The sequence below is a fragment of the Nylanderia fulva genome, unplaced genomic scaffold (genome assembly GCF_048542155.1).
Source record: "Nylanderia fulva isolate GAGA-0341 unplaced genomic scaffold, ASM4854215v1 Scaffold88, whole genome shotgun sequence".
NCBI classification, from domain to species: domain Eukaryota; kingdom Metazoa; phylum Arthropoda; class Insecta; order Hymenoptera; family Formicidae; genus Nylanderia; species Nylanderia fulva.
In genome coordinates, this window is record NW_028191004.1 from 268159 (window position 1) to 393300 (window position 125142).

Genomic DNA, 125142 nt, shown 5'->3' on the forward strand with positions numbered 1-125142 from the left:
AGTAATGAATTAATAATCACATCGACTCACATAAACTAATAATAAATATTTTTAACAGTGCCAGATTTAATAGCAGCTATTAAAAAGATTGTCATGCAATAACATTAAAAATGACATATTAGAAAAAACTTTTACGAATTTTTGTAAAAGAACAGAATTTTGTACAAATTCAAATGATGGGCACTTCGAAAATATTTATCATTAGTTTACATATGTGATTATTAGCACTTTTTTCATTACTTTTTTTTCAATAAAATAGAAACTAGTATACAAACATTTTATTTATATCCATTAAAAACTGCAGACTTTCCTCTTTACAATACAATTTTTGTTTTCTCAATAACTGCACGCATTAAAAAATAATAGCTGATTAGTTTCAGCAATTTCCTATGCGGGACACCCTGTACAATAAAAACACGCACACCCCGTTATAATCCTCAGCTTTCCCCTATTTTCATCCAGAAATTCGAGAGATATAATAGATATATCCAGAATAAATTCACGTTACATCATTTTGAAGATGAATTTATTAGAAGAGGGATAAATCCTTTCGGCGTTGACAGCTGTTAGTTCCGCGCTTGATTAATTTCTCGATTCCCTATTAAAGCTTCCATTATCTGAAAAGCTATGCACTTATAATATATGACTTATACAATAGGTTCGAGTCTGCTAAACAAATCTCAATTTAGACGAGTTCTTACAGAAAGTTTATCGTAGTCTTATATCTCTTGCTTCTCATCCTCGATTTTCCTTATCTGATTGATATATTCTCATCAGAGTTGAGTAATAACTACTTCATTAGTTAAAAATTAAAAAAAAGTTAAAAGTTAATAACTTTTATTTTAGCTTAGTTAATTTAAAATATAATCATTTTTAACTTCAACTATAATTATTTTTGACTTATTATTAACCTTATTAACTTTTTTCCTAAGTTAGATTTTTTTAATCTCTGAATACTATTATTGTTTTCTATAAATTATAAATGTATTATTTTTAAATTAAAGTATTATTAATTTTTATGTTTATTTGTCATCAATTGTAATTACAGAAAAATTTATTTCTATATAAAAATCAAAATTTCTTTGTTATTTGTAATAAATTTTAAAAGAATTAACAAACAAAATTCTAATTTAATATAAATAATGTTTTTAAAAATTAAATTTTGATTTAACTTCAGTTAATTTAATCTCAACTTAACTTCAACCAAGTTAATTTTTGTTCGTAAAAAATTAAAAATTTTTTGTTATTTATTATAAATTTTTAAAAAATTAACAAAAAAAATCTAATTTAATATAAATGCTTTTAAAAATTAACTTTTAATTTAAATTTAATTTTAACTTAACTTTAACTGAGTTATTTTTTTGTTCATGCAACTTTTAACTTAACTAAATTAATTTTATAAGCAATTAACTTTAACTTAACTTAAAAAATCATCAACTTACCCAACCCTGATCCTCATTAATAATATGTTCGATTGGTATATTCCCATTGATTGCGGTTATTTATTTATCTCCGTTGCTCTGCTAAAATCACAGAACTCTCATGATCCCTTCAAGTAACTTGCAATAATTTATTTAAAATTTCAATTATTAGATTACAATTTATAAATGCCAATCGGAATACTATTCATATGTCTTAACGTTACACTCTTTCTTTCACCATTCGCGAATCCGACACACAACATAAGTATATACACACATATGCTTATATATTTGGTTAAGAAAAGAAACAGATTATATTCTTATGTAAATATGCGTTTTCTCACATTTTAAAAGAAAATTTCTAAGGTAGAAAATAAATTAAATTTTTATTAATGAATTTATTATTTATTTGTAATACTTAACTGATTTCGCTTCCATTTCCTTCCATTCCGAGATTGCTTTAGGGTCCGTTCCTGCATAATAAAGATTAAATTCTTTTAAGGGGCCAACGAACGAACTATACCTGTCGACTGAATTAAAGCAGCCCTTCTGGTCGTTGACCTGTTCGGCGATCTTTACAAATTCGTTCGACTCGAGAGCACTCACTATTGAGACAAATATATGTTACGCCCTCCTGTTGACATTCCTTTCCACAAGTCAGAACGTAACAATACGATTGTGATATATATCCAGACAGCACAGAATATTTATAAAATATTTATAGAATATTTATAATAATTATTTTAATATTTTATAAATATTTATCATAAATATTTTATAAATGTTTTTGAAGTCTTAGATTCAATAGATTATAAATATTTACCATAAATATAAAAAAATATTTACGATAAATATTATGATAAATATTATAAATATATTTATTAAATCATTAATAATACAGATTTTTTAAATTTATATTTTCTTTAATAAACACTCATTGTCAGTAAGAAATCATGAGTTGAAAAGATATAATCAATGATTTTTTAATCAAAACGATCGGTTGATATAGTCTAATCTAAAATTTGGTCGATTAGATGTTTTTGTGTTTTTCAAACTCTATTAGCCATTATAAAAAGTTAAAAATGTGTAAAAAATGTTTATAAGTAATTTATTAAACATTTATTTTAAAATAGAATACAAAATTATAATATACACTGAATATATACTTAGGCAACAGAATAGTTTAACAAATAAATTGACGTACACATCGATATATACGTAAATTTATTTGTTAAAAGACATTCTGTTGCAGAATGTAGCTCAAAAATAGAAATAATGTTATAACATTTTTAACTTTATTAATTTCCGTTTTTGTCAGCCTTATATAATTTTCACGACGAAAATCAAATACGAGAAAGATACGTCACATATATAGCGGTAAATGAAAGAACTAATAAATTTAGTTAAAAAATATTTACAAAATAATTACTATAAATATTTATCTTTACATACCATAAATATTATATGAAATATTTAATCTATGTTTTAATAATATGTTAAACAAAGATTTTTATATAAAACATTTTCAAAATATTTATATAATATTAAAAAAAATATATATTCATAAATATTTATGAATCTTTATCATAAATATTGTGTGCTGTTTGGATGATATATATATATATATATATATATATATATATATATACATATATATATATATATGTATATATACATATAATGTAATTATAGTTATGTAAGAGAAAGTATAATTATGAAATTATTAAAGATAAATTAAATAGTAAATTATATATTAATATATTTTTATGTATATGCATAATAATTATACACATTATGTATAATATTTATGCAAGTTTTAAATTTGATTTTGAAAATTACATATTTGATCCTAAAACCGTTTTGTTTTACTGATACGATAATTTTTCTGCCCTCTTTTCTTTTTATTAGTTGAATAGAATAATAAATGCTTTTTTCACGACTAAAGTACATATAGAAACAAAATTGGAACAATATCGATTTTATATTAAAAAAGATAAATAAAAAAATAAAATTTTTTTGTTTTTAATATAATCAGATAAGTATACGTTTTACACATTATTATGTAAATTATAGCGATCTTATTCTATGCTTTCTCTCTGTGGTCTGCGGTACAGAGCCGCGCGAGCAATGCAATGGTGTTTGTTTATACGTATACGGAGATTTTACACCTCTGTTTTCAGGTTGGTAAGCCTGAAACCGGTTTCGCATTGTCACCGCATAGGGTCTCTATTATCAGTTTGGAGTTAGAGTCTCTATAAAGAATCTAGACAGTGCCGAAGTGATTGGTTCCGCCATTTTCAGCGAGCTTCCATTTGTTTTGTACATATACATGTATAGTTATTACCCTGACAATAAAACGATGTTAAATATAAGAGCGGATTATGAATAAAGAAATTGAGCATAAAGAAACTGAACAGTTGTTTAAAATAATCACGAATAAGCAATTCCGGTATTTGATTGAATATGGCGGCCAAGCGTGCATATTAGTATCCATATACTTTTTCTATAGGGACTTTATTTGGAATCTGCTTATCACTCTTGTCGAGTCTTAATATATTTGATTTGATTTCAGTAAAAAAGTTATACTAATGTTACGTAAGTGCAATAAAATTCCAGGAAAAAATAGTCCACGTAATCGCACAATAACGGATATATAATTCTATTTAATATTATACAGAGGGGTGTCCCATTTTAACTTTCACAGCCAAATATTTTGATATTATGTAATTTTAGTAAAATGTTTGAAACAAAAGTTGTATGACTTCGAGGGAGACACAAAATATAAAATAGTAGTAAAGATTTAATCTTGGATAGTCCTTTAAAGATCACATAAAGATCACTTAATTTCTTAAATGGAATCTGCTATTTTTCTTTGTATATTCTTGCAGCTTATCTCGAGAGCTTTCAAAGACACTATAATAAAGTATTTTTCTCTTATAAGTACTTTTGAGTTATAAGGTTTGATAAGTTAACAATTTTTTTTACATAAAATATAAAAATATCTCGTAAAATATTCAGTTTTTGATAATCTTATCTTAAGTCATTAATACCGTAATATAATAAGTCATTAATAATAACTTAATTAAGTTGAATCAATCATTTGCTATGTATATAGAATATATATGATTACGATGTAACATAATGCATATAATAATATATATTATATATTTATAAGAAAAAAGTCACAATTAATCAGTTACTCATTGCAATAACACGCACTTATCCTTATACTTTTAAATCGGGAAAAGTTTAAATATAAATTGTAAGTTTGTATATAAGTTAATAACTTAACTTAATTATAAACTCAATTTAATTTTAATAATAAAATAAATTATAAAAGTAATTAAATTTAATTTATGAAATTCGAGATAATTTATATAAAACTAAATTTCTCTTTTGTACTTCAAGTAGGTGGTAAACAGATAATGTTTTTCCATTTATTCTATTGATTCAAATTAATTTAATATAGCCCGAATTTCAGTTTGGGCTTGTTTCAAATATCAAACAGAAATTAAATTGAAAAAAAACAATTAATTACATTTTTGATCTTTTATTAATAGTAGCTTTTTATATCTAATTTTATATCTATTTTATCTCTAATCAAAATTTTAATGTAAAAAAAATACATAACAATAAACGAAAGAATTAATTAATCATATTAAACATACATATCAATAATATGTATACATCACCATTTAAATGCCTGAGAAATGCAGATCCTGTTTGGTTTGTGTCGCCAATTTGCCGACTTAATCGATAATTACAATTCCTGTATTTTTATAGTTCTCCCCCTTCTTTTTTGCTGATACAATAATAATTTACACTTTTGAAAAGATCTGTTCGAACAGATGATGACTTGACTAATTGACAATAAGTAACTAAAAATTCGTGAACAAATAAGTTTATATACTTAGGTATATATAATTCAATTTAACTAATCTAAATAATATATAATTATATATAAAATATAATATATTTCTATATATTTTTCTTTTCTCTTGTATAACTGCTGTTTGTATGTATAGGAAAAATAATAAGAAAAATAATTAATTGAAAAATTATTTAAAAAAATTTTCGAATTGATTTTTTTAGAGATAGTGTAATTTGAAGAAGTGATACAAAATTTCATATATACCTATATATATACATTATACAATATATAATCATATTTTATATGGGTATTTTTTTCTCATTTCTTCATTTGTTCTAAAAAAATAATGTACAAATTATTTTTCTAATTATTCTTTTATTTTTCCTTCAATACGGACAAAGATTAAATATACAAACAAAAAAACATACATGAGAGATTATATTTTGTATATTAATTATATATGTATTTATTGAATTATATGTATTTGGATTTTTAGAATTTTTGAAATGTTTCAATCGAATTTTCAACGTTTTTTTTAGATATTTTCATAATTTTACATCAATATCTTCTTACAAAAAAATATAATAATTAAAATATTTAAATAAAATTGGGCAATCTTATATTTTTTATATCTTCTAATCATTAACAAATTTCCAAAGTTTTGTAATAAATTTCGCATGAACATTTCTGAAATATTAATTTTTCCGGTCGATAAATATTTGATTAAATATTTTGATGAATCATGCCAATGGAAAATTTCTTGCTTGTTTTCTAAAAGAACAAAAGCTGAAAATTCCTTTTGAAAGGTTCTTTCATAGATTTACGGACATCTCTTGATAAACGATAATGCGATGCTGCAGCATATATGTATGTATAAGATGCTCCAGAATCATCAGCTGTTCGCTTTTAATCATAATTTCTTTTAGAACTTTTCGTAATAAAAACGCAGAAAGAAAATATCGTTTACTGCGTCTTTATCATTTTTAATTTAATTTTTTAATTTATAATTCTTAATTTCATATCTAATAATTCTAAACTTCTCAAATTAAAATTCTGCTAACATAAAATTTTTTAGGAATTTAAAGATGAGAGAAAGGAATAAATTAATTTTTTATTCCGAAAAATGAAAAATTATGAAGACGTGAAAAATTACGGAGATGTTTCAAGAGTTCAAGAATAAATTACAGCAAAAAATAGACATTAATATTTCCGGAGCACCCAGTATAGTTGGGAGAGACTCACCTGTTTCACAAGCTGCGTGACGTACGTACGTGCTCGGGTGCATCACGTGACTCATTCTATAGCTCGATTCGTAGTAGGTGTAGCGTCAGCGCGCTACCAGCGACAGTGAGTGTACCACGGCGATCGCGGTTTAGTGATCGTAGTACTTTAGTACGGGACGGCAACGAATTGCGCAAGGGAACGATCGTGACAGGGAACTCGTGTACGTTACGTACGCACAGAGTGCGTACAAAACCGCGCCCACAATTCGGATCTAGAGCCGTGTCTGCAGGCGAGTGCCGGTTTTTTTTCGCCGATCGCGTCGCGTCGCTGCTTCTTACGACAAGGAGATTTAATAAGATCCTTGATACGATCCATCGATCGGCGTCGTTTGCCGTTTGGTGATCTAAGAGAGGGGCAGGAGGGGGGGATCTCTGAGTGACGCGGGATTATACTTCGGGCGATTCGGTTTTCGAATCAATCTTGACGCGTACCTGCAGTAACGGCTGCTCCGAAAAGAAAAAAAAATGACCGCGGTATATTCGTTTGTGATGAAAAACGAGAGGGATTCGGAGCGCGAATAACGGCGGCGTTACGCTTCCAGTTCGTTGTTCGTTTGTTTCCTCGCGCATAAAAAAGTTACCGCTAGAATTCGAATTCCGCGTCTTAGGGTGATCGCGAATAGTGCAAGTGTTGCGGAAGGTGATTTTCATTTCTTATTCCTTCTTTTGCTGCATAGCGTCATGTCGCGATTCACACGACGCGTTCACACACATGCGAAGAGCACGAAGTGATATTAACGGATATACACTATATATATATAATCTATAAAGAGAGAAAGGGAAAGAGACGGGTTATAATTGGAAGGTTTTTTAGACCAAGTTAAAAAAAAAAAAGAAGAATATGCTCCTTTTAATAGCGCCTTATTGTAACTATTAGGGCTGAAGAAATAAAAAAAACCCAATATATCAGGGTATTCGACCCAAAGTGTCGTACCGAAAATATACAAGTAGATCTTGTTATTTGGAGATAATTTTTCCTCAGCAAAAATATTGAGGCATCAATAATTTTCGAGTTATAAGCTATTGAAAATAAAGGGTTTTTCGCAAACTAAACCTTGTGGAAATAAAATATTAACAAAACCACATTCTTCTATTAATTTTAAGTAGAGTTTACTTTAATAATATTTTAATTTAAGGTTTAGTTATAAAGATACATGATGACAAAAATTGAGAACATCCAAAAAATGATAGCCTTGCTCGACATTTTTGCTGAGGAAAAATCGTCTCCAGATAATGACATCTACTTGTATACTTTTGATGTAACATGCACTTTATATCAGACACCCCGTATATAGATATATAACAATATATGATAAAAAAACTCGTGAGAATTTAAAGACAACTAACGTTACCAGGAAGAATGTTCCTTTCGCATTTAAAATTCAAAGAAGATTCATTATATTCTGCGACTCTTTGTGCGAAGTATGAAAAATAACAAACCGAGTAAGCTTTTGTGCACGATAGATAAATGTTGGCTGAATAAAAATTAAGTGTTAGATTTATTGCACAAAACAAAAGTACAAGCAATAGGAACAGGGAATAGAAAATATTCATCACAATAAGAACAAGTAATAATATAGATTACTATGTGCTAATATATATATTTATCTGCTTCTATTGGCGAATATTTTCTATTCTCTATTATACAATTTCCTGTACTTTTGTATTGTGCAATAGGCTTAATGCTTAATATTTATTCCTGTTTTTAATATTTTCTTTATTGTGTGAAGAGTGCAGAATAATAAATTGTTAAAATAGTTCTGAACAGAAATCATATATTTGTAACAATTATTTATTTTTTTTGTTTTTTCTGCAACTTTTCTTGAATACAAAGATGAGAAATCTAGATAATATCTAAGCTATAAGCAATTAAAGGAAAAATTTGGAAAATTTCTAAAGATAAAAATGGATAATAAAATCTAGTTTTAATTAAATTTCTAATCGATTTTTATAAAATGTGAAATTTAGATTTATTAATAAAATATCCAATATCAAAGTGAGAAATTATTTAAAAAATAAGATTGAATTGAAGTAGCAACTATATAAAAAGAAATTGATTTTAAATCTATTAAAAGTTATATATATATATATATATATATATATATATTAGGATTAATTTAGAATTATTACTTGAAAGTTTTCTTCAATTTTCATAAATTATCATAATAATAAAAGATAGCGTAGATGATATAAAATAGATTTAATTATCTATTTTTCGTAAGTTTGCTCTCTCTTCTTTTTCACAAGTTTTTTCTTTTTTTCTTCTTTTGCACAAGGCATTTTTTAATTTTTATTTCATTGTTATGTTAATCCAATACTGGTTTAAGAAATCAACATTCTGACAATTTACTAATTGTTTTTTTAGAGAGACAGTTTTATTTATCACGAAGATACGAACGAGCATCAAATGTTCCTTTATACAGATAATATATGCCTTCGAAGCTCGTGTCTAAGTTTATACTCAGTGTGAAAATATAACATAATTACGCGATAGTGAGCAAACAGAAAGATGTCTAACGCATACGGATCGTCGAATGACACATCAAGGATTAGTCGGCGATAAGACTGGATGATTCCTTGCGTGAAGCAAAAACTTGATCTCGACATGAGTGCCTGTCACGGATCGTTCTACTGTGTATACCTGGTCGTATAATGCTCAATTGGAATATGTGTTCATTTATACGTGTAATATCGAGAAATCGCACGATGAAATATTGTAATGACGCCAATTTTATCCCAATGTTAATTGTTTGAGACTTTTCCCGCTCGCCGATAGCGAATAAAGGACAACAAAGAGGCAGGCTACGTCTCTTTGATAAATTCTATACAGTGACATATAATAAACCGATGATTCGAACCACTTGACGACAGAAGTATGCGCCGAAAAATGCATTGGTTAGGCATTTCGCTGCCGATTCTGGCCGTCATAACCGGAGTCCGGTTAGACGACAGATATGAACAAACGTCCATTTATTATACGGAACCGACTGTGCTGCTGAACAATAGCGTGATGAGCAATAATGGCGGTCTACATGAATTGCACGGTGGTCGCGTTGTTCGGGGTGAAAGGATACTGCCGATATCGAAGAGTCCTTATTTGCTGCGCGAGGATTTGTTCATCGAAAGAGACGGCAAGCTCGTCATAGAACCTGGTGTGGAGATTCGCTTCGCTCCGATGATCGGCATCACCGTTCGCGGTATCATAAGTTCAAAGGTTAGTATATATTTTTTTTCCCGTTTAAATTACACCTCCACATCACCCCATACAGCACCGATAGATTGCAAAAATATTACAACAATTTTTCACCGCAATATTGCAATATTGCAAATTCACTGCAAAATGTTGCTACATTGCTGTTGAATTGTAGCAATGTTAAAATGTCCGCTTTTTGGAAGATTGCAACAAAATATTACAACAATATTGCAATGTTATGAATTTGCAATAATGCATTGTTATTGCAACCATAAACTAATGTTGCATATACAGGTATATAAATGTAAATAAATCATTAATGAAAATACGTTGTAGTTAATTTATATATATTACAATATATAAATTATAGAATTTGGATTACATGCAATATTTCCGAAATATTAATGTCATGTTGCTACAAGTGTGCTGGAATTTTGTGCACCTATATCTCTGCAATGTCTTTATAATGTTGCATTGCAACTTGCAACATTGCAACGTTGCTGCAATATAATTGCAATAATCTGTGCTGTATGGGACGAAATATTGCTAAAATATTGGAATAAAATAAATATTCCAATATTGAGCTGCATTACACGAGAATTATATAAAGCGTGCAAAAAGTAGTTATTAAAATCAATTATTTTTGTCAGTTTAACTTTTTTGATACTCTTCTCTAACAGGGAATTCAAATATTAAACTGATTATTCAAAAATGGGACAAATAAATGCTCAAATAAATGAAGAAAATAAAGAAGAAAAATTCTGTAATATTTTATAAATGTTATATTAACATTGCGGAAAATATATGAGTGTTGCAAAAATTATTACACAATATGATTTAGGAGCTGACATATTATTATTGCAAACTTTTTAAAGAATAAAGTATAAAACGGTAAAAAAAATGATATCTGACCGTTTCTTAAACTCGAAAATGAACGTTTCTCTTAACATATTTTTCGAGTGGACATTTTAACTAATAAAAAACGTGTTTTCGAGAGTCGGTCATGAAACATTTTGAAGAAACATTTGTGAAACGTTTCTGAAACACATAGTCGTGTATCTATGCAATAATAAAAAATTGACCTTTTTTCTAAAAATAAAAGGTAAGAGAACATGCTTTCTTGGAGAAAGTAGGATGATGGCATTCTCGAGATGAGAATAAAAGTGAAAGATTTTTTCTTGTATATCATTAATGTCAAACATATCTCTATTTTGATATAAGTAATACAATATTTATATGGAAATTAATATTCGACATTAATTGTAAGATGACATTTTTTTCAAAAGTCGTTCTTATCTATTTAAGCAAAATTTGAAGATAAATAAAAATATATATATATATATATATATATATATATATATTTAAATTTATCCTATTATAATTAATAAAATAATCCTAAATATCCTAAAATAAATAAATAAAACGAACTTTATTATATTTTAGTAGGCAGTTAATGTAAAATATATATTTAAACAACAGATTGAAATTACAATACATGGGATACCCGGGAATACCTTACTAGAGAAAGAAAGAGACAGATAGTGATGAGTCATTTTCAAAGAAAAATTAATTTTCATTGAAACTAATTAATTGTGTGCACAGGACATAAATTTTTCTCGTACAATTCCAAATAATTAAATAAATCTTACAGTTCAAGATTTTATATTTTTAATAAATTTGTCTATTTTCCGTACTTAAAAAAAACGTAGATATAACGAAAGTCCCGATTTAGCAACTTGTCTCAATATTTTTTTTTTCGATTGTATCTGCCTACAAGTTTTTTTATTAAACATAAATTATAATAAAATATCACAAAACCAGTTCAACATATAAACATTCACTCTCTATTAAAAAACTATTAAACTCGATAAGACTTTATAAATGTATTGTACATATTAAATATATATATATATATATATATATATATATATATATATATAAAAGACCGATATAATATGTTATAGAAATTGGATAACTTTTATTGCATACATATAGGATACATCAATAATTATATAATTTTTCGGCTTGGGCTCTATTGGCCGATTTAAAATATCATATATATTCTTAATATTGAGAGCTGATAAACATATTTCTCATTTGAAATTATATAATTATTCACGTAAAATGATAATTATTCATGCTTATTAATTAGACAGCATTCTTATAAAATTACAAAGAATGTCGAAGTGTGAAGAGTAAGTGTCTATTTAACGTTGAATGAACATGACTCATCGTAGCGTAACTGTACACGTGTTATTATATAGGAAAGAGAGATCGACTTAAAGATAAACTGTTCTCAGAAAACTTTATGAATTGCAATTACAGAAAAATTTTGACACTGTGATTTGACATTAAGAAAATTCTTATAAAACATGTTGTTATTAATAATAATCCATTACACTTAAAATTGCTAAAAGCTTCATTACATATGGTCATTTCGTTGAGAATCGATAACATTGTTGACACCCTTATAACTGATAACGAGATAACGAAATTGAAGTCATGTCATGTTGCGTTATCAGCAAAGTTTTAAAAATACATGTAGTTTTATATAGATTCATGTAGAGAGGTGGATAGATCGCAGAGTATATAAAAAGAAATGTGAGTCATAATTATAGGTATATTTTTCTTTTGAAATTTTCATATAATTATTTAAATATAAGATTTAAAGTTTAAAAACGTTTGTTTTTAGTTTCCGCTTGTTTGTATATATATACAAATTGTATAATAATAAATTATCCTATTAATAAATAATTAATCATTATTAATTAATCTGTACATAACATAAATATATCAAACAAGAAAGTTTTATTAATATATGAAAAAATTTTTATTAATATAACAAAAATTATATAAATGTTAGAAGAATGCTTTTCTCTTCTTTATTCTACTTTTATCTTCTTTTATACCTTCTTTTATCTTTTGAAAATAATAGATTAACCTCATGCGCATTTTAAATACGCATACTTTTATTTGTATAAATAAATCCTTTCCCATATATATGTAGTAATTTTATGTTTATCGTTTCCTTTTGTTTTCAATTCATTCTTCCAGTATATGATCATCATAATTATCGAATGGTTGGATGCACGTTGTGGATTATTGTTGACTTATATCGTCAACGAGCGAGCCATCTAACAATAAGTAGTTTCTAGTAACTTTTACGAGCTTTTATGATTTAATGTGAAAATAAAAAGTAATTGTCATCGAAACACTGACAGTAATTGAATACCACCGAACACTAAAATAATGTTTGATAATTGATGACATAATCGTAAATAATTTTTTTCTTGGGATATTTTCATTTCCATAAGTTAATTAAAATATTTTATTTCATATTTAAATTATTTCTCGAAATATACATATATATTGAAAATGTTTTATAAACATCAAGTCACATTTGTAGAAGAAAATAAACAAGCTACATATAGCTATATATAGCATATATTATAGTATATAGCATATACATATACAGGGTGGGACATCTAACTTCGAAAAACTTATAATTATAAGTCGTACGAAAAAAATAGTTATATATAAAAATACTTTTGTAGCATTACTTTTAGGGGATCGTTACATAGTGCATAAATTTTTCTTATTTCAAAGTCAACTTCGATTATTTAAATGGAACTTTTCTATTTTGTGTTTTGTGTAAATAGATTCTTGGTAATATTCTGCATAACAAAATTATAAAGATAAGATAGCCAAAAGTTGAATTATTGGCGAGATATTTTATAGCTTCTAATCTGGCATATTTTGATATAAAATATACATAATATCTCATAAAATATTTAATTTTTGGATAATTTTATCTTAATATTTTTATCCCTAAACTAATTAAACGAATTAATTGGTGTAAAGAAAATGTATAGTTGTTTGTTTTTTTATTTTTTGTTATTTTTCTTTGGTTATTTTAACCTTATAATTGTAGGAATTAAGAAGTTTTACCGTTAATATAAAATAAGTATATCCTACCGACATGTTTATGTCTCGTCATGCGTGTTGTCGAAACAGGTTATTTGTCTAAATTTTATTATATCCCCTGTTATTTGAGCGTGTTGTGTTGTTCGTTGTCGAGACAATAGCCTTGTTATTGCGAGCGAAAATCAGCAGGTAACTGCTACGGCGACCTTCTCGAATAATCCGCGTATGTTAACCGAAAATAAAAGACTGTTGACAATTTCGGAGAGAAGGAAGTCAGAAGACCGTTTCCCGCGAAAGAGAAAAGACGTGTTCTTGCGTAGACAAGCTGCTCGAAAATCTCCTGGCGAATCACGCGAAATAAAGGAAACTGTATACGCGCATCTATACTTATATAATTAAACTTCATTTGATTAAAGTTGAATATTCATATCCTTTATTTTATTCATTTAAAATAAAATCCAAATCCGCGTTTAAACCTACATAATTTTTTATACAAAATGTTACAATTAACGAATCTTTACATTAACACTTTGATAGTTTCAAAACTGAAAAATATTTAGAAAATCGAAGTTGACTTTCAAATTTTAAATGTCTTCACTTATAAAAACAAATTTACACACTATGTATATTTATACGTGAATGATATGTAATAAATCCTCGAAATAATGCAACTTTTGTACATAATTATTTTTCATATAACTTATAATTTTAAATTATTTAATACCATGAAATCAATTATTTAATAACGTGTGTCACGATTACGTTTGATTTTTTATCCATCAAATTTTCAGACATTTTGTCCCATTTGATTAAAAAAAATTCAAATTAATATCTGTAGCAGTGGTGAAGAGTGTAACAGCTTGTAACATTTTATATAGGTCATTCTGTATATATATATACATATATATATATATATATATATATATATAAGATAACTTTTTCAGTTTATAATTATATTTACCAAGAAAATGGTAAGCAGCACAATTAATATCAATTATTGCAAAATATTTTTTTTGTTTATTTTAATAATCAAAGAATCAAACTAAAAGAAGAGTTTCGAAAAGACATTGTGTTTTAGTTTTCAATAAAAGTAACCATGAATGAATATGCGAAGCTATGGGTGTGTAACACAGGAAAGGGATCCCTTCGTACAAAGAGCGGAGAATGCCGGATTAAGCGGAAACGCTACGAACACGCGAGTATCGTTTATTGTTGCGTTATTGGTGTATTATACAAAATGGTATTCATAGCGCGTTTGTCTACGTATTAATGCGTGCTGCAGGTATTATTACGTATTATTTTGTTGCTATTTTAATTGTAAGTTGCACTATGTAACAATTTACAAAGAAGAGGGCACACGCAATCAATTATTTTACTTTACAGATAGAGATAAGCACACAGCGCTATGTAATAAAAAGTTTAAAATTTAAAAAGGTAAATTAAATTAAAATATCTTAAATATATGCAATGTTTGAAATTAAAGAAAATAAAAGAACGTGGATATAAATTATCATAGTAAATGATCACTATAGCTTCAAAGTAAATAATATTTGTCAACTAAAAATAAAAATTTATAAAAAATATTTTAATAAAAAAAATATCTAAATTGCAATGTAATATATATTATAAAAAAATCTTTGGAAATGTGAACAAACAACATCCATTTCACTACATATATCCATATATCCTGAAAAGTTTAATAAAAAAAATATAAAACACACTAAATTAAAAATTAATACAAATAAAAAAAATAAATTTAAGCGCCAAATATTTTAATTAAAAAATATTTGGCGCTGCTAAACATTATGCTAAATTGATATATTTTTAAATATATTTTCATTAATGTAACTAAATCATAAATATCAATATTACTAAATTAATATATATATGTATATATATATATATATATATATATATTTATAGAAAATAAATTAAAATATTTTTAGCACATTTAGTTGAATGTTGTTCATAGCAATTACGAGTCGCACTCGTGTTTTTCGGTTTTGATATGTAATCTATAGAATGAATAATCTCACTCATTACTCTCGCAAGGCAAAGAGAGTTAAAGGAAGGAACAAGCAGTTGTTCTAATCCCTGTGAATGGATACTTCTTAGCTGCAACCGCACATTTCCGGCGGTGTCGGGAAGGTTAGTTTGCAGAAAGTAACTAATCGAATGATTAAGAACAGCCTGCAGACCGCACCACTCACTATCTTGGTCGATTCAGTACTGTTTCTTCATGCTTTTAAATGCTTCAAAAGTACGTTCCACTTGCCGGTTGCGTCCTCGTTTGTCTTTGTTTAACTTTCGGCGAATGGCGAGACTAAGATGATTCCATCAGCACTGCGCAAAGTGTCAAGTGGAACTTGCCTCATATGATGCGTCTCAGGTCAGCGGTTCTTGCCCCCGCACGATTAAACTTATGACCTCACATAATCCTCTTAAAAGCTCAACAGTGCCAAGACCTTCGACATCGCTCTTGGCACGAATCAAACAGCGTAGTTGGAATCTTTCGCACGTAAAAATTGTGTAGAGGCGTAAAATGTGCGACTTAAGTTTTACAAAAGAGGAAACTAAAAAGTTAAATTAAACAAAAGAAAGAATTTCTCATCTGGGAGAGAAAGAATGCTCTTCAAATATTATTAAATTTCCTTTCCTTTCTATTTTTCTATAATGTATTGCATACGTAACATAAGATTACAACTAAATACACCAAAAGTGAAATAAACAAAATTGAATTTTTGTGTTACAGTTGCTCTGATTCTATCTTTCTTCGAGAAATATTTGTTTTTGCGTGTATATCAATTGTAATAATGATGTACTGTAAATTATAACCGTAATTATAACAGTAAATTATAATAATGATATAATGGAAGAGGAGAGATTTCATTTATTTTTTTGTAATTATTATAAATGGCGTTTGTTTTATGTTAAAAGGGTGAAACACACGCGCCGATTCTCTTGACTGCGGCTGAAGTGGAAACGCAAGTTCCAGCTCTTCAAACATCACCTTTGATACGTCTTGTCGACGGTCCGAATCCGTTAGCAGGTAGACTGCAGCTTTTTCATCGAGATAGCTGGCGTTCCGTTTGCACAAACTCGCGAAAGTACGTAACAAACAAAAAAATTGTCAACCGACAACAATGAAGATGATCCCAATGTAGATATTTTACGTAGAAATTTTATTGCAGTTGGACTCGTGCAGATTTGGAGACAGCTTGTCGGCAACTCGGTTATCAGGGCGGACAGTGGTGGTCCTGGATCGATAGACAATGGCCCTCCAAGCCGCGCCTTCTTTACGAGGAACCAAGTTGTCGTGGTACCGAACCTTCGCTGATGAACTGCGAACGTTGGTCAGAAAGACAATTGGGTGCTGGTGTTTGCGGTAAGTTGCAAATTATTTTAATGTCAAATCAAATGTGTGGTGAAGATTACATGTGTTTTTTTTTCAGTTGTTAAATAGAGATGATAGAATTTACGTTATGCCATATGAACCCATTAATAAAGATTGATATTCAATTTTAGATTATCATCCAGACTTGGGTATCTCTTGCCTGCCTCATCACGATGGTACAACCAAGGCGATTAAGCATTGGCGAGGAATACGATTCGAGAATGCATTGTATGACAAAGCACTAATTCAAGGGAATACACTTTATGTGCGTCACTCGAAATCTATTTTGCGAAACACAGTAATCGAGTGAGTATTTTCAAGCTAAATATCGCGACGGACATTTAAGCAATATACAAAATATATGAATACAAATGATCTAATATATTTGATCCAATAAATAGATATGCTGGGACTGGAAGAGAATATAATCTAACGTCGGCAGTTCACGTGAAAGGGGTACCACCGATAATGGAGTCGATTTCTGTTCTTCATTCTGCCTACACAGGTATCAATGTTACCTCACCAGATGCACCAGTCATGATAAACAACTGTACCATGCAATATAATAGAGGTAAAAAACATTATCTTGTTTTATTATTTATCTTGTATTTAATAATAAATTGAAAAAGCTGTAATCCAAATTTAGATATAAAAAGGCTAATAAGAACTAGGAGCAAATATTAGGCAAATATATGGCTTTAATTATTTTGAAAGTTTCGGTTTTTTCTTCGAATCATCTTCAGTAGATTGATCAAGAAACTAAGTCACTGATATTATATATAACTCATCTGAATTTTTTTAGTCAATCTGCTGAAGATTCAAAAAAAGGATCCAAAGAAAGGATTAAAACATTTTAAAATAATTAAAGAGGAATTTAAAAACAATTTTGTTGCGTCTTATTAGCCCTTTAATATCTTTTGTATCTTCTATTTCTTTGGAAATTATATTGATTAAAATATTGTTTTGTACACTTATAGTTTGTACACTTATGTTATAGGTTACGGGATTTATGTAAATAGTTCGTCCGGTATGACGAATATCAATGATTGTACGATACTTGAAAATGGAGCGGATGGAATAAAGTATGTGCACTCGGATGAACGACCGGACGATAAGTTGGATCGTACCGACGTATTTGATCTGTGCACCTTTCCTATGACGACTAGTCAAACCTTTCCTGTCATTATATCCATGGAACAGAATAAATATGCCCATATAAAACAATGTCCACAAGTGAGCATTATTATACTTAATCTCTATCAGTAGGATCAATAGATTGTGCTTTCGCATCTCGAAATCTCAATAATGAAGCGATAATGTTAAACGTTATTAATAATATAAATTTAACATATATAAGATAGGCAATAAGAGCCAAATCGCGGATGACAGTGCGTTATTCTAAACGAAACTAAATTTTTTCGTTAGAATTAAATACCTGTGCCCAAGGCACCAAATTTTACTTGGACACGGCCAAGATATAAAATTGGAATAATCTCTACAAGAGATTTTTAATTCCATGTACCCCCTATTCCCCCTAAAGAAATAAATGCGAGAGAAAAATATAGATCCGAAAGTCGCAGAATCGGGAATCGAACCCGAGACCTTTCGCTTGCCGGGCGACTGCTCTTCCAACTGAGCTATTCAGATCCTTTCGATTCTATACTTTTCTCTGTTATATATATTAATGTTGGTAAATAAACGCCTTTAAGCCAGCGTGTATAAATTAAGAGTTGAACTAGGCTCTGTAATATAAATATAAATTTAACATATATAAGATAGGCAATAAGAGCCAAATCGCGGATGACAGTGCGTTATTCTAAACGAAACTAAATTTTTTCGTTAGAATTACCTGTGCACAAGGCACCAAATTTTACTTGGACACGGCCAAGATATAAAATTGGAATAATCTCTACAAGAGATTTTTAATTCCATGTACCCCCTATTCCCCCTAAAGAAATAAATGCGAGAGAAAAATATAGATCCGAAAGTGCACAGGTATTTAATTCTAACGAAAAAATTTAGTTTCGTTTAGAATAACGCACTGTCATCCGCGATTTGGCTCTTATTGCCTATCTTATATATGTTAAATTTATATTTATATTACAGAGCCTAGTTAAACTCTTAAGTTATTAATAATATTCACAGCTTATCTTTACAACGCCGGGGCATGTTCTGACGCTGCATTTTTTGCAAATGCGAACCGACAGAAACGACAGCGCCGTTGTGGAAGTGTACGATGATATGCGTGGGATGGAAAAACCCTTGGCTAAAGTTAAGGTCAGAAATGGAACATTACCGCAAAGTGTAACTTCGACGAGTCAGTATCTCTTCATAAAATTTGTAGCTGAAGCTCGAACAGACACTATTGTGTTTGTGCGATTGTCGTCAGGTTATAGTAAGTCAAAGAACTTTACGCACTATCTTATAATAAGAAAACCTCGCAAACCGGAAATTGTGACTTTGACTTCTTTCTAAAATAATATTTTAATTTTATCAAAATCTTTAGATTTGCGAGAGTTCCTTGTTAGATAACAAGTTCTTCTCAAATTACATCGATACTTAATGTTGTCGTTTCTTTTTTTCGCAGAAAAAACGTATGATCTCAATGTAACTGGCAGTACGATAGCAGGCAATAATGGCCGCGGTATTGTCGCAGAGAAGCTTAGATCCGCCTTATACATTCATGAGACTTCAGTATCGAATAATGAACACGTGGCCGGTGTTCACGTATTAGGTGGCGCAATGGATGTCAACATCACCGACAGTCGTATTTCGTTTAATCAAGGGGACGGTGTTAATATCACCGTTACAGGTGGCAATCGTAACGTATCACATAGCAGTATATCGTCTAATAGTGGTTTCGGTTTTGCGGTATGGTTGAACGACAGCTCCGCTACTGAATATGTGCATTTCAATCAGTCGACTGTGATCGAATATTCACAGATTTTTCGTAACAAGGATATTGGTGTTCTGGTAAGTACATGTGTAAAGAAAGGTGGACTGTCCAATTGGACATATTATTTATTAATTATTGGTCAATCGTGTTAGGCAGTCGAATGGTTGTATTCAATCGCATTATGTCTATTTAAGTCCCTTTCTTGTAGAATATCTATGAATGTTTTGTATTATATGTACGAGGGTTTAAATAGTAAAGAAACAAACGGCTGTTGTTTTAATACAAAAATAATTGTTCAATGAATCTAACAATTTACTTATTTTTCGATATAATCTCTTGTTTAATTATATATTTGCCCTATCACGCTACTAAGTTTAACTTTTTATGATTTTGTATGAAGTATCTTGATACTTGCGATAAGTTAACATTGACACTTTCTTGGTCAATAGATCGGCAATTCAACCGGCAATTCATACGTAAATATAACAGGCAACTGGTTTAACACCAGTCTTGAGACAGCGCTACAAGTGGAATCCAGTTGGAGGAAAGACAATGGTTTAATGAGAGTTCAGATCGGACACAACTCGTTCATAAGAAATGCGAAATTGGGGATTCAGCTAAGTCCAGCGCTCAATCTCGACGCTATTATAGAATACAATCACTTTAGAGAACAAGTGAGCGGTGGAATTCTGATAAAAAATCCTATCTACGAGGAATTTAATGTTTTGCCTGCAAAGATTGTGATTAGACATAACGAGTTCTACAACAATTGGGGCACTTTTGTAGTTAATGTCGGTTTATCGCCTTACAGCGATGTGCAAAACGTTCTCTTTACGAGGAACTTCTTGCGCGATAATCAAGTCAGAGAACTATTTGACAATGGCAACATATTGAATGTCAAATTGATTCCACGCTCAAGAGTAGCCGCTGTTATTGTTATTTCTTCAAGCAATGTCGAAGTTTTCCGTAACATTTTGCACAATCCTGAATCGCGTTACGAGATCGGTTCCCACTTGGAAGACCAAAGTAAAGTTATCAACTGCACTTATAATTGGTTGGGATCTGGAGAGGAGAAGAAAATATTTGATCGATTATTCCACAGGTACGTTATCTTCTAAAACTTATTTTATGCCCAATTAATCTTAATCTTGACAAGATAACCTTAATATTGTCAAGATTATAGTTAATGGGTCCTCTGCATATTTATCTGAAATATAATTGTAATTTTTCATTATATCAGGAAAGACAGATATAATCTCGCTAAGCTCGAGTATCTGCCTTACTTGCTGCATAGCAGTAACCCCGGCGCGAACACTATAATTCCAAATCCGACGTTTGTCGCGCAATTTATTACACCTGGCACAAATCTAGTCGGTGGCGAGGTTGACGGTCACGAGGAATTAAGGGCCGGGGAATACATTGTCGAGCGTGACATCAATGTAAGGCCAGGCGGCAAATTAATATTGCAACCAGGTGTCACCCTACGCTTTCCACCGTCCATCGGAATAATGGTGGCCGGCAAATTCGACGCGCGTGGTAAGAAACCTAGCGACATCTTATTTACTTTGAAGGAAGAGCTCCCTATAACCGAACCGGATAACGAAACTCTCACCGTGGAAGAAGATATCAATCAAATTGACAAGATGGAGTCCGTAATACCAGTAAGACTTCTCGGTGGCAGAACGAATCTCGAAGGAAGATTACAGGTAATACTTGAATCTCTACTTAAAATATATTTTTAACATCTACATATATAGGGTGTCTCTTTAAAAAATATAAGCTTACAAAGTAAGAAACATCGCGTTTTAGGAAAACAATATTTTGAACAAAAGTTGTTTGATTTTGAGAAGGAAAGAAATTGATAATTTAAAATTTTTTACTAAGGTCATATTTCAAGGTCATTTGAAGGTTAACCTAATTTATTATTGAGAAAACATGTTTCTTAATTGTTTAAATTTATTCATCAAGTATTAAGAAACATTTATTAAATCTTTATAAATATTAAAAAAATAAAAATAAATTTGGAAAAGAAAAACAGCAGTTATGTAATTATCTTTTTCTTTATTTTTGTAAAAGGTAAAAATCGGAAATAAATGGGGAACTGTTTGCAACTATGGCTGGACCATTTTGGATGCGGCGCTTGTTTGTCATCAATTAGGTTTTATTTTGGATTTTGAGAATTGGTTTATGGAACGATCAGAGATACCGAATGCGGGAATCAATGAGGATATACTTCTTAGCAATGTTCGGTGCACCGAGGATGATAATGATATAACGAAATGTCGGGCGGAGAAAGAACAAGATTTCGAAAACTCATGTACTCATTCGAACGATGTCGGTGTTAGGTGCTTGGATGTGGCATGGGCGGGTCTGAGATTGGGTCCGTTGGCTCAAAGATGTGATTTGCAATACGTGACAATCGAAAAGGCAGGCCTGCTGGATTATAAAACAAATTCATTTAAGCCAGGTAAATTTATATAAAATAATCTTTAATTTTCGTTAATGATAATTTTAATAATAATTAAAAAATAAAATATCAAATATATATGTATAACTTATATTTTTTTCTAACAGCTTTGCAAATTGATTTTGCTCGGCATTCGTTGGACGGTGTCAAGGTCATTAACAATCTGCAAGATGGATTGGGAGTTTTGTATTCCGACATATATTCAGCGGACGCCGTAAATATTGCGATGAACAGCGATTTTTCCCAAAATGGGGGGAGCGGTATCAGTTTCAAGCAACTGGGGATGCGAATAATCAGCTCGCGAATTGAGAGCAACAAGGTCGCCGGAATAAGACACAATCCCGCACTCTCGGCGATTCAGCAGAGAGAATTTGCGGGATGGTTCTTGCGCGTTCCGGACAGCACGATCGATTCGCCTTACGATCCTGTAATCTTACCGGAAACGAATGAGAATGTTCAACTAGCTAACGGAGAAACCAAATACGTTATAACGACTAAAGTAACCGCTCGCAAACCCGTTCGTCGTACCATAAATATTAAAGTAAGTTCCTTTTTTCTTATATACACAAAAGTATTAGACGTTTTGCGTACAAATATATATGTATGATTTTTTTAAATTTATAGTGCACTCCTGGCTACGTAATCGGTATCCAATTGCTAAATCCAATCGAGAATCAAAGCACAGAACAAATCATACTGTATGACTCGCAGCATCTTAATAATAATCAGATGAGCTGGCACGTAAAACGGGATCTAAGCGTTTTTCCTGTCTCATCCAGCTCGTATGTAGTAATTTTAGAGTACCAAAGTGGCGAGAATGCTCTCGGTGGAGCTGTCATGGCTATCACATCGATCTTATCTCCAGCGCAGGTATATGTTTTAGCTTTAAATATGTGAATCTTATATTTATAGAAATATATACATTAATATGTTTATACAGTTATAACAATAACAATAACAATAATAATTATAATATGATAATATATTACATTTACAGAACATACGCAATAAAATAGTGAGCGGTCCTATTCCTTCGTTGATAATCGCAAGAACAAAAATCAAGAGCAATCAGAAAGGCTTACTCGCGTTCTACTACAATCGTTATTTGAACGAAATTGGAGATTACTTTCTCCGAAAAGCAAACGAGACTATACAATTGATCGGATGCGAGATATCGCACAATCACGAAGAGGCCATATACGTGTATTCACCTCACTGGAACATCTTCCAGTCAAATCTGTCCGAAATCTCGATCTATATAAATGACAGTTTGATCACGGACAACGGTAAAGCGATTCATCAGTTCAGCCGTGACGCAAGACACTCGAACAATCTCTTTCACTGGATAATGCAGGACACCACCGTCGAAAGGAATCGTGGAGGTGGATTCGAGGTGTTGCTACCGGACGTCTGGCAGTATAACGAGAATTTTACTCATTCCTTGTACTTCGGTAATAACACCTGGCGCAACAACGAGCAGTTCGGCTTCGTGGTGGACGGTCATTTCGCCCACCTAAACATATCGTACAATCATTTCGACAGCAATCGCTGCAAGACTGGTCTGATATCCGTGCGCGGGATGGAAAAGAAGATCAGGATCAACAATAATCGTATCGAGGGCAATAGTGGCGCTTACATGGTCGAATTCCGCGCGAACAGTCAGTCCGAGATCCTCGGCAACGTCGATGCGCGTTTCTATTACAACGAGATTAAACGAAACACGTACGACTATATCGGGATGGGACCGCGACAGACATTCGACGATCCTAGCTACGTTGTCGGTTTTCACGGTATACAGAAGGTACTGGTTAATAAAAATTTATTCGGTGAGAATTCGTTGGATTATGAATTATTGGCGGGTATCAGAACTGCGATAATTAATAACGAAGTAGACGTCATGGAAAATTGGTGGGGCACTGCTGATGATGCTATTATCAGGTAATTTCATTTAGATACACTATAAATGAACTCTATGCATACGTGCGAGTTTTATTTCAATTCAGTATTAAGATTAGGTTGACCTTTGAATGACCTTGAAAAATAACCTTAGTTGAAATTTAATTATCAACTGTTTCTTCCCTTGAAATTTTTTCACTTTTGTATGAAATATCTTCTTCTCGTTGCAACACATAGTTTCAGCAATTTTCGACCATACTAATTAAAATATTTTTTTACACAGACAGAGAATTTTTGATTTTGACGATTGGAATGATCATGCCGTAGCCAATTATCGGCCATACTTGATGCGCGACTCATTCGATTCACATATTTCTGCTTCGTGGCATACAAGTCAAACCATCGACTTGGATAATTTGGGTGGTCGTATAATAGAGAATCTTTCATTGCACGCGAGACCCGAGCCTTACGTAATACGTTCCGACATCACGGTTATGCCGGAAGCTACATTGCACATCTATCCTGACGTCGTGATGGAGTTCGCTCCTAACGTTGGAATTCTCGTCCTTGGAACGTTGAAAGCTATAGGTGCGCCCGGCCACGAAATCATTATGAGACCGATGAAACGAGTAGATGCAAGTGTAAATTCCACATTCGTCAAGTTAGCGCCGATAAAGAATTCTCCTAATCTCGTTTCAATGTCCGATGAAACGATTCGTTTATGCAAAGATGGACGCTGCTCTGCAACCAATAATGAAGGTGAGTCAAAAATATTAATATTTCCATTCAAAAGACACTCATCATTTCGTTCGGTGACACTCTGACAGTCCTTTCATATTTTATCTGTTTTCGTCTTATATCAATCTTTTCTAGATTTTTAATTTTTCACTATTTTTTATCGTATTTAGTAGGATAGGATATTTATTAGGGAATCCCCTCGGGGTTACAAGAAGCGTAATCTGAATTTTTTACATTAATCTCCTTACTTTATCCTTTTTTTTACAGCCTGATCTTGAAGATCTCTTATTTTCCCTTTTTTCTCTTCTTCTTTTCTTTGTTCATTTTTATCTTCTTTGTTCTCCCATCAAATTCTTTCTCTATCTTTTTCTTTCTTCTTTTCTTATTATTAACCCTGTTTCCTTTCTTCTCTTTCCAAATCCATTCCTCCTTCCACAATTCTTTTTTCGAAGCAAGTATACGGAGTGTTTAGGCTCGAACCGGATTTGAACCTGGGGGATCCTTTCACATATTAATCTGTTTCTATACGAGACCACATATTATATCCTTCGTATTATCTAGTATTTGGTTGTATTATAAATATTTTTTTTTTATTATAGGATTTTTGGAGTATTTTAATAGAACGACTCTTCAATGGATCCCTATATGCGATGAGCGATTTACCGAGCGAAATGCTCAAGTGGCATGTCGGCAACTTGGTTATGATACTCTCAATGTCTACGTATCGCACGATCGTAGATATGAACTTCATACTGGATCATTGACGCGCGTCTGGTTTTGGCCTGAACCGCTGCAGGTATTCGATTCGTTTCTTCATTTTAGGATCTTTGCTTTAGAAAATAAATTTTTTTAAACGATCTTCTTTGGGTCGCAGTGTTCTGGGAAAGAGCAGAGTCTAGAAGATTGCCAGATCAGATTGAACGGTCAGTTGTTCGGTCACCGTCACGAATGTTCGTGGGACGGACCGTTTGTCTTTTTGCATTGCGGCGAGCGAAACTTGAACGACGCATACGATTATTGGGGCGGAATACGTATTGCGAACAGCGAATTCGAGCATCATCTGTACGAGCACCGCATACACAACATTGTGACCCATGAGACAATTAGACGTATCGAGTCGGTTCTCAAGTTCATCAATATAACCGGCGCTGGAATTTTACACTACGAAAAATCGTCCGCCGTACAGTCCATCATGAAATCTCCAGCGATAGTACACGTTAATATAGATCGCAGCGCTTATCACGGCATCAATGTCGTATCACCCACACACACGGTATGTACATACAAAATAATTCATTCAGAAAATTATGTCATTTGTTTTATGCAAAATATACAATTATTGAGTGCTTTCTAACAATCACATAATCTTATCTGGGTGCTTTTCATTTAGTGATATAAGTTGACATAAATTAAAGTTTATCTTTTTCCTTTCAAAGTGGAATAAAAAAGATATTGAGTAGGATTCTCTAGCGTCGTGAGTCAAAAAATTAAAGGAATAAGGAATATTTCTCGACCAATACTGATAATTATTTATTTAATAAATCTCCAACTTAACGAGCTTATATGATATTAATTAAAAATTTTTTTTATTAATTTACGTCATAATATACAAAAGATAAGATAAACGTTTCGACTGTACGACAGTCTTTTTCAATATCATGCTAATATGTCAAAAAATTAATTTAGTCATATCGACCTTATAAATACAACATTTATGAGATTATCATATGACGAACGCAGTACAAAATTCATGTTTGTTGGCTTGAGTTAGAGCGTCAGATTTATGTATGTCATGCTGTTATATTATGTAACGACATTTTTTGTCACGAACATAACACTTTTTTTAAAAAATTATTTCTTTTTACATAACATAATCACAATGTGTACTTTTATAAAAAACAAATCGACAGATATCGATATCTGTCGATTTGTTTTTTATAAAAGTACACATTGTGATTATGTTATGTAAAAAGAAATAATTTTTTAAAAAAAGTGTTATGTTCGTGACAAAAAATGTCGTTACATAATATAACAGCATGACATACATAAATCTGACGCTCTAACTCAAGCCAACAAACATGAATTTTGTACTGCGTTCGTCATATGATAATCTCATAAATGTTGTATTTATAATAAGGTCGATATGACTAAATTAATTTTTTGACATATTAGCATGATATTGAAAAAGACGGTCGTACAGTCGAAACGTTTATCTTATCTTTTGTATATTATGACGTAAATTAATAAAAAAATTTTTTAATTAATATCATATAAGCTCGTTAAGTTGGCCTTTTATTATATCACATATTTTAATTGTATACGAGCCGAAGTTTAATTTATAAAATATATATATTTAATAAATCTCACAACGTTTCGACCATAATTTTGATCCTTTTCAAGTGTACTGAAATAACGTATTTTATATAATATAATTATAATAGTAATATTATATACGCCAAAAATACGGAAATTAATAAACAAAAATTATTATCTGTTAAAAAAGACCAAAATTTTGGTCGAAACGTTGTGAGATTTATTAAATAAATAAATGCCAGTATTGATCGAGAAAGATTTATTCCTTTAAAAAAGATAAACTCTAAATTAATGCAGCTAAAAAGAACAAATCTTATAGATTTGTGTCACTAAATGAAAATCATTATATATATAACATAGTGTTACGTAGTGTTGACTTGTAATGGCACATTGCTTAAGAGTCTTATTTCATCCTTAAAGGAGTCATTTTATACAGATTTTTTCATTTTTAAGTTTTAAAAAAATTTTTGAAGTTTTTTTAAAAATTATGTCTACGGGAACACCATTCCATATAGAAAAAGAATGGAATAAAATGTAAAAATGTTGACTTGTATCTTAGTTAGGAATAAAGGACTGAATCGTATACTGTGTTGCACAGTATCGCCTGTGTACCTTGCTGGAAAGCACTGTATATGTTTTGCATTTCCAATTACATATATATATATATATATATTTTATATATTTTTTAGACGGAATTATTATTTAATACAATTACTAATGTCCTCGGAAATGGCGTGAATGTACTATCCTTGACGGGAGAAGGCCGCGAAGCGGATGAGAGCTCGTTCACGCCCGTAAAGGATCTCAATATTCCTTATTATTTGTTCAGTATGGTCGACATATGCGACACCGCTAAAGAAATCACGATCGAAGAACGCGTGATTGTCTACTACAAATATGATAATCATCCTGTGAATTGTGTGAAAATCTTCCGCAGCGCTTATAGAGCTAAACCATTTGGATTTAGGTGGGTAAGCTCTTCCGTGTTTGCAGAAAACATGGCAAATATTGTACAATATAATAAAAAAAAATAAACAAATATTTTTCTGCTTTGCAGACTTTTACAGTTCAATCTTTTCAACTCCACTGGAAAACCGGGCCGTGCCGATGCTATAACTTTATATGATGGAGACATTTACAATGTCACTACCAAGAGAATTGGCCACTTGGAGGTTAACACTTCTGATGAAAAGAAATTCTTCAGAACGCACAATCCCAGTCTTAGTATAAGGTTCTTTGCTAATGGCGCCAGTAATGTACATGGATTTATCGCGGAAATCGTGACTCTTCCGATATCTGCTATTGGTTTTAGTGAGTGTACAATATATTGTAATCTTAATTATTTTCAATATTTTACATTATACGTTATACATGCTTAATACAGCTGTCCTATTTTAACTTAGACACTCAAAGATCTCGAAAAATATGAAAGATAACGTTTCAAACAAAAAATGTTTGGTTCAAAGAGGAACATACGATGGTGCCATTGGTTTGATCTTGAATAGTCATTTGAAGGTCACGTAAAGGTCACTTTCAATTTCTTTATTATAAATCTTCATTTTTATTGTATATTCTTGTAGCTTATATCAAGAGCTTTCCAAAACACTATATGAAAGTATAGTAGTAGTAGGAAGAGCGGGTGGGGCTATATATAAAGTCCCTAAAGGTCACCTAGATCTAAAAGTTCCTTTGCGACACCCCGCTGTGCTTGAGGATTATCCCTGTAAACCCAATCCGGCGTTTATCGCCAGATTGCATAGGTTGTTTATCCTTTGATTATGCAGTTCATCCGGTTCCATGAATGTGGACCCTAGATGTCTATATCTTTTCCAGACAAGGGCTGGACAGCGGCACAGGATGTGTATGCTGTCCTCTTTATCTTCGCCACATAGTCGGCATGTGTTTTGCGCAACTAGTTTTAAGTTGAACATGTGAGCCCGGAGAGTCACATGTCCTGTGAGAAGACCGAGTGCAAGTCTCAGTCTCCCCCGATTGAGAGCCAATAGCTCTTTTGATCTACTAGATGAGGGTTGATTAATCAGGATCTTAGCTTGTCTGCATCCTCGTGCGCTCCCCCAGGAGGCCCGATGTCTGCTTCGGAGCTGTTCCCTAATAACATTTTTGCCCAAGGTAAAGGGGACTCCAACGATCTGTTCGGTCGGTTCCTCAAGGGTACCCGCCTTCAGCCAATCCGTCCACCACTTCATTGCCTTGTATGCCACTGTGACCTGGTACCCACATCAAGGTAACCTTGTTGTTTTCCCCAAGTCTGTTAAGTGCTTGCATGCAGTTCCAAACCAGAGAAGATTCCGTGGAGGGCTTTGCAAGAGCACCCAGGGCTGCTTGACTATCAGAACATATTGTTATGTTCTTGTTGTCTGCCCTGGCAGTAATTTGTATGTTTGTACATTCTAGGAGCTAAGACCTCAGCTAAGACCTCAGCTTGAAAGACCGTGGCCAGCTTACCCATAGAGATGCTGATTTTGTGGTCGTTCTTCGGTGCATATATACCTGCCCCAAAGCCACCATTGTTGCCTGAGCCATCCGTGAACTAGACATCTGGACCCAGGCGGTCTAGAAAAAATCGATTGTTCCAGCTTGCCCTATCCGGTGTAAAAACTTTGAAGTTTTTGCTCTGATGGTGCTTCCTGGATGTTCTGTCTTGTTTCATCGAAAAAGGGCTATTCTGAAGAAAGCTTAGCCTTGTATGACCTGGCCCAGCATATTTCCACTCTTTCTGACAGAATAGTCTGTAAGCCGTCACATTTTGGCTGTACAGATTATATTTTGGTCCAATGGAGAAACACGGAGGGCTACTTCCAGCGCCTCTGTGGGAGTGGTTCTCATGACCCCTACTGCCGCCCTCAGGTAGCCATCCTGTAGGCTTTTCAGTAGGTTTCTTGCGCCCACTTTCTCCACTCTTGGCCACCAGACTATCGACGCATACATTAATCTCGGCAATAGAATGGTTGTGTAGATCCATAGAGCAACTCTGGGTTTTATGCCCCAGGTGTTGCTCATAGCTCTTCTACATGCCCAGAAAGAAATGTAGAGTTTGTTTCTCTTGATATGAAAGTATATATTTTTCATTAAGTATTTTTTGAGTTATAAAGTTTGAAGATAACAATTTTTTGACATAAAATGTAAAATATCTTGTAAAATATTCCGTTTTCGGTAATCATATCTTAATACTTTTATGTACGAAATAATGAGGCCAATCAGCTGGTGTAAAGAAAACACATAGTTACTTTTTAAAAAAAGTAGCTGTATTGTTGTAAATTACATACTTTTTGTAAATAATTATTTGATTTTATTATTTCGCGCATAATAGTATTAAGATAAGATGATCGAAAATTGAATATTTTATAAGTTATTTTACATTTTATGTAAAAAAATTGGCTTAGAACCTAGAAAAGAACCTTAATAACTCAAAAAAGATTTAAGAGAAAAATATTTTATTAAAGTGTTTTTGGAAGCTCTCGAGATAAGCTACAAGAATATGCAATGAAAAATAGTAGGTTCCATTTAAGAAGGTGAAAGTGACCTTTAAATGATTATACAAGGTCAAACCAATAACATCATCTTATGTCCTAAATAAAAAAAACTTTGGTTTGAAACTTTTTTGTATCTTTCTAGTTTTTGAAATATTTGTCTCGAATGATTAAATGAGTCATTTTATATATATCTCAGACTCTTTCGTTACGTTTCTTCAATTTGCTCAACTACTTTTGCAATTAACAGATCGTGACGTGCAGCACAACATTTCCTATTCTGTGGTATCAAATTGTCGCGAGGGCGCCGTAAAATACGCAAGTGCCGGCGAAGTGAATGCCATAATGACGCTCGAGCGTAATCAGTTTATAAACAATTGTCAAAAGTTATACGGTAACTTCTCCACCTGTAAATCCGCCTTATGGCTCGATGTTCAAAACACGCAATCGCTCTATTTCAGGGTAAGTTCGAACAGGACAGACAACACCTATATTTATTTCTTCTTTTTCTCTTTTTCTTTTTAAATTTGTTCAAAAAGCCCACAAAATATTTGAATTTTTTAAATTTACATTTTAGAACAATTTGGTGCAGAGGAATCAAGGCGGTCTTTCCATTCGCGCCGATTCAAGAGGCTCGGCCACATCCCTTAAGGGATGGATTCATAATAACCTTTTCACGGAAAATTTCAATAAACCAGCATTGTAAGTATGTGATAATTAAATAGGGATGAGAGTTCAACTTTATTATGAACTTTATTTTTTATTTTGACGTGGGAAATAAGTCTTAGAAAGTGTCTAAGTATTTCTTAAGGCTTATAGGTCTTCGCGGTCATGTTAGATTGTGACGTCAGAGGCAAGAAAGCACTCATTGAAAATTCTTAGATGTCATTTTTAAATTAAAAGATATTTCGATGAAACACTATTTCAAATGACTTTAGCACACTTTTAAAATACCTTGAATAGTTGTTCATTGATAAAGAAAAAAGAATAATTTTTAGTCTATAAATTTAGTCTATAATTTTTTAGTCTATAAAGAGAAAAGAAGAGATATTTTAAGAGTATGCTTAAAGCTAACTGATCGAAGTGTTTGTTCATCGAAATATCTTTTTATTTCGAAATAGCATCTACGAATTTTTAGCGTGTTTCCTCGCCCCATCAAATTATAATTTTTTTGTATTAAGACGAAAGATAACATTCTGCTTTCAGATATGTCGAAGGTCGTCAAAGTAGTCCTTACCAAGAAGTCACTATATTCAGAAATTACTTTACCAAAAATGATGCTCCCTATGACAATAACATTGTTTTGAAGCAAGTGGTCAGTAATATGACGCTCAATTATTTACATGGAAACCTCGGTATGCATTTATTAGAGATCTCGGGATTCGAAAGAGTTCGTTTACCTATTTATCAAAGCACGTCTCACAATGGCTTTTACAAGTGAGTAATAGATTTTCTCTGCTATACTCTTTTTGCTTCGTATTTCTTTATTCATTGGGAAAAGCTATTTACTTTGTTCTAAAGCCTGTTCAACATGCGGAAGCTATTTATAGAAAACCATCATAAACTGTCGAGATAATAAATTATTTATAACCTTTTAGAAATTATGCGGTGGATCGCGAAGGCCGTAGCACTATTGTTGCTGGTACTCCCGGACAGCAATATGTTGATAATGTGTTCTTTAATCCTGACAATGATTATGAAATGCTCACGACAAACAGATCTCAGTAAGTCAAAACAAAGCTGGTTGAAATAGATTATGCTATATATAGCAAAGTTAAAGCAAAGATTCTCATTATAAACACGTAAATCGTTAAATCTGTTTAGCCTATTAGAAATGTGGAGCTCTCACATAGACGCGCGTTACAATTGGTGGGGATACAACGAGACTTTGGCGGTGGCTGGGCGTATCAGAGATCGTAGAGATTTGCCCGAGCTATTGAAGGTCGATTATCAACCTTATCATATGAATAATAAGTCTGTATTAAGCGGTAAATGTCCGCCCGCTTGGGACCTCGTCGGTGATACGTGTTATATATTAATCGGCGCCCTTATGGACTTCTACAGCGCACGAGATTTTTGCAGAGTGAGTAAATAATGATTTTATCGGTGTGTATACGTAATACATTTGATTTAAAAAAAAAATATATATATAATTTCAAAAGTCGGTGAACGCATCGATGCCCTATATTATGGGGGATTATCTGGACCTCTGGAGATTTGCGCGCAAACAACAAGAACGGTTTGATTATTCGGAGCGTGTTTGGGTGCAGCAACTAGAACGAGTTGACCAATGTACAGTGTTTGCGTATCAAACCATTGAGATTGATCATTGCGCACAACCCAATCCGTTCATTTGCGAGATCGGTACGTTTATAGGATATCAAATTAACAGATAAAATATACAAATGGGCCATTTTATTGTCCCACTCTAATCTTTTTTCCTAGATTTAAAAAAAAAATGTCAAAAATTATTTCACTTTAAGGGTGACACAAGACAGCGATATCAATTTGTTGGTGCCATTTTTGAGAAATTCATCAATCATTATTTTTTTTTAAATAAAAATCAATTTTTAAAAATAAAAGTTATACATCTCATCGAGACAAATCCAATCATATGTATTGTTAAGGTATTTTCTTGATTTTTCTATACAAAACATTTTTGTTGATAGGAAAAAAGATATTTAGGATATTAAAAAGTACCCTCGTATCTGTATAATAATATTAAAATAAATTATAATTTAAAAATATGCGTGATTATTATAAAAAATCTTTGTTTGAATTTTGGTAGATCCGAGAGTCAACATCGACCCTCTATCATGGAGAAAAGATATTGTTGCGGTAGGTGTTTTAGGAGCTCTTGGCGTTGCGTTTGCATTGCTAACTGCGGCCATCGCGTTATGGGTATCCAAATCAAAGAAGCGTAAACTTGAGAGATTAGAGCGACGTAATTCCATCAGACAATCTTTACACTCTCTACGATCAATCGGTTCCACATCTGGCTTTACGGAGCTCGCTTATCGGCGGAAACCTATCCCGGTAAAAATAGTTCACGATTTTCATAAAAATTAAGTATAATTTTTCAGGCTTTAATACGTTTAATGTCAACACATTAGTCTAAAATCCGCATGCTTTTAACACAGTTTAGGAAATTAACTTTTTATTTTATTTTTATTTTATTTTAATTTTTTAAGAAAATCAACATTTTTATAATTTTTTAAAATGTGCTTTATAGAGCAAACATTCCACGGACACGTTGAACTCGAAATCGTTGGATTACAAGCGCATGCTGAACGGTAGCAGTCTGGACTCGATGGACAAGTCTCAATTAAATTCCTCGATAGAGGACAATCAGAGTTACGACGTATACGAAGCCCATAATCTGCGATATTCGCCGAGTACAAGTGACTTCAAGAACACAGCGCATAAGCACGGCGCAGCACAAACCGTCGACAACCCAGTCTTCGATTTGGCGTATCGCAACGAAGGTTTCCGCAATCATTCCACCTTCACGGCGAGGGACACCGCAGCCGGGGTCGCGTCTAACTGGCCGTCGCAACCGAACGTACAGTCGACCTCGATTGACCAGGAGAGTCCCAGAACAGTGGACCTCAACCACGAGAGTTCATATCTCAACAACGCGTCCACGCTACCATTACACTCCAGTCTCGGTTTCACCGACTCGATGAGCGAGTTGAAGCATAATATCGAGGCGTCGACTGCGTACGATCCTGTGGAATATGACTCGAGACGCGCTTACACGGCCACGTTGACGCCGAGTCAAGCGTCCGAGCCTGTTCCGGAGTACTCGTCAGAGTTTCAGCCGCCTATACCGCCGCATCCGTACAGCTACGAGGTCGAGAGCAGGCCTAGGAGCGAGGCGCTGCTGGAGACCAACTTTGACATAGGCGAGGAGAAGCCGCTGCGCTCCAAGAGCGAGGCCCTGCTCGAAACCAACCTGGATGCATTTTTGATCAGCGAACCCACGGAACTCACGCAACTGTCGGCAACTGCGCGAAGTAAGAGTCAACCGCTGGAAACAGCGATGTAATTGCTCTTATATGTCCCGTTCCCGCGGGTATAGGGTATCTCCTTGGAGGTTTCCCCTGCGTTACCAAAAGAAAAAAAGGGTTAATATAGGGTTATAGATCAGCGTTGTCTGTAATTTGGGTGCACGACCAAAGGGTGTGCCAAATGTCTTCTTTTAACGACGAACACTGCCAGTTATTGCACAATCAAATATTTTAAACCATTCGTGTAGGAAACATGCTTGCGTGATGAGCAACGAATTAAAATTGTTAAAATCTACACGCAACTACTGCTCGAAAGTAGTCGGAGACATGGGATGCTTCATCTTTAGGGTGATGCGTTGGCCCAAAATAGGAAGGAATGCATATATGCGTTCAATGTTCGGATTGAGGACTATGATGATGATGACATGTAACAGGGTGGACGCATAGATAGAATTGATATTCGATTGAATGTGTTTAACACATTGGACACATTGCCTTTGTTGAGCAGTTGAATATAGGACTCTCTTATTGATCAATTATGCTGGTTATCCAAGGCACTGGTTGATATGAATTGTCCAATAGTATTGTGTCTAAATGAAGCTCTTGTCGCACAATATACAATAAATTTTAATTATTGTTACATGAAATGAATGAGAATGAACCGACAAATAACAATATATACACAGAAAGAATATACACACAGAACACTGATTAGATATAATAACTTAGACAAGCACAAAAAGGCCAAAAGACATCTTAAAGACATTTAGAGATGTTTAAGGGACTGTGAGACGTTTACGTTGTTTTTTAGAAACAAATGCAGTCTAAGAACTGAAAAAAAAACTTTACATTTCACGTAAAAGTTCATGAAATTGTAATCTAATACGTATATACACACATTAAGCTATTTCAGTAATTATAAAATATTTAACGTAGTAAGTGATTTTTGAACAAATCGACAGAATTTGCGCTTGAAATGATTACATATGCGAATGTAATATTTTACAGTTTGACATAAATTTTCAAGCGATTTTTGAGATTTTTTTGTAATTGAAAATATAGAAAATGTTCCACGTACATGATTTCGCTGAATTAGATCTATTTTTTTAAATTTTGAAACTTCAGATTCAAAGTGGTTTCTGGCGATTTTATTGCTTTAAAAATAAAAAATAACTCTCTGATTTTTATGTCATCGATATCTTGTTAAAGGAATTTAAGAGTAGAATGTAGAAAAAGTACATTTGTACTGGCGATTTTATTGCTTTAAAAATAAAAAATAACTCTCTGATTTTTATGTCATCGATATCTTGTTAAAGGAATTTAAGAGTAGAATGTAGAAAAAGTACAAATGTACTTTTTCACCACCAAGGGGCACTTTAAAATGCAAAAATTGAAGATGAAATTAGGATGAGGGTAAATTGCAATTTGTCGTATTGTTTTTAATGAAAATTACGATTCCTGTATTCTGAATTCATATTTATTAGCACATTTATATTGCTAACTTTAAAAGAGCAGATATATAATATTTCAATAACAAAATCTATCATATTCTTATCGTACAATTACGATCTTTAATTCAGGAGTACTGTACAATCATTGATTATCATATGGCTTTATATTTACACTTAACACTTTAATCTACTTATTTTAATGCGATTTGCATTTTTTATACTTTTTACACTTCTGTACTATAAAATCGAGGAAAATTAAGAATTTATCTAATATCATTGTATATATGTATTTTGTTAGTATGAAAAATGTCTATTAATCACAAATAGTCAGTCCTATTCATACACATATTTATGCGTGTGTTTTGATCCTTTTATGTCTAATATCAGCTCTTTCATAGGCAGCTAAAAATGCTACATCTATATATATATTTTTTTGTCTACGGAAAATTCTTTAATAATGATAGAAAATTTTAATTTACTTAGAGGTTAAACTTTAAAACTTTTAATATTTAACTTACAAAGCATCAAGTAGGATCGCGCCATTACATCTAAAAATGCCTAAGTAGCAAGCGTACGTCATGTTGACGTCGAATAACGTCATCAGACGTCCAAATAATGTCATCAGACGTCGAATAATGTCATTAGACGTCACAGTGACGTCCTTAAATGTCGAATGTCATTTTGACGTCTAATGACGTCAGCTTGTTATACTTGGGTGCTCTTCATATTTATTAGCACTTCTATAAAAAAATAGCATTAATGTTATAAATATGATTCAGAATAGGATTTTTATAAAATCGCGTTTTATTTAGATGAGAAATAGTGACTCTATAAATGCTGCTAAATGTGCGCTCAGAATATTGCTATAGTGTCGTCTAAGACATGTTTATCGATATATATAGCGATAAATATAAGCTCAAATTACTTATGTCTTGTTAAAATTTGAACTCGGCGAAAAAATATTTATTATGTACAGTGTCAAAAAGTTAAATTATTGTGTTAATAAATTTTTTCATATTTTTATATTGAGATGTTGTACATACATGTTCAAAAAAACGCTTTTTTTATAATGTAAAGATCTCAATATTCAATTCAATCAATCTTTTATTAATGATTTTTGGAAGTGACACGCTTTTTAATTGTACTATACATTTTTTTACATGTTCCAAAGAGGACGGTTTTTTTATTATAATATATTGCTTTATCCCAATTATATTCACAGGCAGTATTTAATAGTTAATTTTTAATAGACTGTTAATAACTATATTGTCTTTGATTAAATGCGTATTCATTTTTATGTCAGATAAAGGTCGTTGATATCCTGTAATCGTTTATTAAAACTTTTTATAATGAATGTTTAATGATTTATCTAAATGTTAAAAATTTAATATACAAGTTAATTATTGAACACACAAGAAAATATGACGATCAATATTTACTAAGGCAAAACAAGACAGAAGATAGAGATTTAATAATATTAATTTTATATTTAACATAAGGAAGCAAAATAAGAGCTAGAAATAATAAATTAATTTCTTACTACTATTAATTTTATTATGACGAAGCTGTGAGAATAAAAACAGACCTCATATTCGTAAAATAGTATTATATCATCTCATTGCTCTTTGTTAAACTATTTGACAGTTTCTCTCTCTCTCTCTCTCTCTCTCTCTCTCTCTTTCTCTCTCTCTCTTTCTCTCTCTCTCTCTCTCTTCCTCCCCCTTCTTCCTTTTCCCCTTCATTCTCTTTTTAATGCGCACGCACATGTATTTTGGTCTGTTTCGGCAAATAATTTAATGTTTAGGATATCAGTAACAGTATATAAGAATATTAATTATATCATGTTTTTAATGAATTAGTAGTTGATAACAAATAATAATATATATATGTATAAAGAGAAAGAGAATTAAGTATTATTTGATCGTGTGACTTCCGAAATATATGTTGAAAATATTGTAAAATTGTCAATATATGTAACTTGGAAAATTCTAAATAAGAAAAGGTTTTACTATAGTTTGAAAATTATATATTTTGACGTTAGTTTCAAGAATGTATAATAAAAAGTAAAAAATCCAATATTTAAAAAATTAAATTTGTCTTTATATACATATATATGATCTACCTAAAGTTTTCTTTTTTAAGTGTAAGAGTTGTACAAAGAAAAACGAACAAATTTTTTAATTATTTTTAGATATGTCGTATTCTAGTAACATCAGAAAAATTGGCAGTTACCAAAAGCAGCGAATTCAAAAGATTATGTTGCAAATAATATTACACTGCCAAAAATACGTCCAATATGTTATATATGATTTTCTTAAAAGTATTTAAGCGTATTAAAAGTATAAAGATTAATAATACTTTATAAGATTGTGTATATTTTATGAAAGCCTCACCGAATTATAAATTGAGTATGTTATAATTATAAAATACTCGTAAGTGCGTTAATAGCAAATATATTTAACGTATGGATTTTATACACAATAGATCCGATTGTGTTCTGGCGTTTAAAAGATTATATTTTCATCATGTAAAAGCTTTTCTAGATTTTGCCAAGATACGCGCCGTCTTATCTCTTTCTTTTTAGTCCATATCTCTTGACAGAGAGTGATGATCCCTCTATGTGTGTCTGCGCATTTTTATAGTCTTTTTGCGGCATGCATGGGATATTTACAGTTTATACTGGTTCCGAACAGCCAGATTAGTAAGATTCCTCTTTTAGCAAGATACTCTTCATAGTTTTACATTACCTGCCTAGAGATGGCGCTCCAATCGCTTAGAGAACGTACGTTATGATTGCTTCTTCTTAAGTAAGGTGATCTCACCAAATTTGTTCTTACAATTAGTGAAAAGTTTTTTTTATATTTTTAATACAATTATCCGTCCATACACGTAGATTTAGAAATAATTGCAAGCGATAATCGTTTTTTTACAAGCTGCACAATAATAAATAAGATTCTAGCTAAATTTTTGCTACATAAAGATTCTTTGGCGAGAGAATTTTTGTGAGATTCTCAAAAAAAAAAAAAAGATATATGTATACATGTGATATTATACATATCTGTCAACGAAATGTGAGAAAATTTATAATGTTCAATATATATTTCGTATATATGCTGAAGAAATAAATAAATCAAAGCAATCACATGAAAAATTATAAATATCTAATCTTTTCACATTTTAAATTATCCTTCCATTATTATTCCCATTTTCTGTGAAATACGTCTTATAAGCGATTTCACATACAAATATATAATATGTGAAATGATCAAAATACATTTTTTGGATAGGATGTTAAAAAGAATAGTGAGCAAACTTCAAAACAATATATATCGAATATATTAATATTAATATCATCAATAACATAATTAAATATCAGGTTTCCATTCGTCGCACCTGTTTTTTTTAAACCGTCGAAACAAACACTGATGTGGGAGATTCTTCCTATGTTAAATAATTGACGAAGAAAATTCTGTCGTGTTCGATGTGGTTTCAATCTAATTTACGTATCAGTGGAAACGGCTCCATTCGATTTTGCACTTTGAAGCGCAACAAATCAATAGATATAATCTTACAATATTGCAAAATGTTTTTATAGGTGTGTTTGTCTGTACGTGTACATATATGTTTTGAGTGTTGTGTGTAAACACATACATACAATTTTTTATTATATGTATATATAAGAGGTTTTCACATATATACACACACACAGATCGGCTAGTACCTTCATTGTTTACGAATGCACACACATTACACCTAAAAGGACGTAAATATCGTAGTGTCATTGCAATCAATAAAAATAATTGAATCGTATTTCATTAGTGTCAATATAAAGTGCGAGTTCAAGTAAACATGTTGTATATATCTAGTTTCACCAACACTAAGTGAATTTTTCATGGAAAAACGAGACTGCAAACAATTAAACATTCTTATTACTTTCTTATAAAAATGCTTGATTGTGATTATCGACAGTCCGCTTACATTCTCTACTATCTATCAGCCTTACTTCTTCTTTCTCTTTCTCTTATTCTTTTTGCTTATATACAGGATATTCCATTTTTTTAAAATAAGCTTTAAATAATTAAGAAACATTCTTGTAATTAAAACAAAAATTGCAATTTGCAAACGTACAACTGCATACTTTTTCTAAAAATAACTGTTCATAAATAAAAATTTTTTTATATCAACAATGATAAATTATTAAATTAAGGCCATGTGTAACGAGCAATACGATATTATTTTATTATTGAGAAGAAAATTCTTAATTTGAAATAATAATTATACAAACGTTTCGAGCTCTACTTGCTCCTCTTCAGTGCGCAAAAAAATAGTAATAATAAATAACGATAATAAATAAATACATAAAACTCTAATAAAATCCGCAATACATAGTCAATATAAGTTATATAGTTGAGTCATAGTTAAAACGCAAAATATATTTACAATGAATTGAGACCATTAAAATAGTTCAACAAAGTAAGAACCCAATTAGAAGCAGAATGATTCGTCCGGTTATTCGTAAAATATATTAGAATTATTAATAAAAACTTGGAGTGACACTTATACATTACTCCAAATGAACCACTTATCGTTATTTGACGAAAGTCCCTCGATCTGGTAATGATTATGTTCATCTTCTCCAAATTATTTGATATTTGTTAAAAATTGTTCCGAATAACTTGAGATGACGATGCTTCTAATTGTTGTTGGCCTTATTGTTAGTACTTGACAGTCAAGTTTTTTTTTTTTTAAATAAATTGATTTCTCGTAACTTTCGACTTAAAAAAAGTATCGAGATTAGATAATCGGAAAATAAATAATATTGTTCGACATATTTCATAGTTTATGTAAAATTATGTCAAATTTAACTATAAAATATCTCATAAGCTTCATTTTTTGACCATTTTATCCTAATAACTTTTTATGCCGAAAATTGCGAGATTTTTATTTAAAAAATTATAATATACTTGACTTGACAGTCAAGTACTAACAATAAGGCCAACAACAATTAGAAGCATCGTCATCTCAAGTTATTCGGAACAATTTTTAACAAATATCAAATAATTTGGAGAGGATGAACATAATCATTACCAGATCGAGGGACTTTCGTCAAATAACGATAAGTGGTTCATTTGGAGTAATGTATAAGTGTCACTCCAAGTTTTTATTAATAATTCTAATATATTTTACGAATAACCGGACGAATCATTCTGCTTCTAATTGGGTTCTTACTTTGTTGAACTATTTTAATGGTCTCAATTCATTGTAAATATATTTTGCGTTTTAACTATGACTCAACTATATAACTTATATTGACTATGTATTGCGGATTTTATTAGAATTTTATGTATTTATTTATTATCGTTATTTATTATTACTATTTTTTTGCGCACTGAAGAGGAGCAAGTAGAGCTCGAAACGTTTGTATAATTATTATTTCAAATTAAGAATTTTCTTCTCAATAATAAAATAATATCGTATTGCTCGTTACACATGGCCTTAATTTAATAATTTATCATTGTTTTTATTGTCATACGAGCTTGAGCATTAGTATGTGATGTTTTGATTAGGTATTAATTTTGCATTGTTTTTTATATCAATTACACTGTTATTCATAACAAGTGCATAAACAAGTGCATATAAAGCAAGATTATCGAAAAATTAGTAAATTACGATATTTTATATTTTTTGTTAAAATATGTTAGAATAAAACATAAAATATCTTGTAAATCATTTATTTTTCGACTATTTTATTCTACCAATTACGTAAAATATTATGAAATCAATTTATATAAAAAAATTGTGGTTTTGTTAAAAAACGTAATGATAATTTCTAAATTTCGAAAATATTTTTACCTGGAATAAGAATGTGCATACAAGGCTGATTTGATTACAGAGATAAGTACAACTTTCGTATAAAATGTTTTTCGATGGAAGTCTTGGTTTTCGAAAAGTAGCAATGTTTTATTTAAAATGGGATATTCTGTATATCATGTATATGCACGGTATCCTATTTTAATCGTTCACCCAAAAACTATTTGACTTTTAATTACAAAATATTTCAAATAAATTATGTTTGATTTAAAAATATGGGATATAAATAGGAGAGAAGATGGCACTACAGACTTTTTCCCAAAGAGCACTTTTTAAGGTCATTTAAAGATAATTAAAAAAAATAGAATTATAATTTTTTTAAATAAAAATCTCGCAATTTTCGGCATAAAAAGTTATTAGGATAAAATGGTCAAAAAATGAAGCTTATGAGATATTTTATAGTTAAATTTGACATAATTTTACATAAACTATGAAATATGTCGAACAATATTATTTATTTTCCGATTATCTAATCTCGATACTTTTTTTAAGTCGAAAGTTACGAGAAATCAATTTATTTAAAAAAAAAAATTTGATGGCTTAATTTTGAAAAAATACATAAATGACCTTAAAAAAAAAGTGCGCGCCTTTTAGAAAAAAGTCAATAATAACTAATAACATCATCTTCTATCCTCCTTCAAATTAAATAACTTCTGTTCAAAACACTTTGTTGGACAATTAAAAATAAAAGTTTTTAGGCGTAATCGATTAAAATGGGAACCTAGTGTGTGTATATGTATATATATAATTTAGCAATAATACATTTATGTATCGTCAAAGAGAAAAAAAGTAAAAGTGTATATTTATTTGGCAAACTCAGCATTGGTCGAACCGGTCATCAATTTAAGTCATCGTTTTACCATTTAATATTTTTCATTAATAGGTGGCAGCACCTTGATTGATCTCTCTATTGCACAAGTTGCTACGAAGAGATATATTATAAAATTATTGCACCATACAACCGTGCACATGATCACACGTATGGTAACGACAACACAACGAAACCGAGCTCCGCGAATATTGTTTATTTTATATATTTTTTGTATCTAATAACGCGCAAAGCCCCGCGAACATTGTGCCTGAATCATGCTCATCAAGATTAGAATTGATCAGAAATGCGTACAACACAAAATTATCATAAAAGATTAAAGAAAAAGGGAGCAGAAATTTATGCACTAAACTAAATCGAATTATTCGCATAATTTTTAGTGATTTCGTTGTATTTAAACGAAACACAATGGACTATCGTACAAATAAAAATGCCGAGATAAACACGTCGAATAAATGAAAAGAAAAATATCGAAACGTCGTTTATCTACGCTTGAAGCTAAAGCTTGTGTAAAAAAAGTTAAAAAAAAAATGAGAGGATATAAAAGATAAAAATAGATTATACATTATAATTTATGTTTTTGATAGCGTTGATATTTTCAATTCTTTAAGTACTTCAACGTACAAAGTAAATATTTCATATTAAAAAAATATACATAAATATGTACAGATTTTTAACTTTTATTTCAATAAATAATATTATGGACTTAAAAGAACCAAATGCGATTGATGATGCAAATATAATTCTAGAAAACTCAGTCAAATAGTTGTTCATTAATCAAAAGAATACTTGATCTCTCTAGTTAATTTTTATTTCAAGGTAGTTTTTTTGCTGTTAACTTTTTTTCTAAGACGTTTACTTCGCTTTCATTTGTACGACCTAGTAAATATGACGATTTAGACCTGCAAATAACTTCGATATTAAGTTGATATTTATAACATTGAAATATTGCACATATACACTTGAAACATTGATATCGTGATACTATAATAATAAACGGCATCACTTTCTTTTGCGCAAAAGTTAAGGAAGAAAGTTAACCAAATATTGCACTTCAACGAATCAAGTTGTCTAAATTCATATTCATGAATTAAAACTAAACGTGTAGTTGAGCTATACAATGGCTAATTTCTTGTAGCCATATTTTTTCACTTGACGTTATAAGTTTTCAACAATATTTATTATACTAAACACGATACTTCTTATATTTTTACGCGCACACATGCACATACACTTGAAGAGAAGATGCCTCAAAATTCGAGAATAATGAGATTGCAGCATAAAAGTTCGTTAAAAATTAAATAATAAAAGCGCATGTTATTTTTTATTTCAAGAAATAGTTTTTGAGATAAAAAACGAGATAAGGTGATGCTGGAACTGACTCTGTCTAAAAATTTTACCGACAAAATATTTGTAACTTTATTTTTACTTTTTATTGCTTAAATATTAAATATATATATATATATATCTATATATGTATATATATACATATATTAAAAATTTTATATACAATATCCGAGAACTTATTTATTGCTCTTTTTTGTTATTACTTCAATATTGTATATATTTTACATAAATTTTGTGCAACCGGCGCGCGAAAAGTCGCCCTTACGCACATGATGGGATTTTAGAAAGGGCTCCCTTTCCACGGACCGGTCACACACAATATCGTAGCCAACATGTGCGGGTCATAAATCAGCCGATCGTGCGGATTGTCACACTCGGCTTCGCCTCGTGCGCCAAACTTCCGCACTCTCGACCGATTTACGATCCCCTGCACTTGTTAGCTAATATACTATTCTTTCACACGCCCTTCTTACTCTCCTAGGCTTATTTTGTACTTGTAAACTGTATAACTTTAATATACAATAACATAAATATTTATCTCAACTGACAACTTGTCGGCAAATTTTCGAAATTTTTTCTTTTTTTTAAATCAAAGATAATCACATCCATGCCTTTATAAACATATGTACTTTAATCCCTGAAAAGGATTTTTAATTTTATAAAAGCAATAGAAAGTAAACAAAATTACAAATTAACATTTTATCGGTAAAATAGAATAGGTTCCAGCATCATCTTAAGGCTCTTGGATCCTTGCTGTGGCCATGTTAGATTGTGACATCAGAGACAAGAAAGCACACTTTAAAAATTCTTAGATCCCATTTTTAAATTAAAAGACATTTCGATGAACTATTATGATACTATTTCAGATGGCTTTAGGACACTTAAAATACCTCGAAAATTATTCTCTTCCCTTGAGCCAATCAACAATTGTAAAATAATTGAAATATCGGACTTTGTGAATTTGCAGAATGACTGTATGTGCAAAGCTATATGCGAATCAGGCATCATATTATCATATTATCATACAGTATTATTTTATAGCTGTTGATTTATTATAGAGGGAAAAAGGGATAGTTTTAGAAATATTTTAAAAGCCATCCCAAGTGCTGTTTCATCGAAATATCTTTTTATTTTAAAATGGCATTTAAGAATTTTTAGCGTGTGTTTTCTCGTCTGACATCACAATTCCAAGATGGTCGATCAGGAGTCTTAAAAACACTGACAAATCGTAGGTTAGAAATTCTTATGTCTTAAAAACTACTAAATATAAAAAATCGTAAATATTTTTTATTATTTAATTTTTTTAATAAACTTTTAAGCCTTTTATTATCCTAAAATTTTAGGACATTTTCTACGAACGCGCATGCGTGTGTATCTAGGGTTTATCATAATTTTCATACACACACGCACACACTCACACACATACGTATATGTATATATATATATATATTGCAGAAGTCACTGTATGCTATATATGCTATGATCATTGATTAAAAATATGTATTAATGGTGTACATATATCTGAATCTCGATAATAAACGCGGATTATTAAATATATTATATTAAATCGCGCGATTTGTTCGAGAAAAATCGACAAACTATATAACGGAAGACTTTTGTAATATTTGCTATTATTTAGCATGAGAAAACGCGTAGACGTTGGTATGCATATTGAAATATCGGATGTTTAAGAAGAAAAAAATATATGTATACACAATTCGAATTCGCACGCAAAAAATGATAAAATTAACGATAGATAAAATATACGCATACGCACATTCAAATTCTCATCTCTTAAAATTCTTGAAATTAAATTATACATATAGTGTGTCATTTTAATGTCCTACCTTAACCCTCAGTTACCACTCACTTTTGGCCACCCTATTTTACCACTTATGGGTTAGAGTAACCCAGAGTCTTTTTTTGTTTATATTTCTGGATCTAATAAAGCTATTTTGAAGTATTTTTTTTCAATCGATACGCCAGATAGTAAGAAAAAAGCATATATCGGTACAAATGTCACCAGATTTCTACGACTCGAGATATTTAAGAAAAAATGAAAAGTGATTTTCTAAAATTTCGAAAAAATCATGTTTGATATGGGTTAACGTAACCCAGAGAGGTAACTGAGGATTAAAGTTGTTTGCAAGAAGATTAGAGAACAGGAGACCAAACTCCTTAGAATTTCAGTGGTGGTAAGTCAAAATATAGTTTTATTTCATGGACGCTGTTTGCGGTATGATCGCTGGCCAATTCATGAACTACGGCGTGCTGGACTTCGAAGTTTCGTGCAATATAAGGGTATAAGCACAATGCAACGTAACAATGACATAAGTCGCGTTGTAAATCGCAGATGTAAACGTAGGTTAACGCACAAGTCGTGGCGTATGCCGTATATCGTGAAAACGTGCCAAAGTCTTAAACAGCTATATATGAATACGGCCTAAATCATTGTGCATTTATTTACATCTCCGATGTACGTTTATTACGACTCTGGAAACGACTACGACAATCTTTGTGCTCAGGCCCTAATCAAGAACATAAACTTGGCATCTTAGCAGAATGTAAATTTTGGTGTCGTAAGTATTAATAAATAATATACGATATTTAGGAACGACAAAGTTCACATAGGAAACCTTTTTTTATAAAACAAGCGAAGTCCAGCACGCCATAGTTCATGAATTAAGCGGGGAGCACACACTTTTGCATAGGCGCATAAGCGTAAGCATAAGAATCTTGATTGGTCTATAAACGTATGCATAAGAAATTCAACTAATCGAATTTCTTATGCATATGCTTATGCGCTTATGCAAAAGTGTGTGCTTTCCGCTTTAGCCTGACGACCATACCGCGAACTGCGCCCATAAAATGAGACCATATTTTGACTCACTCCCACCACTGGAATTCGGATCTCCTGTTCTCTAGACTTCTTGACAAACATTTGTTTGACTTAAGGGAGATATATACCAAAAATATCAATTTCTTTACAGACAGCGTAACTTTTAAGAAAAATTCACAATACTTTTTTTTTTAAATAGAGAGACTGAATTTTCTTTTTCTAACAAAAGTTGTAGCTCTTGTCAAAAAATTCAACTATCTCATACAGCACACAAGTTTGCAGCAATATTGCAGCAACATTGCAATATTGTATATTGCATAACAATATTGTAGAAATATTATATAAGCATGAATTTGCAATATAGTTTAAATAACGTTGCAGCAACATTTCAGAAATATTATGAAAATAAAATTCACGCAAAAAATATTAGGTACAGAACATTCAGTCCGATCATGTATTTGGCACATTTCCAATAATCCAATAGTAATATTACATATATATATTTTATTGCTGCAATGTCATAGAACAATATTTCTGAAAGCGGACATTTTACCGTTGCTGCAACCTTGCAGCAAGATTGCTGCAACATTTTACAATGTTTATGCAATGTTGTAATATTGCAATGAAATGTTGCCACAATGCTGCTGCAATCTTGTTGTGCTATATGGGTCTATGTATTAGTTAAGAGTTTCCTTGATTTTTTTTATAAATTATATAATTTTGTAATATAATATATATCTATATTACATATTATAATAAATTAATACAATTGTCGCTCGTATATTGAAAACAAAGTGATAAATATAAGGCCAACTTATCGAGCTGAATATTCGAGATGTTCAGTCAACTACCATTTATTACATGTATAAATTATAAAACTACAGTCATTATATTAAAACTAACGCAAATTACAATCATTCTATAAACGTTTCGACCGCACGCGGTCTTCTTCAGTATAATTATTGAAATATAAATTCTTACAATTCACATAATATCGAAATTTAATTATAGTTATTCAGAATCAAGAGTTTTTGAGCAATTAACGCGTGTTTCAATCCGTCCTGTCCAACAATGTTCGCCTCGATATGATCCCTGATTTTGTTCAGATCTCGGATAGTTTCATCGTTAATTGGGACAATGTTAAGATCATGGACAACGAAAATAATTATTATAAAAGACTCATTTCTGAGATGCTACATATCAAGGAACAAAAAAATGGACTAAATTTAAACAAAGATACTGAGTTACTTAGCGAGTCGTATTTTGATATTTTGGATATATTAGCGAACAAGAAATAATAATAGGACAACAGAACGATGATAGGTAAGCATACTACCAATTGTAGGGGATACATATTATAATTTGGACATACGTTGATCGGTAAATTTTTTATTAATCGCAGCGCCTACGGAACGGGTTAATTTCTCGCATATTAACGATGAAACTATCCGAGATCTGAACAAAATCAGGGATCATATCGAGGCGAACATTGTTGGACAGGACGGATTGAAACACGCGTTAATTGCTCAAAAACTCTTGATTCTGAATAACTATAATTAAATTTCGATATTATGTGAATTGTAAGAATTTATATTTCAATAATTATACTGAAGAAGACCGCGTGCGGTCGAAACGTTTATAGAATGATTGTAATTTGCGTTAGTTTTAATATAATGACTGTAGTTTTATAATTTATACATGTAATAAATGGTAGTTGACTGAACATCTCGAATATTCAGCTCGATAAGTTGGCCTTATATTTATCACATATTATAATATTGTTAATTATATTAATTATATTATATTATTAATACATATATTTATTTTAATATATATATATATATATATTATATATATATTTTGTAATATATATTTTATAATTTAATTTTATAATTGTACAAAATTGTGTAATTCATGAAAAAAATTAAGAAAAAACCGTTAATTAATACGTATAAATAAAGTCTCGACGAGACTTACAACTTTTGTTTAAAAAAATCAGTTTCCATAAAAAAGTGAATTTTTGGAAAGTAGTACCTTCTGTAAGTAAATTGATACACTGTCTTGTGTCCCCTTAAAATGAAACATTTTTTTTGTAAAAACGTAAGAAAAAAAGATATATATCTTTTTTTCTTACGTTTTTGTATGAGTATGTTATAGTAAAACATTAAAATATCTACCTGTAAACAAGTAGCGCACAATATTCGAAAGGAAAAAACTAATTGACCGTACTCTGTATAAGTATGTATTTATGAAAATCGATTCCTAAAAATATCGTTGTTTATATAAATCAAACGCATTTATATTGACGTTACGTCTTTTGCAAGTGTGTTATTGCATTGTTATTGTACGTCTTTAAATGTTGCAGATGCGATCGCTTATACGGCGAGATCGTCAAATATAAAATTATTATTTACAATCTATTTAAGTTTATAATTTATGTGTATATTTGTATATGTATATATATTTTTCACGCGAAATACACTTGAATATTTCATTTCATGAGTTCTTTGAACTCGATGCATTAATTGATGACGAAGGGTCGGAAAATAATCATCAATCACTGTCATCACAACGAGAAAGATAAGAGCAACGAAAAAAAAGGACAATCGAATGGGAAGGAAATGCAATATACGGTTCGTCTCATCCCCGGAGAAATCGGAACAAACGACGAGAAAAGAACGACGCCGCTGTGTTGCAACGCGCTACAACGGCTCCTATCCATCTCTAGACTAGAAAAGAAATGCGCAATTCTAACGAACAGTGCGCCAAAGATTTACAAGGGAAGCTTTTTCCTTCGGAAAAACGCGAAGAACGAAATTGCATCTATCTTTTTTTGCACTTTTGCCGCACATATACACGTAGACGACGTATATATGTATATAATATATATATATATATATATATATATATATATATATATATATACATATATATATATATATATATATATATATATATATTAATCTAGGTCAGCAAGGTGTATGACATTAAAAATCGTGAGCCTTCGTCGACGATGCTGACAGTAAATAATAATTCTGAGAGAATTCGTGTAAAATATTTTGACGAAATAAAATGATCTCTTTTTTAAAACGAGTCGAGTAAAATGTTGCAACGATTAGTTCGATTTCTCGCTGACACATTGCTGACACGGGAATGCGCACCTAACGAGGAAGCAGGATGAGAATGTGCCGTTGGCAAGAAAAGATGTGTTGGCGAGAAAATCAAACCATAAAAACTTCGATGAAGGGATTGCACTCGGTCTGCGGTGGAGGCAGTGCAGCCACTCGTTTCTCTAGCTCTACCCGCGGTAGATACGTTTCGAGACACGTCTCAAGTCCTGTCGATGTAGACGTAGTTGTCGGCAGCGTCGTCGCCCCGGATGCTAATTGTAGACATTCGGCTGGTGCCAACTAAAATCATACGATTTATTTAGGAATACTATTGTTGTGAAAGTGATCACCCGTAAAAAAAATAATTAAAGACTTCATAAACTAAAAACTAAAATAAAACAAAAGGAATCAGCCCCAATATCCTTGATATATAGGATGTTTCATTTTAACTTAGACACTCAAATATCTCTCGAAAAAAACATAAAAAAACAGATTTAAAAAGTTTAAAAAAATTAATTTGCAACATGCAACTGCATGTTTTCTTAAAAGCAACTATGTGTTTTCTTTACACCAATTGATTGGTCTCATTCCATGCATAAAAGTATTAAGAAATAATGACCGAAAACTGAATATATTACAAGATATTTTACATTTTATCTCAAAAAATTGTTAACTTCAAACTTTATAACTTGAAGAGTACTTGATGAAAATATATTTTAATATTAGTAGTGTTTTGGAAAGTTCTCTTTCTTGAGATAAGCTACAAGAATATGCAATAAAAAATAGGGATTTATAATAAAGAAATTGACCTTTACGTGACCTTCAAATGACCTGTCAAGATTAAATCAATGGTACAATCTTATGTCCCCCTTCAAACAACTTTTGTTGAAAACGTTCCGTATTCTTAATATTATTTGAGATATTAGTGTCTAAATTAAAATGGGACACCCTGTATATTGTCAAGGTCATTATTATTCGGGCTGATTTCGTTTTTCTGAAATTTTATCATATAGATAAAAAACAGTAACAACAAGGATCTTGATAACATCATAAAACTTTAGAAAAGTAAAGCCAGTCTCAATGACCTTGATATATGTCAAGGTCATTGTCCTCCCAAAGAATCTTTGAAAGTATCTTAAAAAAAAATTTGTTATAGTTTGATATATGTTGTCGAGATTACTATATCTTTTTCATGATAAAACTTTAAAAAACTGGACTCAACCCCAATGACAATGATCTTGACGACATATGTTAAGGTCATTAAGGACTGCCTTTGCTTTTCTGAAATTTTACCATCATTATATAAAATAAAGAAAAGATAAAATTGCAATTACCAAAGCTGCCTGTTGAGGAATCGGTGCGATACCGCCGACATTTGCGGGAGTGTAATAATTGGTTGGACTAACTGGTGGTGAAGGATAAGGCCAGTAGAAGATAGGTGGCGGATATGGTGTTGCGAATTGCGGCGGAGCGCGGGGCAGCATCGCGGTCGCAGGTGGAAATATTGCTACAGGTGGTGGTGGCAACATCGTGCCTCCTACAGAACAAAGAAAATATGTAAGTATTCAATTCGATGCCAGGTTGATCTGATTAGCCAGTTTGAGGTTAGATTCAACGTGCGAGTAAACGATAAAAAAACAAGCTTATATTTTTAATTTACTATTTCTCGCGGATATTTTTCTCTAATCGCGATTTGCGGACTTATAGGGTACTTTCCAGCAACGCAACACAATTACATATATTATTGTATGACCCAGTGTTACACAAGGTCTGTTCTTTTCAGCTGTACTGGCTGCACTAGTTCAGAATTTATGACCCACATTATGAGCTCACATTTATCTCTAGATGTACTTCTAAAGTTAGAGGGGGCCGTATTATGAGCTCGCATTACTTCTAGATGTATCTTTAAAGTTAGATGAGATGCCTCTAAAATTAGAGGGGTCTATATTATGAGTGTACATCTATCTCTGAATGTGCCATGATAAATATGAGGGTATTATTAGTGCACATTGTAGCGATAATCATCTAAAAACACCTATTTTGAACCACATTTATGACACTTTTGATAAATGTGCTCTTGGGTACATTTATCTGTGCCTCTAACTTTAGAGGTACATCTAACAATAAGATATAGATGTCAGCTCTAAATGTGCGATAAAAATATGATTCATTTTAGATGTACATTTAATCTGTGTCTCTAACTTTAGAAATACATTTAGAGATAGATACGAGTTCATAATATGAGCCTATGTTTTTTTACTTTACATTGGAAGGAAAGAGATAAACTCTGAGCTAGTGCAACCAGTTTAGCTGAAAAGAACAGACTTATTGTGTCAATTTGTAGCTGAAACACTGCTTAGTTTCTTTACTTCACCGCCAGAGTGCAAGGTAGTTATTTTACATAGTTTTTTCAAAAGTTTTGAATTTTTTTTTAAAGTTTATCTCTACCGCGAAACATCACTCCATAGAAAGAAAAATGGTAAAAATAAAAAGCTTTATTGTCCATGGAAGGGCACAAAACGACATAGTCGTACACGTTAGCTGTGTACGATTGTGTCGTAGTTGGAAAATACTGAGTTAGGTGTTACACAGTGTCATCCGTATACATTGCTGAAAAGCATCCATAACCATCTTATTGTGAATCATCAACTATCAATCTTAGTATATTGTTAAAAAAAAGAAAAAAGAGATTTTCTCTTAGTACCCATGATTGTCCGTTATGTATGTACAAACGTAAAGAAGAAAATGCCCACACTATATATTATGTAACCACTCCACAATTACGACGAGTGACATCGTGCAGATCCGCAGAGGTTTTCTAGAAGCACACAAAGCGTTTTTATTATTTAGTACTAGTAATGCGCCTATTGTCGACTATACACAACAACGTTCCCGTACTATAAAAATATAATTAGTGAATAGGTTTTTTAGTGAAAAATAATAACCACTAGAGATTTTTCCTAACTTCGTACGCTGCACGATTTCACTTTTAATTAAGACTGGTCTTGTACGGTTCAAGCAAATATTTTACGGAGAGATAGAGAAAGTACTACAATTAGCTTTAGGTTACTTAGGTAATAGGAAGAGTACAAAACGGTATTTTAAAATATAAAAATAAATTCACTATTAAATATATTGTACGCGATACATATTCAAAGTTAAAATATTTGAATCTCCCTTTGCTTATTCTGCCCAGAACGTACAAAAACGCAGTTATATACAAGGAATAATGACTTGGACTTGGCCTACCTGGAAGCACAGAAGTTAGTATTTGTAGATCCCGCTACCATAACAGAAATTGACACTGCACCATTATAACACGATGTGTGTATGTGTGTGTATGTGTGTGTGCGTATGTACGTATGTATCTATGTATGGATATATGTAATGCAGCACCAACTTGTGATTTCGCCCCACTGCCAAATAATCAGATACACGCAGATTCTCACATTTTCTCTTCTTTTCTCCCTTATTTCTCTCTCTCTCTCCCTCTCTTTCTCTCACTCATTTTTCTCTTTCTCCCTTCCACGTTTGTCTCTTTCTCTCTCTTCTTCCTCTCTTTCGTCAAGCGAAATTAGCTCTTTTACACGCGACATTTTAATAAAAAATACGGCTCATGTATATAGTTTGTTCTCTTTTAACTAGCAGAATATAGCAAAAAAATATTCTTTAAAATTTTTTCGTGTCTTTATCAAATATTTATATATTTAAACATATATTTAGAATTTTTGGAACAAGAAAAAAATAGTGAATTATGAAAAAGATTATGTCAATAAAATTACTTTATAAAAATACCGTGGAATTACAACATACAAAATACAAACGTGGAATTCGTACCGCATCAGGCAATTTTCAGGAATATAGGGAGAAAAACACGATGTGAAGAACAGATATGTTTCGTAGATTAATTATTATTAGTCTTTGCATAAATAGATCTTCGGAATCGATCAGCATAGCAAAAAAAGCAGGCTCGTAGACATTTAAATTTTAATAAATTGAGAACTTAGCATCTCAGAAAGAGCGGTCGTGAACAAATGAGAGGAGAGAGACATTTAGAAAATCTTCCAATTAGAGACAAAAAAAGAAAGCTTCACGTACAAAATGTTAGAGAAATAGAGAGAGAAAGATTGAAAAAAAGGAAGAGAAAAACAAACTATTTTGATACGGTAGAAAGAAAGATTCAACAAAAAAAATAAAGAAAACGATACAAAGAAAAAGAGAAAAAGGGAAAGAGGAAAAAAAAGAAAGGGAGGGGGGAGGAGAGAAACAGTTATAGAAATCTCCATTTTTTTGTGTGTGATCTGTAGATACCAAGATACCTGTGAGCCCAATGGAAAAAAAATGTATAGAACATAGTAAAACATGGTGGTTGCAATCTTCGCCGGATTCTCTCTTGTCTACCGAGAACAAGAGCTGTAAATGTAAAAACCATTCAATAATCTCAATTACCATGAAAAACTTCTTCCCAACTCAAATTATTCAAAATACTATGCGTTCCCTAATATTCGCCAGAAAGCACCAAATAATGCGCGTTTTGTAGGGGAACAAAAACAGAATACGCAAAAAGTGCAACCATCTTGGACAAGGTAATATAATCTCAGGGTAAGAGTCCACCAGCCCGGCAAGCAAAAAGATATATATCTCCACAAGGCACATTTATTAAACATGATCGTTTTCATCTGTTTGATATAAAATCATCGATATTACAGAGTGCGTATACAGGAATAAAAAAAGAAAGATTATACCGAGAATATGTCATATGTGTAAGTGTATATAAATGCGTATGCATAGATAAATATGTATATGTATTACGTGCGTGTGTTAAGTGTGCTATACTTTTAACGAAAAAAAAAAAAAAAAGAATTTGGCAAGGAAGACATATTCTGGTTAAAATAATAAATTTATATATGTACATATATAGAGAGTGATTCCGGTATAAGGTGCGATAAACTTGAAAGAATAAGAAATTTCATTAAATTGGATTTAACTTTCGTTAAAGTAATCTATGTTAAGAGCCGCCATTTTGAATATTTATTGTATAATATAAAAAAAAAATAAAAAAAATTTATGAAACATTTTTTATTCTAACTTAATCTAACCTAACAAAAATCAAATAGTATTTTACAAGGCTAAAAGCTGATGTCTCTTTAAGATGTCAATCTATGCGATACCTGTTAAGAGCCGCCATTTTGAATATTTATTATATAATATAAAAAGACATGATTTTTATTCTAAAAAAATTAGATTAATCTAATCTAACAAAAATCAACAAGATTAAAAGTTGATATTTAGACCATAAGGAAGTATTATTGTCGGACAAAAATTTCTTAATAAGAGATGTTTAATTTAAGATCTCCAAACCCCTTTAAATTTGTCACAACTTTTCGGAATTATTCTGTATATATGAGACATCTTATATATATAATATAAAAAATATATGTCCCCAGTCAGCAGTCTGTTCGAACAGATTTAAGCAGAACCTACAATCAATTTATGCTGTCAGACAGTGAATAAAATTTCATACAGAAGTTGCTCTATCAAATATGTTGACAAATTAGGTCTTTTTGCTCGACATTGGAAGAAAAAAGACAACCGCTGAACTAGTGCAAGAGTGCAGTCAACACGAACAGACCTATTGTCGCCAGAAATGCAACAAAGCCTGCTGACAGGCACAGACTCTGCGCGATTTCTGCTGCCAATTTGCTCACATTGCCTGTTAACAGATTTTGTCGACAAAACACGAACTTAATGCGGACATAGATGATTATGGTTTGGTATGGAATCTGATCAATTTTGCTGTCAATCTGCAGGCATTCTGCTAACATTTTGCTTACTGGGTCTATATATAAGGTATTTCAAAATCATTAATAATCAATTTTTTGACTTATCTAAATCAATTTTTCCTTAGCGAAAATGTCAATACAAAATATTTCAAGTTATTAGCAAATGTGAAAAAAGCTTTGGAACAGCCAAATAAATAAATAAACTTACATTCTTTAATTAAGTTCAAGTGGAATTTATTTTTATAAAATTTTAATTTGAGATTTATTTACAGATATAAAATGATGGAAAATATTGAAAATTTGCAATAAATGATAATTTTCCGCAATATTTCCTTTAAGAAAAGATCTACTTAAATTTGCAGATATAAAATGATGGAAAATATTGGAAATTTGCAATAAATGATAGTTTTTCGCAACATTTCTTTTAAGAAAAAATCTACTTGAAATTGATCGAGAATGTTATTAAATCAGTGTGTGTGTGTGTGTGTGTGTGTGTGTGTGTGTGTGTGTGTGTGTGTGTGCGCGCGCGCGCGTGTGTGTGTGCGTGTGTGTGTATGTACATTCGTATGTTGTATTAATTTTCGTTATGCTTAGAATATTTGCACGCGCTCTATATACTTATATTAAGTACTCCGAGATTCATCCTTATGGAATGATGCGGAAATTAATGCATATCGAAATCCCTCATCTTCTGATTTGTTACATCCACTAAATATTCAATATTTGCGTCTACACAAATAATTCGGTTGCACACCACAGTCCGTTTCGCATCGTCTCGCTATGTATGCGTATATTCTGTGTGTGTGTGTGTGTGTGTGTGTGTGTGTGTGTTTATGATAACAATTAGGTAATGCTATGTAAAATTGAATTGAGTGAATGGCCCCGATATTTTTAAGGATGCACAATCCAATTACATAGTATCCCAGGATGCTAATCAAAATGATAGACAATATATGCATCTTCACTATTATAATGAAGATTTCTTTTTTCTTTGTCCGATTACTGATAATTAATAGCGTACTGTATTATTTTTATATTTATTTTTTGGTCCCTTGGAAAATCATAGGTAATAAATGTATTAAATGGTATAGTCATTTTTGAGCAGATTACGTTATCAATAAACAAAAATCGGATTTAGAATGTTTAATATAATATATTATTTAATATAATGGCAGGTACTTTTATGCAACTGCCATGACAAATTTTATATTTACTTCTTATATATTATGTATATATTATCCAATTGTACTCGATCCAATTCTATATATGATATATAGATCGCTCTTAAGTTGATGCATTTATTTATTTATATATTCTATTATATTTTAGGAATATTAATAAAAAAACATGGCAAGAGAAAAAAGTGAAATTGCTAAAACAGTACTTTGCGATCCGTGCGATAAGAATCAAAATTGATTATATAGAAAGGACTTATTATCCATCTTTTTTCTTTCAAAGCGCATTAATTACTTTATACCAATGATGTAAATACGTAAGTTCTCACTTATTGACATGGCAGTGTAAATACATATACAAGGTGTTCATAAAGTCTGTTCACTCAACCTATATTTCGAAAACGGCCATTTCCAAAATAAAAGGAATGGACGGGTGGTCTGAAACATCCTGTATATACAAGGTGTCCCATTTTAAATGCCATAGCCAAATATTTCGAAAAATAGAGAAGACACAGAAAAACGTTTCAGACAAAAGTTGTTTGAAGGAGATAGTATCATTGATATGACCTTGAATAATCATTTCAAAGTCACATAAAGGTCACTTTTAATTTCTTAATGGAAACCCTTATTTTTCAATTCATATTTTTGTAGTTTACCTTGAGCTTTCTAAAACAGTATATAATTAAGTTATTTTTCATTAAGTAATTTTCAAGGTTTAAAGTTTACAGTATTTTAATATAAAATACAAAATATATTTTGTGAAAAATATTCAATTTTCGGTAATTTTATCTTAATAATATTTTGCACGGGATAATAAGACTAATCAATTGATGTAAAAAAAAACACCGAGTTGTTTTAAAAAAAATGTGATTTGAAACATGCAACTGCGTACTTTTTATGTCAAAAATTGTTAACTACAAGTCTTATAACTCAAAAACTTAAGAGAAAAATATTTTATTAAAGTGTTTTTGAAAGCTCTCGAGATAATTACAAGAATATGCAATAACAAATACTAGGTTCTATTTAAGAAATTGAAGACTCACATGATTATCAAAGGTCAAACCAACATATATATATATATATATATCTTATGTCCTCCTCGAAGTCGTAAAACTTTTGTATGTATTTTTTCATATCTTTCATAATACTTGCTGGTATTTAAAATGAGACACCCTGTATATATATACATATAAGATGTTTTATTTTAAATAATATAGTCAAATAATATATTTTGCTGAAATTAGATATAACGAGAAAATATTTTATAAAAAAAAGTTAAAAAGAATAGGAAATTTAGAAAAAAAGTTGATAATTTTGAATTTTAATTAAGGAGATGCTGGAGTGAGTTTGTTGTTTTTTCCTGTTTTATCGATAAAATGTGAGGTTAGATAAAGTATAAACAGGTTATTCTTTTTATTGGCAGTTTGTTCATACAAAATAAGACCAGGCTGGATTTGGCATTATATAAAGGAATATAAGTAAACGTTTAGATATCAATTTGAAAGCCTAGTAAACGAGAATAACTCATTCTACATTTTCATGTGTACACAAAAATAGTAAACGAGAATAACCTAGTAAACGAGAATTCATTCTACATTTTTGTGTACACATGAAAATGTAGAATGAGTTATTCTCGTTTACTAGGCTTCCAAATTGATATCTTAACATTTACTCATATTCCTTTATTCAATGTGAAATTCGGTCTGGTCTAATTTCAGGTAAAAAAATAATCCGCATAGCCAATAAATTGATTTATCTAACCTCACATTTTGTCGATAAAACAGGAAAAAACAACAGATTTCTCAAAGGCGTGCAGAATCCCCTTAAGATACTTTTTTTAGGGCCATTTAAAGGTCAATTTAGGTTTTTTTAAATGGAACCACGCTATTTTTTATATCATAATTTCAGAGCAATATTCGACTACATTAATTATATAAAATAAAACATCCTGTATATACATGTATATAGATATCAGCCTTCCACAGGAATAAAAACGGACGATACATTTCCGATAAAATCGATTATATAGTACATCATTCTATCTGTGTGTCTCAGTAATCTCACCAACTACATCATCACAAAAGTATTAAAGGCCGTAAGCCATAGCTATGAAAGAGTAAATACACCGCCGACACCACAATTAAATCACAAGCCGTGTGAGCGTATACAAGAATGGTGTTTAATTCCACTGTCTTCGTATGTTCTCCATTATTATCCGTCATATGTTTTCCAAAACCAATCCGATTATTAATATACATACTAGAAATATACTAAAATATTCGTTATACACGATTGGAATTAGTGGCGTGTAGATAACTTTTGCAAATAATCAGTCAATGTTCCGTTAAATTGACGACGAATTAATAATTAATACATATCACATGATATATAATGACATGTATTAATTAAGTGCAATGAACGCTACATATACGTGCGTGTACATTTTTTCGCCCAAATAGAAAATAAAGCAAAACAAGTTCTGTGTGTGAATAGAAATTATGATTCATATGTGTGTGTGTGTGTGTATATATATATATATATATATATATATATATATAAAATAAAATTTAGAAATTAATTCACATATATATAATAATATATATAACTTTAAGATGAAATTTCTGTTTCACAAAATCATAGAAAGAAAAAAGAAAGATAGAAATTATAAAATACTGACTTTCGATATTTGTTCGTAGTGATTTAATGAAATTTTATTTACACACACATACACACACAGATTGTATATATAACATACATGCGCGTAATAAATTCTACGTGTATAAAAGAATATATCATACTATTTTAGAATTTTTAAATATGTAATATCGTATGGAATGTTTACTATTAATACACTTAATATTAAAATAAAGGTATTTTTACCAAAATATATATTAATTATTACATACACACAAGCACTCACACAGATACGAAGAATATTTACTGATCCAAGAAAAACCTATGAATTAATATCGTCAGAGAAAAATTTATATTATATAGGTGAATATATATAACACACACATAATATAAATTGAATCTTTGATTGCGATTTATAGGCTTTTTTGAGTTCCTAAATATCTTCCCTCATTCTGTACTTTTTCACTGCAAATGTGCATAAAGATTGATATCAGACATTAAAGTCATAAACATTCGCAATTGTATTATTGAATAACAATTTTTATACATAATAATTATAACGTGTATGATACATTACAATAAAATCTTATATTTTCATTAACAAAACGTTTAAACAACAATCCACAGAATCACGGACTTTAACATCTGATATGACATCAATAGAAGAATATATTTTTACGGTAAAAAAAGTATCTATAATAACAAATTTAAATGTTTCAAAAATCTATTAAATTTTGTTAAAAAATCCAGAAAAATAATTTTGGTATATGATTTTAAAACGCTCTGTATACATATATGTAATATAAAAAAAACATATACGCATGGAGCTCATAAAAGTGGGAGAATTAAGCAATATATTTTTTTATGCTTACGTTACTTTAAATAAGGCACTTTGCGCTCACGTAAACAAACGTGAATTTTCTACGACATGATGTCTCTTAGGCACTTTGTGAACACGAATTCTTCGTGAATTTTAATGGAGCATTCCAAGTAATCACTATTATTGCAAAAAAAACCGATCTTTTTCAGCTTTAACTAAATTTTATTCTTAACATCCCTATACACTAAAACCAAAAAGTTATGGGATGTTATCTTTTACAGTTTAAAAACGGCATCTTGTTCTATTTCAATATGTTAAATATGTATATTTAACATTAAGGCTCCTGAGTCCTCGCCGCGACCATGTTGAATTGTGACGTCGGAGGCAAGAAAGCATACGCTGAAGATTTTTAGATGTTATTTTTAAATGAAAAAATATTTCGATGAAACACTACTTCAGATGGATTTAGCACATTTTTAAAATACCTCGAAAACTATTTTTTTCCTCTACTCCATCAAAATATTTTATTTCAAAATGATATCTAAGAATTTTTAGTATGTTTTCTCTGACGTCACAATTACAATATAGTCGGTGAAGCGCCTCAACAGGAAAGAAAAGTTTGAGACTTTGTATTTATAAATTCCATATAATCCAAAAAGAGTTTTCAGTCGAAATTCGAGCTCAGATTTTCAAAATTTATCATGGCAAATTTATTTTATGCTATATTGTTAAACACATATTTGACATATGTATAAAGATAGAATGAGAGGTGCCATTTTTAAACGGTAAAAGATAATATTTTGTAATTCTTAGATTTTAGTGTAGGGATGCTAAGGATAAAATTTAGCTATTAAAAATAAAAATTCGATTTTTTGTAACAATAAAAGTAGTTCACTTGACATGGAATGCTCCATATATATGTATATGTATACACACACACACACACACACACAAAATGTTTACGAAATACTTGGACAAATTTCTAGGACTTATAACCATAAGTAAACATTTAACTCGTAAGAAGTACCAAAAATGGCCGCCATTTGATTGAAAGTAACCATTAGTATAGCAGAGTAAGAATTGTCGAAACATTTCAAAGGTTCTCAAACAGTTTTATATAATGTCGCAAGTATTATTGATAATGTATTGACGTAATATTTCTTTGTTATCAATAGGTTGCAAATACAATAAATGTTTCAAATATAGGTAAAAATTTATCTTTAATCAAATGGCGGCCATTTTGGGCATTTCTTATGAGTAATTATAATTATTTAATAACGTTGTTAATATAAAAACTTTTTTACTATAGCTTCGCAACTACTCATTTTTAGCTATATATAACTTTTTTCTTTATTTTAACATGAGAAATACGTCTTAGAAGATTGTCCAAGTATTTCATAAACACTCTATTATATGTGCATATACATATATATATATATATATATATATATATATATATATATATATATATATATATATTATACACACACACATATATATACATATATATATTTATACATGCATATATATATAATTAACATATTTACTGAAATTAAGTTTGCTGTCTATAAATGTATTAAAATATCAAAAGAAGTAAGTCGGAATATTTCGCGGAATCATTTTAAGTACTGTTGTTGTGTATGTAAGTAAATGATCAAATTAGAAAAAAGATTCAAAATTATTAGTATTCTCTATTACCTAGACAAACGTTGTAAATGACGTTTCTGTTTAATTCAAAAATGTATAGCTCAAAATATTATGAAACGGAATGTGTCACGAAGATATAATCGCGAATAATGATAATATTATTTCACTCTCTAAGAGAATATATATATATATATATATAAATCCTTTAAAAAATTACATCATAATAATTGACGATTTCAGCGATGGTAGGTAACGATGAACGTATATAAATATATATACCTTTTCGCGCAAATGGGAAATTCTCGTTCGCACAAAGAGAGAATCAACTACTAACTAACAATAAGAACGTCATCAAACACCGACCAATCGATGAAAAAAGATGATCATTTTGTATCGTTCTCCCTTGCGTGAAATCCTATGGAAGAAATTTAAAAAAAGTAATCCTAACAGCATACATATCCCGAAGACGTTCAGAGAACATCCTGAGGATGTGCGAATATCCTCTGGATATTCTCTGAATATCCTCTGAATATTTTTCGGATGTTGTGCTGATTAGAGGGTAAGCTAGAGATCGAACATACAGCGATGCAGATCGCGGACGCAGAATGCATCAAATCTGAGGATAAAATTGAGCTGGGTAAGGCAAGCCGTGGGGCGTCGCCGGCGTCGGTGCCTGGAGCGTGAAACGCTGCCGTCGGGGCGTGCCAGGCCGTGCGTTTCGCTGGCGACGCCGCTCGCGGCGGCCGCGTTCGCGGGAAAAGTGGCATCCCACGTACGTTTCAAGCTTATTATCGTGGCCGGATTCAGCGCCGGCGTAGTGGCCATAGCGATAGGCGCCAATAACCCATGCGACGTTGGCGCGCGCAAGATCGGGATACGGGGATGATGATGATGATGATGATGATGATGATGAGGATGATGAGGATGATGATGATGAGGGGGATGATGAACGTTGAAAAGCAAAAATGGCGCCGCTGCCGCTACCGCCGGGGTAGCCGTCGGCGCGTGGAGCGCCGCCGCAACCGCAGCGGCGGTCGGTGACGTCATTGCGTAGGAAATTTGGGGAACCGCCGGATTCGGGCTCGGCAGAGCTAGGGATTTGCTAGCGGCGGCAGCGGCGGCGGCGGCGGCTGCAGCGGCCGTCGGAGTAGGAGGCGAAGCGGGAGTGTTCGTGGTGGAAGACTGATTCGACGCTAAAGCCATCAACCACAGATCCTGATTCCTAATAGCCTGCGCTTGTGCCTGGACGGCCTGCGCTTGAGCCGCCTGCGCGGCTTGAGCTTGTACCAGAGCGTGAATGGGATCCCATAGGGGTGGTGGCGGCGGTGGCTGCGCGGTCGGTACCGGTACCGGCATCGCCGTCGGCGCAGCTGACGGATGTGTCAAGGTCGCGGAGGATTGTGTGGTCAACGTACCGGGTGATAGTAGGGCCTTGGTCGACGGCGGTGTTACCGCACCTGTCAATACCAAATTCATATCGTCGCCGCTGCACTGGAACACTTCGATGTACCGTTGCTTCTTGCCGTAGATCATATACCGATGATGCCGCTGTGACGCGCACGCGTACGCCGACGCCTCGCTGTCCATCTGGATGAATGCTTCGCCAGATGGTTGACCCTGTAATGTAAAACAATTTGTAAGAAAACATAAATATACAGAATGAGGAAAAGTCTCGAAAGGAGATATATGTAAAAAAAATGTTAAATACAAAAGTAGCAGGATATTCAAAATGGGGCATTTAATGGTGACCTTGATCTTGACATCAAATTTAGGGGTCATTTCAAGATCAACTTAATTTCTTTAAATAATCGAATTTTTGATGTTTTCAGTCGATAATTAAAAGAATAAATAATTTTAAAACGACCAATACTGGCTAATATATATTTAAAAATCGCCACAACGTTTCGATCATGGGTTTTGGTCCTTATCAAGTGTACTACAAAGAATAAAAAAACTAACACTATCAACCTACAAAAAGACACAGATAATTTGAATAATATTTATAACAATATACTAAAGATTGTGTAGTCTTCGACTATTATATTATCACAGTATGACAAGAAGTTTCGTTTGCATAATATGCTCACGGTTTTTAATTTTAAGGTAAAGTTTAACGTTTTGTTTACATATATTTTTACGCATTACTATAAATTTATTGTAATTACTCTATTGTAGTACACTTGATAAGGACCAAAACCCATGGTCAAAACGTGGTAATTATTAAATATTTATTAGCCACCATTGGTTGTAAAAATTATTTATCCTTTCAATTATTGACTGGTAACATCAAAAATATGATTGTTTAAGAAAAAAGATATAGCTACTAGTTGCAATTTATATACTTTTCATAATTTTTCATAATTCATAATCCAATCTTATATTTAAGATCGTCTTAAGTGTGATCTTAAGATGTGCAACCATTTAATTGATTGAATGGGATCTTAAAATGATCCAAGGCCACACATAAAGCGATTTTAAATATAAGAATGGACTATAATAAATACCATCCTTTGTATTTTCTTTATACCAACTGGTTTCTTTGATTATTTTGTGCACAAAAATTATTGTAAGATTATCGCAAAATGAATATTGTACAAGATATACCATATTTTATATTATATGATTATATCAAATTAAAGCATAAAATATTGTATATACTGTTCACATGTTGGCCGTTCTTTCCTCATAATGAATATTGACTTTTAGATTAAATATTACAAAAAATTAATTTATATAAAAAATGTAGAGTAGTTCCATATAAAAAAAACTAGTTTGACCTTTAAATGAGTTTAAAAAACCGTCATCTAAGGATACTTCTAAGTAATGATATTTGTCTTTGAAACCCTTTACTTTATATGAAATATATTTCCCAAAAATATTTTACTTTCAAGATAATCGACTGTATCGCTTAAAATAAAACACCTTGTATATATCAGAGAGTTTATGAAATATTCAGACTAACTTTTAGGGCATAATATTTCTCATGTCAAAATAAAGAAGTTTATACAGGGCCTTATTTTTTAAAATAAGCTTAAATAATTAAGAAATGTTATGTTTTAGAAAAACATATTTCGATTAAAATTATTTAATCTTGAGAGGAGAAAAAGTTGATAATCTTAAATTTTAACTATTGAATAATATTAAATATTAATTTATTTTAACTATACAAATATAAATTTGAAGCTCAAGCTATTTTTAAAGTAGAACCACTATATTTTTTTTTATACAAGGTGAGTCATTTTAATCAACGTAAATATCTCGTATAATAAGCAAGATGGAAAAAAATGTCTCAAACAAAAGTTTTTTAACTATGAGGAGGACATAAGATGATGTCATTGATTTAACTAAACATTTTACAAGATATTTTACATTTTATGCCAAAAAATTGTAAAAACTTTAAACTTTTACAATTTGAAAAGTACTTCATCAAACAACACTTTATTATAGGTTTTTGGAAAGCTCTTTAGATAAGGTATAAGAACATGTAATGAAAAATAGCAGGTTCTATTTAAGAAATTGAAGGTGACCTTTAAATGATTATACAAGGTCAAATCAATAACACCATTTTATGTTCTCCTCATAGTCAAAAAACTTTTGTTCGAAACATTTTTTTCCATCTTGCTTACTATACAAGATATTTACGTGCGTCGATTAAAATGGCTCACCCTGTATATAAATCAATTACATTATTTGACAAAAAATTATAGGATAGAATGTTCAAAAAATGAATAGTTTACGAGATATGTTATACTTTAATTTAACATAAATTCTGAAATATCTTATAAAATATTCATTTTTCGATCTTGGAGAGACTTTAAAATTTTATGCATAAAATATTGAGAGAAATCAATTAGTATGTAAAGAAAATACATAATTATTTTAATTTCTTATATCACAAGCATTAATAATGCATAATTGATATAGCATTTCTTCGTTATCAATAGGTTGAAAATAGACTAGATCTTTTAAATGTCCCCATAGAAAAAAATCTGACTGTTTTCAATCAAATGAAGCTATTTTAGGCATTTCTTATGAGTTAAGATTTTTACTTATAATTATTTAATAACATTAACACATTTTGTTTTACTATAACTTTACAATCACCTATTTTTTACGAGTATATATAAACTTTTTTTTTATTTTGATGTGAGGAGTACGCTCTAGAAGTTTGTCCAAGTATTTTGTAAATTCTATATATAAGAATAATTCTCTCAAAAAGTAATATCTGTTCAAAATGTAAACATTATATAATGTAATGTATGTACCTGTGCATTGTAAACCATATGAACACCTTGATAGACTATATTTTTAGAATGTTCACCCATAAACTCCAAAATATGCTCTACAAGCGCTTCATAAGGCAAACCACGTAGTCTAACACAATCCTTACGTGTGCCAGATGTAATGATATGTTGCGGAAGCAAAGGTGGAAGTTGTGTGATAGGGGGTGGTGGTAATATCACTTGCTTTGGATCAGTTGCTCTGTTTAGGACCTATGTAATAAATAATTAAAACGTAAATAAAAGATTTTACATGTTTCTTGAATCGGTAAGTACTTTTTATTGCACCTACCTGTTGCACTTCTGCAGTTGTACTTCGAAAGAGTTCTATGTACCGACTACCAATGCAGTCTCTATGTTTGCTCAAAGCCTTTACAGCATCCTCTTCTTTTGCAAATAATACGAAAGCATCACCGGTTGCTCTACCATCAGGTTTCTTCACAAACAGCACTCCGTCCTCACCATCTAACACTTGACATGGTTTTTGTCCAGATTGAAAAAATTCCAGCTATAGAAAAATTACTGATATTATGTGCATATAATAGAAAAATGTACATCTAAAAAAATTCTCATCCCATATTGAACATTATAAACCATACAAAATTCATAATGCAAATATTAAAAATTTGAATTTATGAAGTAAGTATATACCACTTGTTTAGCAACGCAATCATATGGCAAGCCCCTCATTCTAACGATAACTTGAGCCCCACGTGACAGAAAAGCATGCGCCTCTCCACTTGTACCACCAGCAACGCCAACAAAATCCTCTCCAGAGGCCTTGTAAACCTCTATGTATCGTGCACCCATGTGATGTTTGTGTCGTTTCAGCGCCATATCTCTGTGTTCTTTATTAATAAATCGTACCAATGCCTCGCCGTTACGTCTTCCCATAGGACTTAAACAAAGAGCTACACCACCTCTAAAAAAAAAAATAGGTTTACACCATTGTTAGTGTATCGCAGTGATATCATAGTTTCTTTATTATGGATACTTGTTAAAAAATTTGTAAGGTGAATAAAGTACAATAAGTATTACAGACATTTTCTGATTTATTTTAATTTTTAATCTTTAATAAGAAAATGAAGAAAATTTTTTTCAAATTCAACTTGTTATACAGAAGAAATTAGAATAAACTGAATTTGTACATTTTAAGTACAGTACAGAAATACAGTAGTAATTAGTCTCAATTACCTGTTTTACACACATCCATGTAGCTTGTGCATAAAGACCGATAAATACATTATATAGAATAAAATCGATTTGTTTAATCATGAACATTTTGTTAGTTGCATTTGATTCAGTTTCATAAATTGTAAGAGTACTACATGTGTAGATATACTTACTTGGCAACATTTAATCCGCGAAAAAACTTTGCAATATCCTGATCCGAAGATTGCCAAGGAAGCCCACGTGCTCTTACTACGCAGTCATTATCTACCTCTTCATCCTTAGAGCTAAACATAAATTTGTATATCATTATTATATAGATCGAATAATTGAAAAATAAAAACGTACAAAATAGAATTGTCAAACTTACCATATGCCAGGTTCTAAGACAATGTTAACTACTTCTGGATTCTTAAAAATGTGACCTGAAAATATATATACATACATATTTATTAATTAATAAATAAATGATTAATTAATTAATAATTATAGACATATTACATTATATACGTAGATCTAACTATATAAAATTATGAACACATTAAATAAATAAAAATACTAATTGACATTTATGCACTTATTAAAAGAAATTGAGGATATACATATGTTTGCAAAGATATGTCCTGCAAAATATATTACACTTTCTAAAATTTAATTTATATTTTTTTACAATAAAACAAGTGTATTTAGAATTTGTAGAAAAGAAACAAAATTATAACAAAAAAAAAATATATATATAGAAGAATCGAAAAGATCGATTTAACCTTAGAAATCGATAAACGTTATATATCTCCAGTAACAATTATCATTTATTTTAACGATCGATTCAAAAGTAATTTGATAATACAAATTTTCGAGTAATTTCTCTTCCGTAGCTGCACTTTTATTTGAATCATTAATTAGAAACAAAACTATGAAATATGTTGAGCAAAAACACGTATGTATGTATGTACAACTGTAGGTATACGAAACATCATATATCGAGTGGGACAAAATATGTGGACCTGTAGATTTATGGATTCTGGTTACTTCACTAGCAGGGTTGGGTGAGTTAATGATTTTTTAAAACTAAGTTAAGTTAGTTAGTTATTTTATAAAATTAATTTAGTTTAAGGGGTAATGCCACTTTAGCCCCCGAAAAAACAGCCTTCTTCTTCTTATTCTTTTTATGGCAATGAAACGCACAGTTTTTGTTCGTGGTTTCAGGCTGCCAGATTATCTTCAGTATAGTTTTGAGCTTGATAGTGTGTATACATATACAACGGACCGGGAGAAAAAAAATTTTTTTTTAACGAAACACGTCTGAACACGTCGGCCTACCGATACCGACACCAACTCGAAAAAAAACAGTCTAATTTTGACAATTTTTTTATAGGAATATAGTGAATAGAATATAAAATTTGTTTAGAAGTTCTTACCCAGAAATGATCGAAAAGACGTCGAATCGATATTGATTCGACCAATTCGATATCGATTCGCCATCGATTCGACGTCGATTCAACGTCGATTTAACTATCATTTCCGGCTGGGTATTGTACATATTTTGAAGTGTGTTTGCAAATTTTTTTTCAATTTTTTTATATAAAATGGCGGCGCGAGAATTCAGCAAAAGTTTGTTTGTTAATTTTTTTAAAATTTATAATAACAAAGGAATATTTTGATTTTTATATAGAAATATATTTTTTGATAATTAAGTACAATTGATGACAAATAAATATATATATATATATATAATTAATAATACTTTAATTTAAAAATAATACGTTTATAACTTAAAAAAAGGTATTCAGAGATAAAAAATTTAATTTAAGAAAAAAGTTAGTAAGTTATTTAAGGTAAAATATAACTAGTTAAAGTTAAAAATTAATACATTTTAAATTAACTAAGCTAAGTTAAAAGTTATTTTTTTTTAACTTTTAACTAGTTAATCATAGTTATTACCCAATCCTGTTCAAGAGCATATCTCATCGAAAATGAGCAAAAAAATTAATCTAAATTTACAGGGTGTTTATATAATACGTGATCAAACTTCTGAGCGTATTTCTTTTATGTTGAAATAAAGAAAAAAGGTTATTTATATTCATAGTAAAATTGAGTGATTGCGAGCAGGTTATAGTAAAATAAAGTTTATATTATATTAAAAATATTTTGTTATGAATTAAATGCTTTTATACTTATGATTATTTAATAATAACATAAACTTTGTTTTACTATAATTTTGCAGCAATTCATTTTTGATTATGAATATATATATGTACATAATACATATAAACTTTTTTCACACACCTTAGAAGCTTATCTAAGTAGTTCTATACACCTTGTATATTCAAAAAATAATTCAAAATTTATATTCAAAAATGCGTTTAAAACATATAAACGAATAATTGAACATCGTTTTGAAATTAGAATAGAATCAAGTTCAATATATGTATATGTATGTATATAATACAGTGTGTCACATAGGAAATTGCTGAAACTATAATCAGCTGTCACTTTTTAATATGCGTCCAGTTATTGAGAAAACCAAAATTATGTTAGAAAGAGGAAAATCTACAGTTTTTAATGGATATAAATAAAATGTTTGTATATATACCAGTTTATTTTATTGATATAAAATTTTGTACGAATTCAAATAATGAGCATTTCGAAAATATTTATCATAAGTTTACATATGACTATTAACACTTTTTACTTTTTTTTTAATAAAATTAGTATACAAACATTTTATTTATATCCATTAAAAACTGCAGACTTTCCTTTATTTGTTTTCGCAACACAATTTTTGTTTGCTCAATTATTGCATGCATTAAAAAATGACAGCTGATTATATAGTTTCAGCAATTTCCTATGGGACACCCTGTATATACTTCAAAATCCGAGTCGGATCCAAATAATCAAAAATAGTATTATATTATATTCGAATTTTAATATTTGAATACCTGCAAGGTAAGAATAAATAATATTTATAAAATAATAATAATATTTAAATACTTTCGTAAAAAAATCGAAGCTGTTACGAGTAATACACTCAAAGTCTAAGATAAAAAAAATCTATTTATGGTACTTAATTGTTATACACATCCACATATACGCATATTACATTTCTCACATTTACATATGTATGTATACTCACTCATTTACTTATCTCCACCACCTTTTTCTAAGTACTTATAAAAATTGGAACATGTTCTTGATACAGATTTGAATGTATAGTATTTAAAAGATATACTTTTATAGAGGGTTCGAATCTATCTCGTCCAAGTTTAAGTTCTGCTTGAAGGCTCTTTTTTTCAAAATAATCATAGAAAGTTCAAAATCATATGTAAACAGATTCGAATTTGTTTGTAAGATATTATACTTATTAATCTCATCATAAGATTTGTTTTTTTTCTTTTGAAATAGAACAAATTATTTAATTTCTACTGTTTTGTTGGAAATAAAATAATATGCTTTATAATTATCTGAAGTTTCAACCTAAGTATGTTTATATGCACTTTTTGCTCTTTTCGATAAATAAAATACGCTTTCAATAGCGCCACACATTTTTGTTAAATCTCGTAGAAATACACAGTATGTATGTACACATATGATTGGATCATAGAACACCAGTCCATTAACAAAAATTTTTTTAACCCATACTATTTATCTATTTTTGCACTTTTTTTCCTTATACGCCATCTAACGATTAAACATACATAATAGTTATACAGTTTATATAAAATGCAAAAAAAAATTTTTTTAATTTCACAATTTTCAAATATTCACTTATTAAAATCACTTATTAAGATGATTATTTTGCAAATAGCAATTAACAAGAAAAAACAATAAAAATAATTTAAAGAATCAAAAATAATAAAAGGATTTCGATTTTGACGATTATTTGACGTAGAGTAGCGATTGGAGAACATAAGCGACAACTTTATAGTATAAATAGTATATTATATATTTTCATTACCAGTAAAAAATGAAGGCAGGCTTAGAATATAAAATTTTGAATTGTATTATCGCAAGATGATTAAAAACTCAAGAATGAGTACAGGTCATAATTTATTGCACAAATACTTGCAAAAAGTATTGAAATCTCTTCGTACACAATAAAGAATCGGACTGCATTACAGAAACGTCAGTCTGCGATAATGTCTTCTGAACTTATGCGCTTATTACGTTTCTCCTGCGTAACTCTATATATCCGTTAGTTTGTGTCTCGGCTTTCTCATACCTGCACGAAATGATTATTCGAATCGCAGACTCGGCAAAAATTTGTGCACCGCCGACAAGTAAAAAATTCATTTTGAGGAATGCACGCGGAGTCAATCGACATTTCTTCATTCATATAAGTAACCTTTGTATCTTTTTCTCTTTGTATTTTTTAAAATGTAACCAATGAAAAAAAAAAAATAAATTATACAGGATGTCCCATTTTAATCGATTACCCTCAAAAACTTTTTGATTGTACAACAAAATGTTTCAAATAAAAGTTATTTGATTTAAAGGCGCACTGAAGATTATGCTACTGATATTTTTCTAAATGGAGCTTTTCAAAATCATTTGAAGGTTATTTGTGTCATTTTTTAAATGGTTATGTATGTATAAAATATTTTTGTATCTTTCTGTCTTTATATTATAAATCATAATAATTATAATTATAATAAAAGGATACAAAATCTTTAAAGAAACAATTTACAAAAATAAAGGACAGAATAAATATTATTTATCGGATGTTATTAAAGAGATATTTTGCGTGTTATAATATTTATCTATAAAAAACAAATGTCCAAAATTTTTTAATATTTTTGAATATTTTAAATTGAAAATTAAAATATGTTTTAGAAATATTTCCTCAAGTTGTTACATAATAAATTATACACAAAATTTTATAAACAAAATTATTATAAAAATTAAAAATTTTTTCTCCGACTATACATAAGCTTTACCTAGAAGAAAAAAGGGGGAGGGGGAGGGGGAGAGAGAGAGAGAGAGAGAGAGAGAGAGAGAGAGAAATTTTAAATAGAATAGTTTGGTTGTTTAAATTACTATTACATGTATAATATTTTATCAATATAATAAATTAAAAAATATGCGATGTTAAGCGTAATCCGTTTGTTTTTTTTTCACATACATATCACGCAGCTTAGTTCATATTTTCAATATTAGTCAATGACGTAATTTTCAATAGGTTGAGTGTTACTGTGATAAGGAAGTTGTCATACACCAGCACTACTACTGTACAAAACAATTTGACCTGCACTCTTACTCGGGTGCAATTAGAGGAGAAACTACATATATATGTATATTAAAGTGCATGGTGCAGTAATTAAAAATGTCATTGTTTTGGAAAATATAATTTCAATTGTTAAATCGTCTAGAAAAAATTTAGAAAAAAAATTCAACTTTTACGTATCAAATAGAAGTAATATATTTGTTTTTTGAAGAAAATATATTCTGACGATGTATTATTTTTTCTCTGCATAATCGAAAAATTTTTCAAGTGAGATAATTCCTTGATTGAAGAACGGTTTTTAATTATATACCAACGCAATTTTCAAGGGCATCATCAATGTGTAAACATACTGCATATATTATTTGGAGAAATGCATACACAATGTTACATTATGTATACATATGCGAGCACGTAACTCATGCGAAGCTTCTTATCTTATAAATGTCAAGTTATAAGAAAAAAAAAAAAGAAAAAGAAGAGATACGTTCTCCCGAGAAAACAAATGTTTTAAGGTTAAGATAATATAAGATTTCCCTCTTTATATAATTTTGTGAAAATTGATAAATTCATACTCTTCTCTCTCCTCCTTTCTCTTATTTTGCAAGATTAGAATTAGATTGAACTAAATTGATTGATTTTTATTTGTTTTTCTTCCTAGAAAACTTTTTTAAAGAAATGGAGATATATTTTGAAGGCATTTTCTACGACATTGATATGTGAAACAATGCAGTATTCAGTGTTGTGCTTAGATGATTTTAAAATTAGAAAAATAAAAATGAGATAAAAATATGTAAATTCATCTTAGATAAGATAAAAATGATTTCGTTTTAAATCTAGATAAAAGATAAAATTATGTGATGATTTATCTAAATATTTTTAAGACCGTTTATCTAAACACAATTATAAAAAAATAAATATAAATTATAAAAAAGATATAAAAATATATTCATTTTTTTATTTATAAGTTTTTATCGCTTACTACTTAAGTTCTAATACTTAAGTATTTTTATGTGCTAAAGCCCTAAACCAAATTATCTAAACGTTATTCTAGGTAATTTAGTAAAGATAAGACTTTTTATCTAAGATGCAGATAATATATATATTAATATTAATTAACTATATAAAGATAAGATGACGTTAAAACTTCATTTACATAATCATCTATATAATTTTATTTAGATAACAACAAACACTATGGCAGTATTCGATGTATAACTAAATACTTATTAGTTTACCATTAAAAAAATAAAAATAAAAAATAGCTTACCATCTTTGATCATTCTCTGTATCACGTTCACCATATCCTGTATCTCTTTAACATGAAAATCATTGTCGGTATCAGGCGGCAGTCCGAAATCTGATTTTCAACAGTTAAGGAGAAATCTGTTCGAGTACGATAAAAAAATCGATTTTTGATATCGTATAACGCTGACGCGTATTATTCATCCATATTTTCAAGAAGTCTTTTGGAGCAGGAATTGTAAAGGTATGAGTTCTTACGACCTTTGTGCTTCATGCATAAGCTGACTCAAATTTATCGGAAACAGGAATCATGCGAAACGTTTACAGAGAGAATTTTACACTTTCTTTTATCAAAGTTTATTTTATCGACGTTAATAATATTGAAATTATAAATGTGCAATAGAGAGCAAGTACGACAAAAGAGAAATGTAAACAGCTTCCCGGGATATAAAAACGTAAAAAAACTTGTATTTCTTTAAAAAATAGTAAAAGAGAATATATAAAAGATGTAAAGATGTGCAATCCGGGAAAAAATAATAAATGTTTCAAAACAATTTGAAAATATAAAACATGAAAAATAATAATTTATATAATCAACTTTGTATCTTGCACATGTTTCTTTTTCATATAAACTTCTTGATTATAAATGACATCGGTGTCACTTTGCATGTGACCCTAGCATGTGACCTAAATTATAGAGATTTTACATAACGATGAGATAGAAGAGTATATTAGTAATAGTATATATATATATGATATAAAAAAAACAATTTTATGTGTACGTATGTGTTTTTATATATGAGCAAATAACATTCAAAACTTTAATCACATGTTAAACGAGCGGAAGAAATAGTGAATTTTGTTATATGATTTGATAAACAGTGTTACAACAACATGATAGAGATCGCAAACAAAAATAAGGAGAAAGAGGAGAGCGTTACTATGTACAATACCCTATATTTAACTATTAATGTGTGTGGATGTGAATACTATTATAATATCCAGATAATACGAATCATACAGATTAGTAACGAGTACCTAATCGAAAACTGAAACCACTAAGGAAATCGGAGAAACTGTGTGTGCATTTTACATATACACACACATATGTACACATGACGTTCATCACTAGCTTAATATCTTCGCTACAAGGCTGACCTTTAAACCATGTCTCGATAAGAGACCGCATCGTTTCAGTCAGAGCTTTCTGAAGTCATCTGGTCGTTATTGTAACAAAAATACATTTTCATTTTTCCCTTCCCACAATGTTTTTCCTCATTTGCAAAAAAGTATATCCAAAAATGTATTCTGTCGAAGATGCAAGAAAAGAAAAATCGTGAAAGCAAAACTTATAGTCCAACATTAAATTGGAAATTGAGAAGAAATGACTTTTTTTTCGAGATAGAAGAAAATAAAAGAACGTCAGTAATTTTGTTAAAGTATAATATCATGGGGTTAAATAGATAACTCAAAATAAATATATACTCGTATCACTACTATGATAATATTAACAGTTTCTAATTTTTAACGGAGTATTTAAAAAATTTATAAATAATAATCCTAATTCTTTACAAATTGTTGCTTTAAAATAGATTAAAAAATTTTTTTAAATATGCAAATATTTCATATTATCATCGCATGTGGTTCGACTAATCTGGACGCATTAAACAGGTGAGCGATGATGATGTGTCGATCGGTATGCATATGTGTATATTTGTACACATATTAATTAGATCCGGCGCAAGTGGTCACATTTTATTACCACCAAGTGGATATATATATATATATATATATATATATATATATATATATATATACAGGGTGTTCGGTATATATATATATATATATATATATATATATATATATACAGGGTGTCCGGTATATATATATATATACAGGGTGTTCGGTGACTCGCGTTTAACGTTAATGAGAGATTTCTGAAGCGATTTAGAGACGATTTTTCCTCAGCAAAAATGTCCAGGCACCAATAATTTTTTATTTATAAATGATTGAAAATAAAAGCTTTTTTGTAAACTAAGCTTTGTAAAAATAAATTATTAACAAAACTACATTTTTTAGTTAATTTCAGATAAAGTTTACTGTAATAGAATTTTAATTTAAGGCTTAGTTACATAGATACATAATTTCAAAAATTGGGAATATTAAAAAAATGATGACCTTTCTCATTATTTTCACTAAGGAAAAATCGTCTCCAAATCGCCTTAGGAATCTCTCATTAACGTGTAAAACGTGAGTCACCGGACACCCGGTATATATATATATATATATATATATATATATATATATATATGTGTGTGTGTATATATATATACACAACAAAATATAGAATATGAAAACAAATTCACGATTTAAATCACCACAATAAATAAAAATACTCGATATTTCATCAGCAAAATCCATTTATGCGTAAAAAAGAGTGAGACAAATCGAGAAAGAAAATAATTTTGGAACGTATGTGTATGAGGAATTTTTTTAAAACATTAAAAATAAATTTTGTCCCTAAAGTCTATCTGACTAAATAAAATGTAAGAAAGCGATAGCGCGATTCTTATCGAGAATCAGAGTATCACCTTTATAAGTAAATACAAAATTAAAGGTCGATTAATTTAATTACAATATTATTTAACAGATCAGAAGATTAAAAACAAGCTGTTTATATATCAAGATCAAACGATAGATAACAAAATCTTATTTTTCGAATGAATTTAACGACCAGATATTTGAACCTTCTAAACACATAAAAATTCCAGAAACAGATTACAAAAAACAGTAACATACCTATTTACGATCTTAATTCCAAACATCATTTAAATGCACGAATCCAAAATAATTCCGCTACAAAGATTTGATCCCAATTTCTTCGCTTCGTATTTAATTTGCGAAAAGAAGTCGGAGAATTCGTCACAATCGTATTCGCTTCACGGAGCGCAGCAACGATATGTCCATTCGTATTTTATACTACCGCAAAGCTTACTGACTCCGGTTATAAGATGACGATCGGGACGTCTCGATCGGACGACGCGCCATCTAATGGCAATATAACGCGAAGGTCTATCATCGATGTAGAAATTCACAAATGGTGCAACAAAAATATGTTTTATTTGCGTCACAGTTGCTAATGTGTATTACGCAAATCAAGAGTTAGACCGCAAGCTGTAAAATGCTACCGCGCGGTGAACACTTAATTGTTATCAATATCGACAAAGATGGCATGAACTAGTATTAGCATACAGTATTATGCGAAATTTCATAACTAACATAGCGCGCCATTCGAATCAATTCCAGTAAGCAATATGTTATCAAAAGAAATTCATTAAGTATTCAAGTTTAAGAATCGGATTTCCGAAAACATCATCAAAATGATAATATTATATATCTCGATGTTTTCACTATATCTTTCGATTGAATTTGAAGAAAAGATATATGTACTTATTGTTAGCAAAATGTTACCGCGTCTCCTGATGATATCAATAAGTTCTTTAACGCGTCGATTTTAGAAGAAAGGAAGACATCACATAAATGACATCTAAAAGAATTCCACAATCTGACTTATCGTTTTACCATATCTTACCGTTAAGAATTGCTATTTTGTAGTATTATATTTTTACATATTTTTATAGTTGGGTTGTGTCTGCAAGAAGCACACATCGCAATCAGAGTTGGGAAGTAGCGCATTACTTGTGACGCCGTTACCGTTACAGTTACTTTTTTCGGTAACGATTTGGTAACGCCGTTACTTTTTTCTATTTGTATAACGAAAAAGTAACGACGTTACATTTTCTATCGTAACAAGTAACGAAATTGATTCGCGTTACTTTTATCATTACTTTTTAATATATTTCTATAGCTATTCATACATATTTAGATCTTAATATAAGATCGGATTTATGATGAATATCTCTATGAGAAACAGTGCATGACATATATATTTGACATTAAGTAGAATTCATACTGGCAGATAAAATATAAAAAAAAAAGATTTAAAAATTAAAATTTTTATACGCATTTTATGTTCACCTTATATTACTTAACACTAAGAAAAAAGTAACGGAAAGTAACGATTTTTTAATCGTTATTTTTAAGTAATGGTAACGAGTTACTTTTTAAAAGTAATTAAATTTCCCAACCCTGATTGCAATCATACAAATTCTTTTTTATTATAAAGTTTGTAGACATCCTAAATATCTATCTAATCCTGAGGATGTTAAAAAACCAGGTTTTAAAATGCCCATAGATTGAATAAAAAAAAATATGATTGTAACGTGGTTTTTGCAGACATAACCAAACTTCTTTGGTTAAATATCGATATATAAAAATATAATCTCTACTTTATGCTTAAATACATATTTAATAATAATTATAATTTAAGAAAAAAAGATTACTTTAAAAACATTAATATCAAAGAACGTAAATGCTAGATCTCTATACCAAAATAAAATTAATATAGGGTTGCAAGGGGTAATATAATGTCAAAAATATTATCTGTTTTATAAATCGAAAACGGAACAAAAGGGTTTAGAAATGTTTGTCAAGTATGTAGAAAAAGAATATATAAAGTAGAAAAACATACGCGAAGTCAGAGGTTAGTAATTGTGATAATAAATTGTGCACATAATAAATTTAAAAGGATACATTGCAACATCTCTTGTACTCCAAGGGTCGATAATTCTCCGTAAGACGAATAGCACTCTACAAAATCCTTTCGCAAATCGTGGAAGTAATTGTAATGTTCCGGTAGCTCGATATCTTTGTTGCAGGCCTCCGGATGTAGACATTGCCTCATCGGTGCTTGACCATCTACGATGAATCGCGGCTTAGCACCGAACGTGACACCGGACATAGAACTCCACCATGCTTCAAACTTGAAATAAAAATATCGCGCGATAGTATTAGATTGTTGCAAATAAAATGGCCGTTTTTAAATTGAAACTTGTATTTGGCAACAACTTATTAATATATGTAAAACAAAGTGATAAATATAAGGCCAACTTATCGAGCTGAATATTCGAGATGTTCAGTCAACTACCATTTATTACATGTATAAATTATAAAACTACAGTCATTATATTATATTAAAACTAACGCAAATTAACGCAAATTACAATCATTCTATAAACGTTTCGACCGCACGCGGTCTTCTTCAGTATAATTATTGAAAAATAAATTCTTACAATTCACATGATATCGAAATTTAATTATAGTTATTCAGAATCGAGAGTTTTTGAGCAATTAACGCGTGTTTCAATCCGTCCTGTCCAACAATGTTCGCCTCGATATGATCTCTGATTTTGTTCAGATCTCGGATGATTTCATCGTTAATATGCGAGAAATTAACCCGTACCGTAGGCGCTGCGATTAATAAGAAATTACCGATCAACGTATGTCCAAATTATAATATATATCCCCTACAATTGGTAGTATGCTTACCTATCATCGTTCTTCTTGACAATTTTGCTACTTATTAACAGTTATTAAGGATGACACTTAACAACAACAATACAGAAAGACAGCTCATTTTAAACTCTACTTGATCGGAGAGCGTGCGTGTTTATATATGATCTAATATCTATGTTTTACTCGTTAATGTCCTATTTGTCCTATTATTATTTATTGTTCGCTAATATATCCAAAATATCAAAATACGACTCGCTAAGTAACTCAGTATCTTTGTTTAAATTTAGTCCATTTTTTTGTTCCTTGATATGTAGCATCTCAGAAATGAGTCTTTTATAATAATTATTTTCGTTGTCCATGATCTTAACATTGTCCCAATTAAAAGTATGATGTTCATTTATTATGTGTTCAGAAATTACTGAATGTTTCGTTGAGTCCAACCTAATATTATTTTTATGTTCTTTTATTCGCGTCTGCAATTGCCTCTTTGTTTGGCCTACATAAGATGCATTACAATTATTGCAACTGATCTTATAAACCACATTCGAATTGCATGGATGTTTAGTTTTATCTTTCTGTGCTTTAATAATATTATCCAGTTTGTTGAGGATACCAATTGTAGGGAATATATATTATAATTTGGACATACGTTGATCGGTAATTTCTTATTAATCGCAGCGCCTACGGTACGGGTTAATTTCTCGCATATTAACGATGAAATCATCCGAGATCTGAACAAAATCAGAGATCATATCGAGGCGAACATTGTTGGACAGGACGGATTGAAACACGCGTTAATTGCTCAAAAACTCTCGATTCTGAATAACTATAATTAAATTTCGATATCATGTGAATTGTAAGAATTTATTTTTCAATAATTATACTGAAGAAGACCGCGTGCGGTCGAAACGTTTATAGAATGATTGTAATTTGCGTTAATTTGCGTTAGTTTTAATATAATATAAGGACTGTAGTTTTATAATTTATACATGTAATAAATGGTAGTTGACTGAACATCTCGAATATTCAGCTCGATAAGTTGGCCTTATATTTATCACTTTGTTTTCAATACACGAGCGACAATTATATTAATTTATTTTTAATATATGTAATTAATTAATCGAAGTAGCCTCCATTTACTTAACATATTTCTTCCAATGATATAGCGCATTTAATATATGTTTTCGAAAGAAATCGGAGAATGAGATAATTTTATCGAATGCAGTTTTTAGATTTTTTCTCGAAATACTTTTCTAGTCAAAAAGCTATTTAGATATCTGAAGAAATGATAGTAAATGGGCAAAAGGTCAAAAGAAAAGGAGAATTTCGCACTTTAATTTTATTAATTTTTTGACGACCTGTTATGATTGCGCATTATCATGAAATAATTAATACACCGATCTATTAAAAATGTGTTTATTAAAGATAAAATCAGAAACAAAAGTATCAATGCTATTCTTCAGCGTTGACACAATCGAATGCTCAGTAATCCGGAGAAAAATTTTCAAAAAATTATTATTTTTTTCTAAACGGTTTAATAAATATTAATATAATTTTGCAATATTGCCCCATAAAGTTCCACTTATACATGTAAAAAATTTGAAATATATATAATACTATTTTTTCCATATTTTTAGCGTAATACAATTAATGATAACAACGAATTTTAATAAAATTATATGTAAAACTAATAAAAATTTAAATTGCAATAACTTTTAAATTAGTTAGTAAATTGAACTCAAATTTTAGCAGTAGCTTTTAGTACGATATTTCTTGTGTACCATCATACACTGGACCGAAACTAATATAGCTCGATCACTCACAATATCTTTGCCGAAAACAGTATTTATGTTCAATTTTACTATAACCGAGATAAATTTGTATAAGTTATACGAATTTCTTTATGTTAAAAATAAATTTGTTTTCACTTTTATCATACGAAACAAGTAAAGTTTTGCGCCTGCATGCATGTGCATTTTTTACATAGTATATACATACAACGATCGTCATCTATATGGAACAAGTTAAACTACAAAGGCGGGAAGTTTGAATTGAAAAACGGTCACTTTATTTGCAACTTAATATACAGGGTGTTCGGGAACTCCGGTGCCAACCGTTGAGGGGTTGTAGGGTAGGTGAAAAGATGATGATTTTTCCTCAGCAAAAATGTTGAGAAGTCAATAATTTTCGAGTTATAAGCGATTGAAAAAAATGGGTTTTTTGAAAACTAAACATTTTGGAGTTCAAAGTCTAACATAATTACATTCTTCAGTTAATTTCAGGTAGAGTTTACTATAATACAATTTTAATTTAAGGCTTAGTTATAAAGATACATAATGACAAATATTGGAAAGTTGTAAAAAATGATGACCTTTTTTGACATTTTCGCTGAGGAAAAATCGTTCCCAAATTGACCAAAGAATCCATTTGTGATCGTTGGTCCGTTAGTTACCGAACACCCTGTATATATGTTTGTTATTTTATCATTAGTATATTAATTCCTAAATATTATCAATATATGTGTAAAAAGTAATCGTCAATATTATTATCGTGATAAATAAACATAAAGAAAGTAGCATTTTATTATATAATTTACAATTTAAGAATGTATGAGACATACAAATATTGCAAAAAGTGCAAAAATTTCATAAATTATTAATGTTTTTCTGAATATCTTCAAAATTTAAATACAATTTTCAATCTCGATTTATTTAATTTTAATGTTTACATTGATTCTTAAAAATAAAAATAATTTGATACATAATACAATAGTTATTAATAATAATATAATGCAGAAAAAATATTAAATGATGGTTCCAGTTTTTTTTACATATTAATAAAAATCTTTTTTTTAATGGTATATTATATGTCTACTGTCTATTATATGTATCATACGTCTCATATGCCTTTAAAGATTAAGTGTTTAAAGTGTTTACCAAATCTTTTGCGATTTTGTATATCAATTTTTTATATAATTAAAATAACAATTAATTGTATTAATAATATTTTATAGTTTTCATTACAAAAGCGAATGTTTTTTTATAAATACTCGCTTTTTAAAAGTATAGAGAGACAAGTAGAGAGATTCGTAAAACAAATTTAAATCTTTCTCTTTTTTTAATAAATAAACAAATAAATGTAATATAATAAATAATAACAAAATAATTAATAATTAATAAATAATAAACAATAAAATAAATAATAAATAACAATAAATACAACTAAGGAAGGCTTTAAGAGCCATACACGGATGTTCCTGCGTATATTCCACCGAAAATAAGATTTTTCGATGGAAATAAACAAATGTGCACAAGGCATCTATTATTCTTGGTGTACTACCAAGACTTGATGATAAGAAATAATCTCTTACTTGAGATTTAATTTCTTTAAACCCCTCTAATTCCCCCAAAGAAATAAATAAATATATATGCGAGAGAAATAACAAAATAATAAATAACAGGGATAATAAATAACAAAATAATAATAAATAATAAATAATAATATATTTTATTAACTTTCTTTTAATAAGTTTGTAAAAAAAATTTGTCTTAACTATAATAAATCTCAAATCCAAATCTTATTTTTCTGTTAACGTGTCGATGTAATAAGTACCTTTTCAATAGCTTGCTGCAGAGGTATTCCATATTCTCGAAGATTTCGTTCAGTCAAGGTTGGAGCATGCGCCAGCGCTGCCTCGTCAATAATACCGCTACTTCCGGCAATTGCCGGGTTGTCACTACCGGTTCCAGAAGTACATCTTTCCTCCATTATCATCGGTCGTACGATATACTGCTGCCTACCTAGTACCTACAAAAACAAGTCCACCGTGAGAGGAGATGCCCGAACAAAAACTTGGCGAGCTGTTGCTATGCGATGAGAGACGTATCAATTATTTTTTTTACATGCAGAAAGCTGTGACTTATTTTATTTGATATCGAGTCGAAAGGCTACATGAATTTAAAGTGCGAGCACTTTTACTTATTAAAATAAATTGCGTAAAATATGTTATAAGTAAACATTTCAAAGAGTTTGTTCGCATTTGAAGCTTTTCACTTTTATTAATAAAAGTATGTATAAATTAAGAATTTAACTAGGCTCTGTAATATAGATATAAATTTAACATATATAAGATAGGCAATAAGAGCCAAATCGCGGATGACAGTGCGTTATCCTAAACGAAACTAAAGTTTTTTCGTTAGAATTAAATACCTGTGCACAAGGCACCAAATTTTACTTGGACACGGCCAAGATATAAAATTGGAATAATCTCTACAAGAGATTTTAATTCCATGCATCCCCTATTCCCCCTAAAGAAATAAATGCGAGAGAAAAATATAGATCCGAAAGTCGCAGAATCGGGAATCGAACCCGAGACCTTTCGCTTGCCGGGCGACTGCTCTTCCAACTGAGCTATTCAGATCCTTTCGATTCTATACTTTTCTCTGTTATATATGTTAATGTTGGTAAACAAACGCCTTTTTAAGCCAGCGTGTATAAATTAAGAATTTAACTAGGCTCTGTAATATAGATATAAATTTAACATATATAAGATAGGCAATAAGAGCCAAATCGCGGATGACAGTGCGTTATCCTAAACGAAACTAAAGTTTTTTCGTTAGAATTAAATACCTGTGCACAAGGCACCATATTTTACTTGGACACGGCCAAGATATAAAATTGGAATAATCTCTACAAGAGATTTTAATTCCATGCATCCATTTATACACGCTGGCTTAAAAAGGCGTTTGTTTACCAACATTAACATATATAACAGAGAAAAGTATAGAATCGAAAGGATCTGAATAGCTCAGTTGGAAGAGCAGTCGCCCGGCAAGCGAAAGGTCTCGGGTTCGATTCCCGATTCTGCGACTTTCGGATCTATATTTTTCTCTCGCATTTATTTCTTTAGGGGGAATAGGGGATGCATGGAATTAAAATCTCTTGTAGAGATTATTCCAATTTTATATCTTGGCCGTGTCCAAGTAAAATTTGGTGCCTTGTGCACAGGTATTTAATTCTAACGAAAAAACTTTAGTTTCGTTTAGGATAACGCACTGTCATCCGCGATTTGGCTCTTATTGCCTATCTTATATATGTTAAATTTAAAAGTATGTATATTAACAATATAAACAAAAAATATATACAGAGGGCAGACAAAATAATGTAAACACCTGTGAAACAAAGTATTTATATATGTTTATTAATAAGATATTGGGCCACCATTTGCCTTTTTTCCAGTGGAATGTTGTCTCATTCTTCTATCTGCTAATTGCTTTAGAGATATTGAAGGAGGAAATCTGCTTCTCATTCTTTTTCAAAATTACTTACAGTTCGATGATATTAAGTTATTAAGATATTTAAATATTTTCCCTGGCCAGCACAATTACCTTTAAATATCATCGAACCACTATGGGAGTGAAAAAGTTTTTCACTCTTCTCTTCAAAACTGCCCATCTCTAAAGCAGTTGGCAGATAGAAGAATGAGATAACATTCCACTTGAAAAAAGGCAAATAGTGGTCCTCAGGAATTTCCCATTAACGTGTAAAACGCGAGTCACCGGATACCCGGTACATTAATGTATTTTATATTACACTACTAAGAAACTAGTACTAAATGTATTATAAAAATATATAAATAATATATAGATTATACTATAGTGGTTTTTTTTTATTATTACGAAACACATTAATATATACAACTACTATAATAATACGATTTTTTTCATTTGTCTGATATTTACATTTGTAATAAAAACGGAAATTTATTATATTTTGGCGAACATGAGATGTTTTTTTTTAGTTTGAACTTTTATTGTATCAGTAGATGTTCTTGTGCTTATATCTTTTACTAAATATTTTCCTCATAATTTTATATGAATAAAATTTTACCTTATAAAAAATGATATATATTTATTTTCTATTAAAAATACACACACACACACACACACACACACACACACACACGTGTGTTCAAACTAAAAAAAAAACATCTTATGTTCGCCAAAATATAATAAATTTCCGTTTTTATTACAAATGTAAATATCAGACAAATGAAAAAAATCGTATTATTATAGTAGTTGTATATATTAATGTGTTTCGTAATAATAAAAAAAAACACTATAGTATAATCTATATATTATTTATATATTTTTATATTACATTTAGTACTAGTTTCTTAGTAGTGTAATATAAAATACATTAATGTACCGGGTGTCCGGTGACTCGCGTTTTACACGTTAATGGGAAATTCCTGAGGACCACTATTTGCCTTTTTTCAAGTGGAATGTTATCTCATTCTTCTATCTGCCAACTGCTTTAGAGATGGGCAGTTTTGGAGAGAAGAGTGAAAAACTTTTTCACTCCCATAGTGGTTCGATGATATTTAAAGGTAATTGTATATTTAAAGGTATATATATATATATATATATATATATGTGTGTGTGTGTGTGTGTCTCGCCTATTTCTTTACAGGGGAAGTTAGGAGAAGGAACAAAGAGGAATTTCTGAGATCCCAACCACAGGATACAAATTCCTTAGTTTCCAAATTTTCTTTCTTTCTTAATTGTCGCAATAACATCGCGTGTGGCTCTATTGGCTGAGAGGAATGGAGTATAGATCATATATATATATATATATATATATTATTTATATATATTTCTATCTTTTTATTATATTTATTATTATATGTATATTAAGGATACTGAATAAATATATAATTCTTTACATTGAAACTGTAAACTTGAACAATCAGATAGAGAGATTAACAATACATTATTAAGTCACAAGCCTTGAACTTTGAATTTAAATGGCTTCAATTTGAATGTATTTTCCGTGCATTGATAATGTATCGCGATTAATAGTATTATAAGGCCTATACGCGCCTGCGTAATGAAACCAGTACATTTCCACGAGCTGTAGTATTGCATATTAAAAGGGGCAATTATAAAAATACATAGGGGTATACATATATGTATATACTTGCACTTAAAAATTTAGAGTAATTATTGATTTTCGAGGAATAGATTATATAACCGATTTATTTTATTAATCTAAAATCAAAAGTTTCTTTTGGCCAAAATTTATTATTTCTGAATTTTATTTTAGATATACCATTTTGTGATATGCTCTATTATCAAATGATTATAAAATGTTATCATTTATTATTCTTTCTTATCATTTATCGGTAAATATAATCGCTTACAAAATAATTGCATACTCAAAGTTAACATTATTGTATAATATAATAATGTGATAAATATTTTTATATTTTGCTATATTAAATTTTTTTATGATTAACATAGAAATAATAAGTTTTAAGACCAAAGAATATATAAAAATATATAAGAATATATAAAAAAAAATCCACAGAGTTATTTGAAAGTCAATTTTATTTTTTTAAATGGAATTACTATAATTTTTTATGTAAATTGATTCCTTGTAATATTTGGCTTAAAAAAGGATAAAATAACCAAAAAATGAATAGCTTATGAGATATTTTGTATCTTAATGTGATAATTTTACATAAAGTATAAAATATCTCGTAAAATATTCATTTTTGATGATTTTATCTCAATACTTATGCATAAAATAATGAGAATTCAATTAGTGTAAAGTTGTTTTTAAGAAAAAAATGTAATTTGCAACTAGCAACTACATATTTTACAGTTTACATATATTAAATATAATTAAATTTGACCTCGAAATAACCTTCTAGATTTCGACCAAAAGTCAAATAAAAAAAGTTGCCATCAAATGACTCCCTCATACTAAATAATTTTTACTTGAAACATTTTTTAAGATAACGCAAAGTGAGATATGTATCTACTATGTGAATTTTTTAAAATGGGACAGCCTGTATACAATATAATAATTATATGTATGTATATCTGTTTTGCTAAGATATGTATATATTACAAATCTATTCAAGACATTCTAAAAATATATTTATTCTACTTATTCTAGAAGATATACTTTCGATATATGTTTAGTAAAACTCGAATATAATAGTATTCCTAATACATATTTATGTAATTAATAAAAAAATTTTATTTAATATATTTAATAATAAATTGATATCACACATCCGCAGTACGTGTATATATGTATATATATATATATATATATATATATATATTCTAGAAATATTGGGAATATATATATATATATATACATATATATATATATATATATATATATATATTCCCAATATTTCTAGAATATACACACTATACTTTTATGATATTTTTATATCATTTTCAGAATTTACATGTAATGTATAAAAGAAAAAAAATTATTATTTAAATTAATTCTAATCAAATTTGTCATATTTGTTTGCGCTTCTTTCTAAAATATTTTATTTTCTTAGATATCATGTATCGAACTATGTATCTATGAAATGTATCTATCTATGTATACTGTATGTATCTATGAAATTTGAAGAGAAGCAATAAAAAATAATAAAATAAAATAAAATCTTTTTTAAATCTTAAATTTTTAAATTTGTAGATAATTAGTTTGTTTTAATTTTTTTGAGTTTTATAAATTATATATTGTATATTTTAGAGATTCAGAAAATTTTGGCCAACAGATTTTAAAATCATTATGCGGCTGTAGAATCAAGATGTATGTATATGTATATGCAGGGTCGCAGAAATATCTTAATACAAATTTGCATATGTATCGAGATATGTATTCGAGATACGTGTGCATGTTCATTTCTAATGTAAGTATTCATACGTTATGACTTTTGGTTATTCAAGAAACATATAATAAAATATTAACTTTTTTAATAGTATTAAATAACTTTTTTATTTTTTTTTAAATAGTGTTATTGTTTTTCAAATAATATACAAGCATGATGCGAGTATTCAGAGAGGAAGCAGACATTATACATATACATATATATATATATTCCAATATTATGCAAGCAAATTTAATTATGTTAAATTGCGTTAAATTAAATTGCGTGCGCAATTGTGTTAAAATACGAATTCCTCTGTATATATTTCACAAATAAAAAATAAAATGATAAAGAATAAAACAATAAAATTTTTTTTATTAATTTTTACATTAAAACTGTTAATTTACACAAAATGTATTTTAAATTATTTGAAGTTTGTATTTTTTGTATTAAAATATTAACATATTAAGTATTCGTGTCATTTAACATATCTGTATTAAATTAACACAAAAATTTCCGTAGAGAGTTTAAGACATGTGATATTTGTTAAATTCAACAAAAATTTTTTAACTGTGTTTATATTAACCTTTAAAAAACTTTTTGGAAATAAATATTTAAAGATGATATTTTTGAGGATGATAGCATTTGTAAAGATTTTTCATATATGCTTCAACGTGTGCTTAAATTCATATGTTGAGGCATTCCTGTTTCTGTACATAAAAGTTGATTAGTCATGCGACTAGGCTCGAGATATATATACAGATTGAAGTTGTATTACATAATGACGTAACCTATTCATAATTTTTAATCGTACTTTCGAGAAAAATATCGTAAAAATTATTTGAATAAAACTGATACAGTTGATCGTTAAATCTCTGTGATATAGTTATATGATTTATCTTCTACCTTGATATTTCGATTCACTTTCGTTAGATTTTATTTAAGAGAATTATGCTATACAAGGTGTCCCTAAGCTGGCAATAAAGATTTTATTGACAAATTATTTGTAGCATTTCAAGACAAAAATTCCAATACAAAAATATCGAGACTGCTAATATTTTTGAAATAGAAAAAGATTATGAATAATAAGATTCGAATCAAATAGAATAATAGAAATATAACTAGAATAATCAAAATATAAATAAATTTTAAGTAAATAACAAAAATTAATGATAAAATAATATATATTTTTATATTTTTTCAAATTAGTAATACAATATACAGGGTGTCCTATTTTAAATGACTCAGGTAAATATATAAAAAAAAGGAAAATGTTTCATACAAAAGATTATTTATTTCGAGGGGGACATAAGATGGTATCATTGATTTGACCTTGGATAATCGTTTGAAGATCACATGAACATCATCTTCAATTTCTTAAATAAAAATCCCTATTTTTCAATACATTATTCTTATAACTTATTTCGAGAACTGTTAAAAACATTATAATAAGTATTTTTTCATTAAATATTTTTTGAATTATGAGATTTAAAGTTTGCAGTATTTTGACTTAAAAAAGAGATTTTATTAAAAAAATAACACTATATATTATTATTATAGATACAAAATAAAAGATTCATTAGTCAAGGTTAATTATAAAAATTGATAGTATGCATAACCAATTATAACTTATTTGTCTCATATTTGCTTTTAAACAACAATTTTTAATAGAGTATATTTTTTTAACAGTGTCTAATAATAATGTTTTATTTAAATTTTTTTTTTAAATTCTACTTGTGCACAGGCGTTTTATATATTCGGCATATTTTTTACCTTTGAAAAATTATGAAATGAGAATATTCACAGTTTTAATCTCGCTACAATTGCGACACTAATGTCGTGTCTGTGCAAGAAACTTAATAAGCAGGTTTTTTGAAGTACGGGGTTAACGGATCAAGGTAGTCCTGCTAGAGACGATTTATCATGCTGTGAGCTCGAACAGCGTCTTCGTATTATATTGCATGTCAATGAAAAATCGTGACATAATATACGAAAGAGAAGAATTTCTTTCTTCCTTTCCCCTCCTCTCTCTCTCTCTCCTTCGGTTATATTACGTAAATATAAGTCGTTCTTTCGAGTAATTTTCGTTGCGCAAGAGATTCCTTCGTATTTATACAGGAACAATGTAACAAAAAAATCAGCTGTTTTTTTCGGAAAATTGCAAGAACGTGCGTTTACTTCTATAACTGTATCGTATAAAAAAATAATGAATATTCTTTGAAATTCCCAAGTAGGAAGTAGGAACTGATTAGACAAATATTTAAAGGCAAATTCTAAAAATACATAAATCTAGTCCGATTTATTTTCGACACTTACAATTAGTCATACAATTAGTCACATTCCTATTAAAAATATAGCATAGATATATAAGTGTAGATATATGAAAGCGTAGATTATTTTGTACGAGATAATTTTCGAAATTTCATCATTTTACCTTAAGGTGATGCTGGAGCTGACTCTGTCTGTAAAAATTTTACTGATAAAATGTTACTTGTAATTTTATTTTTATTTTTTATTGCTTTTATATATAAACATATATACTAAAAATTTTATCTACAATATCCGGGAATTTATTTATTGCTCTTTTTTATATTATTACTTCAATATTGTATATATTTTACATAAATCTGACTTTTTGTTATTTTTTAAGCCTATAAATCCAATTTTAAAGGTTTTTTGTCACTCTTTCTCATGTCCTCTTTGCCCTCCTGGGCTTATTTTATACTTGCAAACTGTATAACTCTAATATAAAACAAATATGTATATCAACAGATAGCTTGTCGATAAATTTTCGAAATTTTTTCTTTTTTTTAAATCAAAGATGACCATTCATGCCTTTATTAATATATATACTTTAATCCCTGAAAAAAACTTTTAATTTTATAAAAGCAATAAAAATAAACAAAATTATAAATTAACATTTCGTCGGTAAAATACAATAGGTTCCAGCATCACTTTAATATATAAAATTGAATATAAAACTTCTTTTCTACAATTTTTAAAAGAAGAATAATTGAAAAGAAAAATGCTCTGTGTGCATTTGTGATATTGATATATCCAACAATATATAAATACTATCACAGAAAAAATAAAATATGACTTGTACATAAAATAATCTTTTAACATATCGTTAAAGTTGGCTTGCCAAATAAAATCATGACTAAGAACTATAAGAGTCGCTGTACGAGCCACGAAATATATTTTGCTTAGACATTGCTAAGACATTGAAGAATAATCTCATATTTGAGATATGAATTTCTCGGTACTCTTTACCCCCCCTAAAGTGATGTAAACGAGAAAAATATATCGGTCCGAAAAAGTCGGCTGAATCGGGCAACGATAAATAATCTTTTAGCCTACATAAAAAAGTGGCACTTCTGAAGGACAAAAATTCAACAAATAAGATAACATTTTATTAGCATTATTTATATTATATGATCATACTAGTCTCCGAACAGTGTTCAAATTATAATATATGTTAGCCATGCAGAGAAAACAAAGTGGAAAAAAAGAGAGCAAAGAAGAAATTGATAAAACAAAAAGACAATATGCTTTTTTTCAATAAGATGTGGCGTTTATATAGGACATATGTTATGTACAAGGTCGACTCAAACGTATTCACACACATGCGATGTTCTCATAAATTATAAATGCATACGTCACACAGCGAATAGTATTATGTGAAAGATGGGGTTAAAGGTTGTGTTTCAGAAGCTAATAGGTATCGTTTTCTGTCAAGAGAAGCAGTGAAAAGAAATATAAATGAGATTGCAAAAGTGACATGACATACAGATTATGTAAGCGCTTGACATTATATCCTATAAAAATCAAAACATCGATTATCATTGTAGATATAAAAATTTATCACTTTATCTAATTGTAAATTAATGAAAGTAAGAAATAATCAAAATAAGACATTTGTCTGTGAGATTAGGCTCTCTTTTTTGTTAAACTAAAATTTTCTTGTAAAAATGCGAACTCAACTATCTCACAATGATTTTGTCTATTTTGCGATCTTCGCATCTTGTTTTTTATATATGATTGAGTAGCTTGGCGTTTGCGGCTGTCGCAATCTTGATTCGCAGTCAGCGACCATAGTTGAAATTCTCCGACCGGGAGTGGGAGAAGCTATCGCGAACGAAGGAGAGAAGGGAGAAAAGATGGTGGACTCCCCTCTCTCTTGATGGAACGGGGCAGTCGGTTGCAAAAGCAATTTGTATCACGAACAGAATGTTGGTTACAGAAGATTACAGGCGAGTTTCTCGCGAAGAGAACGAAGGTTCAATGGAAATTTATTCGTGTTGGAAACAACCAGTGTTGTGCTTAGACGATTTTTAAATTAGCTAGATAAAGATGAGATAAAAATATGTAAATTTATCTTAGATAAGATAAAGACGATTTTGTTTTAAATATATCTAGATAAAAGATAAAATTATATGGCAATTCATCTAGATAATTTTCTAGATAAGAATTTTTAAGACGGCTTATGTAAACATAGTTATAAAAAAATGTAAATTACAAAAAGCACATAAAAATATAGCCGAATAGTAGATTAAGCAGTAGTTGATAAAAATTTATAATTAAAAATATGAATAATAAAAATATAAATGTGAATATATTTTTATTTATAAATTTTTATCACTTACTGCTTAATCTACTATTTAAGTATTTTATGTGCTATGATTCTAAACCAAAATTATCTGAAAATTATTCGAGATAATTTAGTAAAGATAATACTTTTTTCATCTAAGATACAGATATAGATAATACATATTTGTTATTATCTATTTAAAGATAAGGTGACGCCAAAGTTTTATCTAGATGGATCATCTATATAATTTTATTTAGATAACAGCAAACACTGGAAACAACTTATGACAAATTCAGATCCCTTTATATTAATAGACGAATAACGTAAATACCCTGTATATATTCGTCGCTGTTGCTTAAAAAATAAAAAAAAACTTTCACTCATTTCTTTATTCATGTCTGCATATGCATGCATGTATATAATTAAACAATTGTTTGTATTTGTATTCTTGAAAAACGTTTTGTAAAAGATAATCTTAAATAACATGACATAAGTCGATGATTTCGTGATTTTTAATGTCACTTGTTTGAACGAGGCAAACATAGCAAAATTGTCTTTTCAGATTGTTCAAGTATTAGAACTTACAAATGTATATACTCACTTAATTTAGATATAAAAGAGTGTAAATAAATTTGCGAGATTTACGCTTTTGAATCTGAATTTTAATTTATAAATGAATATATTTCTTGTTTTACATTTCTAAATGACAGGTTCAAGATAGTCGTAGCCTTGCTGTTGCTATGAGTAAATATCCTTTCGCTTCTCATGAGAGTATGCGCTTTAGCAAATCTTACGATGTCAACGTAATATATCGAATAAAGTAACTATACTATGAATCTGTTTCATTGTAAAAATTATTAGAAATTGTACTGTTACTGGCATACAGAGTTGGGCAATTCGGCTGTTAGAGCAATTTTCTACATGACATGTATAATACACGTATTATATGTAAAAAAAGTATTATACATGAGGTACGTTCAAGAATCATCTTTTTAGCGCTTTGAGCGTATTTATCAGCGTTTTTCCGAACAAACTCATCATATCTTTTAGTATTTCATAAGTCCCATATAAAACAATTTTTTCATTGTAAAAAGATAATCTAATTTATTTTTAGTTAAAAAATAATTATCTAACCTGTGATTTATTAATCTAGTTTTTGATGGATTCGCGAGTATTCTGTTACAATATAAACATAAAGCAAAAGTTTTATCATCCTTTTTAATTTTTAAAAAATTTCCTACATCTCAATAACAATATTGCGGTCGCCCACCATAATTCACAATTTATTATTTTTTAATACAATTATTAATATATTATTTTTTAATACAATTTTAATAATGTCAAAGTCAACTATAATTTATAAATTACTACACATAAAATAACCCATAATTAAAGATGCACCTGCATCGGCTGCAATAATTATTGGCTCATGTAGCGCCATTTGTAAGTTTTATACATAAAAAATTACATGTCGAAAACTTACCACGTATTGTATAATACATAGTATAATATGTCATGTCAAAATTGTATAATACTTCACGTATTATACCTATCCAACCCTGCTGGCATATTTAGTAATAATAATAATTTAAAATTAATTATTAATTAATAATTTCAAAATAATGTGATTCCTTTTTATGATGTATATACATACATCAAATACGGGTTGATATATTTACTCAAAATCTTATAAAACAAGTTTGGAATCCGATGGCTCAATTCATAAGCATTGATAGAGCAACGTTTTTGGCGTTATTTTAAAGGGAGTTTTCGATTTTAAAACTACGTAGTGACATTTTTATCCCTACTTTTTCTATGAAAGGTCACAAAGATCATAAAATTTACAAAATTTTTGCATCAAACTAAACTTTGATCATCATAAAAGAGAATTTAATAAGGCAAAAAATAATTCTAATTACTTTAACCTCTGATTATCTTAACCTAACCTAACCTAACCTAATTTAATTTCTTAACACACGATTTTTTTTTCAACAAAATAGTGTGCAAATAGAGCAGATTAAACCGAGTGAAAGTCTTTTATCATTTTTTAATAATTAAAAAGAAATTAATTAAAAAAGATCGACTAATCCTAACGCAAGTATAGTTTGAATATACGATTCTAATATAATAGTATATTATAGCTAACATGTGCGGGAAATCGATTTATGACCCGCACATGTTGGCTACGATATTTTGTGTTACCGGTGCGTGGAAAGAGAGTCCTTTCTAAAATCCCGTCATGTGCGGAAAGGGCGACTTTTCGCGCGCCGATTGCACAAAAATTAATAAGTTCAAAATGTCTAAATTTTTGCATATTTGTATAAGTATATATAAATATTTGCAAAAATTCAAACATTTAAAAAATTTTGGGATAAAGTTCCGAATAGGTGAACCCTCCGATTTTTTTGAAACTACACTATTTTTTGTATTTTTGAACGCTGATTACGAATATGATAATGAAAATTTTATATTATATATATATATAGTCGTACTGCGACTGGATTTGGATGTGCAACGATTACAATATCACGATATTTTAATTATGTAGAAATGAGATCTTCAAATGAGTTAGCTGCAAAAATCGACACGTGCTCGCAGTTCGGTTGCTCGAGAGACAGAGAAGAAGGAAGAGAAAGGCGGAAATCGATTGTACATCGATTGCGTTTATGCGTAATCCTCTCTGTTGGGTGCTGCATATTGCTGAGAATACATTTCCGCGCATAGGGTTATAGGTGAAAAATTCGTTTTTCTTGTTAAAAAATCGTTAAAATTTTTCTGTTAAATATTTAACACATTCATGTGTTAATTTAACATATATTGATGTGTTAATTGAACTCAAATATTAAATTATTGAAACAACTAAAAAGAAGTTTTAAAAATAACATAATATGCATATGTTTTTAAGTTTACATAATAAATGTTCCGTATTATAAGATAAGATATATCTTAAAATTTGCAGAAAAAAATGATGATTTTATTTTATAATATAAGTAGGGATAAACATATTCTTTTTAGTTAATTTCTATATTAAAATTATGCTAATTTTATACCAAATTTATTTCAAATTTTATTTACTTAAAATTTGCATTTTTTTCGTGTTAAAATATTAACCATTAAACATATATTTCACTCCTATTTATTATATAACATATCCGTATTATGCATGTTAAATTAACACAAAAAGGAGGAGGGCCAATAAGGCCGATTTTTGGGCCCAAGCGTCGCACGTTTTTGATTGCATATTTGTATAGTTGAGGTCGAGAGCTTTCCAAAACGCCTTGTGAAGTTTTTTACGTTGGGGGGGGGGGAGTAAAAGTTATAAGTCCTCGAAGTTAAAGAAATACATGTATGCATGAAGTAGACTGTCTTAATTTTGTATGTGTGTCTGTGTGTGATAGATTGAAAATATATACATGTATTTGTTATTTTATCGTACTCTTTTTAAATACGGGCTTGGAACCGTCAATGGCAGAGTTACGTTTTTTGGTTTTTTAAAATAATTTTTAGTTTTTTTGTTTTTTGTTTATTTATTTGGTTTTTTTTCGTCATAAATGTTGCACATTTCTTGTGTTGAATTCAACGGCACTTAAGAGGAGTCACTGTTTGATGATTCTTCTTCATCTGTCCAACATGAAGAAGAATTTTTATTTAATTATTTGATAGGCTATAAATTCTACGTAAAAGTTATCTGAAACGTGTATGGAATAAAGTTCATTGTTTACGAAATATTTAACAATTGTTCTATTTTTGACTTAATTACTTATTTTATTCAAAAGATATCAAAAACATTTGAGACAATCAGGTTTCTGTATAAATATATAGACTTGATTATATTTTGAAAAAAATTTTAAAACGAAAAGTCGTTATATTTTTTTAAATTTTTGTAAAAAAGTTTTCTTGTTAGCTATCGAGTTCTCCGAGTTGTAGTAAGATAATTAATAATAAATTAATATTATAGTAGATTATTTTTTAAATGAAGAAACCGGAAGAAACATAATGCTAATACAACAATTATCATTACTTATCATGTATGAAATTTAATAGACACGTAGCATCAAAGTTTCAGCCAGATTTTGTTAAATATATAATTTTTAATGATGAAACTACGTTTCATAATATAATGCTGTAATAAATTGTCATGAAAGTTATTATAATCAGAAATTAATCTTTATTGAATTATTGGACTCACGTCAGCTAAATTATTGGTCGGTTATGCATAAACACACACACACACACACACACACACACACACACACACACACACACACGCGCACACACACGCACACATACACACACACGCACACGCACACGCACGCACACACGCACACACACACACACACACACACACACGCACGCACGCACGCACGCACACGCACACGCACACGCACACATGTATAAATCTGCTATTATAGAAAAATGCGAGAAAGAATTTTTTATTAAGAAAAATAATCTTTGTAATATATGTTGTATTGAAATATGTAATTACTTACATTATGAAATAAAGTTCCGTATTAATGACAAGAGAGATAGCAAATTATATGTAACAATTGTAAATACATTCAACCTGCTAGATGGCCGTAAACTCGACCTGTTATAGATTATCAAAAAGTCTAATATATGTGTTCATTTATAATCCTACATCATATACACACACACACACACACACACACACACATATATATATATATATATATATATACATACACATATATATATATATATATATATATACATACATATATATACATATATGTGTGACATTCCACGTCAAGTGGCCCGCTCCTCTGTCAAAAAATTGAAGCGACTTTAAATATTGAGTTTGGGCTTAAAATGTTTGTATAAGCGAGGGCTTTCGAAATTTGAGTGGCTTTTTTGAAAAACTTCATAACCCTATGACCCCATAAGCAAAATAACCCAAAAACGTAATGAAGTGATCTTACAATATGATTTATGCGACTTGTTTCATCTCAATAATCGCTTTAATTTAGCCGTTTGGCTCTAAAACCTTCATAAACTATTACCCCATGACCCCTTGATCTTATAACCCCCAAAACCCCATAACCATATATATATATATATATATCGAGTTTACGGCCATCTAGCAGGTTGAATTCATTTACAATTGTTACATATAATTTGCTATCTCTCTCGCCATTAATAAGACGGAGCTTTATTTCATAATGTAAGTAATTACATATTTCAATACAACATATAATACAAAAATTATTTTTCTTAATAAAAGATATTTCTCACATTTCTATAATAGCAGATTTTATACATATAAGCTTCTTTTATATACTTCAATATTTTCTCGCAGCTCGTTATGAAGATTACAATCTATTTTCTCATTATAAAAAAAGATTAATTATAGTAATTATTACTGTTAGTTTTTACAATTTAAAAATTAGTTGAAAATAATTTCTCTTCTATTATTCAAATTATGTATTTTCTTTATAATTCACATTATGTATTTCTTAAAGAATTGTATGTAATTGCAGATTTAACATTATTGGATGTCTTTTATAATTGCAAATTGTTCAATTAAGATAATGAAATTTTTGCTATTTCTGTTCTAATTTGTCAATCAGACAATTTGTAATGCCAAGTACATCTATTATTATTATTATTATTATTATTACTATTATTATTATGATTATTGCAAACAATTCGTTAATTTATTATATGATTAGAGTTACCATTATAATTTCTGATATTTTATATAGATAATATAAAATATTGTATACGATATATTTAAGTTTTTGTGACGCAATTATATACAACATAGAATATAATACATTTAAATATTAGTGACATAAACCTTTATAACTATCTCTATAATAATATCTCTAACAATAAGTAAGTCTTCGCGAGAGTGAATGTTAGTGTATTTTACGAATATTCTTTAGATATATCCATTTGTCTATTATCTCAAATCTAATTTCGTGATAAGAGATGTTAATATTATTATGTATGTATCTCGGTATATTAACTCTCTTTTGCTATATAAATTAAAGATACATGCTATATAATTTAATTATTTTTTTATTTTATTAAATTTAACTATTTATCTTTTGTTTTATTAAAATTGTCATATCTAATAATGCAACATATAATTGTACATTTTAGTAAATCTTTTGTGTATAAAACTTGACATAATTAAAATATATGTGTATATATATATGTATGTATGCATGTATACATATTTGCAAGATATAAATTTAAACAAAAAAATTTTCATAATATGTATCAATAAAGATAACATACACGTAATTACGAATTAAGACATTTAATGTCAAGCTCATATAAAAGTGTATTTAGTTTTTTACATAAAATCTTTTTTTAATATGTAAATCTGTTTTAATAACAAATCCTAAAAAATCGCTTAATTTTGTTTAGAAAACCCTTAAGAAATGTATGATCTCAGTTTAATATTTTAGAAGTAATTTAGCAATGAAAACTGTAAATTTTTAATTTCCACCAAAAATAATGTGCAAATGTGTGTGTATATGTACACGTATGCTTACATATGGATAGATGTATACAAATTCTCTCAGCATTATTCAGGATTAACGATGAGAACGTGACAGGTATCTAATCCTTTTGAGATGCTTGAAATGCGCGAGTCTTCTTGCTTTTCAAATGACTGTATATGATTAGTCTGTTTATCGTTCATCGCATCTGCGCATGCGCGCTTGTGCGAATATACGCGTGTATTTATCTGTCCACCTGCGACGCGTGCACATGTGTGTATACATCTACTTTGGAATAAACTGCTTAAGATGTACGTAATTCAAATAAAAATAAAAAAATTGAAAGTTTGATAAAAAATTAAGGTAAAATATTGGATTTAAAAATAAATTTTTTAAAACAAAATTTAGTATATAAAAAGGCCAACGAATCGAGCATTATTAGATGATATAAACTAAGTATTTATTCTATATAAGATAATACAGCACAAACGTTTCGACCGCACGCGGTCTTCTTCAGTGTAGGAATTGAAAGTAGATGATCATAGGTGATTGTAAGTTGCAATTTTATCGCCGAATTAATGCATATCGTGTTGAGTCAAATTACAAAACGTCAGTATATTTCTTACGGATTGATCGCTCTATTGAGATGTTTGGCCGATCTCATAGATTTCATCGTTAGTATGCAAGAAATTATTGTTGTCGTAACGCATTGTAATGTTTGTCGCTTCCCAACTAGACCATACTAACGTAACATGATCTCTCATTTCCAAAAATCAATTTATATAATAATAAATTTTTTAATTAAAAAATTTTTTTTTAGTTGTACTATATTATATTTATATTATATATGCATATCTTTTACATTATTAATATTTGATACAAAACTATCCGCATTATCCATATTATACAATTTCTTTTTTATTGATAATTTAATGATTCATTCTCTAAATTTTCTAATTAGTATTAATATTATGTTAAATACATGTATATGTTAATTATTTGAAATTTTAAATATATGTATATTTTCTAAAATAATGAATTTAAAATAATAAATACTCGATAATACTCAATAATACTTCTTTTTTTTGTTTTCTAGAAAAGATTGCCATTAACTCTCACATAAGTTTAAAAAGAATTTTGTATTACACGTGCAGGCAAAGTGGCACTTTCGATGCATGTTTTCTGTGCGGGAAGTGGCCGATTTCCCCCGCCGTCATCTAGCGGCGACGCGGTGAGTGAATAAGCCGCGTTCAAAGCCATTAACTACGGCTCAGCCGCGTTAAAAGCCATTGTATACGGCTGAAGCCGTAGGCAATGTATTGAACACGGCTATTCCCCCACCATGCCGCGGCAAGATGGCGGTGTGCGATCAGCCGCCTCGCGCACATAAAACGCGCAGAAACAGCCACTTTGCCTGCACTTGTAATATAAAATAGTATGTGTATCACGTCCGGATTGACAATTGTTCACTCGTGTGGGGTGGTCGCACTCGCCTTCGGCTTGTGCGTCCATCCCCCGCACTCGTGACCAATTGTCAACTTTCCGCACTTGATACACAATATACTATTGTATTACACGTGCATACAAAGTGACACTTCATGCACGATTTTTGTGCCGAAAGTAATAAATTTCCAACATCATATGTTCAATGCATTCAAAGCCGTATACAATAGCTTTCCAAGCCGTGGACAATTTATTGCCCACGGGTTTCAGCGCTATCTCGCAGCACACACGAAAAACAACTAGCAAACTACCGCCACTTCGCGCCTTCCCAACACGCACCTAACCCTGCTATTCATATATCAGTCTACTGCGTAAATCAGGTACAGAAATCAGGTACTCAAAGTGCCACTTTAAATGCATGTAATACAAAATAGTATGTGTTGCACGCACGGAAGTTGGCTATTGTCCACTCGTGCGGGTAAATGCGCACTCGTGACCAATAGCCAACTTTCCGCACTTGTAACACAATATACTACAAAAAATTCAAACTATTTCACTAATAAAACAAATAGAATTTTTTGACAACCTATTATTTTCATTCCTATCATATAATTACAGGCAATTACAGAACTTGACATATGATAAAGATTATTGTTGATTACAGTAGAGATTAAAGATTAATTTAGATTTTTAAAATTATATATTATTTAGCACAGTTATTTTTAATTTTTAACAGAATTAAATCGTCAAAATTATCATTACTGAGTACCAAAACTCTTCATTGGCTTTGACAGATTTTCCAGAATAGAGCCTGAATGTCTTTGTAGTGTAAAATCTTAAAGTGTTATTTTATATATTTCTTTTTTTCGCAGAATAATAAATGCTAGAAGATATTTTCGATTTTGTTCGATCGTGCAATAAATTATACATTTTATTACAAAATATTGATTTGGATATAGATAAAAAGTAGGGTCACGATCAAATGATTTATTATCTTGTAATTTCCGTTTATAGGGATTTATTTAAAATGCAATTTTTGCTTGGCCAACAATTATGTGAAATAATATAAAAAGTTGGAAATGTATAATATGCAGAAATATTTTCAACAAAGTCTTGCTTTGAATTGTAAATAATTTTAAAAGATAGGTTCATTTATGCAAATATAATGCTTTTAAACATTTGATTAATAGATAAGCGCACTTATACATATACATTTAGTTTTTTTGCTTTTATTTTAAAAAAAATCTTAAAAAAATGATCTTAGTTAAAATTCAAAGTCATCATCTTTTTTTTCAAAACATTATAAATTTTATCTGAAATATTTTTGTTTATCAGGCTTAGTTAGTTTTCGAAATATTCGACTCTTTTATTATAACATTTTGTATATTATAATATATATTTTGTATTATATATTATAATATGTATAAAAATAATTCTGTAAAATATTTAATCGTATTATGCGTTATTAGATATAACAATTTTAATATGTTAAAGCATTATAAAAAAATAAAATTATGTATTATGTATAGTTTTATTCTTAATTGATACACTATTCTGATATTCTGATATAATTGTTATAGAAAAAGTAGATTTAAATTACATAAAATATACATTAAAGCAATAATTTTTTATATAATTTTATGTAATTATTGTTTGAATGCAGTAAAAATGTAAAACATTTTTTGCATATTGCTTTTTGGACACTTATTAACTACGTTTTAATAATGTTTATATATTTTTATTTAATTATATTTCTTAAAATAAAAAAGAAATAAATGTTTATAATTATAATAAAAAAATGTATTTATAACGGCTATAATTTAAAGTTATTAAAAATAAATACAAAGATAAAAATTACAAACACACACAACACACACAATAAAAAATAATTATTCTTTTTTAAATATTATTCTTTTTAAAAAATTTTTTTATTAAAATATGATTTGAAATTTACGAAAGAGATGGATATTATAGAATACACTTTTTTAAGTTTATTTAATAACGGAATTGTTTTACATATAAAATGTAGATAAGGAGATAGTAGAAGTTAAATTTAAATCTTTAAATTTTGGCATTATTACACAGTTTGTGTTTTCGTATTAAAAAAATCCCTAGTTAACATTTCCCAGTTAATCCCCAATAACAGTTAACATTTTTCTGTTAAATATTTAACACATTTATATATTAATATAGCATATATTGCTGTTGTGTTGATTGAACTCAAATGTTAAATTATGAAAACAATTGAGAAAAGTGTAAAAATAACACAATTATGTATCTATTTTTAATTTTACATAATAAATATGTTCCGTATTATTATAGTTATTAGTGACAAGATTTACCTCTTAAAATTTACAGAAAAAAAGTTTGTATTTTATAATTTAAGTAGGAATAATAAAATGTAAATTAACATTTTTTAAATTAATTTAACATTAAAATTACTTTAATTTTACACAATATTGATTTGAATTACTTGAGAAGTTTGCATTGTTTTGTGTTAATATTAATATAGTATTGTGTTGAATTAATACAAAAATTTCTGTGAACCGTTTTTGGAACATTTGTAATATTTATTAAATTTAACACAAATTTTCAGTGTAATTTTGATACCTCTCCATATATACGTACTTTCACAAATATCGCGTCCTTTCCATGTCATAATAGGGTCCGTTAGGTGATGGCGCATGCATTTATACATTAGCTGCGTCTCGGAATTATTGCCAGCGCGTTGCTATCCTTGTCGGCGAACAAGGATGATAACATGCTGTCAGTGAATTCCGGAACGCAGCCATAATGAAATAGCTTCGTATGTACGTTTGCGTTCGCGCAAGTATACGACGATTGGACAGCTCTGCGATCAGGAAGTATATACTTTAATTTTTCTTTTTTCAGAATTTTCGCTCCTTCTCTCACAGGACCAAATTTAATGAGATTCTACTGTGCACAAATAATGTGCGCGCACATTATACATTATAATACAATACAATTTTAATCGTAAGTAAGAATTGCTTCATAACTTATAATTAGCAAAGTATGCTAAATTGAAACTTCTAAGGTAAATATTAAAATTGCAATAAAACTATTAAAGAAATAACAAAATTTTTTTATAAGAGTTTTAACAAGGCTCTGTAATATAAATATAAATTTAACGTATAAGACGGGCAACAAGAGCCAAATCGCGGATGACAATGCGTTATCCTAACGAAACTAAATAATTTTTCGTTAGAATTAAATACCGGTGCACAAGGCACCAAATTTTTACTTGGACACGGCCAAGATTTTAAATATGAAATAATCTCATATTTTGAGATTTAATTTCAATACCCCTTTAACCCCCCTACGGAAAATAAATAAATGAATGCAAGAGAAAAATATAGATCCGAAAATCGCTGAATCGGGAATCGATTCAGCGATTTTCGGATCTATATTTTTCTCTTGCATTCATTTATTTATTTTCCGTAGGGGGGTTAAAGGGGTATTGAAATTAAATCTCAAAATATGAGATTATTTCATATTTAAAATCTTGGCCGTGTCCAAGTAAAAATTTGGTGCCTTGTGCACCGGTATTTAATTCTAACGAAAAATTATTTAGTTTCGTTAGGATAACGCATTGTCATCCGTGATTTGGCTCTTGTTGCCCGTCTTATACGTTAAGTTTATATTTATATTACAGAGCCTTGTTAAAACTCTTATATTTGATACACGCTGGCTTAAAAAATGCGTTTGTTTACCAACATTAATATATATAACAGAGAAAAGTATAGAATCGAAAGGATCTGAATAGCTCAGCTGGAAGAGCAGTCGCCCGGCAAGCGAAAGGTCTCGGGTTCGATTCCCGATTCAGCGATTTTCGGATCTATATTTTTCTCTTGCATTCATTTATTTATTTTCCGTAGGGGGGTTAAAGGGGTATTGAAATTAAATCTCAAAATATGAGATTATTTCATATTTAAAATCTTGGCCGTGTCCAAGTAAAAATTTGGTGCCTTGTGCACCGGTATTTAATTCTAACGAAAAATTATTTAGTTTCGTTAGGATAACGCATTGTCATCCGTGATTTGGCTCTTGTTGCCCGTCTTATACGTTAAGTTTAAAATTTTTTTATTTATTTGAAACTATGATTTTTTGTTAATAATATACGCTAAACATTAACACTTTATCACTGTTTCACATTGTAAATTAAAAATTTAAGAAAGTAGTGTTTAGCACAATTTATAATACCTACCGGTTTGATAAATTGTACCCATGAGTTTTTAAATCGTACCTCTAATAATAAAATTAAAAAATTGTAACAAAAATAATAAGTTTTATATATATTTTTGACAAATCACATTATCTACATAATCTACAACAAAACATATTTTTATAAGAATGTCATATATATATATATATATATATATATTTTTAATCACCGATTAAATTTAAAAATGTAATAAAATATTTTTTATATCACAAAAATATAAATTATTATCTCAATATAATTATAAAATTTGATAATATTTTCTTCGGTTGTTCGTGTAAATATAAAGAAAATAAAAATATGCTTAAGTAACAAAATAACAGTACAATATAGGAAAAAGTTAGTGGTACATTTTATCAAACTTTCTGTTTGTCGTGAATAAAAAAGTAACCTTAAAACATTTTGTCGATTTTTCAATGCTTCCGTATATACAGGATTAAATAAGATGAAAAAATGCTTCAATAAAATATAATAAGTTAACTTAGCGGATTTTGACGTCGATAGGGAGGGGGGAGGGTTCTGCAAAATTATTTAATATTTTTTTCAACGAAAAATTTATTTTCGTTGGAAATGTACGCAAGGAACATCCGCGTATGGCTCTTAAGCCTTTCTTATTTGTATTATATTAATATTTTTTATTTCATGCTTATAGCTTTTACTCCAGAGGATCAACGACGAGGAGGTGATAAAACTTCTGATTCAGTTTTTATCTTTTTTTTTAATTTTCAAATCTTTTTTAATTCTTTTTAATTTAAAAACTTATAAAGTTTTTAATTTTTTACGTATTTTTTTACTTTTTTCTACTTATTTATTTTTTCTTTATTATTTAAATATCTTCGCGTTGGTAAGCCTGCTTTTGTTAATTTCTTTTACTTACATTTCTTAAACGGAGTCAGCAAAACTAATTTTTTTAATTTGCAGATCCGTTAGTGAGTTAAATTGCCTATTTTTCTCAATGTGATAGCTTAAAATATATCTACATGAAAAAAACACAAAATAAATTTATGAACGTCACTCATCAACAAATCGCTTAAGAAGAAACAAACATATTACAGGCATTCGAGTGAATTACAACAGCGAGTTGCATTACAACAGCGCGTTACTACTTTAAAATATTTTAACTCTATTTAAAAAATATATAAGTACAGCAGAGATACGATTTAGTATACTTTCCTCTGTATTAAATGTAAAATTTAAAATTGATGAAATTTATATATAATGATGTTTGTAAAATATTACGTTCTTTTGTAAATATTTTTCTATAGAGACTTGAATTTCGCAAGTTGGGAAACACCAAATGGAGAGCGGCGCGAATTACATCAGAGACCGCTATCTAACGTCGATATCATCATCGGCAACAGCAGCGCCGGAGCGTTGCTTATTTTTACAACTTCCTCTTTATATAGCGTGCTCGCAAGTGGCGCTGCTCGCTCTCGCGGCCGTTGTCCCCATTCAGGGAGAGGGAGATTCCACCATTCGAGATTATAGACAGGCAGGTATGTGACTCGAGAGAAAAAGGAAACGGCCGACCAGATGGAACCCGGGTAACCGCACTGCGTGTGTCAGTGTGTGTTAGGTGGTATATATACTTGAGTGAAAGAACAACAAACGGAAAAGCGAATACGAATTTTCGGATATTCATTATTTGCTCCCTTTTTACATTATTTTTTATCCATATTGCGCACGAATTTCTTATAGTTATATTTACTGTCTTTTTGATACAAACGGGCTTAAAGTTTTGAACGCGACTCGAACATTTATAAAAGTTCCGTTCACAATTGTTATATGAATCATGTATATCCATCTAAGGTAATGCTGGAGTTGGCTTTGTCTTTAAAAATTTTACCGCCAAAATGTTATTTGTATAATTTTATTTTTATTGCTTTTATATATATATATATATATATACATACATACGAGGGCAGTCCGATAAGTACTTAGCCTCATCGCCCGATGGTGCCAATATTGCAAGAGAGTTTTACTATCGTGTAGTACATTCTCGTAGACGGCTACTGTCAATTTCAACTGAATCGGACTCGTAGTTTTGTTTTGACCGCGTGTGGAAGCGGGCGTGTCCGCGGATTTTAGAAAAATGGAAAAAGAGCAATATCGGTCGGTGATTCGATTCTTGTTTTTGGAAGGGAAATCGCGCAGCGAAATCAAAGATTCTTCATTTCAGCATCTTTGATTTCGCTGCGCGATTTCCCTTCCAAAAACAAGAATCGAAAAAGAGCAATATCGGTCGGTGATTCGATTCTTGTTTTTGGAAGGGAAATCGCGCAGCGAAATCAAAGATTCTTCATTTCAGCATCTTTGATTTCGCTGCGCGATTTCCCTTCCAAAAACAAGAATCGAATCACCGACCGATATTGCTCTTTTTCCATTTTTCTAAAATTCGCGGACACGCCCGCTTCCACACGCGGTCAAAACAAAACTACGAGTCCGATTCGGCTGAAATTTTGACAACAGCCGTCTACAAGAATGTACTACACGATAGTAAAACTCTCTTGCGATACTGGCACCATCGGGCGATGAGGCTAAGTACTTATCGGACTGCCCTCGTATATACTAAAAATTTTACGTACAATATCCGAGAACTTATTTATTGCTCTTTTTTATATTATTCAATATTGTATATATTTTATATAAATCTGACTTTTTGTTATTTTTTAAGGCTAAACTTAACTTTAAAGGTTTCCTGTCATTCTTTCACATGCTCTTTTTGCCCTCCTGGGCTTATTTTGTACTTGTAAACTGTATAACTTTAATATAAAAAACAAATATTTTATATTTACTGACGTTTTTGTCGATAAATTTTCGAAATTTTTTTTTAATCAAAGATGGCCTTTATTAACATATGTACTTTAATTCCTGAAAAGGATTTTTAATTTTATAAAAGCAAAAAAAATATACATAAAATTACAAATTAACATTTTAGTGGTAAAATAGAATAGGTTCCAGTATTACTTTAAAACGCGATTCGCAAAATATAAAGGCGCACACCTGTTGCTGCATGCTAGATTTTTCGAAACGAGAGAAACGTCATATCATACGGGGTGAAATTAACGATTTTTTATTTACGAAAATACAAAAATATATGTTGCATGCAAATATATATAATCTTAACGTTTAATCTTGCATATTAGTGATTCATGATTTTTATGTAATTATGTAGCAATTAATTAAAACAAAAAATAAACAAAATTGTAGAGATATTCTCACACATACATATCCTATTCTATTGAATTTAAGTCAAAAAAATTAGGGCAATTTTAATTTTATAAAAAAAATTAAATTATTTGTTTATTACAAAAATTCGCCTATAAAAATTTATTTAAAAAAAAAATATATATACATATATAAGACATTTTTATATCTTTTATTAAAATAAATTAAAATAAAAATATATTTAAAATATATTTAATAAATTTTAAACTTTAGCGAACATAGAAAAGTAAATCTAGGTAAACAAACGTTTAAACTACCAGATTGCAACAAGTAGACACGAATACAAGATTATATTAGATTTATTTATTTTGTTTTAGCATTTTTTCTTTAAAGCATTGCTTAAAATAACGACGGAAATCGCTAGAGAGATTCTAGAAGATGACTCAATCGTAAAAGGAAAAATATCGCAACTACTTTTACGCAACATTGAATCGCACATAAAATAAATGTATATAAATGACTGTTTTTAAAGTTTCAAATTTTATATGAACAAATTGAGAGTCAAGATAAAATTATACAAATTCAATTATAAAAATTCAAGAATTTGAGATAGAGTAGTAAAAAGAATATAATAATTCTGGATGTGAGAAATCCATATATAATTAAATGTAAATATAAATATAAATATGTTATATATACATATATATAATATATATATTTTTTAAATCATCATATTCATCTCAACTAAAGAGCCAAACGCGATGTTATTGCGACAGATTAAGATAAGAAAATTTTGAAACTAAGGAATTTGAATCCTATGGTTGGGATCTCAGAAATTCCACTTGTTCCTTCTCCAACCATAGGATTCAAATTCCTTAGTTTCCAAATTTTCTTATCTTAATCTGTCGCAATAACATCGCGTTTGGCTCTTTAGTTGAGATGAATATGATGATTTTAAAAAATTGGAGAGCCGACTTAAAAATATTCTTATTATATATATTTTTGTTGAAAAAACATCGTTTCCAAATGATCTCAGAAATCTATCCTTAAACGTTGATCAGGACTTTACGGGACACCCTGTATAATTATATATAAAACATGTTCATATGTTTTATTTTCTTTTATGTAATCTCTGTCCATATACATATACGGAAAAAGATGAGAATTTGAAAAATAATTAAAAGATTTTTTTCGTATTTTTTTAAAAGAAAATGTGAAGAAATAAATAAATATTACAAAAACAATTTATATGTATATGAGAAAAGAAAAAAATGATATGTGATTATACATAGGCAAATTTCTCTTACTTCTTCAACTTTTATTTTTTTCTAAAAAAACGGTGCAAATATTATTCTTTTAATTATTTTTCAATTATTATACATTTATTTTTTTTATATACTTATGAACAAAAATTATATAAGAGAAAATACATCTAAACATATTTTATACATAATTACATATATTTATTTTAGCATGTATATAATTATAATATATAAAAAGATGCAAAAATGATTCTTTTAACTTTTTTCAATTATTATTAATTTATTATTTTTCCTGTATATCTATGAATTTTCTTTCAGATATAATAAATAATCTATAAGTCGCGAATCAGTATACAAATAGCTAGCTTAAGAAAGAGATATAATAAATAATCTATAAGTCGCGAATCAGTATACAAATAGCTAGCTTAAGAAAGAGATAATAATAATAAATAAAGAGATGGAAGATTTGATTGCAAAATTGAAAACTGTGTGGTAAAGAAAAGAAATAAAAGGGATTGGAGAAATTAAAAAAAAAAAAAAATAATAATGAAGAAAGCAAAATGTGCAGACGGATATAATTTATGCGATCCGAGGCTGGAGGTAATGGACGACCTTCCGAGGGCGCGATGCTCCGCCTCCGTTGGATAATTCGAGAAACAATGGCAACCAACGACATGCACCGGCATGGCATGAGTTTCGTGATGAAAAGAGACCAACTTCCGCGAGAGAGTAGAAGTCACGCAGTTTTGAGCAACGCGGCTTCTTGAATTTTTGTCGACGTCACCGTGGCATGGTTCGAGACTTAATGAATACGAAATTGGTAATTCATATCTGATTGCATGCAAATATAGGTTGTATAATATCAACTCTGACGTAATTATATATTAATTATGCGATTATTATGTCATTATTGCAGGTATAATTCAGAATTCTTGTAAGAAGAAGATACTCTAAATTAATATATTTACTCTAACATACATATATAAATCACTTTTTTAATTAATTCCTAATTTTCAAAAATAACAAATTTATAATAATTAAATAATCAAGTGATTACTATCACTTCCTACAAGTTTCTTTTCATTTAAATTAGAATTTTATTTTATTATTTCTTTATTTAAAAAATTTCTCGATTTGGAGTCTTTCAAAAAAGTTAAATTTTATAAGAAGGAAATAAAACGACAGAAACGGTTTAATAAAATGTTCTGTCTTCAATGAAAATCTTGTGATGATCGAAACCTTATTAGTTTAAATTTAAAAGATATATCATCTTTAAATTTGTTAGACTACTTAAATAAGACGACAAATATTTTAAGCATATTAAATCGCACATGTGTAAATAAAACTTATTTTAAAATATATGTAAAGCTAAATCAAGGAAAAATATCACGTAAAGCATAAGCATGCAAAATAATATGAATATGTATGCAATATAACAAAAAATAATATGAATATATTAGAATATAAAAGTATTAGAATATAATATTGTCCTATGTTTTAATGTTTTAATAATTTAAAAGAGTTAAGCAATAAATATATTATATATTATACAAATAAAATCTAATAAACGAAAAATTATTATTTGTGAAAACAATTGCTTCGATAAAAAATTATAAAAAATTAATTAACTCATTGTCAATTTTAGTGACTTTATCTTATAATTTAGTTATTTAATGACAGCTATGACAAAATAAGCTCTTTAAATATAAATATATAAAAATATTTAAGTTAAATAATAATCTTAAGTTTATAACATTTAATTTTTTTATTTCTAACATATAATATATAATATTTATTTTCTTATTTATGCATGTATACATGACATACTGTATATTTTTTATTAATATTCAATGAACAACTAATAAATTAAAAAATCAAATTAAGAAAAATTAGATGACTTTTGATACAAATCTTTGTTATAAAGTCCATCAAAAATAAATATTATTTTATAATATAAAATTTTACTAAAAATTATTTATATGTATAATATCAATGTCAAATGATGATTTATATAATTAACATTAAAATTCCATCAAGTAGTGCAAAAGTGCAAAAACTTTAAATATTCTTGAAAAAACATTCGAAAAACAAGAATCTTTAAGACATTTCTAATAAGTTAAAAAATCTGAGCCTAAATATCAAATAATTTAAAAACAAATAAAATTATCATTATTTAAAAAATTCATTACTCGTAAAGTACATGGTATGTAACTTTTCATAATTAAACTATATGCAATATATATATGTGTGTATATATATATATATATATATATTCAAATAATATATTTTTATAAATTATTTGTTTCAACGTAAATATTTTCTATTTATATCCTTGTTTCCATTATAAATTTCGATATAAGTGTAACGTATATATTATATTTTAATTGCATTAAGCAATTATAATTACGAGTAAATAATTAAAATGTGCAAATTAAAAAATTATTATCAATTATATTAAGTTTTGATTTATTTAATTATGTACAAATTATTAAAATTTGTTTTTCTAAATTGAATAATGTTTTTAATCGCCTAGAATATATTTACATTCTAAAATATGCTATACCGCGCAGTTGCGTAATTGTAATATTTTTTTTTTATCTCTTTCAATTATATTTTTCGGAAAAAGAAGAGCTCTTTGAATTTGTATATAGTTGCATTTTTTGCTGTCACTCCGTATATAATTTTAATGTTAAAATTGATAAATTCAAAATTTATATATAAATTTTAGTGTATACACATATAAATTTTAAAAATCAAATATTTTTGAATTTTGACATTGATATTAATTTGCTTTTCAATTTGTTAATTTTATCAGATTCATATTTAACCTAAAAAAAAATCCTAAGTTTAAATAAACATAATTGAAACTATTTGAGCTTTAATAATTTATTTTATCAACTATAATCGACAATAAATCCCTTTTAAGAGTTGAAAATCCTAACAACATGCTTTTTGCAATTTTAATTACAATCTAATTCTAATATATGAATTTTAGCTATAAAATAATAAAATGCAATGTTTTTTTACAATTTGAGCTCAAACTTGTGATATGACGGAGCAATTTAGAGTCCGGAATCGTATATTCAGCGTCAAAAAAACTGAGAGAAATGCCTCTCCTCTCTGGTTTTATTTTTTTTTATCGAACTACGTAATCAAGATAGACACGCATATATGATTCGTTGACGATGGTTTTTTTACAATGCATAGATATGTTGGATCAGGCCGAAGTACAAAGTTTTGAAAATCTCGTTAATCACGATGCTCAATCGACGCGAATGCGCATGCGCGCGCGCGTTTATTATGAAGAATGTAAACTCCGATTTTTTCGCGATATAAGAAGGATATATTTTAGCGACTGTGATTTTCATTGTATTTCTTTTCACCGTTTCTTTCAAAGGCATATTGAAGGTAAACATAAATAGATAAGAAAGTATGCAGAAAAATTTTAGCATTAATTTAATTTTCAAATGTTACAATTGTGTTATCATTTAAAATTTAAATGTTGAAATTATTAATTCATCTAAATTTAATTATTGCAATATAAAGTAATCTTTATAAAATTTATACTTGAAATAAATGCTAACATAATTGTAGTATTAGTGAGCATCATTTAACTTTTTTAAATTATTGCTGAATACATTTTCGAAATTAATTTTGTAATTATTTGTGAAAACCACATTATATTATAAAATTATATATAATTATTATTTAAACATATTTAAATCTAAAATTTTACAAAGAAAAAATATTGACGATAAGATATTCAAGATAAAATTATATTTTAGCAAAAGCTGTATGTTTTGCAGAATTAGTTTAACAGAATTATTACAAAATTGTTCTATCTGTTTCATCTATACGATAATACAAAGGAATAAAATTAAAGTTTAAATCGATGGTCTGGATTAAACTGTGTAAGTAATTTTTGCTGCTTTCTTTCAAATTATAATTGTCCTTACAATATGAACCTATATATGTACAGAGAGAAAGAGAGAAAGAAAATTTACATAACTAAACTTGCATAATTTTAATTTACATAACTAACTTGCAAAGATCTCAAATTCAGAATAGATAGACTTATGATAGATCTGTTATTATAGTTTCAAACAATTAATGATTATAAAATACCAGACATAAAATTTTATCATTTACGAAAATTTCACTATAAATATTGTAAACTTGCTGCAGAAAATTGAAATATCACTTTTTTGCATATGTTTGAATGTTTATATTTTTAAATTGTATTTTAAGGTGATCGCTAGAGCTGATTGAAATTTCCTGTCATTCTTTCACACGCCTTCCTTGCTCTCTTGGGCTTATTTTGTACTTGCAAATTGCATAACTTTAATATAAAATAAATGTTTATCAACTAACAGCTTGTCAATAAATTTTCGAAATTTTTTCTTTTTTTCAATCGAAGATGGTCTTTATTAACATATGTACTTTAATACCTGAAAAGGCTCTTTAATTTTATAAAAGCAATACAAAAATAAACATAAAATTTCAAATTAATATTTTATTGGTAAAATAGGATAGATTTTAGCATCACCTTAATGATTATAAAAAAAACCGACATAAAGTTTCATTTACAAAAATTTCACTATAAATATTGCAATATTGTTGCAGAAAATCCACTTTTCAATATTACTTTTTTGTATATGTCTGAACGTTTATATTTTTAAAGTGTATTAATGATATTTTGTATATTTCATCCATTTAATATTATATAATTATCCATACTTGCCTATTATCTTAAATATAGAAAATGTAAGAGAAAGCGCAACTAAAATGAACACACCTTCATTAACCTCTAATAACTAGTTATCATTTTATCACTTTGTATTTGATAATTGATATAAATTTGATTAACAAAATAATAATAATAATGAGATTTTAATATCCCCCTTTATAGTTTGTCTTCAATAATGCGGCAGAATTTTCGATCGTTGCAATAGAAAGATGACGTAGCGAAAAGATATAAATCCCGAGTCGCGCATCAACTCATCCGTGGCGAATCACTTCCGCCTCGGACAATCTTTCTCTCTCTATCTCTTTTTTTATCTTAATGTTTTTATCTACACTTCATTCTTCTCGACCAATAGAGTCGTCAAACGCGATGTTATTGCGACAATTAAGAAAGAAAGAAAATTTGGAAACTAAGGAATTTGAATCCTACGGTTGGGATCTCAGAAATTCCTCTTGTTCCTTCTCTTAACATCCCCTGTAAAGAAATAGGCGAGAAAAATATTGGTCCGTTAATGTTTTTATATTTTTCTTTATCTTCTTTTATTCGTTATTTCATCTTGTTTGTAAAAACGCATTGCTTTTCTATCTATGACTCTCTTATCCCAGGGCGCACAATAAATGAATCTATCTATCTATCTATCTCTCGCTCCACGTTACCTTATTCTGCTGCTCGTTGATGAGCACGTAAACGAGCAGCGTGATCTCCTCCTCGTCGGAGCCGAGCGCATTTCCTTGAAGACCGGCGGTCGCCACGTAAAGGGCAACCAGGATATTCGGCGAGCCTCCTCCCTCTCCACCGCTATCCGATCCCGTCCTTGTCCCCGTCATTGTTTCCCGTGGGAGCCGCACACCTGGCAGCTCCGAAGTGCTGGCTCGTTGATTCCCCCCTCACTCTCTCCTCTCTTCCTGCTATTACGTGCTCTCCGTGCCACACACTCGCACGACGTCTCGAGAGATATCGAGACGTCCCTATATCACTGATTATATTCACTGATTATCCACTACACGCGACATCGTTTCTCTCTCTCTCTCTCTCTCTCTCTCTCTATTCGCGAAACGAAACGGAAACTCGCGGCAAACTTTTGAGGTTATGGCAACGATGACGATTTGAATCGAGGGCACGCACACCTGTGACAACCTGGAGAGGAAAAATCCGAGAACAGGTATTCCCGAGCTTCGAGAGGTAATACTTGGATTTTTTTTTTTCTCGTGGCCGCTCGCTAGCTCGAACGGAGCGACGTTGAAAGTCCGCAAAGTTCTATGCAACAACTAACCGTATGTCCCCCCGGTGAGCGTAACAAGGCAAACACGTCGTCGTTGCCTCACCTGGCGACTGCGCGTCGACGTGGTCCCTCTCTCCCGTTGGCTAGAACCCTTACCTCTTTCAGCGTCTTATTCGGAGAGTGGGGAGCAAAAGGGGGAGGGGGAGGGGGGACGAGAACGAGAAATATCTACATACAGGAAGGTTCTTGTCACACGAGCGGAAAAAAAAATAGAAAAAATAAATTAATATCTAATGTGGAATTTATACGTAAATAACGTGAGAATATATCCGACATTCAGATGGATGAAGAGAAAGAAGGAGGAAGGAAGGAAGGGAGAGAGAGAGAGAGAGAGAGAGAGAAGAGAAGAGAAAACACCTGTTGCGCGCTGAACGGTTTCTCTCTCTCTCTCTCTCTCTCTCTCTCTCTCTCTCTCTCTTGCTTTCCGAGCGCAATTGAGAATTAACATTTTATCAAGAGATATATCCTTGAATATTCTCTAATTTATACAACTGAATTATAAAATACCTTTTAGATATACTGCTACCGATTTATGATAAAAAATATTGGTTTATATTAAGAAATATTGATGCCGTAAATAGTTTCGAAAATAATTAAAAATTGTTTTTTTAAATAGGTAGTTCAATTTCTTTTTTTTTGTTAATTATTCAAGTATTATACTGCATATGTTATATTTAGTATATTGTAATTGATTTAATTATACACACGCTTTTTTATATATTTTTATTTAACATAATATATTTCGATACTTTTTTGTCATTTTTATTTTTTGATATTTCTTTTTTATAATTTGAATCATATTAATTTAGCACCTGAAAGAAACCAAAAAATAAGAAAAAAATAAATAAGAAAAAAATAATAAACATATTAAAGATATATATTTTTTTATATCATTATCAATATTATCATATATATATATATATTTGCTCTATTTATCATTATTTACAATCTACAATTTATTTTTGTCGTAAACAAATAACTATACATAGCGATTTTTAATATCTAAGGATATGTAGGAAATTTTTTATCTGCATTAATAACAAGCATAAAAATTAAATGTTTAAGAATTAAATTACGAAAGAGGAAGAGAAAAAACTGTATCTATTGTGCACAAGTTCTTTTTGAACAAGTCATTTAATAAAAAAATTTAAATTCGCATTGATATACCTAATGAAATCAAATTTAACTGGTCAAGATGCAATAAATATTCAAGAATTTAATTTATCAAGGATAAGAAGGAAAGAAATATATGTAAAGTTAGATGCACGCTATACGTCACACAATATGTCACACAACGTATAATGTGCATCTAATTGTAAATTAAAATATATATTTGAAAAGTGGAATAAATAGATCATTCACAGTAGGAAAATTTGTGTTTTCTTATTAAAAATCTCTATTAAAATTTTTGTGTTAAATATTTAACCATTAATGTGTTAATTTAACATATTGCTGTTGTGTTAATTGAACTCAAATGTTAAATAATTAAAACAACCGAAAAAATGCAAAAATAACACAATGTGCATCTATTTTTAATTTTACACAATAAATATGTTCTGTTTTATTAGTGACAAGATTTATCTGTTAAAATTTATAGAAAAACTGATTTTGATTTGATTTTTGAGATGATTTTTTATTTTATAATATAAGTTGGCATGATAAAATCTAAAATTAACATATTTTTAGTTAATTTTTACATTAAAATTGTGTTAATTTTACACAAAATTTATTTTAAATTAATTGAAGTTTTGCATTTACTTTAAAATATTAACACATCTATCTTCATTTAACATATCCATATCCTTTTCTTAAAAAGTGCATGTTAAGTCGATTACTCGAATATATCAAAACATTGAAGACTCTTTTTCTGCGATGCTGATTGGATGCTGGCGCGTTGCGAAATATGTATATTAGGGTAGGTGCGTATCGTTCGAGCGCCTCATAATGTAAAAATAATGTATTTTATTATGTACATAATTTGAATTCCCAAATTTCTATTATGTACATAATTTTAATTCGATGAATTAAAATTATGTACATAATTGAAATTCAGCAAATTAAAATTATGTACCTTCGCGGACAAAAAGTGTATTTAGCTTTGCGTGCGCTTGTGTTATCTATATAGTTATGTTAAATTAAGACAAAAATTTCTGTGGTTTATTTAGGAGATTTGATATTCGTTAAATTTAACATAAATTTTTCAATTGTGATTCATATTGATTTAAGCACTTTAAATATATTTTTTTATAAGCTTCGAACTGGCGAAATATTATAGTAGATATATACATAGATCGGGAAAATGTTGAAATTGAAATTGGGTCACCTGAAAAGAAACGAGAAAGCGGAGTCGAGTATTTGCTTGCCTACTGAGCAGAGTAAGAGAAAACTGAGGAGATAATTCGGCGTATTGAATGAAAGAGAAAGAAGAAGTGAAGAAAATACATCTAACCCATGTACAATAGAATTGTATGAAAAATTATCGATTATAAACCAATGTACAATCGTAACAAAAGTAATGAAATAAAAAAAAAATTGCGCCAAGTGAAAGTAGAAACTTGTACCAGTGGAAAATTAAAGTTGCAGACATATATAGAGTCGTATAATGAATCAATAAAAATTTAAATTTGCAAATGTAAAATTGTACCATAAAAAAACTTATCTTTTAAAAAAAAAGATAAACAAGATGCCAAGTCCATGCGCCATGTGAAAAAGTGTTAAACAAAAAAGTATTTTTAAGTAAAAAAATCTATCAATTGACAAAAATTTATGTTCTAAAATTAATATCTCTACAAAAAGTAATGTCCAATTATTGCGCGAATAAATAAACATTTTTATAAAATATTAAAATTTAAAAACTTATGCAAATTTAAAATTAATATAAAATAAAAAGAAATAAAAAAATTTTAGTTAAAAAAACTGGGCGCGCTGCTAAATAATATTCTAATGATATTAAAATTAAATTGTTACTTTTAAACTCATTGCAGCGCGCCCAGTTTTTTTAACTAAAATTTTTTTATTTCTTTTTATTTTATATTAATTTTAAATTTGTATAAGTTTTTAAATTTTAATTTTTTATAAAAATGTTTATTTATTCGCGCAATAATTGGACATTACTTTTTGTAGAGATATTAATTTTAGAACATAAATTTTGTCAATTGATAGATTTTTTTACTTAAAAATACTTTTTTGTTTAACACTTTTTCACATGGCGCATGGACTTGGCATCTTGTTTATCTTTTTTTTTAAAAGATAAGTTTTTTTATGGTACAATTTTACATTTGCAAATTTAAATTTTTATTGATTCATTATACGACTCTATATATGTCTGCAACTTTAATTTTCCACTGGTACAAGTTTCTACTTTCACTTGGCGCAATTTTTTTTTTATTTCATTACTTTTGTTACGATTGTACATTGGTTTATAATCGATAATTTTTCATACAATTCTATTGTACATGAGTTTGCAATGGATAATTTTTGTTAATGGTGTGCCCTTAACTGGTCGCCTTTTTTTACCTTTTTTTAAAGGTGAGTTTTTAGAGATTATATCATTCATTTTTGTATATGATAAGCATCTTTAAATAAATAAGCAAATTCAATTTTTCTGGCATTTTCTTATTTTAGGTACATATATATCCAATAATTAATATACAAAATTAAATATTATTCATCACACAATTTGTATCAAAATAATATATTTTTAAAAATTTATTTTAAATTTATTTAATCATTTTTATCATTGTGATTGTAGTGGCAAGGATTTTATTGCTCAGTGTCATTGCAAGCATCTGGCCTGTATATACCATAATATATTGTGTAATACATTGGCTAAGTATGACAATATGGATTTTGATAGATTCTCATGGAATATTGGAATTTTGTCGGACTTGCAGTCATCCACCACATATGCAGCCTACAATTAAAGAACGCATTTATTCCATATTATTTGCTTCCGTTATTGGCATAGTGCACATTTTTATATATCTCAATGCTGTAGATAGCAAAACATTTTGAAAACATCTATCTTTCTATGTTATCTGCTTTTTTGAAAATATTGCAGCAAATTTATTATGGCAATATGCTTGTCCTCCTGCAGTTAAAGAGGCTTAGTACTTTAATATAATCTTTATTATTTGTATCATTTCCTTTTTCTTGGGAATTACAGCAATGCTTTTGTACTATATTGTCTTGCATCCCTCAAAAAGACAACATACTTCAAACGCACCAGTTCAAGCAATGTAACTTTGATATTTATTTACTTTAAAAAATGAGAGATAAATTATACAATATGCAATTAACCTTATCTTATGACTTTTATAAATCTTATGATAAAATCTAACTCTCTCTTAATCTTTATTATGAAAAGAATCTCGGTATTATATGAAATAATTTCATTGTATAGTTTAACTTTCAAAAATTTTGCAAAATAAAATAACTCACATTGTATTTCTACCATATATTATATAAAAAAAAGATAGGTAAATATAAATAAATAAATATATATTTATAATATACAATAAATAAATATATATTTATATTTATATATATATATATATATATATATATAAAATGTTGGATTTTTATTATATATATATAATTTCAAAAAATCTTTTTTATATGCTATTGAATTTTAATACATACAATTTTGATTATATGTATTTTAATTGATTATATTTATAAGTATTTTTATATTATCTTAAAAAGACTGCAAAGAATTATTTGTGCGACACTCTTATATGTATGTATAATTAATAGGGACCAACTACACATTTTTTTTTCCACTGAATAAAAACAATCTCAATATTAAAATTAAATTATAAAAAAGATACTGTGATATTTTATTGATGAGAAATGTACATTTATAATTGTATTAAATACAAAAATAAACATGCCATGAATTACTATATATACATATTTTCATAATTATCAAACTTAAAAATATAATATTGTTACCAAAGAAGAAAGCACTATTTAAAAACTCTAAAAGTTCATAATTTGTTAAATTAGTAATTAAATACTGCATTTTGTATAATTTTTAAGCTTTATTCTTTTATTTTTCTTTATTTAATTGAATAGATATTAACATCCACAATGTAGCATACAGATTAAATTAACAACCAAAGAAATAAATCTTAACTTTGAAATATATTTTTGTTTCTTTTAAATATCAATCAACTGGATTTTGTACTACTATTAATATGAATTCTTTATCTGGTGCCATCATAATTTTATGTTTTTTGCTACGTATGCGCAAGAAAGTTAAATCATTTGTTGGATTCAAGTCACGTACGACAGAACGAGCTTTATCTGACAATTGACTTATCAAACCTGCGTATTGAACTGTTGTCGTATTATCTAATGTTGACTTTATAGGAATACCTAAAACAAATATAATTTTATAAATTTTTGTTTACAACTACAAGTAAATCATGTCAATGATCTCATGTAATACCTTCTGCATTCACCACTATTGTTCCAACTACCCTTTTATGAGACTGAATTTGTTTCATAGTTTCTTCAACCTCTTATAAATTATTTCATCGAAATTTATTAATAAAATTTTTATTTTAAATATTCCAATAACGGAAGCAAATCATATGGAATAAATGCGTTCTTTAATTGTAGGCTGCATATGTGGTGGATGACTGTAAGTCCGACAAAATTCCAATATTCCATGGGAATCTATCAAAATCTATATTGTCATACTTAGCCAATGTATTACGCAATATATTATGGTATATACAGGCCAGATGCTTGCAATGACACTGAGCAATAAGATCCTTGCCACTACAATCACAATGATAAAAATGATTAAATAAATTTTAAAAAATATATTATTTTGATACAAAGTGTGTGATGAATAATATTTAATTTTGTATATTAATTATTGGATATATATGTACCTGCAATAAGAAAATGCCAGAAAAATTGTAAAATAGTTCCTATAGCACTGATATTAGATTTATCTTGTTAAGCTAATCGAATGCTGCGATGATAACTAGCCATTGCCCAACCCATGCTCACAAGTGAGCTGATAATGCTACCTGCTTGATGTACAACTGAAAAAAATATACAAGCTAATTAAGAAAATTATTAAAAATATATGCATACTCATACATAGGCATTTATATAATTGAAATATTATTGAAATAATAGCAAAATATCTGATTTTGTATCACAGACTGTAAACTTGCACATAAATTATTATGACAATAAATTTGCAAATAATAACATTAAAATTGAATGTAAAAATTGAAATTGAAAATTGAAAATATCTAACCCCGCACGCTGTCAATATAGCGGAGGGCAACTATCGCCGTCTGTTGTAAAACGTGCGAGATGGACATTTCCAATACATGCATCTATTCATGTGTTGTGTACGTGTGATATATGTGTGCGCATGTGTTGTATACGTGTGAATACGTGTAGCACGATACTACTATGTTTGCGTGGTCGATGATGATGATAATAATAATGATGATGACGGGGACGTTTCTTAAAAGAAATTTTTCATATTTCGACTTTGCAATTATATATCTCTGCTTACAAATCACGTAGAGCAGAAATAAAGACACTTTTATTATATAATTCAAACTCAATCTATCGATTAAGTCTAGTATAAACTCGATTGCTTCAGCCGTTATTGAGAATTCGAAATATTATAAAGACTCAAATGTCCGACTCGCGTTAAGATACACGGTGTCTCGGCTACGCCCTTAACTGGTCGCGAGACACTACCGTGTCTCTTGATGTGAGAAATTGTCGAAAGAAAAGAGAAAAATCAAGAATTCGAAAAAAAAAGTATGTGAATTATTTAATTGATTTGGAACGATCAATCAATTGTTTTTTTTAAAAATAAAGTCTTTTTTTATTTTTTGCTACGCTAGACAGAGAAAGAAATAAATTATTGATTAATAAAAAATCTGATAGAAAGAGAAGAAAAAGGTGGCCAAACTATCTATCCTTTTCTTTTCTTTTAATATCCAGTTTTTAAGCATACATTCGATCCAGTACAGTATAGAGTTCACTCTGTTTCCATCTGAGAAGTGCGTGAAGAAAATGGCGTGTGCGTGTATATGATCATTTTCTCGTCAATAAGCGATACACACATACATATAATAATGTCGATGTATTCGAGATATCCGGCTTATATTCCATATAATCAAGAACGTGGTCTTGATGCTTGAGCAAACGGTTTCTTTCACATTTTTTTGGTAGATATATTTATTTGTTCCCTTAAGGGAATTCTTGAGTTTCAAAAGATTTAACTGTATAGTCTCATATATCTAGGTTGCAAAATTATGAATTCATGAAACTTAGGTTAGTTTAGGATCCTTTAAAGGGGATGCTGGATGTCTGTTTTATCGATCGGATGATTATATATCTTTCTGCACCTAAAACTTTATTAGTTTAAACAATTAAAGTACGTACAGAAACTAAGTGGGAACCTATTGATTTTATGTTAAAAACAAGAAAAAATTTAAAAACTAAAATTTTTTTATCGACTTCTGTCATTAGGTCATAAAAATAATTGTTTAATATAAAAGTTCTGCTGTTTGTTCGTACAAAATAACATAGGTTTCGACTAGAAATTGAATGAAGCAGTATTAGTAACCTTTTAGATATAAGTTTAAAAGTCTAATAAATAAGAAAACTGTGCAGAAAATTTTCACGCATATGTATTGTATACGTGCATATGTTTAGATATGTGTGGTGCTAACCTATTGGAGTTTGGCCGTCAATCTAGCATCCCCTTAAGGGGATCCTAAACGGATCTGTTTTATTGACCAAGCGATTGTTTTTTTTAGATAGGTTATTCTTTTTATTGGCAGTTTGTACATACAAAATAAGACCAGGGCGAATTTGGCATTGGATAAAGAAATATAAGTGAATGTTTAGATATTAATTTGCAATAAACGAGAATAGCTCATTTTACATGTTTGTGCACATGTGTGTGCGCGCGCGCCACACACACACACGCACACGCACACACTACCATACACATAACTCTTCATATTTAACACTTAACACATCTATTCTTTATAGACTATTTTAAATTTAACTTATCTAAAATCTTAATTATTTATTTTGGTTGACACTTTCTTTTTTACATGAGATGTTCCTCGTAAGAGGTGCTGCAAAGGAATGGAACGTATATATATTGTATAGATTACGCCAGCAGAATCAACATAGTGACAGAGCACTTTCACTTTCGATACATTAAATATTAATAGAAATATTAGGATTGATATAATTAAGGATTAATATTGATATAAACAAAAAAACAAATTAGAAAAGAATAAAAGAAAGTATAAATTAAAAGTCAACAAAAATATATATATGAATCGAATTGCATTTCAAAATTATTAATCTCTTTAAAATAATTAATAAATTATAATTTATTAATAATAATTTATAATTAATACAAATTCTTGACATATCGTTCAGTCTTTTGCATTATATGAAATATTCAGATTTTGTTTAATTATTGGTTAGCTCATATGTATTATTATTTTATCTTCTCATTTTTTTTCTCTCCTTTCTTTCACAATTTCTATGATATGATAAAATATTATACATATTAAACATTGACATAACTTTTTTTTATTCTCGTTTCGACATCATGATGCCACTCCGTGATAAACGTGTGAATATGCAGCTACGTCATCGCATTTATGCGGCTTCCTGCGAATATGCATCTGAAAACCCTCGACCTTAATTTTAATGACAAATTTTTCAGTGACGCGTTGGCTGCATAAAATTGAAAGTTTCTAATAGTTAAATATAAAGACTATTACAAAATAGGTCATTAAGGATATATTAAATAATTTTCAATTATTTTATTTTATTTAGTTTATTTTAATTTTTAAAATTTAAGTTTTTAGTAATTGATATAATAACTTAATAAATTTGTAATAGACTCTACATTTAACTAATATAAGTGTCTTATTTATTAAAGTCAACACAAATTCTTTTTGAAGGCTTAAAGTTTGAATAACATTTAATTTGTGATTATAGTAAAACTTCTCTAACACGTACATATAAAGTAGCTATAATATGACAAAATAAGCATATTAAAATAGCCTTTGCTAGCAACTTTAACTTGCAATTTTGTTTTAAAATTGTGACGTAATGGAGCAATTTAGAAATTAAATATCATATTCAGCATAAAAAGACCCATATATATACATATAAAAAAAATGATTAATGTTGTTTATATGTTTGAAAAAAAATGTTATCTTCTTTGAATTGTGTAATTATGATTCTTGCAAGGAAAGATAGATGTGAGTCTTATTGGATATAATTATACAATTATAATTTCGCTAAATCATAATGCCGCACGATACAATTTTCTATATTTTTCAATGTGTATTCTCGAAGAGAAAATATCATAAAAATGGCTATAATAAATTTACATTTTTTTATAGGTATATATCAACCGTCAACAATGACACAGTCAGATTATACGTATTCATGTATATTTATACTCGCGTGATGATGCGTGTTCGCTTAAAATATTTCGTTCCTGTA

At 29.4% G+C, this 125142-nt stretch overlaps 4 protein-coding genes and 1 long non-coding RNA gene across 6 annotated transcripts; 1 reads left to right on the plus strand and 4 right to left on the minus strand.

Annotated features, from left to right (window-relative positions):
• Positions 1 to 318: 318 nt before the first annotated feature.
• LOC114928146 (uncharacterized) lies at positions 319 to 1641 on the minus strand. The gene is made up of 3 exons (XR_003819030.2): positions 1443 to 1641; positions 702 to 793; positions 319 to 617 (listed from the first exon to the last, which is right to left on the minus strand). It is a non-coding gene; the product is annotated as an uncharacterized LOC114928146 (long non-coding RNA).
• A 4983-nt stretch (positions 1642 to 6624) lies between these two features.
• On the plus strand, positions 6625 to 37371 carry bark (C-type lectin domain-containing protein bark beetle). Of its 2 annotated transcripts, none has more exons than XM_029307820.2 (28): positions 6625 to 7215; positions 8941 to 9789; positions 16630 to 16799; positions 16884 to 17077; positions 17218 to 17392; positions 17488 to 17657; positions 18084 to 18319; positions 19232 to 19481; positions 19674 to 20059; positions 20432 to 21084; positions 21223 to 21688; positions 22059 to 22449; positions 22557 to 22990; positions 23074 to 23319; positions 23447 to 24387; positions 24629 to 25104; positions 25683 to 25879; positions 25958 to 26356; positions 28086 to 28363; positions 28454 to 28707; positions 31138 to 31349; positions 31465 to 31589; positions 32094 to 32324; positions 32486 to 32611; positions 32712 to 32970; positions 33050 to 33251; positions 33676 to 33923; positions 34120 to 37371. In XM_029307820.2, exons 2-28 carry the CDS (start codon positions 9451 to 9453, stop codon positions 34933 to 34935), a joined length of 8874 nt encoding a protein of 2957 aa, XP_029163653.2. In that variant the 5' UTR covers positions 6625 to 7215; positions 8941 to 9450; the 3' UTR covers positions 34936 to 37371. The 2 variants fall into 2 exon arrangements, with proteins under 2 accessions (XP_029163653.2, XP_085345691.1); XM_085489565.1 differs by having other exon boundaries at positions 9070 to 9789.
• A 2290-nt stretch (positions 37372 to 39661) lies between these two features.
• Positions 39662 to 54906, minus strand: LOC114935061 (uncharacterized). Its single transcript, XM_029307822.2, has 3 exons — positions 53049 to 54906; positions 51679 to 51881; positions 39662 to 50644 (listed from the first exon to the last, which is right to left on the minus strand). The coding sequence occupies exons 1-3, from the start codon at positions 53050 to 53052 to the stop codon at positions 50456 to 50458; spliced, it is 396 nt and encodes a 131-aa protein (XP_029163655.1). The 5' UTR covers positions 53053 to 54906; the 3' UTR covers positions 39662 to 50455.
• Positions 54907 to 54982: 76 nt separating this feature from the next.
• On the minus strand, positions 54983 to 115670 carry LOC114935060 (RNA-binding protein fusilli). Its single transcript, XM_029307821.2, is given in 12 exon segments — positions 54983 to 63076; positions 63078 to 63125; positions 63127 to 64020; positions 66669 to 66896; positions 66976 to 67191; positions 67335 to 67605; positions 68030 to 68140; positions 68224 to 68278; positions 74342 to 74431; positions 78970 to 79198; positions 83344 to 83538; positions 114986 to 115670. Coding segments are annotated over 12 exon segments (2571 nt in total). The 5' UTR covers positions 115157 to 115670; the 3' UTR covers positions 54983 to 63013.
• A 4963-nt stretch (positions 115671 to 120633) lies between these two features.
• On the minus strand, positions 120634 to 122028 carry LOC146719752 (dynein light chain roadblock-type 2-like). The gene is made up of 4 exons (XM_085489567.1): positions 121892 to 122028; positions 121515 to 121670; positions 121064 to 121398; positions 120634 to 120990 (listed from the first exon to the last, which is right to left on the minus strand). Exons 3-4 carry the CDS (start codon positions 121119 to 121121, stop codon positions 120779 to 120781), a joined length of 270 nt encoding a protein of 89 aa, XP_085345693.1. The 5' UTR covers positions 121122 to 121398; positions 121515 to 121670; positions 121892 to 122028; the 3' UTR covers positions 120634 to 120778.
• Positions 122029 to 125142: the final 3114 nt, after the last annotated feature.

Coding starts and splice junctions, on each gene's coding strand:
- LOC146719752 (XM_085489567.1), bottom strand. CDS start 121,121: ATGAAACAAATTCAGTCTCATAAAAGGGTAGTTGGAACAATAGTGGTG. Junction 120,991..121,063: donor AATAGTGGTGAATGCAGAAG/GTATTACATGAG, acceptor TATTTGTTTTAG/GTATTCCTATAAAGTCAACA.
- bark (XM_029307820.2), top strand. CDS start 9,451: ATGCGCCGAAAAATGCATTGGTTAGGCATTTCGCTGCCGATTCTGGCC. Junction 32,325..32,485: donor TCTCACAATGGCTTTTACAA/GTGAGTAATAGA, acceptor ATAACCTTTTAG/AAATTATGCGGTGGATCGCG. Junction 33,252..33,675: donor TCCGTTCATTTGCGAGATCG/GTACGTTTATAG, acceptor GAATTTTGGTAG/ATCCGAGAGTCAACATCGAC.
- LOC114935061 (XM_029307822.2), bottom strand. Junction 50,645..51,678: donor TTCCTCAACAGGCAGCTTTG/GTAATTGCAATT, acceptor GTATGATTTTAG/TTGGCACCAGCCGAATGTCT.